The 128,725-nt window shown below is 48.4% G+C and overlaps 2 protein-coding genes across 11 annotated transcripts; both read right to left on the bottom strand.

Annotated features, from left to right (window-relative positions):
* Positions 1–9,473: 9,473 nt before the first annotated feature.
* LOC140207279 (uncharacterized) lies at positions 9,474–53,536 on the bottom strand. 9 transcript variants are annotated; one of them, XR_011888543.1, is made up of 14 exons: positions 47,475–47,550; positions 42,668–42,784; positions 41,090–41,524; positions 40,290–40,432; positions 39,775–39,839; positions 38,963–39,015; positions 30,992–31,148; positions 22,702–24,158; positions 14,686–14,789; positions 14,412–14,490; positions 12,869–13,011; positions 12,117–12,181; positions 10,121–11,082; positions 9,474–9,635 (listed from the first exon to the last, which is right to left on the bottom strand). XR_011888543.1 is itself a non-coding variant. In XM_072275754.1 (6 exons), the coding sequence occupies exons 1-6, from the start codon at positions 53,513–53,515 to the stop codon at positions 38,826–38,828; spliced, it is 996 nt and encodes a 331-aa protein (XP_072131855.1). In that variant the 5' UTR covers positions 53,516–53,536; the 3' UTR covers positions 38,009–38,825. The 9 variants fall into 9 exon arrangements, 2 of the variants coding, with proteins under 2 accessions (XP_072131855.1, XP_072131854.1); XR_011888541.1 differs by having other exon boundaries at positions 12,117–13,011; XR_011888540.1 differs by having other exon boundaries at positions 10,121–12,181.
* Positions 53,537–54,532: 996 nt separating this feature from the next.
* On the bottom strand, positions 54,533–82,210 carry LOC140207789 (uncharacterized). Of its 2 annotated transcripts, XM_072276350.1 has the most exons (9): positions 82,127–82,210; positions 81,442–81,507; positions 71,626–71,715; positions 70,374–70,448; positions 67,277–67,390; positions 62,470–62,547; positions 59,309–59,451; positions 57,298–57,362; positions 54,533–55,104 (listed from the first exon to the last, which is right to left on the bottom strand). In XM_072276350.1, the coding sequence occupies exons 1-9, from the start codon at positions 82,191–82,193 to the stop codon at positions 54,915–54,917; spliced, it is 888 nt and encodes a 295-aa protein (XP_072132451.1). In that variant the 5' UTR covers positions 82,194–82,210; the 3' UTR covers positions 54,533–54,914. The 2 variants fall into 2 exon arrangements, with proteins under 2 accessions (XP_072132451.1, XP_072132452.1); XM_072276351.1 differs by lacking the exon at positions 62,470–62,547.
* Positions 82,211–128,725: the final 46,515 nt, after the last annotated feature.

The following is a 128,725-nucleotide window of genomic DNA, read 5'->3' as shown; positions in this document are numbered from 1 at the left end:
TGCAGCAGGTCGGGCAGCATCCGTGGAAAAGATCGGTCGACGTTTCGGGCCCGAAAGTGAAGGGGCAGATGCCCTATAGAGAAGGTGGGGGAGGGTGGGAAGGAGAAGGCTGGTAGGTTCCAGGTGAAAAACCAGTAAGGGGAAAGATAAAGAGTTGAGGGAAGGGAGGCAGGGAGGTGACAGGCCGAAAAGGTGAAGAAAGAATAGGGGAAAACACAATGGGTAGTAGAAGGAGGCGGAACCATGGGGGAGGTGATAGGCAGCTGAGGGAGGGGGCAGAGTGACATAGGCCTAGGGGAAGGGAGGGGGAGGGAATTACCAGAAGTTGGAGAATTGTATGTTCATACCAAGGGGCTGGAAACTACCTAAACTGTATATGAGGTGTTGCACCTCCAACCTGAGTTTAGCCTCATCAGGGCAGTAGAGGAGGCCATGTATGGACATATCTGAATGGGAGTGTGAAGGAGAATTGAAGTGGGAGGCTACTGGGAGATCCTATCTGTTTTGGCGGACGGTCCGGAGGTGCTCGACGAAGCGGTCCCCCAATCTGCGCCGGGTTTCACCGATGTAGAGGATGCCACACTGGAGTACCGGATGCAATAGATGACCCCAACAGACTCACAAGTGAAGGGTTGCCTCACTTGGGAGGACTGTTTGGGGCTCTGAATGGTGGCAAGAGAGGAGGTGTAGGGACGGGTGTAGCACTTGCGCTTACAGAGATAAGTGCCGGGTGGGAGATCCGTGGGGAGGGACATGTGGACCAGGGAGTCGCGGAGGGACCGATCCCTGTGGAAAGCTGAGAGGGTGGAGAGGGTAACATGTGCTTAGTGGTGGGGTCCTGTTGAAGGTGGCGGAAGTTGTGGAGGATAATGTGCTGGATCCGGAGGCTGCTGGGGTCGTAGCTGAGTAGAAGGGCAACTCTGTCCCTTCCGTGGTGGCGGGAGAATGGGATGAGGGCTGAAGTGCGGGAAATGGAGGAGATGTGAGTGAGGGCATCATTGATGACAGCAGAAGGGAAACCACGATCCTTAAACAAAGAGGACATTTGAGATGTCCTAGAAGTGAAAATCTCATCCTCGGAGCAGATGCGGCGAGACGGAGGAACAGGGAACAGGGAATTGCATTTTTCACGTGGCGGGGTGGGAAGAGGTACGATTGAGGTAGTTATGAGAGTCAGTGAAGATATCAGTGGACAGTCTGTCTCCAGAGATGGAGGCCGAGAGATCGAGAAAGGGGAGAGAAGTTTCCGCGATAAACCAAGTGAATTTGCAGGCTGGATGGAAGTTAGAAGTAAAGTCGATGAAATTGACGAGCTCAGCATGGGCGCAGGAAGCAGCACCAATGTAGTCGTCAATGTCCGGAAGGAAAAGTTGGGGAGCAGTACCAGAATAGGTTTGGAGCACAGGATGTTCAACATAACCAACGAAGAGGCAGGCATAGCTGGGGCCCATGCGAGTTCCCATAGCTACACCGTTAGTCTGAAGAAAGTGGGAAGGGCCAAAAGAGAAGTTATTAAGTGTAAGAACCAGTTCTGCCAACCGGAGGAGGGTAGTGGTGTTGGGGAACTGGTGAGGTATATTATCTAGAATGTAGCGGAGGGCTTTGACGCCTTCTTGATGGGGAATGCAGGGGTACAGGGATTGGACATCCATTGGGAAAATGAAGCGGTTGGAACCGGGGAACTGGAAGTTATTGAAGAGGTGGAGGGCGTGGGATGTATCCTGGATGTAGGTGGGGAGGGACTGAACTATGGGTGATAAAATGGAATCCAGGTAGGCAGATACAAGTTCGGTGGGATAGGAGCAGGTAGAAACTATGGGTCTACCGAGACAGCCAGGCTTGTGGATCTTGGGGAGGATGTAAAACCAAGCGGTACGGGGTGTGGGAATTCAAGCAACACACATCAAAGTTGCTGGTGAACGCAGCAGGCCAGGTAGCATCTCCAGGAAGAGATGCAGTCGACGTTTCGGCCGAGACCCTTCGTCAGGACTAACTGAAGGAAGAGCTAGTAAGAGATTTGTAAGTGGAAGTGTTGGGGTAGATCCAAAATGATAGGGGAAGACAGGATGGGGAGGGATGGAGCCAAGAACTGGACAGTTAATTGGCAAAAGGGATATGAGAGGATCATTGTACAGGAGGACCAGTGAGACGTAAAAGGAGGAAGGGGCGTAAACCCAGAGGATGAACAAGGGGTATATTCAGAAGGACAGAGGAAGGAAAAGGAGAGAGTGAGAGAAAGAATGTGTGTATATAAATAAGTAACGGATGGGGTAGGAGGGGGCGGGGAGGGTCATTAGCGGAAGTTTGAGAAGTCAGTGTTCATGGCATAAGGTTGGAGGCAACCAAGACTGAATATAAAGTGTTGTTCCTCCAACCTGAGTGTACCTTCATCTTTACAGTAGAGGAGGCCGTGGACAGACATATCAGAATGGGAATGGGATGTTGAATTAAAATGTGTGGTTACTGGGAGATCCTGCTTTCTCTGGCGGACAGAGCGTAGGTGATCAGCAAAGCGGTCTCCCAGTCTGCGTCGGGTCTCGCCAATATATAAAAGGCCACATCGGGAACACCGGACGCAGCATGTCACCCCAGCCGACTCACAGGTGAAGTGTTGCCTCACCTGGAAGGACTGCCTGGGGCCCTGAATAGTGGTGAGGGAGGAAGTGTAAGGGCATGTGTAGTATTTGTTCCGCTTACACGGATAAGTGCCAGGAGGGAGATCAGTGGGGAGGGATGGGGGGGACGAATGGACAAGGGAGTCGCGTAGGGAGCGATCCCTGCGGAAAGCGGAGAGAGGTGGGGAGGGAAAGATGTGCTTAGTGATGGGATCCCGTTGGAGGTGGCGGAAGTTACGGATAATAATATGTTGGACCCGGAGGCTGGTGGGGTGTTAGGTGAGGACAAGGGGGAACCCTATTCCTAGTGGGGTGGCGGGAAGATGGAGTGAGAGCAGATGTGCATAAAATGGGAGAGATGCGTTTGAGAGCAGAGTTGACAGTGGAGGAAGGGAATCTCCTTTCTTTAAAAAAGGAGGACATCTCCCTCGTCCTGGAATGAAAATCCTCATCCTGAGAGCAGATGCGGTGGAGACGGAGGAATTGCGGAAGGGGATGGCAATTTTATTATGAGTTTTCTGTTTATTGTTTTATTTTGTGTTTACGGTTCGCAAACTCATGTCGGAGAGGAAGCCACTGCTTGTAAATTGTTGAGTTTTCCGGCTCCGGTATCCTGATGGTACCGATGAGCACAGGACATTTCCCAGCTGGTGAGGGTCCTTTCAAATGTATGCTGTCTTCCCGAGGCATTCCGTCTTGAACATGTCATCGATGGATGGAAGGGTTGTACCCGTGATGGAGTTGATTCAGTCTAGAACATTCTGTAGTCCGTGGCGACCCTCTGCGTTGCAGCCTCCACACCACACGGCCATGCATCAAGTCAAAATGCTGTCCACCGTACAACCCGGGAAAAATACGAAGCTTCAATGAGAGCCCTCATCTCCTCACACTCCTAACGCAGTAATCCCTTTTGTAACGAGAGAGATATGAATGATGGTGAAGGCAATTGCCGAGTAAGGTCCAGAATACACTCCGACTCAGACTTGAAATAAACAAGAGGACAGTGAAGAAATCCAGAGACAAAATCACAAACAGTAGTACTGGAACTGGGTCTCCTACGGTTGAGCATTGAGTGCTCGGCTCGAGACCTTCATGGACAGACATTCCATGCATCAATGTTGACAGGCAATAATTTGCAGTCTGACCCTTAAAGGGAAGGTGGCAGCTAACAACACTATGGGGAATGCTTTGTTGCCTCCCAGGTGCCAGAGTACGGGATGTCTCGGATCGGGTCCAGAAAATTCTGAAGGGAGAGGGCGAGCAGCCAGCTCTCTTGGTACATGTTGGTACCAGTGACATCGATAGGAAAATGGAGGTGGTCCTGAAGAGAGATTTTCGGGAGTTAGGAAGGAAGCTGAGAAGCAGGACCTCCAGGGTAGTAAACTCGGGATTGCTACATGTGCCACATGCTAGCGAGGGCAAGAATAGTAGGATCAGGCAGATGAATGCGTGGCTGAGAGGCTGGTGCAGGGGGCAGGGCTTCAGATTCGTGGATCATTGGGATCTCTACTGGGGGAAGTATGACCTGTTCAAAATGGACGGGTTACACCTGAACCCGAAGGCGATCAATATCCTGGTGGGAAACTTTAATAGAGCTGTTAGGGAAGGTTTAAACTAATTTGACAGGGGTATGGAACCGGAATGAAAGAGCAGAGCAGGGGGAAACAGAATTATATCTAACATAGTGAGCAGTGAAGATGTCAGGAAAGACAGACAGGCGTTTGGGCAAATTTGCAGCCATTGGGATAAATTGCGGTGCAATAAAGTTGCGGTGCAATCAAAGCAAAGGTACCGAGTACTGGTCTTAGGTGTTATACTTAAATGCACTCAGCATAAGGAATAAGGTGGATGATCTTTTGGTACAGTTACAGATTGGCAGGTATAATATTGTGGTCATCACTGAGACGCGGCTAAAGGATGCACGTCTCTGGTAGCTGACGTCCAATGATACACGGTGTATCAGAAGGATATGCATGTAGGCAGAGTGGGTGGCGTGGCTTTATTGGTAAGAAATGATATTAAATCATTAGAAAGAGGTCACCTAGGATCGGAGGGTGAAGAATCATATGGGTAGAGCTACGAAATCGCAGGGGTAAAAGGACACTGATGGCAGTTATATGCAGGCCTCCAAACAGCTGCAGTAATGTGGATTACAAAATGCAACAGGAAATAGGAAAGGCTTGTCAGAAGGGCAGTGTTATGATAATTGTGGGGAATTTAACATGCGAGTGGATGGGAAAATTAGGTCGGCACTGGATCTCAAGAGAGAGAATTTGTAGAATGACTGCGAGATGGATTTTTAGAACAGCTTGTTGTTCAGCCCACTAGGGGATCGGCTGTACTGGTTGGATATTGTGCAGAGAGATTGAGGTGAAGGAACCGGTAGGAGGCAGTGATCATAAAATGATTGAGTTCATGAGAAGCTGAAATTCGATGTGTCGGTATTTCATAGAAACATGGAAATATAGAAAATAGGTGCAGGAGTAGGCCCTTCGGCCCTTCGAGCCTGCACCGCCATTTATTATGATCATGGCTGATCATCCAACTCAGAACCCCGTCCCAGCCTTCCCTCCATACCCCCTGATCCCGGTAGCCACAAGGGCCATATCTAACTCCCTCTTAAATATAGCCAATGAACTGACCTCAACTGTTTCCTGTGGCAGAGAATTCCACAGATTCACCACTCTCTGTGTGAAGAAGTTTTTCCTAATCTGGGTCCTAAAATCTTCCCCTCTATCCTCAAACTGTGACCCCTTGTTCTGGACTTCCACAACATCGGGAACAATCTTCCTGCATCTAGCCTGTCCAATGCCTTTAGGATTTTATACGTTTCAAAAAGATCCCCCCTCAATCTTCTAAATTCCAACGAGTACAAGCCCAGTTCATCCAGTCTTTCTTCATATGAAAGTCCTGCCATCCCAGGAATCAATCTGGTGAACCTTCTTTGTACTCCCTCTATGGCAAGGATGTCTTTCCTCGGAGTAGGGGACCAAAACTGCACACAATACTCCAGGTGTGGTCCCACCAAGGCCTTGTATAACTGCAGTAGTACCTCCCTGCTCCTGTACTCGAATCCTCTCGCTATAAATGCCAGCATACCATTCGCCTTTTTCACTGCCTGCTGTACCTGCATGCCCACTTTCAATGACTGGTGTATAATGACACCCAGGTCTCGATGCACCTCCCCTTTTCCTAATCGGCCACCATTCAGATAATAATCTGTTTTCCTGTTTTTGCCACCAAGGTGGATAACTTCACACTTATCCACATTAAATTGCATCTGCCATGAATTTGCCCACTCACCCAACCTATCCAACTCACTCTGCATTCTCTTAGCATCCTCCTCACAGCTAACACTGCCACCGAGCTTCGTGTCATCCGCAAACTTGGAGATGCTGCATTTAATTCCCTCATCCAAGTCATTAATATATATTGGAAACAACTGGGGTCGCAGCACTGAGCCTTGCGGTACCCCACTAGTCACCGCCTGCCATTCTGAAAAGGTCCCGTTTATTCCCACTCTTTGCTTCCTGTCTGCTAACCAATTCTCCATCCACATCAATACCTTACCCCCAATACCGTGTGCTTTAAGTTTGCACACTAATCTCCTGTGTGGGACCTTGTCAAAAGCCTTTTGAAAATCCACATGTACCAGATCCACTGGTTCTCCCCTATCCACTCTACTAGTTGCATCCTCAAAAAATTCTATGAGATTCGTCAGACATGATTTTTCTTTCACAAATCCATGTTGACTTTGTCCGGTGATTTCACCGCTTTCCAAATGTGCTGTTATCACATCTTTGATAACTGACTCCAGAAATTTCCCCACCACCAACGTTAGGCTAACCGGTCTATAATTCCCCGGTTTCTCTCTCCTTCCTTTTTTAAAAAGTGGGGCTACATTAGCCACCCTCCAATCCTCAGGAACTAGTCCAGAATCTAACGAGTTTTGAAAAATTATCACTAATGCATCCACTATTTCTTGGGCTACTTCCTGAAGCACTCTAGGATGCAGACCATCTGGCCCTGGGGATTTATCTGCCTTCAATCCCTTCAATTTACCTAACACCACTTCCCTACTAACATGTATTTCGCTCTGTTCCTCCATCTCACTGGGCCCTCTTTCCCCTACTATTTCTGGAAGATTATTTATGTCTTCCTTAGTAAAGACAGAACCAAAGTAATTATTCAATTGGTCTGCCATGTCCTTGGTCCTCATAATCAATTCACCTGTTCCTGTCTGTAGGGGACCTACATTTATCTTTAACAGTCTTTTCCTTTTTACATATCTATAAAAGTTTTTACAGTCAGTTTTTATGTTCCCTGCCAGTTTTCTCTCATAATCCTTTTCCCCCTTCCTAAGTAATCCCTTTGTCCTCCTCTGCTGAACTTTGAATTTCTCCCAGTCCTCAGGTGAGACACTTTTTCTGGCTAATTTGTATGCTTCTTCTTTGGAATTGATACTATCCCTAATTCCTCTTGTCAGCCACGGGTGCACTACCTTCCTTGATTTATTCTTTTGCCAAACTGGGATGAACAATTGTTGTAGTTCATCCATGGAAACTTTAAATGCTTGCTATTGCATATCCACCGTCAATCCTTTAAGTGTCATTTGCCAGTCTATCTTAGCTAATTCACTTCTCATACCTTCAAAGTTACCCCTCTTTAAGTTCAATAGCTTTGTTTCTGAATTAACTATGTCACTCTCCATCATAATGAAGAATTCCACCATATTATGGTCACTCTTACCCAAGGGGCCTCTCACGACAACATTGCTAATTAACCCTTCCTCATTGCTGAAAACCCAGTCCAGAATAGCCTGCTCTCTAGTTGGTTCCTCGACATGTTGGTTCAAAAAACCATCCCGCATACATTCCAAGAAATCCTCTTCTTCAGCACCTTTACCAATTTGGTTCACCCAATCTACATGTAGATTGATGTCACCCATTATAACTGCTGTTCCTTTATTGCACACATTTCTAATTTCCTGTTTAATACCATCTCCGACCTCACTACTACTGTTAGGTGGCCTGTACACAACTCCCACCAGCGTCTTCTGCCCCTTAGTGTTACGCAGCTCTACCCATATCGATTCCACGTCTTCCCGGCTTATGTCCTTCCTTTCTATTGCGTTAATCTCTTCTTTAACCAGCAACGCCACCCCACCTCCCCTTCCTTCATGTCTATCCTTCCTGAATATTGAATATCCCTGAACGTTGAGCTCCCATCCCTGGTCACCCTGGAGCCATGTCTCTGTGATCCCAGCTATATCATAATTATTAATAGCAATCTACACTTTCAATTCATCCACCTTATTACGAATGCTCCTTGCCTTGACACACAAAGCCTTCAGGCGCTCTTTTACAACTCTCTTAGCCCTTATAAAATTATGTTGAAAAGTGTCCCTTTTTAATACTTGCCCTGGATTTGTCGGCCTGCCACTTTTACTTTTCCCCTTACCACTTTTTGTTTCTGCCCTCACTTTACACCCCTCTGTCTCTCTGCACTCGTTTCCATCCCCCTGTTGTGAACTAACCTTCTCTCGCCTAGCCTCTTTAATTTGATTCCCACCCCCCAACCATTCTAGTTTAAAGTCACCTCAGTAGCCCTCACTAATCTTCCTGCCAGGGTATTGGTCCCCCTGGGATTCAAGTGTAGCCCGTCCTTTTTGTACAGGTCACGCCTGCGCCAAAAGAGGTCCCAATGATCCAAAAACTTGAATTCCTGCCCCCTGCTCCAATCCCTCAGCCACGCATTTATCCTCCACCTCATCGCATTCCTACTCTCACTGTCGCGTGGCACAGGCAGTAATCCCGAGATGACTACCTTTGAGGTCCTTTTTCTCAATTCCCTTCCTAGCTCGCTATATTCTTCTTTCAGGACCTCATCCCTTTTGCTACCTATGTCATTGGTACCTATATGTACCACGACCTCTGGCTCCTTCAGGATATCTTAAACACGATCAGAAATACCCCGGACCCTGGCACCAGGGAGGCAAACTACGATCCGGATCTCTGGACTGCGTCCACAGAATCGCCTATCTGACCCCCTTACTATCGAGTCCCCTATCACAACTGCCCTCCTCTTCCTTGCCCTACCCTTCTGAGCTACAGGGACAGACTCTGTGCCGGAGGCACGGCCACTGTCGCTTCCCCCGGGTAAGCTGTTCCCCCCAACAGTACTCAAACAGGAGTACCTATTGTTAAGGGGCACAGCCACCGGGGTACTCTCTATTACTTGACTCTTCCCCTTCCCTCTCCCAACCGTGAACTACTTGTCTGCCTCCCGTGGCCCCAGTGTGACCACTTGCCTATAACTCCTCTCTATCAACTCCTCACTCTCCCTGACCAGACGAATGTCATCGAGCTGCAGCTCCAGTTCCGTAACGCGGTCTCTTAGGAGCTGCATCTCGATGCACCTGGCGCAGATGTGAGAGTCCGGGAGGCTTGGAGACTCCAGGGCCTCCCACATCCGACACCGAGAACAACAAACTGCCCTCACACTCATACTGCCCCTCTCCTCAATTAACAACAGAAAATGAATTCCAAACCTTCCTCGCCTCGCTCGTTTCCGCCTAAGCCCGTTGAGCCGAAGCCCTTAAGTCTTCACTCTGCTCCCGGCTCACTCCGCCGCCCGCAAACTACGCTGCCGCTCTATGAGGCTCTGCCCCTTTTAAATCTGCCGCGCTGCACTGCCCGACGTCACACGCCTGCGCAGTCCCGCTTCTCAGAACGCCGTTAGAGAAAAAAAAATAACGAAAATTTCAAAAGTATCTTTCTCGGCACTCGTCACGTACCTCGTGACGGGTAAAAGAAGAAGCATAAATTGAAAGCACTTTGGAGTCCAGTGTTGCTATTAACTGATGGTATTTATTAGTAACTACGCAATAGAGTAATATAAATGCAGATATCTCACACAGGTTATCAATGAATATATATTGATGGAGAGAGAGACGGGGAGAGGTTTGAGTCTTCAGGTGAGCTGACGCCGTCGATCTTCCAGTTATCTTTAGATCACCAACTGTGAACAAAACAAAGGGTACCGTTCTTCTGTGGTGGAATTATCAACCCAGGCGATGTTTGGAGACATAAACACCTCCCCACCAGTCACCCCCTTTTCACCCTGCGAGAGTCATTGATCTATTCGCCTGATTGATCCTCCAAAACTATAAACCTCACTCAGTTCCCAAAACCATGTCTGAGGTCTACTGCCTGAACTTTTATTTATTACCCGTGTTAAATGCCAACTGTTACCTAAACAGTTCCTCCCTTCTCTGTCTGTAAGAATGCAGAAGCTGAAAGCAGTGCCCTTGTACAGATGTCAGCATGCTGTGAGCAGTCCTCGACTCTCTCTCTCTCTCTCTTGAAAACAAATGTCGGTGTTAAATAATTCTGTCTTTTTAACAAGGTTTTTGTGCTGGACACCTCTCTCTCTTTGTCCTTTTTAAAAGCACAGTACATAGGGGTAAATCAGGACCTCGTCATACAGATAATAAATGAAATTACCATTCCGGTAGGAAACATCCGATACGAGTGGGCAGGGCTCTTGGCCCGCTGGTCTTCACCACTGAGGGCACCGGCGTACAGGAGTGAGGAGCTCACATTGCAGTCGGTGTGGCCGCACACAGTTTTAGGGGAAAATGCCATTGAACTGGATAGAATGTACAGGGAGTTCTACAAGGATATTACTAAACTCGGAGGACTGAGTTATCGAGAGAGGAAGGGTAGGTTGGGACGTTATTGCCTGGAGCGTAGTTGTAAATTTACACAGTTCCATAAACGCCAGAGGGGCACAGACAAAGGGAATAGGCATAGTGTCTTACCCAGGGTTGAGTTATCGAGCACCGGACGGCACAGGATTGAGCTCAGAGTGGGTGGAAAGGCGAAAGAGAGAGGGATAAGGGAGACAGATTGTTTAGAGAGAACAGGGAGGGGGGAGAGAAAGAGTGCCGTGGGGGAGCGTGAAAGAAGTGAAAGAGGTGTGCAGAGGGAGCAGGGAAAGAGCGGGCGGAGAAAGCTCGACAAAATGAGGGGAGATGAGGGGGTAGAGAGAAAGGTGGAGGGAGCGGGGAAGAACGGAACTGGGGGAATAGTGAGAAATGTGGGGATAGATGGCGAGAGAGGTTTGACGATGTTTCGCAGGGAGAATATGATGGCGACAAGAGGAGGTGTGAGAGTAGGAGGGAAGGGGCAGAGAATGTGAGGAGGGAATTTGAAAGGATCGGGGAGTGAGAGTGAAGGGCAAACAAGGAGGAGAAATTGGGGTAAATGACTTGATTCACGTCTCCTCCAGTGGCTGTCGACAGAGATCCTTAATCTTTTCAGGAACATCCGGGAACAAAGGTGCCGACTTCTCGCAGATGAAACGCCAATCACGATTGCAACGGTCGTTCCCTAGATGGGAGTTGCAATCTCTGCAGACGGACGATCTAGAGAACACGCTGTACAGGAGACTCGGGCCCGCATTCCTGTCCAACGGGGATAAACAATTTAAGCAGAGACAAAACAGCTCCAGCAGAGAACCCGAACCGAGATCGTCCACAAGCTAACCCATGAAATCGCTCTCTCCTAACAGGCTGAGTCAGTCCGCAAACTCATCCCACTCATCCACTGTCAGGCCAGTACCCAGACAGATACCACGGTCCCAATGTCTCCCCAGAATACTGTGGCTGTCCCTAAATTAATCGTACTGATCCAATGTCACCCCACAGCCCCGTGTCTCTCCAAACTAACTCACCGATCCACTTTTTCACCACAGTCCCCTGTCAGTCCCCATACTAATCGAACAGGCCCACCCTCTCCCCTCAGATCTGTTTAACTCCCCGAACAAACCCCACTGTCCCACCGTCTCCGCACAGACTTATGTCTTTCCCGAGATGAATCCCACTTGTCCACAAACTTCCCTCAGCCCTAGTCGGTCCCAGATTAATCCCGTTGCTCTTCCCTCTACCCAGAGCTTCGCGCCAGTCTGCTAACATATCCCACTGCACCGCACTCTCCTCATAGCTTCGGGTCCGTCTCCAGACTTACACCACTGGCACCCTCCCTCCCACATCCGTGCGTCAGTTCGCAAACTAATCCCATTAACCCACTGTGTGTCCACCGCCCTGTATCGGTCTCCAAACTAATCCAGTTGTCCTACTCTCGGCCTTCAGATCTCTGACATTCACCAAACTAATCCTGCTGTTGCTCCCCCTCCTCACAGCCCGGCGACTATCTCCAAAATGATCCCACTCCACCGCGCCCTCCTCACCGACAATCGTCAGTACCCAAATGACGTAATCCCTGTGTTCTGAGCTCTCCCCACTGCCCCCTGGAGGTTTCCGAAATATTCACACTGCTCCGTCCTTCCCCGACAGACACATGTCGGCCTCAAAATGTTCCCATTGTACCAAACTCTCCCGACAACCTCATACTGCCTCATCGTAAACGAATCCCTTTTCCCCCCGTCAGGACTATGTCAATGACCAACTCTCACCCCACAGATCAGTCCAAATCTTACCCGTCTTCGCATTTTGCAATCCAGTATGCACGGTATCGGTACACAAGTTTCTGGGATAGAAAACTCTGGGAAATTAAATTTATCTGATTAATGCCAAGAAACGAAAATTATTTAGAGAGCTTCTCTCGGTTGATTACAACAGGAATCTGTGATGGGATGGTGTGGAGGGAGCTTCGCTTTATGTCTGACCCCGGAGTGTGTGATGGGACGGTGTGGAGGGAGATTCACTCTGTGGCTGACCCGGAGGTGTGTGATGGTACGTTGTGGAGGGAGATTCACTCTATGTCTGATCCCGGGAGTGTGTGATGGGATGGTGTGGAGGAAGATTCACTTTGTGTGTGACCCCGGAGTGTGTGATGGGACGGTGTGGAGGGAGATTCACTCTGTGTCTGACCCCGGGAGTGTGTGATGGGACGGTGCGGAGGGAGATTCACTCTGTGTCTGATCCCGGGAGTGTGTGATGGGACGGTGTGGAGAAAGATTCACTTTGTGTCTGACCCCGGAGTGTGTGATGGGACGGTGAGGAGGGAGATTCACTCTGTGTCTGAACCCGGAGGCGTGTGATGGTACGTTGTGGAGGGAGCTGCACTCTGTGTCTGACTCCGAGTATGTGTCTTGGGAGTGTAGTATGGGTGTCACTCTGTGTCTCACCCGGGACTGTGTGCTGGGAGTATATTGTGGGTGTCATTCTGTGTCTGACCCCGGGAGTGGGTGATGATTCCTGTGGGATCTTCTTGTGCTGTGGCACATACCGCTTCATCCCTTGATTTGACTTCAAGCAGACTTGCATTGCGGTTTGAACATTCCTGCACCGCTGTGTTGAAAGATGTATCAAACATGGATACGTAATAACACCGATCTTTATTTTGGATCCACTCCTCGGAACACGTATGCTCTGGAAATTAGGAATAAGTAGCAGTGAATATCATTCCCTACAGTCCCATCACGCACATCGGGGTCAGAGACAGAGTGAATCTCCCTCCATTCCATCCCAACCAACACCACACAGGATCAGACCCTTCTACCGTCATCAATGATGCCCTCACACGCATCTCCTCCATTTCCCGCACTTCAGCCCTCACCCCATCCTCCAGTCACCACAACAGGGACAGAGATCCCCTTGTCCTCCCCTACCACTCCACCAGCCTCCGGATCCAGCACATTACCATTCGTAACTTCAGCCACCTTCAACAGGATTCCACCACGAAGCACAACTTTCCCTCTATAACCCTCTCAGCTTTCCGCAGGGATCGTTCCCTCCGCAACTCCCTCATCTACACGTCCCTCCCCTCCCCACGGATCTCCCACGTGGCACTTATCCAAGTAAGCGTAAGTGCTACACCAGTCCCTACACCTCCTCTCTTGCCCCCATTCAGGGCCCCAAACAGTCCTTCCGGGTGAGGAAACACTTTACAATTGAGTTTGTTGGGGCTATTTTTTTGCATCCGGTGCTCCCGATGCGGCTCCTTCTACATCGGTGAAACCCCATGCAGATTGGGTGACCGCTTCGTCAAGCACCTCCGCTTCGTTCGTTACAACAGACAGGATCTACCGGTTACCACCCACTTCAACTCTGCTTCATATTTCCCATTCCGATATGTCCAGACATGGTCTCCTCTACTGCCATGATGAGGCAAAACTCAGGTTGGAGGAGCAACACCTCGTATACCGTCTCGGTAGTCTCCAGCCCCTTGGCCTGAATTCTCTAACTTCCGGTAATTCCCTCCCCCTCCCTTCCCCCATCCCATTTTCCTTCTGCCCCCTCCTCCAGCTGTCTGTCACCTCCCTCATGATTCTGCCTCCTTCTACTACCCTTTGTGCTTTTACCTATTCTTTCTACACTTTTCCTGCCTATCCTGTCCCTTCTTCCCCTCCCCCACCCCTTGATCTTTCCCCTTACTGGTTTTTCACCTGGCTTCTACCTGCCTTCTCCTTTCCACCCTCTCCCCACATCTTCTCATAGGGCCCCTGCCCCCTCCCTCTTCAGTCCTGACGAAGGGTCTCGGCCCGAAACATTGACTGTTCGTTTCCACGGATGGTGCCCGACCTACTGAGTTCCTGCAGGGTGCTGCGTGTGTTGCTTTGCTCCCATCATCTGCAGAGTATTTTGTGTTTACCGAGTGAAGCACCCGGCGCACCATCCTATCACGCACTACCGAGCTCAGACACTAGGGGTCGGGCTCGCCGCCCCATCCCACCACACACCTCCGGGATCAGACTCAGAATATAGCTTCCTCTCACTCTGCTCAGCGATGAGTAGCGGGAGAACGTGTGCGGGTTGGTGTGTTAACTCACTTTTTCTGCTGAACAGCAGTTGGCAGATTTGAGCCTTGACTTCGCTCAGAGTACTGTACTTCATTTCGAGGTCTGAAATCTGTTGATCGAGATTGGTTAGTGTCAGTTTGGAGTTCAGGACGGAGTTTGTATTTTCGTGGACGAAAAATTCGCTTTCGAGGATGGAGAGGTTTTAGCTGAGGACGGAAATATTCCTGAAACAGGTGCTTCGGGAGACAACCAGACGGGAATTCTCAGTTATATTGTATTCAAGGGTTGAGTTCAATTCATTTACCTGCAGTCCACACTGGCGCTGGGTACTGTTCATCTCCTGGTATTGTTCACAAAGTTTCTGGTGCTCTCGGTCGGAGGTGATCAGAGAGTGACGAATCTGTGATACTGAGAATGATGGTTAGGCTGTGTCGGTGTCACGCTAAGGGACGTGTAGTTGTCACACTGTGGGGCTTAACGGAAACACGGTGAGCGGTATGTCAGTATCACGTTGAGTGTCCTGTTGGAGTCACGCTGAGGGACTTGTCCTTATCATGGAGAGCGATGTTTCGGGGTCACATTAAGGATCCTGTCGGTGCTGCGCTGAGGGGCTTGTTGGGGTCACATTAAGGGTCCTGTCGGGGCTGCGCTGAGGGGCTTCTCGGGTCACAGTGTGGTGCATGTCGCTGTCACGATGCGGAACGGTGAGGGGTAATCGGTGTCTGACGTATCTATTCCTTTAGAAAATTTATATGTATCATAAGATGTCCTCTTAATCCCTGCGAAAACAGTGCCAGACGATTCAATCTTTCCTCCTTGTCTATCCACCCTATTTTATGGAATTAACCTGATGAACCTCTTCTGCAGCGCCTCCAAGGCCGGTATACCGTTCCTCACGTGAGGAGACCAGAACTGCACATCGTACTCACGATTTGCAGTTGCACAGGTGCACAGTACCCTATGAAGTTGCAGCTTAAATCCCTGCTCCTGAATTCAATCCCTCCAGCAACGAAAGTCAATATTTCATTTGCAATTTTTTATTCATATAAATAGTTATATCCTCACAGAGGTAGTCGAAAAGGATCTGCCTTTGCTGAATCGATGCTGCGCCTGCTTGATGGATCCATTTCCTTCCACATGCCTCCCTATTTCTTATTTAATGATAACTCAAGCATTTTCCCAAGACCAGATGTAAAACTAACTGGCCAAGAGTTACGCAAACACGAGGATATCTGCAGATGCTGGAATTTCAAGCAACACATATATAAGTTGCTGGTGAAAGCAGCAGGCCAGGCAGCATCTCTAGGAAGAGGTACAGTCGACGTTTCGGGCCGAAACCCTTCGTCAGGCCTACCTGAAAGAAGAGCTAGTAAGAGATTTGAAAATGGGAGGGGGAGGGGCATAGCCGAAACGTTAGGAGAAGACAGGAGGGGGAGGGATGGAGCCAAGAGCTGGAGAGTTGATTGGCTAAAGGAATATGAGAAGATCTTGGAACAGGAGACTTAGGGAGAAAGGAAAGTGGGATGGGTGTGAAAACCCGGAGGATAGGTAAGGGGTATAGTGAGAGAGACAGAGGGAGAAAAAGGAGAGAGAGAGAAAGACTGCGTGTATATAATGCACACATTCCTCGGACTTCGCCGCATCTGCTCTCAGGATGAGGCTTTACATTCCAGGAAGAAGGAGATGTCCTTAACTTCCGGCACCTCCAACGGTATCCCACCACTAAGCACAACTTTCCCTCCTCCCGTCTCTCTGTTTTCCGCAGGGATCGCTCCCTACGAGACTCCCTTGTCCATTCGTCCACCCTATCCCTCCCCACCGATCTCCCTCCTGGCACTGATCCTTGTAAGCGGAACATGTTACACTTGAATCCTAGGGCGACCAATATCCTGGCAGGGAGATTAGCGAGGGCTACTGAGGTGACTTTAAACTAGAATGGTTACGGGGTGGGAAACAAATTAAAGAGGCTAGGTCTGAGGAGGTTAGTTCACAACAGGGGGATGGGAACCAGTGCAGAGAGACGGGGGGTGTAAAATGAGGGTAGAAGCAAAAAGTACTAAGGAAAAGAGTAAAAGTGGCAGGCCGACAAATCCAGGGCAAGCATTATAAAGGGCCACTTTTCAACATAATTGTATAAGGGTTAAGAGAGTTGTAATAGAGCGCCTGAAGGCTTTGTGTGTCAATGCAACGAGCATTCGTAATAAGGTGGATGAATTGAAAGTGCAGATTGTTATTAATGATTATTATATAGTTGGGATCACAGAGACATGGCTCCAGGGTGACCAAGGATGGGAGCTCAACGTTCAGGGATACTCAATATTCAGGAGGGATAGACATGAAGGAAGGGGTGGTGGGGTGGCGTTGCTGGTTAAAGAAGAGACTAACGCAATAGAAAGGAAGGACATAAGCCGGGAAGATGTGGAATCGATATGGGTAGAGCTGCGTAACACTAAGGGGCAGAAGACGCGGTGGGAGTTGTGTACAGGCCACCTAACAGTAGTAGTGAGGTCGGAGATGGTATTAAACAGGAAAATAGAAGTGTGTGCAATAAAGGAACAACAGTTATAATGGGTGACTTCAATCTACATGTAGATTGGGTGAACCAAATTGGTAAAGGTGCTGAGGAAGAGAATTTCTTGGAATGTATGCGGGATGGTTTTTTGAACCTACATGTCGAGGAACCAACTAGAGAGCAGGTTATTCTGGACTGGATTTTGAGCAATAAGAAAGGGTTAATTAGCAATCTTGTCGTGAGAGGCCCTTTGGATAAGAGTGACCATAATATGGTGGAATTCTTCATTAAGATGGAGAGTGACATAGTTAATTCAGAAACAAAGATTCTGAACTTAAAGAGGGGTAACTTTGAAGGTATGAAACGTGAATTAGCTGAGATAGACTGGCAAATGACACTTAAAGGGTTGACGGTGGATATGCAATGGCAAGCATTTAAAGGTTGCATGGATGAACTACAACAATTGTTCATCCCAGTTTGGCAAAAGAATAAATCAAGGAAGGTAGTGCACCCGTGGCTGACAAGAGAAATTAGGGATAGTATCAATTCCAAAGAAAAAGCATACAAATTAGCCAGAGAAAGTGGCTCACCTGAGGATTGGGAGAAATTCAGAGTTCAGCAGAGGAGGACAATGGGCTTAATTAGGAAGGGGAAAAAGGATTTTGAGAGAAAACTGGCAGGGAACATAAAAACAGACTGTAAAAGCTTTTATAGGTATGTAAAACGGAGAAGACTGGTAAAGACAAATGTAGGTCCGCTACAGACAGAAACAGGTGAATGATTATGGGGAGCAAGGACATGGCAGACCAGTTGAATAATTACTTTGGTTCTGTCTTCACTAAGGAGGACATAAATAATCTTCCAGAAATAGTAGGGGACAGAGGGTCCAGTGAGATGGAGGAACTGAGTGAAATACATGATAGTAGGGAAGTGGTGTTAGGTAAAATGAAGGGATTGAAGGCAGATAAATCCCCAGGGCCAGATGGTCTGCATCCTAGAGTGCTTAAGGAAGTAGCCCAAGAAATAGTGGATGCATTAGTGATAATTTTTCAAAACTCGTTAGATTCTGGACTAATTCCTGAGGATTGGAGGGTGGCTAATGTAACCCTACTTTTTTTTAAAAAAGAGTGAGAGAGAAACCGGGGAATTATAGACCGGTTAGCCTAACGTCGGTGGTGGGGAAACTGCTGGAGTCAGTTATCAAAGATGTGATAACAGCACACTTGGAAAGCGGTGAAATCATCGGACAAAGTCAACATGGATTTGTGAAAGGAAAATCATGTCTGACGAATCTCATTGAATTTTTTGAGGATGTAACTAGTAGAGTGGATAGGGGAGAACCAGTGGATGTGGTATATTTGGATTTTCAAAAGGCTTTTGACAAGGTCTCACACAGGAGATTAGTGTGCAAACTTAAAGCACATCGTATTGGGGGTAAGGTATTGATGTCGATGGAGAATTGGTTAGCAGACAGGAAGCAAAGAGTGGGAATAAACGGGACCTTTTCAGAATGGCAGGCGGTGACTAGTGGGGTACTGCAAGGCTCAGTGCTGCGACCCCAGTTGTTTACAATATATATTAATGACTTGGATGAGGGAATTAAATGCAGCATCTCGAAGTTTGCGGATGACACGAAGCTGGGTGGCAGTGTTAGCTGTGAGGAGGATGCTAAGAGGATGCAGAGTGGCTTGGATAGGTTGGGTGAGTGGGTAAATTCATGGCAGATGCAATTTAATGTGGATAAATGTGAAGTTATCCACTTTGGTAGCAACAATAGGAAAACAGATTATTATCTGAATGGTGGCCGATTAGGAAAAGGGGAGGTGCAACGAGTCCTGGGTGTCATTATACACCAGTCATTGAAAGTGGGCATGCAGGTACAGCAGGCGGTGAAAAAGGCGAATGGTATGCTGGCATTTATAGCGAGAGGATTTGAGTACAGGAGCAGGGAGGTACTACTGCAGTTGTACAAGGCCTTGGTGAGACCACTCCTGGAGTATTGTGTGCAGTTTTGATCCCCTAATCTGAGGAAAGACATCCTTGCCATAGAGGGAGTACAAAAAAGGTTCACGAGATTGATTCCTGGAATGGCAGCACTTTCATATGAAGAAAGACTGGATGAACTGGGCTTGTACTCGTTGGAATTTAGAAGATTGAGGGGGGATCTGATTGAAACGTATAAAATCCTAAAGGGATTGGACAGGCTAGGTGCAGGAAGATTGTTCCCGATGTTGGGGAAGTCCAGAACAAGGAGTCACAGTTTGAGGATAAAGGGGATGCCTTTAATGACTGAGATTAGGAAAAACTTCTTCACTCAGAGAGTGGTGAATCTGTGGAATTCTCTGCCAGAGGAAGTAGTTGAGGCCAGTACATTGGCTCTATTTAAGAGGGAGTTAAATATGGCCCTTGTGGCTACGGGGATCAGGGAGTATGGAGGGAAGGCTTGGGCGGGGTTCTGAATTGGATGATCAGCCATGATCATAATAAATGGCGGTGCAGGCTCGAAGGGCCGAATGGTCTACTCCTGCACCTATTTTCTATGTTTCTATGTTTCTATGTGCTACACATGCCCTTACACTTCCGCCCTCACTACTATTCAGGGCTCCAATCAGCTCTTCCAGGTGAGGGGACACTTCACCTGTGAGTCGGCTGGGGTGATATACTGCGTCCGGTGCTCCCGATGCGGTTTTCTATACATTGGCGAGACCCGACGCAGACTGGGAGATCGGTTCGCTGAAGACCTACACTCTGTCCGCCAGAGAACGCAGGATCTCCCTGCGGCCACATATTTTAGTTCAAGGTCCGATTCCCATTCTGATATATCTATCCACGGTCTCCTTTACTGTAAATATGAAGCTACACTCAGGTTGTAGGAATAACACCTTATATTCCGTTTGGGTAGCCTCCAACTCGATAGCAGGAATACTGACTTTTCAAACTTCCGCTAATGCCCCACCTCCACCTCGTACTCCATCCGTTATTTATTTATATACACCCATTATTTTTCTGTCTCTCCGTTTTCTCCCTCTGTCCCTCTCCCTACACTCCTTGTCCATACTCTGGACTTTTCCCGCACTCCCCCTTTTCTTTCTACGTAGTCCTCCTGTCCTATGAGCCTCTCATTCCCCTTTTGTCAATTAACTGTCCAGCTCTTGGCTCCATCCCTCCCTCTCCTGTCTTCTCCTATCGTATCTCATCTCCCCCTTCCCCTCCCACTTTCAAATCTCTTACTAGCTCTTCTTTCACTTCGGCCTGACGAAGGATCTCGGCCCGAAACGTCGACTCTATCTCTTCCTAGAGATGGAGCCTGGCCTGCGGCGTTCAGCAGCAACTTTTCCCTGTGTGGCCTATAGTTACATGCCTTTTGCCTACATATTTTATTTTTCAACACTGGCCTGACATTTGCCTTCTTCCAATCCGTTGAGATCTGCCCAGCTTCCAGAGAATTTTGGTAAAATTTTGCCAAAGATTCTGCCATAACCTCTGCCATACTTTTCAGTACCCTGGGGTGCATTCGATCAGGACGAGGGGAGTGGTCTATCTCTAGGCCCACAAGTTTCCTCAGCGCTACCTCCTTAGTGATAGCTATTGTATCGAAGTCCTCACCTCCCATCGCATCCATAACATCGCACTTTGGCATATTAGTCGTGGCCTCCATTGTGAAGACCGACACAAAATAGTCATTCAGAGCATCTGGCATTTACTCACTATCAAATATCAATGCCCCTTCTCGTCTTCCACGGGACCTACATCCACTTTTGCCAACCTTTCCTCTTTATAAAATTATCAAACCTTCGACTATTCGCTTTTTTATATTTTATGCTGGTTCATTTTCATAATCTAGATTCACTTTCTTTATTGCTCACTCAATAGCTTCTTTGTTGTTTTTTTATTTTAATATTTCCCCAAACACACTCCTCCTGGCGAATTTGTACGCATGAGTTTTTAATCAGATAGCTATATAACAATTACAGCACAGAAACAGGCCATCTCTGCCCTTCCAGCCCGTCCCCAACTCTTACTCCCACGGACTTGCACTTAGCCCATAACCCTCCATTATTTTCCTGCCCATATATCGATCTAATTTAACTTTAAATGACAACATCAAACATGCTTCAACCACTTCTGCAGGATGCTTGTTACACGCAGCTACCACTCTCTGAGTAAAGAAATTCCCGCTCATGTTACCCCTAAACTTTTGCCCTTTAACTCTCAACTCATGTGCTCTTGTTTGAATCTCCCCCACTCTCAATGGAAAAAGCCTACTCACGTCATCTCTATCTATCCCCCTCATAATTTTAAACACCTCTATCTAGTCCCCCCTCAACCTTCTACGCTCCAAAGAATAAAGACGCAACTTGTTCAACCTGTCTCTGTAACTTAGGAGATGAAACCCAGGCAACATCCGAGTAAATTTCCTCTCTACTCTCTCAATTTTATTGACATCTTTCCTATTTTTCGGTGAAAATAACTTTACACAATACTGAAAATTTGTCCTTACCAATGCCTTATACAATTTCAACATTACAACCCAACTTCTATCCTCAATGTTCTGATTTATAAAGGCCAGCATACCAAAAGCTTTCTTCACCAGCCTATCCACATGAGATCCTCGGTCAGGGAATATTGCACCATTATTCCTAGATCCCTCTGTTCTACTGCATTCTTCACTGCCCTACCATTTACCATGTATGTCCTATTTATTAGTCCTACCAAAATGTAGCACCTCACATTTATCTGCATTAAACTCCATCTGCCATCTTTCAGCCCACTCTGCTAAATGGTCCACATCTCTCTGCAAACTTTGAAAACCTACTTCATTATCCACATCTCCACCTATCTTAGTATCAGCTGCATACTTACTGATCCAATTTACCACCCCATGATGCATATCATGAATATATAACAGAAACAACTTTGGATCCAGTACAGATCCCTGAGGCACACCACTAGACACTGTCCTCAAATCTGACAAACAGTTATCCACCACCACTCTCTGGCGTCTCCCATCCAGCCACTGCTGAATCCATTTTATTACTTCGATATTAATGCCTAACAATTGAACCTTCCTAACTAACCTTCCGCGTGGAACCTTGTCAAAGGCCTTACTGAAGTCCATATAGACAACATCCACCGCTTTACCCTCGTCATCTTTCCTAGTAACATCTTTATACGTTCAATAAGATGAGGAGAATGTAAGGGTCACGGTGAGTGTGTGTCGGTCTCATGGTGACAGGCGTGTCTCTGTCACAGCGAAGAACGTGTCGTCACAGTGCTGGGCTCGTGTCAAAGTGAGTGGTGTGCTGTTATCACAATGGGGGGTGAGTAGGCGAGCTGTGAGGGGTTTGTCGTTGTCACGGTGGGGGATGTGTTGTTTTTACGGCGACCGTTATGTCAGCGATGCAGTGCGGTGACTGTTGGCGCCACAATAAGGGAGGAGTCCGATTCAAAATGAGGAACGTGACTATGTCACAGTGAAGGATGTGTCCACGTCACAGTGCGGGATGTGTCGGTGCCACGGTGAATGGCGTGTCGGTGTTACAATGAATCGTTATTACAGTATGGCGTGTGTCGGTATCAGTTTGAGGGATTTGTCGTATCATGTTGAGGGATGTGTTGATGGCTGTCGTGTCGGGGTCACGGTGATTGGTGTGTGGTAATCATGGTTCGGGTCCCGTCAGTACCGCAGTGAGGGGTGTGTTGTTATCACTGTTCCGGGTGTTTCGGGGTAATGTAGGGGAGTGTCGCTGTTAGAGTGGTCATTTTTATTCTCTGTGGTTTGGTCGGTACGAACGGTGTTGAACTCACCATGAATCCTCCAGCAGATACCCGTGATAATGAGAGTCGCTGTTAAAACGCCGATTAACCAATGCTTGAGACTGATCGGTCTCTCCTTGTGGGTCGATCACTGACCATGTCGTCTGTCGAAAAATCGTTCCTCGACATTGTTATTCGTCACCTTCCCTGATCTAATCCAAGCCTGCGCTTCCCACTCTCTGAGTTCAAATCCGTCTCTCCCCTCCCGAAGAGCAGCGCACGTAAATCACAGAAATGTACAGGCCCTTTGGCCACAATGTTGTGCTATACCAGTGACATCCTTTCTGCCGAAGCAATGTCCATCTCCCTCCAATCCTTGTCACCGCTCGAAAGAAATACACCGGCTGTCTGAACTCCCTGTACCTCTCATAATGTATAAACCTGCGTCTCCTCCCCGACCCCCCACATCCCCAGACTCCGCTGCTGCAGAGAAATACAGCGGATGTACGGTGTACCAGTGTATATCGTAATGATACAGAACTGTATCAGTTCACCCAACAGACTCCACCGAACCAGGTAAATACACAGTCTGTCTGGGCCATCTGCTTATAGATTATACTCTCTGTTCCAGGCACCCCCACACTCTTCCCGTAACCGGGCGACCAGAAATCAAATAGTGAATTCAGAAAGGTCAAATTCTTTCCCAATTCCTATCTGCCCTGTCGCTCGTTTCATTTGTTCTGCTCTGCATTCACAGTGTGTGAAACCCATCCGTGTACACCGAACTCACTCTCTCCTTCAAGATTTCCCACTACTGCCGGTCCAAGACTTCCCCAAGGGCACTGTGGTTAAATAGCGCTTGGGCTTCAAATTACCAGCTATATTATTAAGGCATCTGTTAGTCTTTCGAGACCATGGATCTGTGCCAGGAAAGCCTTCACTATCCAGGGCGCAGGCCTGGGCATGGTTGAATGGAAGACCGACAGTTGCCCTTGCTGCAAGTCTCCTCTCTCCACGACAACGATCTTGTCCAAGGGAAGAGCAAGGGCCGATACCGGTGCCGTCGCAGAGCACTGTGTGGTTAAGTGCCTTGCTCAAGAACGCAACATGCTGCCTTGGCTAGGGCTCGAACTCGGACCTTCAGGTCGCTAGTCGAATGCCTTAACCACTTGGCCACGTGCCCACTGCCAGCTGCACCACTGCCAGAAAATAGCCTCTCCCAATCCACCGATTGCTTAGGAGGTTGGCCACAAGGATACAATATTCTGCTCCGGCTGTTTTAACCCTTTCAGCCTCCTGACCATCACCCTGTTTCCTCTGACCTACACGGTGGGCGTAACTTCCTCCCAATATGTTCTCCCTATCACCCCCTCAGCTTTCCGAATGATCCTGAGTTCATCCAGTTCCAGTTCCAAATGCTTAACTCCGAGTGTTAGAAGTTGCATCCGGATACACTTCTCACAGGTGAAGTAGTCAGAGGCACTGGAGTCTCTCTGCCGTCCCGTGTCCTACAGGAGAAAGATTCAATGCTTCAGCCAGATATGCCTACTGTTCTCAATGTGTAACTGTAAAGAAGGAAATAATAAATAAACTGAAAACAAAGCTATGAACAGTTTTGTGCTTTCTCTCACATCTCCTACAGGAAAGAAATAGTGGAATCTTCCACCCTCCCCTCTGTGTGTGTGTGTGTGTGTGTGTGTGTGTGTGTGTGTGTGTGTGTGTGTGTGTATGTGTGTCTGTGCCTGTCTGAACAGATGGGGTATGGAGAAAAATAGTAACAGCGATGTGGAGGAGCAGATAGGGAAATAGATCCTGGAAAGATGTAATCATAACACCTTATTATTCAAGGTTACCGGTGTTTCAGATGTGATAGAGGCAGAGGAATGAAAGGTGGGGTGGGGGGGGCGTGGTGTGGTAACATTGCTTGTCAGGGAAAATGATACAGCAGTGGTCAGGCAGGGCAGGTTAGAGGGCTTGTCTACTGAGTCCTTGTGGGTGGAGCTGAGAAACAGGAAAGATACGGCTACATTAGTGAGTTTGTATTATAGACCACCCAATAGTCAACGAGAACTGGAGGAGTAAATCTGCAGAGAGATAGCAGGCAACTGTAGGAAACATAATTTGTAATGGTAGGGGATTTTAATTTTCCACATACTGATTGGTAGTCCAATATTGTTAGGGTTTTAGATGGTTTACAGTTTGTGAAATGTGTTCAGAAAAGTTTTCTAAATCAATATATACAGGTACCAACTGGACGCGACCTCTAGATCACAATTCGGAAACGAGTAAGGACAGGTGATGGAAGTGTGTCTAGGGGAGCACTTTGGTTCCAGTGATCATAAAACCATTAGTTTCAACTTGATCATGGACAAGGATAGTTCTGGTCCTAGGGTTGAGTTTCTAAACTGGAAGAAAGCCAACTTTGAAGAAATGAGAAAGGATCTTAAATGCGTGGATTGGGATAGGTTTTTCTCTGGTAAAGATGTGATCGGTAAGTGGGAAGCCTTCAAAGTAGCAACGTTGAGAGTGCAGAGCTTGTATGTTCCTGTCAGGATTAAAGGCAAAGTGAATAGGAATAAGGAACCTTGGTTCTCAAGGGATATTGCAATTCTGATAAAGAAGAGGAGAGAGTTGTATGACGTGTATAGGAAACAGGGAGTAAATAAGCTGCTTGAGGAGTATAAAAGGTGCAAGAAAATACTTAAGAATGGAATCAGGAGTGCTAACAGAAGACATGAGGTTGCCTTGGCAGTCAAAGTTGAGGATAATCCAAAGAGATTTTACAGGTATAGTAAGAGTAAAAGGATTGTAAGAGATAAAATTGGTCCTCTTGAGGATCAGAGTGGTCGGCTATGTGCGGAACCAAAATAAACGGGGGAGATCTGAAATGGATTTTTTGAGTCTGTATTTACTATGGAAACTGCCATGAAGTCTATAGGATTAAGGAAAACAATTCGTGAGATCACGGAAAATGCACAGATTGAAAAGAAGGAGGTGCTTGCTACCTTGAAGCTAATTAAAGTGGATAAGTCCCCGGGACCTGACAGGGTATTCCCTCGGACCTTGAAGGAGACTAGTGTTAAAATTGCAGGGGCCCAGGCAGATATTTTTAAAATGTCGGTATCTCCGGGTGAGGTACCGGAAGATTCGAGAATGGCTCCTGTTGTTCCGTTGTTTAAAAAAGGATCGAAAAGTACTCCGGGAAATTATAGGCCGGTGAGTTTAACTTCGGTAGTAGGTAAGTTAATGGAGGGAGTACCAAGAGACAAAATCTACAAGCATTTGGATAGACAGGGACTTATTAGGGAGACTCAGCATGGCTTTGTGTGTGGTAGGTCATGTTTGACCAATCTATTGGAATTTTTCAAAGAGGATACCAGGAAAGTGGATGAAGGGAAGACAGTAGATGTTGTCTACATGGACTTCAGTAAGGCCTTTGACAAGGTCCCATATGGGAGGTTAGTTAGGAAAAACAGTCGCTAGGTACACATGGAGAGGTAATAAATTGGATTAGACATTGGCTCAATGGAAGAAGCCAAACAGTGGTAGTAGAGGATTGCTTGTCAGAGTGGAGGCCTGTGACTAGTGGTGTGCCACAGGGATCAGTGCTGGGTGCATTCTTATTTGTCATTTATATCAATGGTTTGGCAGATAATGTGCTGAACTGGATGAGCAAATTTGCCGATGATACAAAGATTGGAGGAGTAGTGGACAGTGACGAAGGTTTTCAAAGTTGGCAGAGGGACTTGGGCCAGCTGGAAAAATATCTGAAAAACGGCAGATGGAGTTTAATGCATAGAAGTATGAGGTATTGCACTTTGGAAAGACAAACCAAGGTAGAACATACAGGGTTAATTGTAAGGCTGTGAGGAGTGCAGTAGAACAGAGGGATCTGGGAATGCAGATACAAAATTCCTTAAAGTGGAGTCACAGGTAGGTAGGGTCGTAAAGCGAGCTTTTGGTACATTGGTATTTATTAATCAAAGTATTGAGTATAAGAGCTGGAGTGTTATCATGAGGTTGTATAAGGTATTGGCGAGGCCAGATCTCGACTATTGTGTTCAATTATGATCACCAAATTACAGGAAGGGTATTAATAAGTTTGAAAGAGTACAGAGAAGGTTTACAATGATGTTGCCGGAACTTAACAAACTCAGTTACAGAGAAAGGTTGAATAGGTTAGGACTTTATTCCCTGGATCGTAGAAGAATGAGGGACAACAATTGTTCACCCCAGTTTGGCAAAAGAATAAATCAGGTAAGGTAGTCCACCCGTGGCTGACAAGGGAAATTAGGGATGGTATCAATTCCAAAGAAGAAACATACAAATTAACCAGAAAAAGCGGCTCACCTTAGGACTGAGAGAAATTCAGAGTTCAGCAGAGAAGGACAACGAGCTTAATTAGGAAGGGAAAACAAGATTGTGAGAGAAAACTGGCAGGGAACATAAAAACTGACTGTAAAAGCTTTTATAGATATGTGAAAAGAAAAAATAAAAAGACTGGTAAAGACAAATGTAGGTCCCCTACAGACAGAAACAGGTGAATTGATTACGGGGAGCAAGGACATGGCAGACCAATCAAATAACTACTTTGGGCCCGTCTTCACTAAGGAGGACATAAATAATCTTTCGGAAATAGTACGGGACAGAGGGTCCAGTGAGATGGAGGAACTGAGGGAAATAAATGTTAGTAGGGAGGTGGCGTTAGGTAAATTGAAGGGATTGAAGGCAGATAAATCCCACGGGCCAGATAGTCTGAATCCCAGAGTGCTTAAGGAAGTAGCTCAAGAAATAGTGGATGCATTAGTGATAATTTTTCAAAACTCTTTAGATTCTGGACTAGTTCCTGAGGATTGGAGGGTGGCTTATGTAACCCCGCCTCTTAAAAAAAGGGAGCGAGAAAAAACCGGTGAATTATAGACCGGTTAGCCTAACATCGGTGCTGGGATAAATGTTAGAGTCAGTTATCAACGATGTGATAACAGCACATTTGGAAAGCGGTGAAATCATCGGACAAAGTCAGCATGGATTTGTGAAAGTAAAATCATGTCTGACAAATCTGAAAGAAATTTTTAGGATGTAACTAGTAGAGTGGATAGGAGAGAACCAGTGGATGTGGTATATTTCGATTTTCAAAAGGCTTTTGACAAGGTCCCACACAGGGGATTATTCTGCAAGCTTAAAGCACACAGTATTGGGGGTAAGGTAGTGATGTGGATAGAGAATTGGTTGGCAGACAGGAAGCAAAGACTGGGAATAAACGGGACCTTTTCAGAATGGCAGGCAGTGACTAGTAAGGTACAGCAAGGCTCAGTGCTGGGACCCCAGTTGTTGATAATATATATTAATGACTTAGATGAGGGAATTAAATGCAGCATCTCCAAGTTTGCGGATGACACGAAGCTAGGCGGCAGTTTTAGCTGTGAGGAGGATGCTAAGAGCAGGCAGGGAGACTTGGATGGATTAGTTGAGTGGGCAATTTCATGGCAGATGCAATTTAATGTGGATAAATGTGAGGTTATCCACTTTGGTGGAAAGAACAGGAAAACAGATTATTATCTGAATGATGGCCGATTAGGAAAAGGGGAGGTGCAACGAGATCTGGGTGTCATTATACACCAGTCATTGAAAGTGGGCATGCAGGTACAGCAGGCGGTGAAAAAAGGCGAATGGTATGCTGGCATTTATAGCGAGAGGATTCGAGTACAGGAGCAGGGAGGTACTACCGCAGTTATACAAGGCCTTGGTGAGAGCACACTTGGAGTATTGCGTGCAGTTTTGGTCCCCTAGCCTGAGGAAAGACATTCTTGCCATAGAGGGAGTACAGAGAAGGTTCACCAGATTGATTCCTGGGATGGCAGGGCTTTCATATGATGAAAGATTGGATCAACTAGGCTTATACTCGTTGGAATTTAGAAGATTGAGCGTGGGGGATCATATTGAAAAGTACAAAATGCTAAAGGGCTGGACAGGCTGGATGCAAGGAGATTGTTCCCGATGTTGGGGAAGTTCAGAACGAGGGGTCACAGTTTGAGGATAGAGTGGAAGCCTTTTAGGACGGAGATTAGGAAGAACTTCACACAGAGACTGTTAAATCTGTGGAATTCTCTACCACAGGAAACAGTTGAGGCCAGTTCATTGGCTATATTTAAGAGGGAATTAGATATGGCCATTGTGGCTAAAGGGATCAGGGGGTATGGAGAGAAGGCTGGTGCAGGGTTCTGAGTTAGATGATCAGCCATGATCATACAGAATGGCGGTGCAGGCTCGAAGGGCCGAATGGCCTACTCCTGTACCTATTTTCTGTGTTTCTATGTTTCTATTTGATAGAGTTATATAAAATTACGGTGGGTATAGATAGAATGAATGCAAAAAGGATTTTTCCACTGAGGCAAGGGGAGATAAAAAAAAGGACATGTGTTAAGGGGAGGGCTTCTTCACACAGAGAGTGGTGGGAGTATGGAATGAGCTGCCAGACGAGGTGGTAAATGCGGGTTCTTTTTTAACAATTGAGATTAAATTGGACAGATACATGGATGGGAGGTGTATGGAGTGATATGGTCTGTGTGCAGGTCAGTGGGACTAGGCAGAAAATGGTTCGGCACACCCAAGAAGGGCCAGAAGGCCTGTTTCTGCGCTGTAATTTTTCTACGGTTTCTTTGGTTCACAACAGTCTACGATCTCTCGACAAATTTGTTTCCCTTAATCGAGCGGACTGTTGTCTGGTCCATAATGCAGCACCATGACATGGTCATATATTTCTTATTCCTCATTCTCACCCATAATGCCTCACTTAGACAAGTTCTCTTGCCTGTGCTGACTGGGCTCTCCGGAGACATTTTCTCAGTCTGGTAATGTCACCCCTCCTCCATTGATTCCTTCCGCTTTTTGACCACTAAAAATAGGGGAACCCGAAATCTCGTGCTGTCCGGCTTGCTCCGCCTGCAACCAAGTCTCAATAATGGCAACAGTATTATAATTCAATGTGTTGATTCATGCCCTGAGCACATCCGCCTTTACTTAAATCGTCCAGCATTGAAAGTTACGCAGATTAGGACACCAGTAACAAACATGCTGCAATCTGAGGCCCACGTCCCTGCAACTCGAGTTTAACAACTGTCCCCAAAACCCTCATGCACAGTTCTGGCAAAACTTCTCGCTGGGATATTCGTTCCTCTCCAGCTTAGGTGGAAACCTTCTCCATCTCTTCCGTAAAGATCCCACCTTCCTTGGAAAGGTCACAGTGATCCAAAATTTTGAAACCCTCCCACCTACACTTTTTTTTTGACCACGCGCTAAACTGTACGGTCTTCCTATGTCTGATCTCACTGTTGCAGTGGTCCTATCCTTTAATTTAAAAACTGAATCACTGACGTCACTTTGTCTGAACACTTCCCTATACACACTGATGTTATTGGTACCTATATGGGTCAGGACCACTGGCAACTCACTACTTGAGTTAAGAATCATAGAGAAGGAATTGTGTGCTGTGGGAAAAGGGAGGGAGTGGAGGAGAGTGGAGGCCACAAACTCCCGGGTGAGACACAGAGTGAAGCTCCCTTCAAACCGTCTCATCATCTCATCACACACTTCCGGGGTCAGACACAGAGTGAATTCAACCCACACTGTCGCATTAGATACTCCCGTAGTCAGACACAGAATGACGCTCCCTCCACACCGTCCCATCACACACTCCTGTGTTAGACACAGAGTGAAGGTCCCTCCACACCGCCGCATCACACAATCCCGGGGTCAGACACAGAGAGAAGCTCCCCCCACACCGTCCCATCACACACTCCCGGGTCAGACACAGAGTGAATCTCCCTCCACACACTCCCGGGGTTAGACAGAGAATGAAGCACCCTCTACACCGTCCGATCACACACTCCCGGGGTCAGACACAGAGTGAATCTCTCCCCACACCGTCCCATCACACACTCTCGGGTCAGACACAGAGTGAATCTCCCTTCACACCGTCCCATCACACACTCCGGGTTCAGACACACATTGAATCTCCCTCCACACACTCCCGGGGTTAGACAGAGATTGAAGCACCCACTACACCGTCCCATTACACACTCCCGGGGTCAGACATGTGTTGAGGCTCCTTCCACACTGTCACATCACACACCCTCGGGTTCAGAATTGATTGCAACTCCCTGCAGACTGTCTCTTCACAGAATGCCGGAGTAGAGCCAAAGTCAAGCTCCCTCCGCACTGAAAAATCACAAGCCCCAGGGTCAGACGAAAAGTGACGCTGCGTCCACACTGTCTCATTAACAAGCCCTTGGGGTCAGACAAAGTTTGAAACTCTCTCCCTCCATCCTTCTGTCCCACTCACCTCGGGAAGGAGACAGTGAGTCCGTTTTGTGAACTTCATATGCAGGTAATTTTGATGTCGTCCTTCCTGTCGGCGATTCTCTGTGTCTCTGAACTCAGAAAGGGGAAGCAACCTTGGTCTGAAGAAACCCGTGATGATAAGTGAGTCAGACCGAAACCTGCAAACAGCAGATGAACAGCCGATGGAAAGAGGAACCGAGAGCAGGTTGTTGCGGGAAGTGTGGGTGGAGTTCGTGCGAGAGGGTTGTCGAGAAAGATCAGAGTGGCGGGGGGAGCAGTAGTGAGAGTGGGGTGAAAGAGGGGAAGAGAGAGAGAGGGGGTGATTGGGGGTCGACAGGGCGATTTAAGTGGGTAACGGTGGACTGAGTAGATAGAGGGCATGAGAGAAGAGGGAGTGTTTTGAGATTGGACGGTGGGTGTGAAGGGAGTGATGGAGATGGAGAAACGGGAGGGGACGAGGGAGATGGATAGAGAAATAGAGTGGTAGTGGGTGCGTGGATAAGGACGGGAGAGAGGGAGAGATGGAATAAGAGAGAGTGGAGAGGAGGGTAGGGAGCAGAGAGAGGGAGAGAGATGGAGTGAGAGGGAACGAAGAGGAGGATATGGAGGAGAGAGAGGGTGGTACAGATGAGAGAAAAGAGCGAAGGAAGGGACGGATGAACGAGAAGGAATACGGACGATTGAGGGAGAGTAGTGGAAGGGGAGTGACAATAATGGAATGTAAGAGTATACGGAATGTCAGAGGGATTTGTGTCACTCACACAGAGCCTATATTTTCCCAGAGATTTGCATCCCCTGGTTGGATTCCCTTTTCCGCCTTCGACGGCCCACTGCTCCTGCCCATCGCCGGGAATTCAGACCACGTGTCTCCGAGAAACCACGGCCCCAGGGCAAACACCCAAACCCCACGGAGGTGAGTGACCCCTCTCACTCCGAGTAGAGTCAACAGCTCCCCACCAAACATTCCCTCCACAGCTATTCCTCGTCTTCCACTTCCAGTGACGCAGTCTATCTTCCCTCCTTATCCCATGTCTTTCTCTCTCTCTGTCCCTTCTCTCTCACCACTTTGCCTCCACCATTCATCTCTCCTCTTCTCTCCCACCTTCCCCCAATCTCACCTCTTCCCCATTACCTTACCCCTCTCCCACATCTGCCTGCCCCTCTCTCTTTCTCCCCTGCACCACCAACTCACTTGTCACCCCGATTCAGAGATATCGCCCTGCCCAACCATTCCCCGACTCTTCCGCCTTTCTAGTGGAGGCGGGCGTGTGGTGGTTGAGTTTGGGAACTTGATACTATTTTCACCGATTCAACCAGCCATGTCTCAGATTCCTTTTTTCCTCCCCATTACCCGCCCCTCCTTTGCTCCATATCCCCCCCACCCTTCCTCACTCCTCCACTCAACCTTCCTCTTTCTCTTGCAGCACTTCATTCCTGTTTCCCGCTTGCCCGCTCGCTCCTGCTTTCGTCTCCCACTCACCGTCCTTCTCTCCCCGCAGCTCCCAGCCTGCAACTGGTCCTTCTGCCTTGCTTCCCTTCTTTCCGTCCCCACCACCTCCCAACCCGTCCAATGCGCTCACCCCAACTCCCTCTCCCAGACCTATATTCCCCTCCCCATACCAGTATCCCCTTCATTCATCTCTTCCCTCCTCTTTCTTCATTCAACTCCCTCATCCTCCCTTCTCATTCTTCTTACCTCCCTCCAGACCACTCATTCCTCTGTCTCAGGAGCCGGGATTCCGAGGAGGAGTTTCCTCCCACCTTTGTGCTCCGTCTCCTTTTCACCTCCCAACTTCAGCGCCCCCCACCTCCCATCCCTCTACTTGACAATCCCTTTCCTCATCTCTCTGCCTCTCTCTGTCGCCTTGTTTTCTCCTCCATCACTCCCGTCCGTTCCTCCCATATCCTACTCCCCCTGCTTCTCCGCTTCGCTCCACTTTCCGCCTCTCCACCCTCCCAATATTGGTAACGTACCTCCTCTGCTCCTTCTCATTATGCGCCTCTCCACTCACCACCATCCTCCATCCCTCTTCTCTTTCTCCATCATCCTCTCTCGCTCCCTCACCCTCCCACCTTTCTCCTTCCCTACTTTTTTTCACCTCTTTCCCACATCTCCCTTCCTCTACTTCCCACTGTCCATATCGCAACCCTTCGCCTTCTCTTTTCATTCCTCTTGCCCGCTCCCTACCCTCATCTATCCCTCACTCTTTAGCCCGCCATCGACTTCTTCCCTCACCCTCCCTTCTCTCCCTACCGATATATCCCGCCCGCTGCATCCCTCCCTCCTTCTACGACAGAAAACTCTGTGTCCACTCTCCACCCTCCCCACAACTCCCCCGCACCCCTTCCATCCTTTGTAAATTGGTGGAAGGATGGGTTTCATATTATTCTCTGATGGGCTTTGTGGAGAGGCGAGGAGAGGAAGGGAAAGAGAGGAGGGTTTTGCATGGGAGGGAGGAGTGAGGGTGGTAGAGGGTCAGGTTATGGGAATGGAAAGTGGGAGGGAGGGACACGCAAGTTGTATGAGAGGGCGGTAGGTCAATGGGAGGGAAGCGGAGGGTGGAGATGGGTCGGAGGGAGTGAACGCTTCGAGAGGGAGACAAAGGGCATCAGGACAGAAGGAGATAAGATCACGGAGGTTGGATGAGAGATGATTGTGGAGTTATCCCGGGGGCGTTGTGGAGCTTTGGTTCAAGATTAGCTGTGGTGTAGAGGGTGGATTTGAGGCTTGATAACACAGGCGAGGTCATCTTTTCCCCAGCCCTGATGGTGCCTCGATCAGAAGGAGAATGGGGATCTGAAAAAGAGGGAGAGGTAGACGGGGTAGAGAGGTGAGGAAGAGGACAGAGGAGATTGGAAGGGTGTTAAGGGGGCTTTGAATTGGGGTAATTCTGCCAGGTCACCCTATCCTACACTCTTGCAGTCTCTGCCTCTCTGTGAAGGTTTGAAAAATCCGGTCAGGAATATCCCAGGAAGGGACGGCGCACGGCGAGGTGAGAGCCAGCGTGGATTCCCCTCCACGTCCCTCTCCTTTTCACTACACCACCCCGTTTCTTCTAGCTCTTTCTGCACCCTCCTTGTCGCCTTTTCCTCTCGCTTTAACTCATCAGGCTCTCTTCCCACTCAGCCTCCCTCTCCCTCCCCGATCCCTTCAGCCTCCCTCTTACTCCCCCTCCATTCTCATGCTCCTTCCTCCCTGTGTCTTACTCAGGTTCGCTGCCCACCAGCCACGCCATCTCTGTCAATTTCACTTCCTCTATTTCCATATCTTCTCTCTCCGTCAACCCACCCCCACTGTGACACCTGTACCTCTCCCTCTCCCTCTTTCTCTCTCTTCAACCATCTCCAAATTTCTCTTACCTCACTCCATCCATTCTTCTTCTGTCGCCATCATTCTGTACCAACTCCTTTCTCTCACTTCGACCACCCTCAATCTTTTCTCTCCCCACCTTCCCTTCTCTCCCCTACTCTCTACTCTCTTTATCTTCTTTATCCTACCTTTCTCACCCTCTTGAACTGCCCCTCACTCTCCCACTCCCCATCCTACTCCCCTTTCTCTGCCCTTCCTTTCCCCTCTCTCCTTCTCCAACTCTGTCCCTCTCTCTTTCTATCTCTCTGCCTTCCTTCTCAATCCAAGTCCTTTTCCCTCGGTTTACACTGTTTTTTTTTTCTCTCGGTATTGCTCAGTGCCTCCCCCTCACTATCCTTCATGAATGACCCTAACCTGCTCCTCTCTTCAGCTCCCACCCGATCTCTATCACCTCTGTCCCTATGCCTCTCTATCTCATTGTCCCTCTACATCAGCTCTCTGTTTCTCTCTTCCCTCTCCCTTGCTCCACCACCCGAACGCTCACCTTTTCTTTCTTCCCAGTCTCTCCACTCGCACTGAACTCGCAGCTGATGGTTGTCTGATAACTAACCGGCCGGCTGTTCTCTTCCCAGGAAAGGCGGCACCCGCTGGACAGGTCGTGAAATGGCCGGACATCCCCGTCACCATTTTTATCATCACAGTCGAGATCGGTCACATTCTCCGTTCTACGATTACTGGGTCCGTGTACCTCCCTCAGTAACTGGATGCGGGACATCCTCACCGGGAAACCTCAGTCAGTGCAGATCGGCAGTGACATCACCGATCTGCAGATAGCGCTGAGGAAGCAGAGAGGCTAAAGTCAGTTTTAGAGAGATTGGACGAATGGGCAAGGAAGAGGCAGATGGATGAAGTGTCGGGATGTGTATGGTCATGCACTTTGGTACAAGAAATGAAGCCGTAAGCAATTTTCTAAATGGAGAGAAAATCCAAAAATCTGCAGTGCAACGGGAATTGGGAGACCTCGTGCAGGATTCCCGAAAGGTTACTTTACAGTCGATTTGGTGGACAGGAAGCAAAATATCATGTTCGCACTGGGGTCATGTCAAGAGGTTTAAATATAAAAACAAGTGTAACGCGCAGCAAGGTTTCACTACTAAAGCTGATGTAATGGCTGGTCGAAAAAGTTGCACTGTTAGGGTAATGGTTTCTCTGCAGAGCAACGTTTGGGTGATGACTGGAGATAACAGGACTTTGGCATGCAGGGGATATTCAATGGGGGAAATGTTGTTCTTTCCTGTGTGTCTGGGAGCCGGATTGTTCGCGTTCGTTCGTCGGAGAGCGATGGAGAGAGAGGACACGAATGGAGAGGGTCAGAAGACCACGGGGCGGAGTGGACTGAGGAGCGACGGTCCAAGGTCCGGCTACACTTGGAAGCTGACGGGACCAAATTAAAGAAAGTGAGCCCCAACGATGGGCAATGGACTGCTTCATGAGAGTGGGCCCTCTTCTTTTTTATTGTTTTTTTTTTACTAACCATGTAGTTCAAACTAAGAATTATAAAGATCAATCGTTTAATCGCATATTGTGTAGTGTTTGATATTTTGCGGTGCGGATTTGTAACCGGGCAACAGATCACGCAGCATCCACACGAAGGAGATTTCTCTGTCAGGCGGCGCCGGAAGTTGTTTTCCCCTTGAAGATCCCGTGCGAGCCGAGGCTGAGGATTACAGAAGGATGTGACACTGAGGCTCTATAAAGCATTGGTGAGGCCTCACCGTGTATTGTGAGCAGTTCTGAGTCCGTTTCCAAATTCGGCCAGATGCGCTTGCATTGGAAAGGGTTGAAAGGAGGTTCACGGGAATAACTCCGGAATTGAAATGCTTATCAAATCAGAAGCGTTTAATGGCTGGAACTCAGAATAATGAGGTGATGCTGAAACCAATCTCATGTTTAAAGGCCTCAACAATGAATATGTGGAGAGAAAGTTCCCCGTGGTGTGAAAGTCTAAGATCAGTGGAGACACAACGGAATGGAGTTCTGACCTTTACGAACGGATTAGGGAGGAATTTATTTCGCCATAGCTTGGTAAATCTGTGGAATGTGTTATACGGGCGGCTGTGAAGTCTGACATTGGGTATATTGAAGTGAGAGTTTGCCAGTTTCTTGATTTGTCAGGGCATGAAGGAATACGGTTCAAATGCAGGAAATTGGGGCTGTGAGGGAAATGGATGAGACATGATGGAATGGCGAGCAGACTGGATGGGCCAAATGGCATAACACTGCTCCCATATCTTATCGACTTTCTTTTTTTTGAAGTTGCTGTGTTGCTGGATGTCACCATCTCAGTGGATCTATTCTGGGCCAAACACATTCATGCAAACACGAAGAAGGTGTCATGTTCCCGACTGAACAATGTCGGGACGCCCATTCTCCAAATGTGGTGAGCTGACCCTTTAAGACTCAGGCTGCCAATTATTGTCTGTCAGCATATCTTCATGGAAAGTCTGTCGTTAAAGGCTACTTGTTAACCGTGGGAGACGCGTTGCTGGTACGACTGCTTGTGATTTCGGTTTTGGATATCATTAGTATTTCGAGTCTGTGTCGGAGTGTTTTCCAGACCATACTGTGCACTTGTTTTCACCACCACCCGAAGCTCTCTCCTTGCAGAAGGGTTTGCCACGTCTTTCACTGAAGACTCGCAACGTTCTACAGATGACCGTCTGACATGTCGCATCGCCGGCTGGTGTGGAGGCTGCAATGCACAAGGTCGCAAGAGGCTGCGGAGAGACGTATACTGACACTCCCAACACGCTGGAGGAACTCAGCAGGTCGGGCAACATCTGGTCGGACTGTAGAGGGAAGGGGCCCTATAAAGAAGGTGGGGGGAAGGTGGGAAGGAGAAGGTTGGGAACACCTCAACTCTGCTGGATCTCACAGTAGACACCCACTTGAACTCTGCTTCCCACTCCCATTCATCCTGTCATGATGAGGCTAAACTCAGGTTGGAGGAGCAACACCTGATATACCGTCCAGGTAGTCTCCAGCCCCTTGGTATGAACATAGAATTCTCCAACTTCCGGTAATTCCCTCCCCCTCCCTTCCTCTATCCCCATGTCACTCTGCCCCTCCCCCACCTCCCTATCACCTCCCTCATGGTCCCGCCTCCTTCTACTACCCACTGTGTTTTCCCCTACTCTTTCTTCACCTTTCCTGATATCAGCTCCCTGCCTCCCCTCACCCACGCTTTATCTTTCCCCTTATTGGCTTTTCACCTTGAACCTACCAGACTTCTTCCTACCACCGTCGCCCCAGGTTCTTTATAGGGCCTCTGCCACTTCCCTCTACAGTCCTGACGAACGGCTCCAACCCGAAACGTCGACCGATCTTTTCCACGGATGCTGCCCGACCTGCTGAGTTCCTTCAGCGTGTTGTGAGTGTTGCTTTGATCCCAGCATCTGCAGATTATTTTGTGTCGGGATGTAGACTGAACCAGCTCCATCAGGGGCACAACGCTCTGCGGCATCGAGGACATCCTCACGATGCGATGCTTTGAAAAGGCGGCGTCCATTACTGAAGCTCCTCACCACCCGGGACAATCTCCCTGCTCTTTACTACCATCGGGGAAGAGGCACAGGGACCTGGGATCTCAGCCATTCAGGAACTGCTTCTTTCCCTCGTCCACTTTATTTTGAACACATGAGCACCAACTCCACATTTTTTTGCGGTATTTATTGTCGTTTTGTACTTAACATTAATTTCACATTTTTGCGCCTTACTATCCAGCAAAAGATTAAATCTCAGGCGGTATAGGTCACTGATAATAAATCACCTGGGAAACATGCGATACATTCTCTCTATGCTGGGAGAGTGGGCACGCTGGCCTTCATCAGTCAGGGCATGAGTACAGGAGTCGGAAGGACACGTTCTAGGTCGACAAGATATCTGTGAGGACGCACTTGGAGTACGATGTTGAGTTTTGGACGCCTTGTTGTGGGAAAGATGCCACTGATCTGGAAAGAATGCGGGGGGACATTTACGGGGATTTTGCCTGGGGTCGAGGGACAGAATTATGCAGAGAGGTCGGAAACGTTGAAGCTTTATTCTGAAAGGGGTACGGATAGGGCGAATGCGTGTTCTCTATATCCTCAGGGCTGGGGTAGAGAGAACATTAGGACACATTATTGAGGTGAGAGTAGCTGAAGAGATAGAGGGAGAGCGAGTTGGATTTTGTAAAAAAAGGAGAGAGGGAGTGGGAGAGAGACGGAGTAGAGAATCGAAGGATTGGGAGGGAAGAAGAGGGGGAGAGTGAGACAAGAAAGTGAGTGGAAAGAAATTCGGATGAAATGGGGAAATGGGAGGGGAGGAGATATGAAGGAGAGAAGGAGTTTAGAGGGACGAGGGTAAAGAGAGGGCGAGATGGCGAGTAAGATTGTGATGCATAGAGGGAGCAGAATAGGGTAGGAGCGAAGGGCAGAGGATGGGGTTTGTGACAGTCGGGGGGAGAAAGAAAGTGTAGTCATTTGATTCAAGTTGGGCCGACAGGCTTTTGACAAAGTCTCCGGATCTTTTCAGGAATATCCAGGCACACGGGTGCCGTCTTCTCACAGATGAAACGGTGCTGATCATTTTTGCAATTGTGAAGCCAACTGAATTTACACTCACTGCATTCGAACTTTCCAGAGTTCACCTTGTACACGACATTAAAGGCCACTTTCCTGTCAAGGAGGGGTAAACAATTTCAAAAGGAGCAACACAACTCCAGCAGACAGTCCTGTGTCAGTCCCCAAACTACTCCCACTGACTCAATCTGTCCTCACCGACCGGTGTCAGTTCCGAAACTACTCCCACTGACTCAATCTTTCCTCACCGAGCGGTGTCAGTCCACACAATACTCCCACTGACTCAATCTTTCCCCACATAACTCTGCCAATTCTCAAAACACTCTCACTAACCTCCTCTCTCCCCACATACCTGTACGAGTTCCCAAAACACTCACTGACTCATTCTCTGCAGCCCTGTGTCAGCCCCAGGTTGATCCCTTGCTCAACTCTTTCCCCACAGAGCTCCGGGAGTCCTCAAAATAACCCCACGATCCATTTTTCTCCCTACAGTCCTGTTACTTCCCCATTACTCTCAAAGCCCGCCTCTCCCCACGGTCCCGTGTTAGTCCCTAGGATACTCCCACACTCTGAACGTCTCCCCACGGAACCGTGTCAATCTGCAAACTAATCCCACAGCTCCACTCTCCCCACAGGCCGGTCTGATTCCCCAAAATACTTCCTCTGATCCACTTTCTATCTGAAGGCCGCGTCTTTTTCCCCGAAATACTCGCACTCCCCTTTCTCACCCCACAGCCCCATGACATTACCCAATATAATCCCAATGTTCACTCCCTTCTCGCAGCCCGTATCAGTCCCCAAATAAAACTCACGACCCATTCTCTCTTCAAAAACCTACATGAACCCAAATCTCACCCGGCTTTGCATTTTCCAATCCAGTATGAATTATTTTGGTCGCCGACAGCTTTGTTAATAAAATTCTGTGAAATTAAATGGCTGTCATTAATGATTCAAAACGAGCACAATTTAAGGAGCGTCACTCACTTTCTGACCGCCGGCGAGTGTGATGAGACGGAGTGGAGGGATCTTCACTCAGTGTCTGCCCCAGGAGTGTGCGATGGGACGGTATGGAGGGATCTTCAATGAGTGTCTGCCCCAGGAGTGTGCGATGGGACGGTGTGGAGGGAGATTTACTCTGTGTCGGCCCCGGGAATGTACGATGGGACGGTGTGGAGGGAGCTTCACTCTGCGTTTGCCCCCGGGAGTGTGCGAAAGGACAGTGTGGAGGGAGAGACGCTCTGTGTCTGACCCCGGGAGTATGTGATGGGACAATGTGGAGGGAGCTTCACTCTGTGTCTGACCCCGGAATATGTGATGGGACGGTGTGGAAGAAGCTCCACTCTGATGTGGATATGTCTTCTGACACATACCTCTTCCTCATTTGAATTTATTTCAAGAAGCTTTGCGTCAGAGTTTGAACAATTCTGTTTCGCTCCGTCGTAAGATATTTCAAATGTGGATATGAAATAACAAAGGTCTTCATTTCTGATCCAATTCCGGGAACACGCTTGATCTGGAAATCATGAACACGAAACAGTGAATCCTCCTTCATTACTTCCGCTGGGGGAAAAAAATCCCTTCACACCGTCCCATCACACTCACGCAGTGTCAAATACAGAATGAAACTCCCTCCACATCGGTCCCATGACCCATTCCGGCTTTCAAACACAGAATGAAACTCCCCCTGACCCTTTCAACACACACACCCGGTGTCAGACACGGAGTGAAGCTCACTCCGCACCGTCCCATCACAGACACTCGGCGTCAGCAACAGGCCGAATCTCCATCCACACTGTCATATCACACATACCCAGGGTCAGACAGTGAGAAGCTCCCCCGCACGGTCTATCAGAAACACACGGTTTCAACCGAGGAATGACGCACTGCCGGCGTCAGACCCTGAGCTAATCTGTCTCCGGAGCACCGCATCACGCACTCCCGGGTACAGACACTAGGTGTCTCTCCCTCCACACCTCCCCATCACACATTCTCCATGTAGGATACTAGGTGGCGCTCCACCCCACCGTCCCATAACACACACACGGTGTAACACTGCAGGTGTCGGTCCAATCGCATCCTCACAATGAACATTCCCGAGACCAGCCACAAGGTATAGATTCCTCTTTCTATCCCGTGATTAGGAACTGGTGAATGGCGGCTGTTATCTCACCTTTCCTCCTCGTCAGCAGATGGCAGATATGAACCTTGGTTTCGTTGAGAGCTCTACACTGCATTTCGAGGTGATTGAAATTTCGGCGGAGATCGGTTTGCGTTTGATGCTGAACAGAGAGATCGGTGCTCAGGACGGAGAGGTTGCTTTCCAGGACGAACGATTTGTTTACTAGGATGGAGTAGCTGTTTTGGAGTTTAAACAATTTGTGTTCGAGGATGGAGACGTTGTTGCTGGGGACGGAAACATTATTGAGACATTTATCCTGGGGGATGTCCTCGCGGGAATCCTCTGATGTCATTGGTTCAAGGGTTGAGTTCGGCTGGTGAATTTGCAGTAGACATTGGCACTGGGTCCTGTTCATCTCCTGATGTTGTTCCCAAAGTCTCTGGTACTTTTGATCGGAGGCGATCAGAGACTGACGGATCTGTAACACTGAGAGAGAGAGAGGGTGAATGGTGTGTTGGTGTCACGGTGAGTGGCGTGTCGGTGTTGTATTGAGGGATGTGTCGACATCACGACGATGAGTGTGTCCATGTTCCGGTCAAAAGCCTGTCACTGTCGCCGTGGGATTTGTGACGGCGTCAAGGCGAGAACCGTTTCCGTGTTGTGGAGAGGCGCGTAAAGGCTGTTTATGTGTTCCTGTGAAGAGCGTGTCGGTTGTCACGGTCAGAGGTGAGTCGGTGTCACTGTGAGGTGCATTTCTGAGTTATGGTGATGGGCGTGTCGGTGTCATGGTGAGATGCTACTTTTTACATAAAATATCAGCAATGTAGATGAAGGAATTAATAGGGTTTTGGCCATGTTTGCGGAAAGTTCAAAGATAAGTAGAGCGGCTGGTGTTGCAGAGGAAGAGGAGAGGACATAGAAAACCTACATAGGTGAGGAGAATTGGCCAAGAAGTGTCAGGTGGAATACAATGTCTGTTCAGGCACTTTTAAGCAAGAAGTAAAAGCGTAGATTATTTTCTAAACGTAGGGAGAATTGCAAAGGGACTGTAGAGGGCGATATTGGGTTTATTTAGTGCAGAGGTTAATAGATTCTTGATTAGTCAGTGTATGAAGCGATACGGGGAGGAGGCAGCAGATTGGGGTTGAGAGGGAAATTGATCTTCCATGATGAAAAGGCGGAGCAGGCTGGAAGAGCCAAGCGGCCTAGGCCTGCTCCTGTGTCTGAATGTCTTATGGTCGTATACTCATGGCGACACTGTGTGGGTGTTACTGTGAGAAATGTGCCGGTATGACTTTCAGAGCGGGTCCCTTATTCGGAACCGGGCATTTCCAGGTCACGGAGATGGGTGTGTCAGTGTCACGGTCACGGCAGTTTCCGAATGAGCGTGTCACGAGCAGGTGCGGGTTCCCGCCCGTGTCGCTGTACGGGTAGCGATGTTGTCACGCTGAGGGGCGGGCCGGTGACGGCGTGACAGCGTCACGGTAATGGGCCTGTTAGTGTTACGAAGAGGGTCATGTCGTTATGACATTGAGAACTGTGTCGGCGTCACTGTGATGCATAACGCGGGCACCTCAATTCTTTCGGTTTCCTTACGGCCGGACACCATCCGGAGCCCGTTCGACTCACCATAGATTGAGAGCCCGGCCACTATCGCGACGAGGACGGAGGTAACTAAGCAGAGTAGGCAAATCTTCAGGGAGGATCTATTTCCGGTGTTCTCTTTCGGCTCTTGTTTATGCGCACCTGTAGAGAGACCATTCAGTATGTGTGAATTCAGCCGTGACACCCACAGGGTTTCGCTCCCACCCAACATCGGCGCTCTCTACGTACCACGATCACCTTCTTCCCCCCCTCAATCTCATCAACTTTCCAGTTGGCATCGCTGAGAGTTCAAATTCCATGACTCTGGAAAACTCTGACAATTGTCTCACTGATTCGAGGGGCGTTTTACTTTCTCCAGTGTGATCGATGAAGTTCGAGTCCTGGATGTTGTCCACATGGACCTGAGTTGGGCGTTTGAGTCAGTCCCTCAGGAGAGCCTTATCCAACAGATTATGATAAATAGGATACACGGGGAATTGTCCGTTAGCATTCGGAGTTTGTTATTTTTCAAAGTTGTAAATTGTTCGGAAATTAGTTTAGGATTACATTGAAGAATTGCTTTGTCCTGAATGGCGGGGTGGTTCAGGATTAAATATAAAGAAATCAAGAAAGAAGATTTGATAATAAATGTATTTTGAATACTGAGATTTTAACTTTGAGTTGGCCTGTTTACACAAGCCACAGAGTGCTGACGAATGGAACTTATTCTCGCTTGTGGTCTGTGATTAGTGGCGTTCCGCAGTGACCTGCGCGGGGACCTCTGGTATTGTTGATGGATCGGACTGACATGGATGAAAAAGAAGATGGGTGGGTTGGTAAATATGCAAACGACCCAAAGTTTGGTGACATTGTGGGCAGTGTAGAAAATCGTCCATGGATTCAGTGGAATATCGATCAATTGTTAATGTGGGTGGAGAAAAGGCAGATTAAGTTTAACCCGGGTCAATGTGAGGTTTTGCGCTTTACCAAGTAAATGTGAAGGGACAGGAAACAGTTAACGGCAGAATTTAAATGGCGACATACGAAGGGATCTTGGGATTATCGTGCAGGGCAGTAGGGTGTTAAAGAGTTGACTTTAGACTGGACTTTGACAACGTCCCTCTCATGGGAGAGTCATTCACAAGTGTGCGATGCATGAGATCTACAGTGAGTAAGCCGTTCGGATTCCGAATTGGCTTGTCTACAGAACACAAGAGGCCGGAGGCCGTTGGTTGGTCGTCAGTGACAAGTGGTGTTACGTACGGATCCGCAATGGGAAATCTGCCGTCTGTGGCAAAAGCTCAGATGAGAACATGGATAATAATCTAGCCATTGCACGTTTAGGACATCCCGCCTGGTAGATTTCGTAAATTGGTTTATTATTGTCACACATAGAACACACACCAACCATTTCACCACATAACAGACTCACAGTGTTATTCTGAGTACATTCCCTTTGGTATTAGACATTTCAACGTTGGTGAAGAGGTACTGACAGTCTAATCTCTCTGTGCTTCTCATATTCTAAAAAAAGAATCCTCTGTCTCAACTTCCGCCGTTCCAGAGAAAATAAACCAAGTGTCCAACCTCTCGTTGTTACACATGTCATCTAATCTAGGCAGCGTCCTGTTCAAACTCTTTGGAGACACTCCAAAGCCTTGACATCCTTCCTGTAATGGGGTGACCGGAACGTTGTACAATACGCCTGATACAGCCTAATTTGAGCATTATAATGTTGCAACACAGCATCCTGACTTGTTAACATAATGCCCGACTAATAAAGGCAACCATACTTATCGCCTTCTTAACAAAGATCACAGAATTGTACTGCACATACAGGCCCTTCGGCCCACATTGTTGTGCCGACCCTCATAACCTGCCTCCCATAGAACCACCCACCTTAAATTCCTCCATATACCTGTCTAGTAGGCTCTTAAACTTCGCTAGCGTATCTCCCTCCACCACTGACTCAGGCAGTGCATTCCACGCACCAACCACTCTCTGAGTAAAAAAACCTTCCTCTAATATCCCCCTTGAACTTCCCACCCCTTACCTTAAAGCCATGTCCTCTTGTATTGAGCAGAGGTGCCCTGGGTAAGAGGCGCTGGCTATCCACTCTATCTATTCCTCTTATTATCTTGTACATCTCTATCATTTCTCCTCTCATCCTCTGTCTCTTCAAAGAGTAAAGCCCTAGCTCCCTTAATCTCTGATCAAAATGCATACTCTCTGATCAAGTCAGCATCCCAGTAATTCTTCTTTGTACCCTTCCTAATGCTTCCACATCCTACCTCTAGTGGGGTGGTAAACAGTGAATACAGTTATCTCTGTAGTGGGATCTCGATTAGGTGGGGAAGTGGCCGAGTGGGCAAGTGCAATTTAGATCAGAGAAATGCAAGCTATCCTATTTTAGTATGGCAAACCCAGGGTAAGGCTTTCACACGGGGGGGGGGAGTGCGGTGTAGGTAGTCCTGGTAAGCGTTGTCGAAACAGAGGGACCCAGGGGTACAGAAACATGGTTCCCCGAAAGTGGATTCGCAGGTAGACAGGGAGCCTGGGGACTGTTATAGAACGAAGGGACTCATGGGTACAGGGACACGGTTCCCTGAAAGTGGAGCCACGGGTAGACAGGGAGCCTGGGGAGTGTTGTAGAACAGAGGGACCCAGGTACAGGAAAACGGTTCCTTGAAAGTGTAGTCACAGGTAGACAGGGACCCTGGGGAGTAATGTAGAACGGGGATGCCCAAGGGGGGAGGGACACGGCTCCCTGACAGTGGAGTCACAGGTAGACAGAGACCCTGGGTAGTGTTGCAGAACTGAGGGACTCAGGGATGCAGGGACACGGTTCCCAGAAAGTGGAGCCCACGTAGACAACGACTCTGGGGTGTGATGTACAACAGAGGGACATAGGGGTTGCATGTACATGATTCCCTGAAACGGAGTCGCAGGCAGACAGGGACCCTGGGGACTTGCAGATCAGTGTGATCAAGGGGTGCACGGAAATAGTTCTATGAAAGCGGAGTCACAGGTAGACAGGGACACTGGGTAGTGTTGTGAAACAGAGGGACACAATGTACAGAATCACGGTTCTTTGAAAGTGGAGTCACACGTACTCAGGGACCCTGGGGAATGTTGTAGAACAGAGGTACCCAGGGGTGCAGGGACACGGTTTCCTGAAAGGGAAGTCACAGGTAGATGTGGCGGTGATTTCGGGAGGGAACAGAGGGGAACGAGTGGGAGAGGGTGAGAGAGAGAGGGGGTGAGTGAGGGGGAGACAGATGGGGTGAAGAGTGACAGAGGGTGAGAGACAGGAAGAGAGGAAGGAGAGGACGGAGAGGCAGAGAGAGTTTGAAAGAAGGGGAGGGGTGAAAAGGGGAAAGGGGAGAGGGGGAGTGGATGATAGCGGGGAGAAGGGGAGAGAGAGGGGGTGAGAGAAGAGAGAGGTGATGACAACGGGGGGAATGTGGGAGGGGTGAGAAGAGAGAAGAGAATGGAGAGAGTGAGTGAGAAAGAAAGGAAAGGAAAACCATATAACCACATAACCATATAACAATTACAGCACGGAGACAGGCCACCTAGTCCCACCGACCTGCACACAGCCGATAACCCTCCATTTCTTTCCTGTCCATTTAGCTGTCCAGTTTCACTTTAAACGACAACATCGAATCTGCCTCAACCACTTCTCGTTCCACACAGCTACCACTCTCTGAGTAAAGAAGTTCCCCACATGTTACCCTTAAACTTTCCCCCTTTAACTCTCAACTCATGTCCTCTTGTTTGAATCTCCCCCTCTTTCAATGGGAAAATAAGCCTATCCGTGCCAACTCTATATATCGCTCTCATCATTTTAAATACCTCTATCAAGTCCCCCCTCAACAGTCTACCTTCTGAATAATAAAGACCCAACCTGTTCAACCTCAGAAGAGGTTGAGGAGAGGGAAAGAGATACAGGGAGAGTGTGGAGGCTGGAAGCAGAAGGGGAGAGAGGGGTGAGATAGTGAGGTTAGAAACGAGAGAGAGTGGATCTAAAATGTTATCGAACTCTCGCCCTCATCACCGCCTCTACCATTCCCGTCGCTACACAACAGACCTCCAACGGCCCTCCAAAATCCCATGGCATCACCCAGTGCTCAGTCCTCAATGCCCCTTCCTTCGCACCGCCTCTCCCACAACATTCACACCACGGCGCCCTTCCCACAGAATGTTCTTCTCCCACGCCACTCTCTTCTCACCTCTTTCATAACGCTCCCTCCATAGAGACCCTGCCACGGCGCTCCCTACACCCGGCCCTTCCCAAAACTCACTACCCTCACATAAGCCCCCACCAGTTAACAATGACTCCTCTACGACGCCGCTCCAATGAATTCCCTCTCAATCAGGGAATCACCGGAGTCAACACGACACTTGCCCTGAACAGCATTAGAAACGTCTCCTAAACACAGTCAGAGCAATGAGAATTACAATGATACCCATCTGTCCGGACCAGCAACTTAGAGAGGGCCCATGTACGAAACATCTGTTTCAGCTGGCGATAGAGCTGTGCCGGTCAGAGACAGAGTGAAGCTCCCTCCGCACCGTCCCATCACACACTCCCGTGAGCAGGCACAGAGTGAAGCTCCCTCCACACTGTCCCATCACACACTCCCGCGGTAATAAAAAGAGTGAAGCTCCCTTCACCCCGTCCTATCACACACTCCCGTGGTCAGAAACAGAGTGAAGCTCTCTCTGCAGCGTAATATCACACACTCCCCTGGTCAGACACAGAGAATCTCCCTCCACAACGGCCCATCACACACTCCCGTGATCAGACACATAATGGGGCTCTCTCCCTCCGTCTTTCTGCCCCACTAACCTCTGGAAGGAGACCGTGAGTCCATTTTGACGATCTTCGCATTCATGTAAGTCTCGCACTGTCCTCCTGTCGAAGATTCACTGAGTCTCTGAGCTCAGCGAGGGGAAGGAGCAGTTGTTAGAGGAAGCCCATGTTGACAAGGGGGTGTGACCGTCACAAACAAACACCGGATAAACAGCTGATAAAGGGACCAGGGGGAGGAGAGAGACTGAGGGTGTTGGAGAGCGTGATCCAGTGAGACGAGAGTGGCGGGGCAAAGAGTGGTGGGAGTGGGGAGTTAGGCGGAGAGACAGAAAAGGCAAGATCGGGGTTGGCGGAGAGAGAGAAGCAGATAGCGGGGGCAGAGTGGGTAGCGAGGGGTGAAAGATGGGGTAGTGTGAGAAGAGAGCTGGGAAAGTAAGACAAGTAGACATGGCGAAACAGGGGGTGGGGGAGAGAGAGGTGGAGCCATAGAGTGTGAGGAGTCGGAGAGGGATTGGGAGAGACAGCGGAAGAAAGAGGGAAGAGAGGAACCGGGAGGGAGGGATGAGCGATTAGGAAGGTAGACGATGGGGGAGAGAAGAATCGAAGGAGGGCGATTGAGGAAAGGCATGGACAGAGGAGTAGAGAATGATGGCCGGCTAAGGAGGAAGGAAATGTCGGAGGGATTCGTGTCACTAATAGAGAGCCTCCATTTTCCTGCAGATTTGCACCGTCCCAGTTGCTTCCTGGTTTGCGCGTCGGGCGCTCCCTCAGCTCCGGCTCATCGCCGGGGCTTCAGACCCTCTGTCTATGAGAAACCACGGCCCCGGTTAAAACACCCAGACCCACCGAAGTGAGTGAGTGCACTCCCTCAGACTGAGGTGAACGGCTCTCCTTACCCATCATCTTCTCCAAGGTGGCGGTCGAGGGCGTTAGTGGAGGAAGTGCAGGCGGAGGAGGTTGAGGTACACACTCTCCCGCGCCCCGTTCGGTGTGTCGCGCCTGAGAGAGGCTCCGGCGCCTGCGACAGGGGACAGGGTGGGGGGAAGAAGGGAGGGGAGGGGACAGATGTGAAAAGGGGTATGTTGCGGGCGGTATAGTCATGCTAAATGAGAAAGGCGTGGAGGGTGGGGATGTGAGAAGAGGGAGTTCAGGAGAGGGAGGATTGGGAGGGAGTAGGAAATGGAGGTAAGAGTGTGGTGGGGGATGTGTTCGAGATGGGGAAGGCCAACTTGGACGGGAATGGAGGGGGCAGTTATGGAGTTATCCCAGGAGGCGGATGGAACCCCTCATAAAGATGAGGACCGCGTTAGAGGGCGGGGTGTGGGCCAGACAACACAAGATAGAAAATCTTACCCCAACCTCGGAGGGAATGTTTCCCCTGTCTGAGATGAAGTGGGATGTTCCGAAAAAAAAAAAAAAGAATAGGCAACGTAGAGGGGTGAGGAGGGGGCACGGGACCTTAGAGAGGCAACGAGGTAGCTAACGATTAGGGGAATCCTGCCTCACGCCCCCCCCCCGCTACCCTTCTCTTGCTCGTCTCTGTCTGTGTGTCTCTGCCCCTCCGTGAAGACTCTAAAAACCGGGATAAGAATATCCCCGCGCAGGGAAAGGTGAGGACCAGAATGGAGACCTCGCGTCCTCCTTCTTCAATTCTCTACCCGCCGTCCAGCTCCTCTGCATCTCCCTGTCCCCCTCCTCTCGCTTTTCCTCCCCTCTTCCTTTCCATCGTCACCTTCCCCTCCGTGTCTCTGTTTGCTCCCGCGTCCCTGCCCGTTTCACCGTCGTTATCTCTCTCCGTCCCTCTCTCTCCATCTCACGGTCTCTCTCCATTCTCCACCCTCACAAGAACATTTCTATCCACCCCCTCTCGTTCTTTACCTCTCTCTACATTCTGTGGCCCCACACTGTAACATCCCTATGCCCCTCACACTATCTCTACCCCTCGCTACCTTTATCAGGCCGTAGTAAACGAAGTCAACTGGAACATCACCCAATCATTGGTTCAGGAATGGGGATGACACCTGGGTCAAGGTCAAATTTCCTGACGTGCAAGCCTTCACAGAACACATCGACTCGGTGGATAAAAACATTAAATTTCCACCAGACGACGTCAGGAGCAACGTACTGCTTTTTTCAGACTGTGTGGTACTTATCAAAGGAAAAGGACATCTGGATATTGAAGTTTCCAGGAAACCAACGCATGCAGATCACGATCTACGGTTTGACTCTCATCACCCATTAGAACATAATTGTGGGTTATCAGAACACGAACATCAACGCGCCGAGAATAAACTCACTAACATTACAGCAAAAGACAGAGGGAGCTGGTATTTGAGCGATGTCTTGAAAGCGTGCAGCTACCCTGACTGGACCTTCGTCAAGATAGCAACAACAACAACAACAACAACAACAAAAACCGTAGGGACGTCAGCCCAGCAGATAGTGAAAAGGAGCAGAGGAGACGGAATCGCAGTCATCCCAGACGTAGCTGGAGTTTCAGAGTTACTCAGGAAGGCTTTCAACAAACACCATTTGGGTTCCGAATTGGCTTGTTCATAATACAGAACACAATACAGAATACAGGACGTCGCTGGTTGGATGTCAGTGACAAGTGGCGTTACGTACAGCAATGAAACCTCTGCTGTCTGCAGCAAAATCTCGGAAGAAAAACGGGATAATAATCTAGGCTTTGTATGTTTAGGACATTCCGCCTGGTAGATTTGGGAAATTGGTTTATTGTTGTCACACACAGAACACAGACCAACCAGTTCAGCACAGAACAGACCCATAGCGTTATCCCGAGTACATTCCCTCCGGTATTAGACATTTCAACTCTGGTAAAAAAGGTACTGACAGTCTACTCTATCAGTACCTCTCATAATCTTATAAACCTCTGTCATATCTTCACTCGACTTCCGCCGCTCCAGAGAGAACAACCCAAGTGTCCGACCTCTCGTTGCTACACATGTCATCTCATCCAGGCAGCGTCCTGTTAAACCTCTTTGGAGGCTATCCAAATCCTTGACATACTTCCTATAATGTTGTGACCGGAACTTTATACAATACGCGTGGCCAAGTGGTTAAGGGGTCGGTCTCGTAATCTGAAGGTCGCTACTTCGAGCCTCAGCTAAGTCACCGTGTTATGTCCTGGAGCAAGGGACTTACCACACATTGCTCTGCGACGACACCGGTGCGGAGCTGTATGGGTCCTAGTGCTCTTCCCTTGGACAACATTGGCAGCGTGGAGAGGTTAGACTTGCAGCATGGGCTGGGGCGGGTCCTCCATATAATCTTGCCGAGGCCTCAGTCAACATCGAAAATCGATGGACAACCGAAGAAGACTACAATACGCCTGATACAGCGTAATTTGAGCACTATAATGTTGCAATAAAACTTCCTGACCTGTTAACATAATGCCCGACTAAATACCAGCAACCATGCCATTCGCCTACCTAAGCACCCCATTAACCTGTGTAGCCACGAGCATAGACACTGGACCCCAAGATCCCACTGCTTTGGGTGTTGACTTTAATAGTGTGCTTTCTCTTCGCAGTTGACATACAAAGGTGCAACATTTTATGTTTGACTGGGTTAGACTCCGTCTGCTCGGTCTCCAAACCATATCTGAAACTGATTGAAATCTCACTCAATTATTTGCCAGTCTTCTCCACTCTCCACAACACCACCTATCCTTGTACCATCTGCAAACCTACTAACCGGCTGATCTACATTTTCATTCATATCATTTATATACATCACAGGCAGGAGAGGTCCCAGATACATTCAGAGATACAGATCACCTTATTGGAGGAGAACAAATTGAATCACTCATAGAATGCAGAATAAAGAATACAGGGAAAAAACACTACAGGCAGACAATCAGGTGCAAGGAGATTGTCAGGTCAAGAGTTTATGTTATTGTGGCGGGGGAATAGTTTGATATCAGCCGTGTAGCAAGGTTCTAGATGTTAAACTGCTCTCGAGGATGATGAGGAACTCAAGTTGATCTGTGTGATTCATTTGGTTTTCGAGGACTGAGCAGGTAGGGATGGCAGATGTAATGTGTATAGATTTAAACGACGTCACAGATGGTTTAACCTCCAGACGTTTATTGTCGATGGCCGTTTCCCAGACCAGCAGCCCGTCACTGATGGTGCTCGTCAGGGAATCTCGGATGGGTCCAGTGATCTTTGTCAACTATATTTACCATTTGGAGCAGATTTTAGAACATACGGTTGGGAAGCTTGCAGACGGTCCTAACGTTGGCGCCGTGGTAAACAATGAATGCAGTTATCCCTATAGTGGGATTACGATTGGCTGGGGTACTGGGCGATTGGGCAAATACAATTTAGATCAGAGAAGAGAAGGTTCTCGTATTTCAGTATGACAACCCAGGCCGTGTCCTTCACATCAGTGGGATGGTTGAAATTACTGGAAAGTGCTGTAGAACAGAGGGGCGCAAAATAGAGGAACATGGTTCACTGGAAGTGCTGTCACGGGTAGACAGGGACCCTGAGGAGTGTTGCAGAACAGTTGGATCCAGGGGTGTAGGACACGATTCCCTGAAAATGAAGCCAGGGTAGATGGGGCGGTGAGGAAGCTGGAGAAGAGAGGGAAACCAATGGGAGAGAGTGAGACAGAAGGGAGAGAGACGGGGAGACAGATGGGGTGAAGAGTGACAGAGGCTGAGAGACAGGAAGAGAGGATGAAGAGGACGAGGAGGGACGATAGATTTTGAAAGAGGTGGCGAAGGGAGAAAGGGGGGAGAGGGGGTGAGGGAGGGGTTAGTAGGGGGAACAAGGGGAGAGGGAGGGGAAGAGAAAGGAGAGAGGGGATGACAGAGGGGAAAAAGGGGAGGGGTGGGAAAGGAAGTGGGGGGAGAGAGAATGGAGAGCGTAAGTGAGAAAGAAAGGAAGAGAGAAAAGGGAGATAAATTGAGAGTGGGTAGTCAGGAAGCAGAAGGGGAGAGATAGTGCGGTTAGAAACGAGAGAGAGTGGATTTTAAAGTGTGAATGACCTCTCTCCCATATCATCGCCTTTCCCAGTCCCGTCGCTACTCACAAGTCCTTCAACGGCCCTCCAAAATCCCATGCCATCACCCAGCGCACACTCCTCAACGCCCCTTCCTCCGCATCGCCTCTGCCACGACATTCACACCACGGCGCCCTTCCCACAGAATGTTCTTCTCCCACGCCACTCTCTCCTCACCCCTTTCATAACGCTCCCTGCATAGAGTCCCTGCCACGGCGCTCCCTACACCCGGCTCTACCCAAAACTCACTATCCTCACATGCGTCCCCACCTGTTCACAATGTTCCCTCTTCGACGCCGCTCCAATGTATTCCCTCTCAATCAGGGAATCACTAGAGTCAACACGACACTTGCCCTGAACAGTATTAGAAACGTCTCCTAAACACAGTCAGAGCAATGAGGATAAAACTGACGCCCATCTGTCCGGACCCGCAGCTTAGAGAGCGCCCACATACGATACATCAGGTTCAGCTGGGGACAGAGCAGTGAGGGTCAGAAACAGAGTGAATCTTCCTCCACACCGTCCTATCACACACTCCCGGGGAGGGACACAGAGTGAATCTTCCTCCACACTGTCCTATCACACACTCCCGGGGTCAGACACAGAGTGAATCTCTCTCCACACTGTGGTATCACATACTTCTGGGGACAGACGCAGAGTGAATCTCCCTCCACACCGTCCTATCACACACTCCCGGGGTCAGACACAGAGTGCGCTCCCTCCTCACCGTCCCATCACACACTCCCGGGGTCAGACACAGAGTGAATCTCCCTCCACACCGTCACATCACACACTGCCGGGGTCAACATTAATTGAAGCTCCCGCCACTACGTCCCATCACACACTCCCGGGGTCAGACACAGAGAGAATCTCCCTGCACATCGTCCCACCACATACTCGGTCAGGAAGCGAGTGAATCCTCGTCCGCCAGTCCGATCACACACACCCGTGATGAGCCACATAATGGGGCTCTCCCGCTCCGTTCTTCCTTCTCACTCACCTATGGAAGGACACCGTGATTCCATTCTGGCTGACTTCGCTTTCATGTAAGTTCGCTCTGTCCTTGTGTCGAGGATTCTTTGCGTCTCTGAACTCAGCGAGGGGAAGGAACCGTTGTCAGAGGAAGCCCGTGTTGACAAGGCGGTGTGACCGACACAAACAAACACCGGATGAACAGCTGATAAGGATTCTTGATTAGTCAGGGCATGAGGGAATCAGGGAGACGGCAGGAGACTAGGACTGAGAGGGAAATAGTTCGGCCATGATGAAATGGCGGAGCAGAAACAATGGGACAAAGAGCTTAATTCTCCCTCTCTATCCTGTGATTGTATTTCAAGTTCCTGTGCTGGTGTATGTCAGCATTCAGAGGATCTACACTGGGCATGCAAACACGAAGATATTATCTTCATCGACAGGCATCCAAGATTCGGAAACTCCATTCCCCGGAGTGCGGTTAGCTGTCACTTTCCCTTTAAGGATCTGTCTGCCAATTTTTGTCACTCAATAGTTAAAGGGCTCGTGGTGCAGAGGAGCCATGCATAGTACGACAGATTGTGATTTAATCTTTGGATTCCGTTACTGTCGCCTTGTGTATTTCAATTCTGAGTCTGAGTGCATTCCAGACATACTCTACACCTGTTCACCACCACCCATACAGAAAGGTATTGCAAAGTCAGGGGTCTGAGGTGATTTGCCTTTTTCATTGAAAATCAGGAAACGTCTACAGATGAACGTGGGGAGCATTCTCACATGCAGCATGGCCGCCAGACGTGGAGGCTGCAACGCACAGGGTCACGGGAGGCTGCAGATCAAACGCAAAGGTCACAGGGTCAAAGGCACCATCTAACCCAACATCAGGAAAATCTTCAAGATGCGACACTTTCAGAAGACGTCATCTGTCACTGAGGCACTCACCCAGGGGCAAGCTCCCTGCTCATTACTATCATCGGGGAAGAGGTACAACAGCATGAAATCTCAACGACTGAGGAAAGCTTCCTTCACCTCCCCCATCCTATCTTTGAATGCATGAGCACCACCTCCACATTTTTGCGGTATTTATTATTTTTGTGTATTTTACATTAATGTTACATCTTTGCGCCCCACCGATCCTTGAAAAGAACAAATCTCAGGTGGTACAAGATACAGACAATAAAACAGTCTGTGAACTGGGGGAGAGGAGGCAAGAAATCGAAACCAAGGAAAATGGGGACGCCATAGGGGGAGGTAGGATGGGAGGAGGATGAGAGAGTGAGAGAGAGAGAGAGAGAGAGAGAGGGAGAGAGAGAGAGAGAGAGAGAGAGAGAGAGAGAGTTTAGTTGAAGGATGGTAAAGAGAAGGCGAGATGGCGAGTAAGAGAACGATAGATGGAGAGAGGAGAATAGCAGAGATGAGTGGGACAGAGAGTCGGAGAGAGAGATAGAGGAAAAAGGCGGGGTCGTATTCGATTCAAGTCGTTCCCACTGGCTGTTGACAGAGGTCCTTGATCTTTTCAGAAATATCTAGACACAAAGGTGCCGACTTCTCACAGATGAAACGGTGCTGATCATTACTGCAACTGTGAAACCAACGGGATTTACATTCACTGCATTCGAACTTTCCAGCGTTCATCTTGTACACGACATTAGAGGCCACTTTCCTGTCAAAGAGGGGTTAAAAAATTTCAGAAGGGACAACGTACCGCCAGCAGACAACCCTGTGTCTGTCCCCAAAATCACCGACACACTCCCTCACCATTGACCTGTGGCGGACCCCAAAATGTCTCACTACCCCACTTTCCCAGCACAGCCCTGTGTCCGTCTCCAGAACACAGACCCACTCTCTCCCTGCAGCTACCTGTCAGTCTCCAAATTAACACCTTGCCTCACGGACTGCGCACAGACCGGTGTCAGATCCAAGAATAATCCCAGCACCCCACCTGCTCCCGACAGGCCCCAAAATACACCCATAGCGGCACTCTCCCCCCAAGGCCACATGTCAGTTCACAAAATACTCCCATTGCTTCACAGTCTCCCCACAAGCCTGACTTACACCCCAAAATACTCTCACTTCCCACTGTCACCCTACGTCCTCAGGCCCGTCCCGGAAATAATCCCACTGCCCAGCCTTCCTGTGTCAGAACCAAAACATTCCCACTTCCCACTATCTTCCCAGAGTTCACGTCAGTCTCCAAATTAATTCCAGTATACACATTCTACCAGCAGCCCATGTCGCTTCCCAGACTCGTCCAATTGCCCTCTCTTCCCCCCTCAGATCTTTTAAGATGTTAGTTGTCCTGTGGAATCAGCAGTTGGTCTGCCACCTGTCTTCAGGGGAGAGAGAGATGAAAACAATGGAGCAGCATGTGGAGATTTTAATGAAGGAAGGAGAGCTGTCAAGAGCGGCTCTCCCTTTGAACTCCGAACTGTTTGAAGTGATGGGCAGACGATACCCCAGCAGGGGGATAAAAAGGGATAGGTTTGCTAAGGCAGACACACACGACACCCGAGGTAACAAGACCCTGGAAACGGTGCGTCTCTCACAAGTCGGTGGGAAGTACCGGGCCATAAACGCCGAGGGTGGAAAGGCACGATCGGCGGGAACCTGGTGTGTGTCCACCCTTGCCTGGGTGCCAAGTTCAGCGCAGGGAAACGATCGTATCTGGAAACGGAGGGGTCACGGTCGGTGACCTCAGATGACATTACAAAGGACTCGCCCGACAGCTGACTGCGAAGGTCTGTGTGTGGAAGCTGTTTGAATATTCATTCGTTTTTGCTCTCTCTCTCCTTCCCCCACACTGTCCATCTCCCACGGCAGCGATTACTGCGAACTGAACTGAACTTTGCGTCACTTTGAAACTGGTCATTTGCCCCTAGACAACAACAGAGCTTGATTGATCCTGTTATCTGAATTCTGTGTACGTGTATGTTTATCATTGCTGAACTGTTGCATTCATTATCCTTTTGATTAGAGTACTGTGTTGCTTGTTTCTTTAATAAAACTTTCTTAGTTCTAGTAATCCAGACTCCAACTGAGTGATCCATTTCTGCTGGTTTGGCAACCCAGTTACGGGGTATGTAACACAAAACACTCCCACTTCCCACTATCTTCCCAGAGTTCACGTCAGTCTCCAAATTAGTTCAAGTATACACACTCTACCAGCAGCCCATGTCGCTTCCCAGACTCATCCAATGGCCCCCTCTTCCCCCCTGAGATCTGTATGTCCCAAATTAATCCCAGTGCAGCACACCCTCACCGCAGTATCCTTCCTCAAAATACACCCACTGACACAGTTCCTTCCCAAAGACCTGTGTCAGTCCCTAGTAAATCTAAACGCCCCACTCTCTCCCCATAGACCTTTCTCTGTCCTGAAAATGCTACCAAATCCCACACCCTCACCACAGTGCCCTTCCTCAAAATACTCCCACTGACACACTTCCTTCCCAAAGACCTGTGTCAGTCCCTAGTAAATCTAAACGCCCCACTCTCTCCCCATAGACCTTTCTCTGTCCTGAAAATGCTACCAAATCCCACACCCTCACCACAGTGCCCTTCCTCAAAATACTCCCACTGACACACTTCCTTCCCAAAGACCTGTGTCAGTCCCTGAGTAAATCTAAACGCCCCACTCTCCCCATAGACCTTCCTTTGTCCTCAAAATGCTACCAAATCCCAGGCTCTCTCTACAGAACCTTTCAGTCCGCAAACTAATCCCGGTCCGCTCACTCTCGCCACCCGCGTCAGTCCCCAAACTAATCCCACTGCCCACTCTCACCTTGCAGCCTGTATCAATCCCTAAACTAATCCTACGACAAACATTCTCCCCAAAAAGTTGTATGACGCCAAATCTCACCCGGCTTTGCATTTTCCAATCCAGTATGAACTGCGTTGGTCGTGCACAGCTTTGTTAACAAAATTCTGTGAAATCAGATTCCTGTCATTAATGTTTGAAGTCCAGCACAATTTAAAGAGCGTCACGTTATGTCTGACCCTGCGAAAGTACGATGGTACGCTGCGGAGGGAGCTTCACTTTGTGTCTGACCCAGGGAATGTGTGATGACATGGCATGGAGGGAGATTCACTCTGTGTCTGACCCAGGGAATGTGTGATGGTATGGTCTGGAGGGAGATTCACTCTGTGTCTCAGCACGGCAGTGTATGCTGGGACGGTGTGGAGGGAGAGTCACACCGTGTCTCACCCCAGTAATGTGTGATGGGACGGTGTGCAGGGAGATTCACAGGGCGTCTGAAGCAGGGATTGTTTGATGAGACGGTGTGGAGGGAGATTCACACTCTGTCTGACCGCGAGAATGTGTCATGGGACGGTGTGGAGGGTGATTCACATTGTGTCTAACCTCGGGAGTGTGTGCTGGGACGGTGTTGTGGTAGCTTCACTCTGTGTCTAACACCAGGGCTGTGTGATGGGACGGCGAGGACGGCAGTCCACTCCGTGTCTGACACCGGGGCTGTGTGATGTGACGGTGTGGCGGGAGCTTCACAGGGTGTCTGAAGCTGAGAGTGTTTAATGGGACAGTGTGGAGGGAGATTCACATTGCGTCTGACCGTCGGAGGGTGAGATGGAACGGTGTGGAGGGAGATTCACTGTGAGTCTGACCCCCGGAAGTGTGAGATGTGACGGTATGGAGAGAGCTTCACTTTGTGTCTGACCCCGGGAGCGTGTGATGGGACGGTGTGGAGTGAGTTTCACTCTGTGCCTGAATCCTGGAATGCATGATGGGACTGCGCGGACAGGGATTCACTTTGTGTCTTGCCCCGGGTGTGTGTGATGGTTCGGCGTGGAGGGAGATTCACTCTGTGTCAGAACACCGGTGTGTGTGATAGGACATTGTCGGGAGTTTCACTCTGCGCCTGTACCCGGTAATGTGCGATTGGACGGTGTGCATGGAGATTATTTCTTTGTCTGACCCCGGGATAGTGCGATCAAAGGTTGTGGAGGGGGCATCACTCTGCAACTGACCCATCAAATGTGTGATGGGACGGTGTGGAGGGATAATTACTCTCCCTCTGACCCCTGGAGTGTGTGATTAGACGGTGTAAAAGGAGATTTACTCTGAGTCTGACCCGAGGTGTATGATGGGACGGTGTGGAGGGAGCTTCACATGGCGTCTGTCTCAGTGAGCGTGTATTCGTAAGGAATAGAGGGAGCTTCACACGGTGGCTGAACCTGGAAGTGTGTGATGGCACAGTGTGGAAGGAGCTGCACTGTGTGGCTTATATCGGGAGTGTGTGATGTTGAAGAGTAGCGGGAGCTTCACTCTGTGTCTCACTCTGGGAGTGTGCAATGGCGGTGTGGAGGGAGCTTCATGCGGCGTCTGACCCTGGGAGTGTGTGATGGGACGTGTTGACGGTGATTCACACGACATCTGACCATGGGAGTGCGTGATTTGACGATGTACAGTGGGCTTCCCTCTGTGTGTGACCCGGGGGTGTGTGATAGGACAATGTGCATGGAGATTCATTTTTGCCTGACCCTTGTAGTGTGTGATAGGACGATGTGCAGGGAGCTTCACTCTTCGTCTGACCACGGGTTTGTGTGTTGCGACGGTGTGGAGGGAGCTTCACACGGCGTCTGACACAAGGCGCACGTAACGGGACTCTGTAGAGGGAGCTTCTCGCAGTGTCTGACGTTGTGGAGGGAACTCCGCTGTGTGTGTGACCCCTGTAGAGTGTGGTGGGACGGTGTGGAGGGTGGTTCTCTCTGTGTCTGATTCCGGGAGTGTGTGATGGGACGGTGCAGTGGGAGCATCACTCTGTGTGTGATACGAAAAGTTTGGTGGGACATTCAGTTTTTGTCTTAGACCGCGATTGTGTGATGGCAGAGTTTCTTCCCAGGATGTGACTTACCTCTTCCTCGGTTGAATTTATTTCAAGAAGCCTTGAATTGAAGATTGAACATTGTTCTTTCGCATCCCGGTAGGATGTTTCAAACGTTGATTTGAAATAACAACGGTCTTTATTTCTGACCCAATCCTTCGAACACGTCGGCTCTGGAAAACAGGAACAAGGAACAATGGTTGTCTCTCCGCACCGTCCCATCACGCACTCCCGGGGTCAGACACAAAGTGAAGCTCCCTCCGCACCGTCGCCTCAGCATCTACCGGGGTCAGACACAAAGTGAAGCTCCCTCCGCACCGTCGCCTCAGCATCTATCGGGGTCAGACACAGAGTGAAGCACCCTTCACACCGTCCCATCACACACACACTGTATCAGACACAGAGTGAATCTCCCTCCGCACCGTCCCATCACACACTCCCGGGGTCAGACACAAAGTGAAGCTCCCTCCGCACCGACCCTCAGCATCTACCGGGGTCAGACACAGAGTGAAGCACCCTCTACACCGTCCCATCACACACACACTGTATCAGACACAGAGTGAATCTCCCTCCGCACCGACCCTCAGCATCTACCGGGGTCAGACACAGAGTGAAGCACCCTCCACACCGTCCCATCACACACTCCCGGGGTCAGACACAAAGTGAATCTCCCTCCGCACCGTCCCTCAGCATCTACCGGGGTCAGACACAGAGTGAAGCACCCTCTACACCGTCCCATCACACACACACTGTATCAGACACAGAGTGAATCTCCCTCCGCACCGTCCCCTCAGCATCTACCGGGGTCAGACACAGAGTGAAGCACCCTCTACACCGTCCCATCACACACACACTGTATCAGACACAGAGTGAAGCTCCCTCCGCACCGTCGCCTCAGCATCTACCGGGGTCAGACACAGAGTGAAGCACCCTCCACACCGTCCCATCACACACACACTGTATCAGACACAGAGTGAATTTCCCTCCGCACCGTCCCCTCAGCATCTACCGGGGTCAGACACAGAGTGAAGCTCTCTCCACACCAACCTAGCACACACTCTCAGAGTCAGACTCAGAGTGAAGATCCCTCCACACCGTCCCATCACACACACCAGTATCAGACACAGAGTGAAGCTCCCTCCACTCTGTCCCATCAAGCAGTCTCCAGTCACAGAGAGCGAATCTCCCTTCACATTGGCACCTTACACATATTCGTTGTCAGACAGAGAACAAAGCTCCCTCCATTCCGTCCCATCACACACTATACGGGATCAGACCCTTCTCCAGCATCTCCTCTATTTCCCGCACTCAGCCCTCACCTCGTCCGCCCGTCACCACAACAAGGACAGAGTTCCCCTGTTCCTCACCTTCCAGCCCACCAGCCTTCGGATCCAGCACATTATCCTCTGCATCTTCTGCCACCTTCAACAGGATCCCACCACCAAGCACATCTTTCCCTCTCTACCCTGCTCCGCTTTCCGCAGGAATCGTTACCTCCGCGACTCCCTCGTTTACACGTCCCTCCCCACGGATCAATGACCGGACAATTATTCCTGCAAGCGTAGGTGCTACACCTGTTCCTAAACCTCCTCTCTCATCACTGTTCCCAAAATGTCTTTCCAGGTGAGGCACACTTCACTTGTGAGTCTGTTGGGGTCATTTAATTCATCCGGTGCTCTCGCTGCGGCCTCCTCTATATCAGTGAGACCCGACGCAGATTGGGGGATGACTTTGACGAGCACTTCCACTCCGCTATAACAGACAGGATCTCCCGGTTGCCACCCACTTCAACTCAGCTTCACAATCCCATTCTGATATGTCCATACATGGCCTCTTCTACTGCCATGAGGATACCAAACTTGGGTTGGAGGGGCAACACCTCATATACCGTCGGGGTAGTCTCCAGCCCCATGGCATGAGCATTGATTTCTCCAACTTCAAGTAACTGCTTCCCCCTCCCTCCCCCATCCTAGTTTCCTTCTGCCCCTCCTCCAGCTGCCTATCACCTCCCTTATGATTCCGCCTCCTTCTGCAACCCTTTGTGTCCTCATCTATTCTCTCTTCACCTTTCCTGCCTATTCCCTCACTGCCTCCCCTCCCCGCCTCCCCTCCCCGACCCCTTTGTCTTTCCCCTTACGAGTTTTTCACCTGGCTTCTACCTGCCTTCTCCTTCCCACCCTCCCCCACCATCTTTTCAGGGCCCTGCCCCTTCCCTCTTCAATCCTAATGTAGGGTCTCGGGCCGAAACGTTGACTGTTCGTTTCCACGGATGCTGCCCAGCCTGCTATTTCCTCCACCCTGTTGTGTGTGTTGCTTTGACCCCAGCATCTGCAGAGTATTTTGTGTTTAAATAGTGAAGCTCCCGGCGCACCATCCTATCACGCACTACCGAGCTCTGACACTAGGTGTCGGGCTCGCCGCCCCATTCCACCACACACTCACGAGATCAGACTCAAAATATGGCGGAGTAGATTGCGGTGCGACGCAGCGAGCGTGGCCGTTCCGAATGAATATCGGTTATGTGTAACTAGGGGGCCGTGCACAATGTGGATTTGTTGGAGAGAGCCGGGAGAAGCGCAGGGGAACATCTGGAGTAACTCCTGAAATGCTGCTGCTACTGTACGCTCTAGAATCTCCGGAGACGAAGGCCCCAAATCCTCAGCTTTGCGTTACGCCTGTTGCCGGGGCCGGGGTCGAAGCGCTCGTCAGAGATGCTACTCGGTGCTCGGATTCGAAGAAATGGTCGGAGCCTCGGTGTTTTCGGACGGACTCGGAGACGGACTGTGGTCGGATGCTTCCAGGATGCCGCATCGGCAAGTTGGCGGCGCTGGAGGTTTACCGCCTGCGTGAGGTGATGGGACTTTCGAAAGACTTTGAGACTTCTACTGTGCCATGGCCTGCTCTTATCAAATTACGATATTGCTTTGCACTGTTGGAACTATATTTTAAAATGATGTGTTTTTTTGTTAGTTTTTAAGTCGGTTTGTTAGGTGTTTTCGTGATATCATTCTGGAAAAAAAGATTTCATCAATTCTTAATGCATGCATTACTAAATGCCATAAAGGCGGACAGCGTGTCCTCATATTAATAATAATAATAATAATAATAATAATAATAATATAGCTTCCTGTCTGTCTGTTCTGCGATGAGTAGCGGGAGAACGCGTGATGCGGGCTGATGTGTTAACTCACCTTTTCCGCTGAACAGCAGCTGACAGATTTGAGCCTTGGCTTCAGTCAGAGCACTGTACTTCATTTCGAGTCTGCGATCTGTTGATGGAGATCGGTCAGTGTCAGATTGGAGTTCAGGACGGAGTTTGTGTTTTCGTGGACGAAAAAATTCGCTTTCCAGGATGGAGAGGTTTTGGTTGAGGACGGAACTATTCCTGAGTCAGGTGCTCTGGGAGAGAACCAGGCGGTAATTCTCAGTTATATTGTATCCAAGGGTGGAGCTTTATTCATTTACCTGCATTCGACACTGTCGCTGGGTCCTGTTCATCTCCTGATATTGTTCATAAAGTTTCTGGCGCTCTCGGCCGGAGGTGATCAGAGAGTTACGAATCTGTGATACTGAGAATGATGGTGAGGCTGCGTCGGTGTCACGCTGAGTGACGTGTAGGGGTCACACATGTGAGCCTTGTCGGCATCACCTGAGCGGTGTGTTAGTATCACGTTGTGTGTCCCGTTGGAGTCACGCTGAGGGACTTGTCGGTATCATGGAGAGCGATGTTTCGGAGTCACATGGAGTGTCCTGTCGGTGCTGCGCTGAGGGGCTTGTCAGTGTCCATATGTAGTGCATGTCGCTGTCACGATGCGGAATGTGTTGGTACAACGGTGAGGGGTTGTCGGTGTCTAACGTGTCAAAATTTGTTTCAGTGAGATGTCCTCTTACTCTGCTGGATCCCAGCGAGTACAGTCCTATGCGACTCCATCTTTCCTCAGTCCAACCCCCCTCATTTCTGGGGTCAACCTGGTGAACCCCTTCTGCACTGCCCCCAAAGCTAGTATATCCTTGCTCACGTGAGGACACCAGAACTGCACACAGTACTGCAGATGTGGCCTCAACAGTACCCTGTACAGTTGCAGCATAACCTCTCTGCTCTCGGATTGAATCCCTCTGGCAAAGAAGACCAATATTCCATTTGCAACTTTTGTCCATATCAATAGTTATATCCTCGCAGAGGCAGTCGAACAGGATCTGCCTTTGCTGAACCGATATGCGTCTGCTTGATGGATCCATTTTTTTTCCACGTGCCTCGCTATTTCTTCTTTAATGATAGTTTCAGCATTTTCCCAATTACAAATGTTAAGCCAGCTGGCCTATAGTTACCTGCCTCTTGCCTACATGCTTTTAATCAACACTGTCCTGACATTCGCCCTCTTCTAATCCGCTGGGATTTGCCCAGCTTCCAGAGAATTTTGGTAAAATGTTACCAAAGCCTCTACATAACCTCTGCCATTGATTTCAATAACCTGGGGCGCATATCATCAGGTCCAGGGGAGTGGTCTATCTATAGGCCCACAAGTTTCATCAGCAGTACCTCCTTAGTGATAGCCATTGTACCGAGGCCCTCACCGCCCATCGCATCCATAACATCGCTCTTTGGTACGTTAGTCGTGTCCTCCACCGTGAAGACATTTGCTCACTATCCAATATCAATTGCCCCTTCTCGTCTTCCACGGGACCTACATTCACTTTTGCCAACCTTTCCGCTTTACAAAATTATAAAAAAAAACTTTGACTATTCGTTTTTATATTTCGTGCTGGTTTATTTTCATAATCCAGCTTTATTCCTTTACTGCTCGCTCAGTGTTTATTTTTTTTATTGTTTTCCAATATTTCCCCAATCACACTCCTCTTGGAAACTTTGTACGCATGAGCTTCTAGTTTGGTGCCTCCTTTTGTTTCTTTATTTCTCCAAGGTTGGCTCTCCCCATCCATACTGACCTTGCTTTCAGCTGGAATATACTTTGTTTGGGGACTGTAATGAATCTGTTTGAAAATCCTCAACTGTTACTTAACCGTCCCATCATATCGTCTGAGATCCCAGTTTACACTCGACAAATTCTCCCTCATCCCATTGTGGTGTTATGGTGCTGGGTTTATCTGTGTCACGGGGCGAGGACGATTGGTGTCAGGTTACAGAACATAGAACATAGAATAGTATAACACAGTACTGGCCCTTCGGCCAACAATGCTGTGCTAATCCTCAAACCCTGCCTCCCCTATAAGCCCCCACCTTAAATCCTCCATATACCTGTCTAGAAGTCTCTTTAAACTTCACTAGTGTATCTGCCTCGACAAGTGACTCAGGGCAGTGCACTCCACGCACCAACCACTCTCTGCGTAAAACACCTTCCTCAAATATTCCCCTTGAACTTCCCACCCCTTATCCTAAAGCCATATCCTCTTGTATTGAGCAGTGTTGCCCTGGGGAAGAGGCGCTGGCTATCCACTCTATCTATTCCTCTTATTATCTTGTACACCTCTATGATGTCTCCTCTCATCCTCCTTCTCTCCAAAGACGAAAGCCCTAGCTTCCTTAATCTCATCTCATAATGCATGCTCTCTAAACGTGGCAGCATCATGGTAATTCTCCACTGTACCCTTTCCAATGCTTCCACATCCTTCCTATAGTGAGGTGACCAGAACAGGACACAGTACTCCAAATGTGGCCTAACCAAAGTTTTATTGAGCTGCATCATTACCTCGCGACTCCTAAACTCTATCCCTCGACTTATGAAAGCAAAGAACCCATAAGCTTTCTTCACTACACTGTCCACATGTGAGGCAACTTTCAGGGATCTGTGGACATGAACCCCCAGATCCCTCTGCTCCTCCACACTACCAAGTATCCTACCATTTACTTTGTACTCTGCCTTGTAGTTTGTACTTTCAAAGTGTACCACCTCACACTTCCCCGGGTTGAGCTTCATCTGCCACTTCTCAGCCCACTTCTGCATCCCATCAATGTCTCTCTGCAATTTTTGACAATCCTCTACATTATCCACAACACCACCAACCTTTGAGTCGTCTGCAAACTTGCCAACCCACCCTTCTACCCCCACATCCAGGTTGTTAATAAAAATAACGAAACGTTTAGGTCCAGGAACAAATGCTTGTGGGACAGCATTAGTCACAATCCTCCAATCTGAATGTACTCCCTCCACCACCACTCTCTGCCTTCTGCAGGCCGGCTAATTCTGAATCCACCTGGTCAAACCTCCCTGGATCTCATGCCTTCTGATGTCCTGAATAAGCCTACTGTGTGGAAACTTGTCAAATGCCTTACTAAAATCCATATAAATCACATCCACTGCAGTACCTTCATTTATATGCCTGGTCACCTCCTCAAAGAACTCTATCAGGCTTGTTAGACACGATCTGCCCTTCACAAAGCCATGCTGACTGTCCCTGATCAGACCATGATTCTCTAAATGTCCACAGATCCTAACTCTAAGAATCTTTTCCAACAGCTTTCCCACCACAGACATAAGGCTTACTGGTCTATAATTACCCGGACTATCCCTACTACCTTTATTGAACAAGGGGACAACATTCGCCTCTCTCCCATCCTCCGGTAGCATTCCTGTGGACAACGAGGACACAAAGATCCTAGCCAGAGGCTCAGAAATCTCCTCCCTCGCCTCGTGGAACAGCCTGGGGAATATTCCATCAGGCCCTGGGGACTAATCTGTCCTAATGTATTTTAGCAACTCCAACAGCTCCTCTCTCTTAATATCAACATGATCCAGAGCATCAACCTCACTCATATTGTCCTCACCATCATCAAGTTCCCTCTCATTGGTTAATACCGAAGAGAAGTATTCATTGAGGACCTCGCTCACGTCCACAGCCTCCAGGCGCATCTTCCCACCTTTATCTCTAATAGGTCCTACCTTCACTCCTGTCATCTTTTTTTTTTTTGCTTCACATAATTGAAGAATGCCTTGGGTTTTTCCTTTACCCTACTCGCCAAGGCCTTCTCATGCCCCCTTCTTGCTCTTCTCAGCCCCTTCTTAAGCTTTCTTGCTTCCCTATATTCCTCAATAGACCCATGTGATCCTTGCTTCCTAAACCTCATGTATGCTACCTTCTTCCACCGGACAAGATTTTCCACCTCACTTGTCACCCACGGTTCCTTCACCCTACCATTCCTTTTCTTCCTCACCGGGACAAATTTATGCCTAACCTCCTGCACGATATTTCTAAACATCGACCAGATATCCATAGTACATTTTTTCTGCAAAACCATCATCCCAATTCACACCTGCAAGTTCCAGCCTTATAGCCTCATAATTTGCCCTTCCCCAATTAAGGTTGAGGACGATGTCGCTGTCTCTGTTTGGGGCTTATCGTTGCCACGGTTTTGGGAGTACCGGTGTCACAGTGCGCGTTCTGAGGAGGGGCGGCGTCACGTGGCGTGTCCCTGTCGGTGTGAGGAGCGTGTAAGATTCACGGTGAGTGTACGTCGGTCTCATGGTGGGGGCGTGTCTGCGTCACTGCGAAAAACGTGTCGTCACAGTGGGTGGTTCGTGTCAAAGTGAGTGGTGTGCTCTTATCAGGAGGAAGGGCGAGTAGGCGAGCTGTGAGGCGCGTGTAGGCGTCACGGTGGGGGGTGTATTGTTTTGACAGCGACACTTACGTCGGTGATGCAGTGCGGTGAGTGTTCGTTTCACGATAAGGGGCGAGTCGGTTTCAACGTAAGGAACGTGACTATGTCACAGTGAGGGACGTGTCCATGTCACAGTGCGGGACCTGTCGGTGCCACGGCGAGCGGCGTGTCGGTGTTACAGTGAATCTTTATTACAGTGGGTTGTGTGTCGTTATCAGGTTGAGGGATTTATGGTGTTATGTTGAGGGATGTGTTGATGGGGGTCCTGTCAGGGTAACGGTGAAGGATGTTTCGTAGTCATGGTAATGTTGGGAGTGCGTCGCTGTTACAGTGGCCATTTTTATTGTCTGCGGTTTGGTCGTAACGACCAGTGTTAAACTCACCATGAATTCCCCAGCATATACCCGTGATAATGAGGGTCGCTGTTAAAACGCCGATTAGCCATTTGCTTGAGCCTGATCTATCACTCCCTGGTGGTCGTTCACTGCCCATTCCGGCTGTGGAGAAATCGTTCGTCACTTTGTTAGTCGTCATTTACCCCGATCTAATCCACCCCTGCTCTTCCCTCCCTCTGAGTTCAAATCAGTCTCTCCTCTCCTGAAGAACAATGAACGTAAATCACAGAAAAGTGCACGGTCTCCGGTCACAATTCTGTGCTATACCAGTGAAATGCTTTCTGCCTACTGACTGTCTGTTCTCCCTGTGTATAGACCTGCATCTCATCGCCGCTCAGACTCCAGTGCTCTAGAGAACTGCACCGGTTGTCTTTCGCAATGATACAGAACTGTACCAGTTCCACCCACAGGCTCCCCCGCTCCAGAAGAATGGACGGTCTGTCTGGTCTATCTGCTTACAAGTTACACTCTCTATTCCAGGCAGCGTCCCGGTGAAGTTCTTCTGCATTCTCTCTGAAGACCCCCACACTCTTCACGTAACGGAGCGACCAGAAATCAAATAGTGAATGTGGAAACGTCAAACTCTGTCCAAATTCCTATCTTCCCTGTCGCTCGTTTCCTCTGTTCTACTCAGCATTCAGAGTGTGTGTAACCGATCCGTGCACACCGAAGTCCCCCTCTCCTTCAAGATTTCCCACTACTGCCGGTCTGGTCGTTTCCCTTGGGCACTGAGGTTAAATAGCGCTTGGGCTTCAAATTACCAGTGTGACGGGATCCTGAATTATGCCTATGAACTGTGCTTTTAAAAGAGAGAGAGAGATGTACAGCTGAAACACCTTGTTATTAAGAGAGAGAGAAGCGAAGACGGGTCACAGTTTGCTTGGAATTTCTGCAAGGACACTGCCAGATTCTCGGTTCCTGCAGAGAGAGGAGGGAGGACGTACTTGATGGATAGCTGGTGATCAGCATACGGAGATAAGGACAAGCTCAGTTGGTGCTGAGACAGTCATGGTTTTGGACATTGGATGAGCTTTGCTGTGCCCACAGAAAGGTGGGTTTTTTGGAGGATCGATCAGGATAATCGATCAGTGGCTGTCGCAGTGTGGAAAAGGTGTGGGCGATGGGAAGTTATTCGTGTGTCCAACCATGCCTGGGTTGACAACTCCCCCACGAAAGACGGTCACCTTGTTGTGGTCATATTCGGTGACTTTAAAGGTCTCCAGGAGGACAACGGGAAGAATCGACGGCAGCGGCTTACTCGAACAACCACAACACTTCTCTCCCTACATCAGTACTCAACTGAGTACCACGAACTGGACTGAACTTCACCCATCATCGTAACACTGTGTCCATTTATCCCCCAGGCTTGCAGAAGCTCGTTGCTTGTTGTTTATGTATGTCCATACTTATACATGTATGCTAACCTGCTTGGTTTATCTGAGTTTATATTACTGTATTGCGTAGTTACTAATAAATAGCATTAGTTAACAGCAATACCAGACTCCAACATGTTTTCCATTTCTGCTGGTTCTTTAACCCGTCACGGGGGTAGGTGACAAAATTGGGTCTACGTCCGGATTTGAACAAATTGTGTGGGGGGTTGTTTGAATTGATTGGGGAAAATCCTTTTTGATTTGTTTGTGTGGAAAAACAGCAGAAATGGAGGTTAGTGTTGCCAGGTTTCTGTTGGAACCAAACCCTGAAGCTTTGGAGAACACTACGAGGAATGTGCTGTTGGCAATCGTTCAAAGGTTAAGATTCAAGGTGACAACTAAAATGAGGAAAGCTCAGATGCAGACGGTAATAACCCAGTATTATATAGTTAAGTTTGGAGAGGAGGCGTTAGAGTTATCCGATCGAGGTAAACTTACTGAGCCTAAGATTCAGCTTCAGGTAGAACAATTCAGGCTGGAGTCTGAGGACAGGATAAGCCAGCATGAGTTGCAACTGAAACAATTCGAGACTGCTGAGGCAGAAAAGCAGAGAGATGAGGCCGAAAGGCAGAAAGAGTTCGAGAGGGAGATGTGGCAGCGGAGAAGTTTAGTGTCAGGTCAGGCTGATTTTTACAGCTCGAAAGAGCTTGTGTTGATTGATGAATTTAAGTGTTGTGCACCCGATGATGTAAGGGCATACCGAGACGAAGAGAATTGGGGTCTGCTAAGACAACAGGCGAGGCTGTTTTAACCCACGAGGTTGAGTTTACTCCGGATGAGAGTTTCCCAGAGAGTAGCTAGGAAGATCGGGGTGACCTTGAATTTCAAACTGGGACAAGTGATGACAGCCCAGAAGAGGCAGCTGTCACGATTGCCTGTGTTCAGGTTATTGAATTGCCTGTGCAATCACAGGGTACTGAACCTTGGGTTGAGGCGCAGTTAAGGTCTCAGGTGTCTGATTCGGTTGAAAAGGAATGCAGTCCTTCTGTGGCAGATGGTCTTGGTTCCGTGAATAAGGGGTTAACCTTTGTCCCAATGGAAATTGAGGATTCACAGTCACTTCTATTAGACAGTGTTCTAAAATTTGGTGATGAGATGAAAATTGCTGAGGTAAATGTTACTGCAGATATTGTGAATAGTGTTGTTTCTGGACTTCCGAACAAAGTACCTGCGAAGTTGGGAACGGTTTCGCGACCTTTGACCCTGTTTTCAGGACAATGGCCTGCCTAGGAAGTATGGACCACTCTGTTCAATTTTGTTTTAACATTTGGATGTAAACACCTTCAAGGTTATGGAGCTGCTTTTCACGATTGTGATGTGGAGAAAAAGGATTGGTTTGCTTTTCAATAGTCATTTGAATAGGTTACTACGGAGACACATCGAGCTGAAGGTTGTAGTAATCAAATAAATGGATTGTTTGGGATTTTTCACAATATACGCATGGTTTTCGTAAGTCTGGTGATTATGCTGAGTTTAGTAAACATTGGGGGAGGTTGACACCTATTCAAGGTGATGTATATCCAGTATAACGAGCAAAGCTGCTGCTAATGACACACGCATGGAGACTGATGTTTACCTTGCTGCGTAGTCACTCGAAGCACGTCTAAGAATTCGGCTGATGCTCATATATGAATTACCAGAGACTTTCTTACCGTCCCTATCCCAGCAGGACTTAAAGGTTCGTGGGGCTGATGACAGTATGGTTGATGAGAAAGCTTTGTCCTTATCTAGAAAACAATTTACAGAGGAACAAAAATGAGATTCTGAAATCGTGGCTTTAAATGGGACAGCTCTCACACAAGAGGAGGTTAAGAGAGAGTCAGTAGGTTACTACGTTAAAGATAGGGTACGATGCAGCAGGTTCAGCTGTGAGAACAACGATGAGCGTCAGAAACTGACTGGGGCTCCCTCCACACACTCCCATCACACACTCCCGAGGTCAGACACTGAGTGAATCTCCCTCCACACACTCCCATCACACACTCCCGAGGTCAGACACAGAGTGAAGCCGCCTTCACACCGTCCAATCACACACTCCCGGGGTCAGACACAGAGTGAAGCTCCTTCCACACCGTCCCGTCACACACTCCCGAGGTCAGACACAGAGTGAAGCTCCCTCCACACCGTCCCATCACACACTCCTGGGGTCAGACACAGAGTGAATCTCCCCCCACACCGTCCCATCACACACTCCCGGGGTCAGACACAGAGTGAAGCTCCCTCCACACACTCCCATCACACACTCCCGGGGTCAGACCCAGAGTGAATCTCCCTCCACACCGTCGCATCACACATTCGCGGGGTCAGACACAGAGTGAATCTCCCTCCACACCGTCCCATCACACACTCCCGAGGTCAGACACAGAGTGAATCTCCCTCCACAACGTCCCATCACACACTCCCGGGGTCAGACACACAGTGAATCTCCCTCCACAACGCCCCGTCACACACTCCCGGGGTTAGACACAGAGTGAAGCTACCTCCACACAATTCCATCATACACTCCCGGTATTAGACAGAGAATGAAGCTCCTTTCACTCCGTCCCATCACGCACTCCCGGGGTCAGACACACAGTGAAACTCTCTCCACATCGTCCATCATACACTCCCGGGGACAGACACAAAGTTAAGCTCCCTCCTCGTTGTCTCATCATATATCTCTGGGGTTCATATGTATAGTGAAGCATCACTCATCTTCTGGTTTTTAAATGTTTGATGCTCCACGCACACCGTCTCTTCACAAAATGCCGGAGTCAGATACGGAGTTACGCTTCCTCCGCACTGAAAATCACAAGCCCCCAGGGTCAGACCCAGATGGACACTACTTCCACACTGTCCCCTCAGAAGCCCTCGGGGTCAGACACTGCTTGAAACTCCCTCCCTCTGTTCCTCAGCCTCACTCACCTCGGGAAAGTGACCGTGAGTCCGTTTTTGTGGATTTCATATTCATGTAAGTGTCGCTGCCCTCCATCCTGTCGCCGAATCTCTGTGTCTCTAAACACAGAAAGGGGACGCAACAGTGGTCAGAAGAACCCCGTGTTGATAAGTGAGTCAGACCGACCCCAGCAAACAGCACATGGACAGCTGATGCAAAGAGGAACCGAGAGCAGGGTGGTGCGGGAAATGTGGGTGGAGTTTGTGCGAGACGGTTGTCGAGAAAGTTGAGAGTGGCGGGGGGAACAGTAGTGAGAGTGGGGTGAAAGAGGGGGAGGGACAGAGAGCAGGAGGTTGGGGGTCGGTGGAGAGATTTAACTGGGTGACGGTGGACTGAGTAGGTAGAGGGCATGACAGAAGAGAGAGTGTTGTGAGAGTGGTGGGGGAGAAGGGAGTGATGGGGATGGGGAAACGGGAGGGGACGAGGGAGATGGACAGAGAAATAGAGGGGGAGGAGATTGGGAGAGAGAGCTAGAAAGGTGGGGCGTTGATAGGGAGGAGAGAGCGTGAGAGGGATATACAATAGGAGGGAGAGGAGAGGAGGTGAGGGAGGATAGAGAGTGTGGCACGGAGAAGAAAGTGGAGTGCAGGAAGGAGGGATGAGGGATAAGGAATGTAGACGTTGGAGGGAAAGTAGTCGGAATAGGTTGAGATAGGAATGGAATGGAAGGAAGGAAGTAGAAACAGATGGCGGGGGTAAGGAATATTGAAGGGATTTGTGTGACTCACACAGAGCCTCTGTTGTCCTGGAGATTTGCATCCGCCAGGCCGGATTATGTTTCGCGCGTCGGACGCTGAACACTGCTCTTGCTCATCGCCGGGCTGCAAACGCCTTGTGTCCGAGAAACCACGGTCCCAGAACAAACACCTAACCCACCGAGGAGCGGGAGGGACCTCCCTACACGTAGATTCAACATCTCCCCTACAAACTCGTTCCCTCCACTGGGTTTCCTCGTCCTCTTCTTCCAGTGACGCACACTGTCTTCCTTTCTTTCTCCCATGGTTCTCTCTCTCTCCCTTTCTTTCTCCCATGGTTCTCTCTCTCTCCCTCTCTCTCCTCCCTTGTATCTCTCTCTCTCGTCCCTCATCCCTCTCTCTCTCCTCCCTCATCTCTCTCTCTCTCTCTCTCTCTCCTCCCTCATATCTCTCTCTTTCTCCTTTTCTCTGCTCCCTCATCTCTCTCTCTCTCTCCCTCTCTCTCTCTCTCTGTCTCTCACACACACTCTCTCACTCTCTCTGTCTCTCTCCCTCTCTCGCCTCCCTCATATTTATCTCTCTCTCTTTCTCACTGTACTTTCTCTGATGCAGAACAGCAAAAGCGTGCGTTCTGGGACAGAAAATGTGGACGGCGCAGGGCACATACAGTGACATGCAAAAGATTGGGCACCCCTGGTCAATAGTTCTGTTACTGTGAATAGTTAAGTGAGTAAAAGATGAAATTATCTCCAAAAGTCATACAGCTAAAGATGCAACATTCTCTTCAACATTTTAAGCAAGATTAGTGTTGTATAACTTTCGTGTTTTACAATTTTAGAGTGACAAAAGGAAAGGATCTCCACGCAAATTGGTAGGCACTCGAAGAGAATTGAGCTCCCAGATAACTTTTTCCAAGGCCTCAGACATTAAAAAAAACTGGTTAGGGCTATGGCTTGTTCACAGTCATCGTTAGGAAAGGCAAGATGATGCAAATTTTAAAGCTTTATAAATACCTTTACTTTGCATACTTTATCCCAACAATCAGCAGCCATGGGCTCTTGTAAGCAGCTGGATAGCACACTGAAAATTAAAATAAATGATGCCCACACAGCAGGAGAAGGCTCTGAGAAGATAGCAAAGCGTTTTCAGGTAGTCATTTCCTCAGTTCGTAATGGAATTAAGAAATGGCTGTTCACAGGAACGGTGGAGGTCAAGTTGAGGCCTGGAAGGCCAAGAAAACTTTCGAGAGAACTGCTCGTAGGATTGCTAGAAAAGCAAATAAAAACCCCCGTCTGACTGCAAAAGACCTCCGGGAAGATTTAGGAGACTCTGGAGTGGTGGTGCACTGTTCTATTGTGCGGCGACACCTGCCCAAATATGACCTTCATGGGAGAGTCATCAGAAGAAAACCTTTCCTGTGTCCTCACCACAAAATTCAGCGTCAGGAGTTTGCAAAAGAATATCCAAACAAGCCTGAAACATTTTAGACACAAGTCCTGTAGACTGATGAAGTTAAAATAGAACTTTTTGGACGCAATGATCAAAGGTATATTTGGAGAAAAAAAGGGTGCAGAATTTCAGGAAAATGACTCCTATCCAGCTGCTAAGCACGGGGGTGCATCGATCATGACGTGGGATTGTGGTGCACCCAGTGGCAAAGGAAACATTTCACTGGTAGAGGGAAGAATGACTTCAACTAAATACCAGCAAATTCTAGAAGCAAAGATTTCGCCGTCTGTAAGAAAGCTGAATTCTACAATAGGACAATAATCTGAAACGCAACTCAAAATCCACAATGGCTCCCTCAAGAGGAGAAAACTGAAGGTTTTGCAATGGCCCTCACAGTCCCCTGACCTAATCTTCATTGAAAATCTGTGGATAGATCTCAAAAGAACAGTGCATGCAAGACGGCCGAAGAATCTAACAGACCTCGAAGCCTTTTGCAAGGAAGAATGGGCGAAAATTCCCCAAACAAGAATTGACAGACTCTTAGCTGGGTGCAGAAAACTTTTAAAAGCTGCGATAAAGCCAACGTGGGTTTTACTGCGTACCGACCATGCAGGGTGCCCAAACGTTTGCTTCGGGCCCTTTTCGTATTTTTGTTATTTTGAAGCTGTAAAAGATGGAAATAAAAACGAAATCTTGCTTAAAATATTGAAGAAATGTGTCATCTTTAACTCTATGCCTTTTGGAAATCAGGTCATCTTTTACTCGCTTAGCAATTCACAGTAACAGAGGTTTTGTCCAGGGGTGGCCAGACTTTTGCCGGCCACAGTATATTCCAAAAATGAAGAAATTCTCAAATGTGAAATCGGTCACCGTGGAAGGCACCAGGACTATGCCTGAAGCTGTAATGTGTAGAAGAAGATAAGCTACTGTAACTAGAGAGAAGCTGCACAAAAGGCGGACAGACCTAAAGGGATATAATTCACCCGGACCAGAGGAACCGCACCCTCCGGTTCTGAAAGAGGGAGTGTTAGAGTTTGTGATGGTACTGGATATAAACTTGGACTTTGGCATGATGCCAGAGGACTGTAAATTTGCAAATGCTACTCCACGATTTGAGAAAGGAGGAAGGCAGCATAAAGGAAATGATTTGACCAGGTATCCCGACCTCAGTGGTTGCGAAGATCTTGGACTCAATTGTGAAAGGACGAGGTGATGGATTACTTGGTGACACAGGACTAGATAGTGCAAAGTCAGCATTGCTTCCTTCTGGGAAAATCCTGCCTGACGAACCTGTTGAAATTCTTTGAGGAGATTACACTAGTATAGATAAAGTGGATGCTGCATTTTTGGACTTTCAGAAGTCATTTGATAAGGTGCCACACATGAAGCTGCTTACCAAGTTAAGAGCCAATGGTATTGCAGGAAAGGCATTAATATGGTTCGAGCTTCGGCTTATTGTTAGGGGAGAGCGAGTGGGAATAAAAAAGACTCTTTTCTGGCTGGCTGCCAGTGGCTAGTGGTGTTCTGCAGGCGTCAGTCGTGGCTTTCTAAGCAATTGTGGGCCTCACCTTCAGAACTGTGAGCGTTTTGGGCCCCTCAGCTGAGAGAAGATATGCTCCTATTGAAGAGGGTCGAGAGGAGGTTTACAAGGATGATTCCAGGAATGAAAGGGTTATCATACGAGAAACGTTTGATGGCTCTGGGTCTGTACTCGCTGGAGTTCAGAAGCATTGGGGCGGGGACGGATCTAATTGAAACCTTTCCAATATTGAAAGGTCTGGACATAGTAGACGTGGAAAAGATATTCCCCATGGTGGGAGAGTCTATGACAACAGGGCACAGCCTTAGGACAGAGGAGCGCCATTTCAAAACAAAGAGCCTGGTGAATTTGTGGAATGTGTTGCCACATGCTGCTGTGGAGGACATATCGTTGGGGGTATTTAAGGCAGAATTTAAAATGTTCTTGATTGGACATGGCATCAAACGTCATGGGGAGAAGGCCGGGAACTGTGGTTGAGGTGCAGACAGAAAAAGGATCAGACATGCCTGAATGGCGGAGCAGACTCGATGAACCAGATGGCTTAATTCTGCTCCTATGTCTGATGGTCTTATGGTCTGACTGGGTGGACCGCTCTGAATGATGGTCTGCGACGCTGGGAGGGATGGCTGACAGGACATAGGCCCGGCGTGAGAAGCAAAGGTTTAGGGTGGAAGTTCGTTTCTCAGACTGGAAGCCAATCACAAGCGATGTTCACCGGGGGATCGGTGGTGGGACCCGTGATCTTTGTCACCTGCATCGACCATTTGTAGCAGATTATATGAGACTCGGTTGTTAAGCTTGCATTCGACACTAAAGTCGGTAGCATGTTAAACAGGAAGGCAGTTTTCTCTGACAGTGGGATCTCTATCAGCTGGGGAGATCGGCCAAGAAGCAGCAAATCAGTTCGACAACTCTCCCTGGGTGTCACGCCATCTAGCATCTCCCTCTCCATTCTGTCCTCTGCTCTGCCTCCCAGTCTCACCGTTCCATTCATTCTCTGTCTCTCCGTACCTCCCACTCTTACACTTCCAGAGCGATCCACTATGTGGGATCTCGATGATGGAATTGTTAAATTCACCGTAAATTACATCTGCCAATCGGAACAAATTAGTCAGTCAAATCACCCTGGTTCCCACGCCATTATACAGAGTAGCCGACAAAATGGAAAACATGGTAATGAATTTCCCAATACAACCCTTCTACTGTCCTGCTTGCATGACCGTTTTGGTTCCTCACTGAAAATATAGAAACTGCTCCGCCCTTGACCGCATGAAACTGCAGAATTTTGTGGAAAGAGCTCAGCTCATCTCTGAAACCAGCCTCCCCTCCGTGAACTTTGTCTGCACTTCCTGATTCCTCGTTAATGCAGCCTTCATCAGCAAACCAACCCGGACATTCTCTCTTCTGCACCCTCCAATCGAAGTGAAGAAGCGTGCAGAGACCTATACAAGGCTATTGACAAGGGCTCAGATGATGGACCGCTCCAGAGGGTGATGTGGAACCAAAGGAAATCTCCTTGACTAATTTGACTGAGGGATGATTGATCCACGACCGTGTTTAACAGTTGGAGAAGGATTCCTTTTATGAAATTCTGCATCCTTTTTTCTCCAAGCTTACCTTTGCTCATTGCCACCAAAAAGTTCAATTCAAGAGGTTCAAAGCAAAATCTAAGCAAGCCTGATGCATTTTGGAAACAAATCCTGTGGGCTGATGAAGTTAAAGTAGAACTTTTGGGCCGCAATGAGCAAAGGCATGTTTTGAGAAAAAAAAGGTGCGGAATTTCATGAAAGGAATCCCTCCCCATCTGTTAAGCACGGGGACGTATTGATCATGCTTTGGGCCTGTGTTGCAGCCAGTGGCATGAAGAACATTTATTGGTCGAGGGAAGAATGAATTCAATTAAATACCAGCAATTTCTGGAAGCATACATCACTCCGTCTGTAAAACAGCCGAAGATGAAAAAGAGCAAACACGAGGAATTCCTCAGATGCTGGAAATTCAAGCAGCACACATCACAGTTGCTGGTGAACGCAGCAGGCCAGGCAGCATCTCTAGGAAGAGGTACAGTCGACGTTTCAGGCCGAGACCCTTAGTCAGGACTAACTGAAGGAAGAGTTAGTAAGAGTTTGAAAGTGAGAGGGGGAGGGGAAGATCCAAAATGACAGGAGAAGACAGGAGTGGGAGGGATGGAGCGAAGAGCTGGACAGGTTATTGGCAAAAGGGATATGAGAGGATCATGCGACAGGAGGCCCAGGGAGAAGTAAAAGGGGGAGGGGGGGAAAGCCGGAGGATGGGCAAGGGGTATAGTCAGAGGGACAGAGGGAGAAAAAGGAGAGTGAGAGAAAGAATGTGTGTATAAAAATATAATAACGGATGGGGTAGGAGGGGGAGGTGGGGCATTAGCGGAAGTTAAAGAAGTGAATGTTCATGCCATCAGGTTGGAGACTACTCAGACGGAATATAAGTTGTTGTTCCTCCAACCTGAGTGGGGCTTCATCTTTACAGTAGAGGAAGCCGTGTATAGACACGTCAGAATGGGAATGGATGTGGAAATAAAATGTTTGGCCACGGGGAGATCCTGCTTTCTCTTGCGGACAGAGAGCAGGTGATCAGAAAAGCGGTCTCCCAGTCTGCGTCGGGTCTCGCCAATATATATAAGGCCACATCGGGAGCACCAGACGCAGTATATCAACCCAGCCGACTCACAGGTGAAGTGTCGCCTCACCTGGAAGAACACTCCAGGGCCCTGAGTGGTTTTAAGGGAGGAGGTTTAAGGGCATGTGTAGCACTTGTTCCACTTACAAGGATAAGTGACAGGATGGAGATCAGTGGGGAGGAGTGGGGGGACGAATGGACAAGGGAGACGCGTAGGGAGCGATCCCTTCGGAAAGCAGAGGGGTGGGAGGGAAAAATGTGCTTAGTGGTGGGATCCCGTTGGAGGAGGCGGAAGTTACGGAGAATAATATGTTGTACCTGGAGGCTGGTGGGGTGGTAGGTGAGGACTAGGGGAACCGTATTCCTAGTGGGCTGGCGGGAGGATGGAGTGAGAGAAGATGTACAGTTATGGGGGAGATGCGTTTGAGAGGAGAGTTGATGTTGGAGGAAGGGAAGCTTCTTTCTTTTAAAAAAAGAGGATATCTCCCTCGTCTTGAAATAAATGTTATGTCTTTAAAGATGTCATAACATTTTTTAATAGAACAGAATATAGAATAGTACAGCACAGTAAGGCCCTTCGGTCCACAATTTTGTGCCTACCCTCAAGCCCTGCCTGCCATATAAGCCCCCACCTTAAATTGCACCATGTACCTGCCCAGTGGTTTCTTGAACTTCACTTCACTTGTGTATCTGACTCCACCACTGACTCAGGCAGTGCATTCCACCCACCAACCACTCTCAGAGTGAAAAAAAAACTTCCTCTAATATCCCCGTTGATCTTGCCACTCCTTACCTTAAAGCCATGCCCTCTTGCATTGAGCAGTGGTGCCCTGAGGAAGAGGCGCTGGCTATCCACTCCATCTATTCCTCTTATAATCTTGTGCACCTGTATCATGTCTCCTTTCATCCTCCTTCTCTCCAAAGAGTAAAACCCTAGCTCCCTTAATCATAATGCATGCTTTCTAAACCAGGCAGCATCCTGGTAAATCTCCTCTGTACCTTTTCCAATGTTTTCCAGTGTTTCCACATCCTTCCAGAATTGAGGTGACCAGAATTGGACACAGTACTCCAAGTGTGGTCTAAACAGAGTTTTATAGAGCTGCATCATTACATCGCGACTCTTAAACTCTATCCCTCGACTTATGAAAGCTAACACCCCATAAGCTTTCTTAACTACCCTATCCACCGGTGAGGCAACTTTCAGGGATCTGTGGACATGAACCCCGAGAACCATCTGCTCCTCCACACTACCAAGTATCCTGCCATTTACTTTGTACTCTGCTTTGGAGTTTGTCCTTCCAAAGTGTACCACCTCACACTTCTCCGGGTTGAACTCCACCTGCCAATTCTCAGACCACTCCTGCATCTTATCAATGTCACTCCGCAATCTTTGACAGTCTTCTACACTATCTACAACACCACCAACCTTTGTGTCGTCTGCAAACTTGCCAACTCACCCTTTTAGCCCCATTTCCATGTCGTTAATGAAAATCTCGTGAAGTAGTGGTCCCAGAACAGATCCTTGTCGTACACCACTAGTCACAAACCTCCAATCTGAGTGTACTCCCTCCACCACCACCCTCTGCCTTCTCCAGGAATACCAATTCTGAATCCACCTGGCCAAACTTCCGTGGATGCCATGCCTTTTAATGTTATGTCTTTAGTAAATGAGTTTATCTTTTACTCGCTTAGCTATTCACAGTAACAGAAATTTTGACCTGGGGTGCCCAAACATTTGCATGTCACTGTGTACAAGGCTGTTAACAAGGTCTCAGATGGCAGACTACACTGGAGGGTGATGCGGAACCCAAGGAGATCTCTCTGACCAATTTGATTGCGGCTCACTGATCATTTCGAGATGGTAGATGTAATCATTTGAAATGTACACAGATTTTAAAAGGCCCCAGAGGAATGGCTGACTGGATGTACAATTGGTTCGGCGTGAGGAGCAAAGTTTTAGGGTTGAAGTTTGTTTCTCAGACTGGAAGCACGTCACCAGCGCTTTTCGCCAGAAGGGTGGGGGCTGGGACCAGTGATCCTTGTCAACTATATCCACCATTTCTAGGAGATTATACAAAACGCAGTTGGTCAGTTGCAGACGACAGTAACGTTGGTGGCGTGGTAAACGGTGAAGACAGTTACCTCGCAATTTAGATCGGATACGTGCAAGGTATCGTATTGCAATTAGGCAACCCCGGGGAGGTCTTCCCAGGGGAGAGTTGTAGAACAGACATGAACACGGTTCCCAGAAAGTAGATCACAGCTAGACAGGGCGGTGAAGAAGGCGTCTGACGCGCAGGCCATCATCAGTCAATTCAGTGAGCGCAGGAGTCGGGAGGTGACGTAGCAGTTCTACAGGACGTAGGTGAGGCCGAAGGGAAAAGGGGCAGAGAGCGCTGCGGGTAGGATTGAGGGGTGAGAATATGGTGTGAGTGTGTGCACGGGAGAGCGGGAACGGAAGACCAGCGAAGTGTGACAGAGGAGACAGGATTGAGAAAGTGGTCAATGAGAGAGGGAAGAGAGAATGGAGTGGGGCAGAGAGATGAGCAGAGGGTTAGGAGAACGAGCAGGCGAATGTGGAGAGGGAGGGGAAAGAGACTGGGCAAAGAGGTGAGGGAGAGGATTGAGAGAAACAAGACAGAGGAGGAGGGAGAGGAATATGAGGGCCGGATAGCGTGACAGGCAGGGCAGGGGAGAGGGAGAGAAGGGAAGAGTGAGAGGTTAAAAGAGGGTGAGGGTGGGGACGGTAGAGGGAATTGGGAGGGAGAGGGCACCGTGGAGAGTGAAAGAGAGGGAATGAAGAGAATGGGAAAGAGAAGGAGAGACATGGGCATCATGGGAAGATGAAAAATGGGAGAGGAGATGAGAAGGGGCCAGAGTAGTACAGGGGTTAACAGAGTGGGAAGTAAAAGAATAGAGTGGGTGATAGAAATCGCTAGAAAAGAGGAAGAGATAATGCATGAGTGTGGAGAGAGAGGAGGGAGAGTTGAGCGAAGGCGGAACGATTGTGGGGTTTGAAACGGGAGAGAGTGGGAATTAAACTGTAATAAAATGCTCAATAGTCAAGGACTCTCCAAACCACTCCACCCCCAACCACGGCGTCACTTATTCACCTGTCGTCCCACAGCGCCCCCACCTTTTGCCGCCTCAGTGACGCATCCGCACCACAGCCCCGAATCCAACCTCCCATGTCATTCCGTTCTCCCACACCACTCTCCACCCCATTGCACAGGGCTCCCTCTATAGCGCAGCCTCCTCTCTGAGGACACCACCCCCACAACGTGAAGTCTCCACCCCCCCCCACCCAGTCGCCTATCCCACGAATTCCTTCTGCGGTATCACCAGCAGGAAATCGTTGGGGTCAACTGTGCGCTTGACCTGGGATCTCTCGGCAAGATTAGGACATATCGCCTAAACACAGTCATACCAATAAAGATGAAACTGACCTCCATCTGTCCGGGGCACAGAGAGAGACGTCACTTTAGGTTCCACGTACAATGCAGCAGGTTCAGCTGGGAAAACAACGGTGAGCGTCAGAAGCTGTCTGGGGCTCCCTCCACACCCTCCCATCATACACTCCCGGGTTCAGACACAGAGTGAAGCCGGCTTCACACCGTCCCATCACACACTCCCGGGGTCAGACACAGAGTGAAACCGACTTCACACCGTCCCATCACACACTCCCGGGGTCAGTCACAGAGTGAATCTCCCTCCACACCATCCCACACACAATCCCGGTATCAGACAGAGAGTGAAACTCTTTTCACATTGTCCCGTCACACACTCCCGGGGTCAGACACACAGTGAAACTCTCTCCACAACGTCAATCACACACTCCCGGGGACAGACGCAAAGTTAAGCTCCCTTCGCGTTGTTCTTCACATATCCCCGGAGGTCAGATGTATACTAAAGCATCACTCGCCCTCTGGTTCAGAAAAGTTTGAAGCTCCCGGTACACCGTCTCTTCACAGAATGCCGGAGTTAGATACGGAGTGACGCTTCCACCGCACTGAAAATCACAACCCCCAGGGTCTGACCCAGAGGGACACTACTTCCACACGGTCCCCTCACAAGCTCTCGGGGTCAGACACTGATTGAAACTCCCTCCCTCTGTTCTTCAGCATCACTCACCTCGGGAAAGAGACCGTGACTCCGTTTTTGTGGATTTCATATTCATGTAAGTCTCGCTGTCGTCCATCCTGTCGCCGATTCTCTGTGTCTCTAAACAGAGAAAGAGGAAGCAACAGTTGTCAGAAGAAACCCGTGTTGACAAGTGAGTCAGACCGACAACAGCAAACAGCAGATGAACAGCTGACACAAATAGGAACCGAGAGCAGGGCGGTGCGGGAAATGTGGATGGAGTTTGTGTGAGAGGGTTGTCGAGAAAGATAAGAGTGGTGGGGGGAACAGTAGTGCGAGTGGATGTGAAAGAGGGAGAGGGAGAGAGAGTAGGAGCTTGGGGGTCGGCGGAGAAATTTAACTGGGTGACGGTGGACTGAGTAGGTAGAGGTCATGAGAAAATAGAGAGTGTTGTGAGAGTGATGGGGGAGAATGTAGTGATGGAGATGGGGAAACGGGAGGGGACGAGGGAGCTGGACAGATAAATAGAGGGGGAGGAGATTGGGAGAGAGAGCAACAAAGGTGGGGCGTTGATCTGGGGGGGAGAGCATGAGGGAGATATAGAATAGGAGGCAGCGGAGAGGAGGAGAGGGACGATAGAGAGCGTGGCACGGAGAAGAAAGAGGAGTACAGGAAGGAGGGATGAGGGACAAGGAATGTAGACGTTGGAGGGAAAGTAGTCGGAAAGGTTGAGATAGGAATGTTATGGAAGGAGGGAAGTAGAGACGGAGGGCGGGGTAAGGAATATCGAAGGGATTTGTGTGACTCACACAGAGCCTCTGTTGTGCTGGAGATTTTTTGCAACCCCCTGGCCGGATTATTTTTCGCGCGTCGGACGCTGAACACTGTCTTGCTCATCGCCGGGCTACGGACGCCTTGTCTGCGAGAAACCACGGTCCCAGAACAAACACCTAACCCACCGAGGAGCGGGAAGGACTTCTCTACACGTAGATTCAACACCTCCCCTACAAACCCGTTCCCTCCATTAGGTTTCCTCGTCCTCTTCTCCCAGTGGCCCACTGTATCTACCTTTCTTTCTCCCTTGGCGCTCTCTCTCTCTCTCTCTCTCTGAGCCTTCTCTGCAACAGCAACAGCGTGCGTTTCTGGGACAGAAAACGTGGACGGCGCAGGGCAGATACAGTGGCATGCAAAAGTTTGGGCACCCCTGGTCAAAATTTCTGTTACTGTGAATTGTTAAGTGAGTAGAAGATGAACTGATCTCCAAAAGTCATAAAGTTAAAGATGAAATATTCTTTTCCAGATTTTAAGCAAGATTAGTATTATTTTTAAGCAAGTATCATTTTTGTTCTGTAAAATTTTAGAGTGAAAAAAAGGAAAGGAGCACCATGTAAAAGTTCGGGAACCTAAAAGATTTGAGCTCTCCGATAAATTAAACCAAGGTCTCAGACCTTGATTAGCTTGTTAGGCCTGTGGCTTTTTTTTCACAGTTATCGTTAGGAAAGGCCAGGTGATGCAAATTTCAAACCTTTATAAATGCCCTGACTTCACAAAACTTGTCCCAACAATCATCTGCTATTAACTCCTCTAAGCAGCTACCTGCACATAAAAACTAAAGTAAATGATGCCCACAAAGCAGGGGAAGGCTATAAGAAGATAACAAAGCTTTTTCATGTAGCCGTTTCCTCAGTTCGTAATGTAATTAAGAAATGCAGTTGTTACGAAGCAACAGGTTTCGTTTTTGTGGACTGTCACTTTAAGAGCGCCTAAGTGAGGCGGGACTATAACGTCAGTCACAGGCTGACACTTCAGACTGTGAGCTGAACCACAGAGAGAGAGAGAGACTTTATCGTTAGTCGCAGTCGCAGCAGCAGCAGCAGAGAGAGAGAGAGAGAGAGAGAGAGAGAGAGAGAGAGAGAGAGTGAGAAAGAGAGAGCAGACCCGCTGATGAAACTTCAGCTGGTCACTGTGATGGTTTGAAACTCTTTCAAGCGCTAATGATTGGGTTAAATATCGACACACGGTGCACAACGTATGTTGGACTGTCACTTCGTATCATCAAAAGGGATGGATTTTATTTGGAATATCTTGTGGAGACCACTATTGTGTTAACCCTTGCCTAGATATGTTGTGTGGCAACCACTTAAAGACGGTACCTTTGTGACAGATCACTTTCTGTGATAACTCTTCCGTGGATTTTGAACGATACAACAGACAAGATCTTCCACGACGATAATTTCGTTCACCTGTGAAATTCTACGTAATCACCTTTTCGCTGCGTTTCACCCAGCATTACAAATATCTCTCTCCTATCTCTCTCTCCGTGGATGAATTGAAGTTTCCTACTTTACTATCTCAAGACTCTACGCCTTTGTTTCCCCAAGCTCCACTTCCTTTGGGAGCTATATTTGCACATATATACACATAACACTGATAACATTTGTTTATGTTGGTTGAGTTGTCGTACTGGACAGACCGATGCAAAGAGAAAGCACCACAAAAAACACTAACACACGTAATTCTTTTTCAAACCTTTATTCTTTACTCACTGCATGCTATGGGGGTAGTTACAGACTGATCTCCCAGAAGAGCCAGTCCAGACACTGCCCCCGAATTACACAGTTCTGCACAATTTATAACATTGATCAGGTAGCAGGAAATCTTAGGATTACAAGTTTAGATAATATTAGAATCGTTTCAATCACATGCTCAGATACAATTAGATGTAAAATAATCATTGGTCAGTTAGTTATAATTATTTTAAGCCAAAGCTAGCCCATCAGTTCCTCATTCGTACTCTTCCCCTTTTCTCCACAATACTTCCCATGTTTAGTTATACCTTGAGCTGCTTCTGCAAGATCGGATGGTTCCTTATTTGAGCCTAAGCCTATCTGTAGAGAACAATGACTATGACGTCACCGGTTGCTGGGTAAAGTTCATTTTTGACTGTCCAAAACAGTAAGTTAAGGCGCCCACAAGGTGATTGATCATTAATTAATCATTGTTCTTAGTCTATAACCCTATTTACCTACCACTTTACACCATCAGAGTTACGGCATTATAAGGTAGATACTGATGAAGATTTTAACATTGAAACCTGACTCAGTGTGACATCTCTTGCTGCTGGTTTATTTATAAAACATGACAGTTCGTAACAAATTGAGTGCTCGTCCGCGAAATGAACAAAACTTGGATTACCGATGTTATTGGCTAATTCTCTTTTGATTTACTTGCGTATGAAAATCAGCAGTAATGGATATTAATGCAATTCTAGAAGCACCAACCCTGTGGCATGAGAAAAAGCCAGAAAGGATGAAGGATGACTATTGATGATAGGCTGACCCTTAAGGAGGTAAAGGGGTGTATGAGAAAGCCAGAAATTCAGAGGAAAATAGTTGAGCACTGTACATCTACGAAGCTGTTTGATGAGAAGGTGTTAAAAAAGGTTTCCTGTAAGGAAAGAGGAGATCCAGTTACGACTCGAACAACTGAAGTTTTATATGTTTAAATGAGAGGCTGGAGAAAAAGAGAGACAGAGGATATTTGATGCTAGACAGGCAGACAGACAGAGGGAGGAGCAGGGAACCAAAGGTGTTTTGAAGCTGAGGAAGCAGAAAAACAAAGGCACTTTGCGATGGATGTGTTAAGGCCCGAAAAAGAAGTTGCTGGCTCTAAGCAGCTGGTGGTACCGTTTAATGCCAGGCAGCAAGTTAAACTGGTCCCTCCATCTGATGAGACTGAGGTTGATAAATACTTCCAGCATTTTGAGAAAGTTGCTCAGAGTCAAAAGTGCCGAAAGAAAGCTGGTCTGTTTTGTCGCAGAGTGCAATTAAGGGTAAGGCTCATAAAGTTCACTCTGCCTTATCAGTTGGTGATCCAGGTAATTATGAGACAGTGAAACGGACTGTACGTGAAGCCTGTGAACTGGTTCCAGAAGCCTATAGGCAAAGGTTTAGAAATTTGAGGAAATCTGTGAACTAGACTTACGTACAATTTGCTTATAAGAAGATTGTGTGTTTTCACCGGAGGTGCACATGTAAAAGAATGTGAATGATGATTTTAACTGCTTGAAAGAGTTGGTCTTAATTGAAAAATTTAAGAGGTGCGTCCCTGATGACATAAAGGTATATTTAGATGAAAAGGATGCTGCCACTTTGCAGCGGTCTGCTAGATTAGCATATGCATTAGCTTTAACCCACAAGGTTACGTTTACCCCGTGTAAGAGTTTACCACAGAACCATAGAACCATAGAAACTACAGCACAGAAACAGGCTTTTTGGCTCTTCTTGGCTGTGCCGAACCATTTTATGCCTAGTCCCACTGACCTGCACACGGACCATATCCCTCCATACACCTCCCATCCATGTATCTGTCCAATTTTTTCTTAAATGTTAAAAAAAGAACCCGCGTTTACCACCTCGTCTGGCAGCTCATTCCATACTCCCACCACTCTCTGTGTGAAGAAGCCCCCCCCATGCTCCCTTTAAAATTTCCCCCCTCACCCTTAACCCATGTCCTTTTTTTTTCTCCCCTTGCCTCAGTGGAAAAAGCCTGCTTGCATTCACTCTATCTATACCCATCATAACTTTATATGCCTTTATCAAATCTCCCCTCATTCTTCTACGCTCCAGGGAAGAAAGTCCTAACCTATTCAACTTTTCTCTGTAACTGAGTTTCTCAAGTGATTTGATATTGTTGCTTACAATCAGTGCCACGCCAGCCGCTTTACCTACATTCCTATCTGTCCTATACACTGTGTATGGTTCGACATTCAGCTCCCAATTCCATCCATTATTTAACCATGATTCGATGATGGCCATAATGTCATGTCTTTTAACCTGTAGCAGTACAATAAGGTCATCCACATTATTTCTAATGCAGCGTGCATTTGAGTACAGTACATTTAGATCAGTATCTGTTACCGATTTCGTTGTATTTCCATGGCTCAGCGAATTCTCCTGGCTATTCACCTGCCTGTCCATCTTGCTATCTTTGCCGCACCAGTAGCTTTGACTTATTTCTATTTCCCTCTTCCTTGGCCCTAACACCCTAGCTTCCCTCCCCCTGCCAGCTTAGTTTAAACCCTGCCTGACAGCTATATTAAACAATCCCACTCTGATATTAGTACCATTTGAGTTCAGGTGTAACCCATCGTTTTTGTATAAGTCACACCACCACCAAAATAGATCCCAATGATCCAATAATTTGAAGCCCTGCCCCCTGCACTAATTACATTGTCACACATTCATCTGCTTAATTCTGCTATTCATGCCTTCATTCGCGCGTGGCTCAGTCAATAATCCTGAGATTATTACTCTGGAGGATCGGCTTTTCAATTCTCTTTCTAGCGTCCTGTAACCTACTGAAGCGGTGAAGTGTGTAGAGAGAGGGGGCTATGGTAGAGAAAGGGTGGAAGTTAGGAGGGAAAGTGAGAGAGAGGGATATTGGGCGAAAGGGGAGAGTGGAGGAAAGGTAGAGAAGGAGAAGGAGAAAAAGAGAGGAAGAGGAGAGCGAGAGAGGGATTGCGGTGAACGGATAAAGAGAGTGAGACACACAAACACTCACACTGAAGGCAGAGAAGAAACGGGAGAGATTGAGGTGAGCGGATAAAGAGAGAGAGAGAGAAAGGAACACACACACACACACACACTGAGAGACAGAGAAAAAAGGGAGAGATTGGGGTGAGCGGATAAAGAGAGTGAGAGAGAGAAAGGAGCACACACACACACTGAGAGAAAGAGAGAGAGAGAGATTGCCATGGAGCAAGGAAGGAGAGAGAGAGCACGCCACGGACGAGGAAGGCGAGGGAGCCCTGTGGATGGAACGAGTTTTGAGGGGAGGTGTTTACTTCACTCGGGGGAGGGGGGGTGGCTCACTCACTTCGTTGTGTGTTCGGGCTTTGATTTCGGGTCGTGGCTTCTCGTCGACAGAAGGCCTGGAGCCCCAGCGATGAACAGGAACAGTCCAACGCGCAAACCAGGTACCAAAGATGGATTTATATCTCCCGGAGAGTACAGGCTATGTTTGAGTGACAGAAATCCATCCGACATTTAGTCTTTCGTTCCCTCCTGCCTTCAATATCTTCTCTATTACTTCCATTCCATTTCTCTTTCTCCTCCTATTTATCTTCTTCTCTTCATCCTTCGTCTAAATTCCTTTCATTCCTCGGTCCCCACGCATTTCTGTGCACTCACTGCAGCGCTCCCCTCCCCCTCCATCTTCTCCATTCTGCCCCTTGTAATTCCGGCGCACGCTCTCTCTCTCTCTCTCTCTCTCTCTCTCTCTCTCTCTCGCTCTCTCTCTCTCTCTCTCTCTCTCTACGCTCCAGGGAATAGAGTCCTAACCTATTCAACCTTTCTCTTTAACTGAGTTTCTCAAGTCCCGGCAACATCCTTGTAAACCTTCTCTGCACTCTTTCAACCTTATTTATATCCTTCCTGTAATTTGGTGACCAAAACTGAACACAATACTCCAGATTCGGCCTCACAAATGCCTTATACAACCTCATCATAACATTCCAGCTCTTATACTCAATACTTTGATTAATAAAAGCCAATGTACCAAAAGCTCTCTTTACGGCCCTATCTACCTGTGACGCCACTTTTAGGGAATTTTGTATCTGTATTCCCAGACACCTCTGTTCCACTGCACTCCTCAGTGCCTTACTATTAACCTGTATGTTCTACATTGGTTTGTCCTTCCAACATGCAATACCTCACACTTGTCTGTATTAAACTCCATGTGCCATTTTGCAGCCCATTTTTCCAGCTGGTCCAGGTCCCGCTGCAGGCTCTGAAAACTTCCCTCACTGTCCACTATACCTCCAATCTTTGTATCATCAGCAAATTTGCTGATCCAATTTATTACATTATCATCCAGATCATTGGTATAGATGACAAATAACAATGGACCCAGCACTGATCCCTGTGGCACACCACTAGTCACAGGCCTCCACTCGGGGAACCAATTCCCTACCACCACTCTTTGGCTTCTTTCACTGAGCCAATGTCTAATCCAATTTACCACCTCTCCATGTATACCAAGCGACTGAATTTTCCTAACTAACCTCCCATGCGGGACCAAAATAGTATCATGGATAGTCAGGGCAAACCAGAATTTAAATCCGGGGCCAGTAACAAAAGTAAGGATGAAGGGAAGCAAGTGAAGGAGAAATATTCTGGTCTTACTTGTCAGTCTTGTCAGAAAACTGCTGACATTATGGCTAATTGTTCAATTCTAAAGAAAACGAAGCAAAAGTAGGTGGTCCCAAATGTTTGTATTCAATGTTGTGAAACATCTATAAACCCACAGGGTTCCACATATTCGTCCTTGAAGATAGACTCCAATAACTTTTCAACTACCGGTGTCAGACTAATATGGCTGTAATTTTCTTTTTGCTGCCTCCCTCCTTTCTTGAACAGCGGAGCTACACTTGCGACCTTCCAGTCCTCCGGAACAATGCCAGAGTCTATTGATCCCTGGAAGATCATTTCCAATGCCTCCACAATCTCCAAAGCTAGCTACTTCTGAATCCGTGGGTGTACCACATCCGAATTGGGAGACATATCTATTCTTAGTCCATTTAGCTTCCCGAACACTTTCTCTCTACTAATCTTCACTGCACCTAATTCCATTTCCAGAGACCTCTGGCTACCAGGTATGTTGCTGATGTCTTCCACTATGACGAGTGATGCAAAATACTCGTTTAGTTCCTCTGCCATCTCTTTGTTACCCATTTTTTTTACAGCATCATTTTCATTCGGTCCTATATCTACCCGTGTCACTCTTTTACTCTTCATATATTAGAGAAAAAAAACTCTTAGCATCATTTTTTTATGTTAAGTGCTAACTTCCTTTCATAATTGATCTTTTCTTCCCTGAGAACCTTCTTAGTTTCCTTCTGTAAGTTTTTAAAAGTTGTCCAGTCCTCAGTTTTCCCGCTAATTTTTGCTTCCTTGAACGCCACCTCTTTTGCTATTATTTTAGCCTTAACCTTTCTCGTTAGCCATATTTGTACCATTTTTCCACTCATGATTCTCGTTTTTCTTGCAATATATATATATTTTTTCCTGCACTTTCCTTGTTCCTTGTTGGAATTTCATCAAATTCTGCTCTACTCTCCCTCCATCTAGCTTACCTTTCCAATCGACTTGGGCCCGTTCCTCTCTCATACCACTGTAATTTCCTGTGTTCCACTGAAATATCGATATAGCTGATAGCAGCTTCTCCTTTTCAGATTTGAAACTGAACTCAGTCATATCATGATCATTACTTCCAAGTGTTTCCATTACCTTTAGCTCCCGAATCGACTCTGGTTCATTGCACTGCACCCAATCCAAAGCAGCCGAACCCCTGGTGGGCTTATGAACAAGCTGCTCCAAAAAGCCGTCCGGTAGGCATTCTATAAACCCCCTCTCCTGCGATCCAGTACCTTTCCAACTTCCCCAATCCACTTTCATATTAAAATCCCCCATAAATATCTTGACATTTTCCTTCTGACACGGCTTTTCAATTTCCAGCTGTAACTTGTCGTCTACCTCCCGGCTGCTGTTTGGAGGCGTGTATATAAGTGCTATTAGTCTGTTTTTACCCTTGTCATTTCTTAACTCGACCCATAAGGATTCTACCTCTTCTGATCATATGTCGCTTCTTTCTAGTGATTTGATATTGTTGCTTACAATCAGTGCCACGCCAGCCCCTTTACCTACATTCCTATTGTTCCTATACACTGTGTATGTTTCGACATTCAGCTCCCAATTTCATCCATCATTTAGCCATGATTTGATGATGGCCACAATGTCATTTTTTTTATTTTTTACCCGTAGCTGTACAATAAGGACATACACATTATTTCTAATGCTGTGTGCATTTACGTACAGTACATTTAGATCAGTATCTGTTACCGATTTTGATGTATTTCCATGGCTCAGCGAATTATCCTGGCTATTCACCTGCCTGTCCATCTTGCTATCTTTGATGCACAGTAGCTTTGACTTATTTCTATTTCCCTCTTCCTCGACCCTAACACCCTGGTTTCCTGCCCTCTGCCAGCTTAGTTTAAACCCTGCCTGACAGATATATTAAACAATCCCACCCGGATATTAATACCATTTGAGTTCAGGTGTAACCCATCGTTTTTGTATAAGTCATACCACCACCAAAATAGATCCCAATGATCCAAGAATTTGTAGCCCTGCTCCCTGCACCAATTACATTGTCACACATTCATCTGCTTAATTCTGCTATTCATACCTTCATTCGCGCGTGGCTCAGTCAATAATCCTGAGATTATTCACTCTGGAGGATCGGCTTTTCAATTCTCTTTCTAGCGTCCTGTAACCTAATGAAGCAGCAAGGTGAAAGAGAGAGGGGGTAGGGTTGAGGAAGGGTGCAAGGTAGGAGGGAAAGGGAGAGAGAGGGATATTAGGCGAAAGGGGAGAGTGGAGGAAAGGTGGAGAAGGAGAACGAGAAAAAGAAAGGGAGAGGAGAGAGAGAGAGGGAGAGATTGGGGTCAGAGGATAAAGAGAGTGAGAGAAACACACACTCACACTGAGAGACGGAGAAGAAAATGGAGAAATTGGGGTGAGCGGATAAAGAGAGTGAGAGAGAGAAAGGAACAAACACACACTCACACTGAGAGACAGAGAAAAAAGGGAGAGATTGGGGTGAGCGGATAAAGGGAGTGAGAGAGAGAAAGGAGCACACACACACACACACACACTCACACTGAGAGAGAGAGGGAGATTGCCATGGAGCAAGGAAGAAGAGAGAGAGCACGCCACTGGACGAGGAAGGTGAGGGAACCCTGTGGATGGAACGGGTTTTGAGGGGAGGTGTTTACTTCACTTGGGGGGTGTGGGGAGGCTCACTCACTTCGGTGTGCGTTCGGGCTTTGACCTGGGGTCGTGGTTTTCTCGCGGAAAGAAGGCCTGGAGCGCCGGCCATGAGCAGGAACAGTCCAACGCGCAAACCAGGAACCAAATATTGATTCATATCTCCCGGAGAGTACAGGCTCTGTCTGGGTGACAGAAATCCCTCCGACTTTTAGTCCTTCGTTCCCTCTTGCCTTCAATTTCTTCTCTATTCCTTCCATTCCTTTTCTCTTTCCCGTCCTATTTATCTTCTTCTCTACATCCTTCGTTTAAATTCCTCTCATTCCTCGGTCCCCACGCATCTGTGTGCACTCACTGCAGCGCGCCCCTCCCCCCCCCCTCTCTCTCTCTCTCTCTCTCTCTCTCCCCCCCCCACCTCTTTACCCCCTCTCTCTCCCAATCTCTCACCGAAACTCCTCATCCTCTGTTCTCTGCATTCCTCCTCCATACTCCCGTGTCCACATTTCCGTCACGCTTACCGTCCATCTGTCTCCACACGCACCCCCTTCTCTCACCCCCTCTACCCTCTCTACACTGCTGCTCCGCTGTCTCCGTTGACCCCTAATCGCCCCCTCTCTCCCCTCCCTCTCTTTCTCCCCACTCTCAATATTCTCCCAACACCCGTCACTCTAATCTCTCTCGACCAGGCTCTCCCACGTCCTCATTCTCTCTGCTCCCCGCATTTCCTCTCCCAGCTCTCGGTTCCTCTCTTTATCAGCTGTCCATCTGGTGTTTGCTGGAGTCGCTCTGACCGTCTTCTCAACACGGGCTTCCAGTGAAAAAGGTTCCTTCCCCTTCGTCAGCTCAGAGACGCAGAGAGTCCAGAACAAGATGGACGAGGGCAAGACTTACGTGAATGTGAAGTTCGCAAAAACGGGCCCGCAGTCTCCTTGAAACGGTGAGTGGGGCGAAAAAACTGAGGACGAGAGCTCCATTCTGTGTTTGATCCCGGGTGTGTTTTATCGGACAGGTGGAGGGAACCTCACGGACTCTCACTGTTCTGTTCCCAGCTGAACGGACGGGAGACGCGATGCGGAGTGAGCTCTGTTGGAGGGTTGGTGAGTTGCCTGCCATCTGGGAAGTGGCCTGGAGGTAGCGCCGGGAGAGGCGGTGTAGGGGGAAAGCTACGGTGTAGGGCGAAGAGAGAGTGCTGCCGGATGTGTCAGTGAAGAGAGATTGTCATAGGCAGGGCGGCGTGGAGGTTGTACCGTGGGAGGGGTGTTGAGCAGGGGGCATTGAGAAAGGAGCGCTGTGGGGATGGGCGGAGAGTAGGATACAACGGGGGGGGGGGGCTGATGAGTATAGAGAACAGCGGGAGAGACGCTGTATAGAATTTTAACCTCATACTCTTTCTTACCCCATTTTCTATTCTCTCTCTCCCTCTCTGCCTCTCTCTTCCCCTCTTCTCGCTCCCCTCTTTCTCCTACTATCTCTCCCTCACCCTCTTTCCCCCCTTTCGCGTCCCTCCCTTTATAATCCTGTCTTTCCATTTTCTCTCACACCTTCTCCCCGTCTTTTCCTCTTCTCTCTCGACTTTCACCTTCCTTCCTCTTGCATCCCTCCACCTCTCAACCCCTTTTCTCTCTTCCTTCCCTCCTCTTCCTCCTTCTAACCACACTCCCCTTCATTCTCTTTAACTGCCCAAGCGCTGTACCGTCTCACCTCTATCACACCACCCCTCTCCCGCTCTTCCTCTTCCCGAGCCCTCTTTTCCTTTCTGTCCGCACACTCTTTGCTTCCACTCACCCTCTCGCTCCCTGCTTTCACTCTCAATCTATTTCCCTGTTTATCCCCTCTTGCTGTCGCCCTATTTTCCACTAATCCCCCACTCCACACACTCTCAAACGGGAGGTAGGGTGGGGAGGATGAGGCGAGCTTGACCAAAATGGGCTTCAGCTATTTGTATCAATGGGTTCTTTTTCAAAGAAGCAGCGACCGGTACAGAAAAAGACGGCTTTAATTCAATATAAGTTGCATTGCAATTCAACCATACATGAATACCCATCAATACAGTCAAACGAGTCTGTGTTACTCCAGGACACAGATACCAAACACAAAACCAACGGCCACACAACGGCATAAAACACACATGACATGTAGAAGGTAGAAAGATCGCAAGCGGATATACGATATCAGTAAAAAACATTCATGCTATATGTTTGTATTTCATGTATTATTCCGACTCGCTGTAACAGGTAATCAACTATCACCGCGATACTGACGCAGCCCTCTTCGTGACACCAAAAAAAAAATAATAATCTGGCTGGTAACCTGATCCACCCCGCAGCGTGTCGCAGACACGTACCTCACGATGGCGCAAACGCTTCTCACTGTGCCAACAGCACATCCCTCACTGTGACACCCTCACCGTGTCACTGACACACCACTCTCCGTGACCCGCTCAGTAACGTGACTCTGACACAGCGTAAACGCCAACTCAGATCACCTCCGCCCGAAACTACAAACTCCTTGGGGAAGATAATCAGGAGATGAACAGGGCCAACCCCAATGGGGTCTCCCAGTCCATTAGTTAAATTCAAACTTTCTATCCAGGATATCTGAGATTTCCCACCTGGATCTCTCCCAGAGAACCTGGTTTAGGGCGACTCCGAAACAGGCCTCACAGTAACACCGACACGCATTTCACCGTGACTCTGAGACATCACTCACTGTGGCACCTACAGACTCCTAAACTTTGACCAGTCCAGCTCCTCACCATGACAAGGACTCACAGATCACTGTAACACCCTTCACCGAGACATTATCACCCCATCAACGTAACACCTACAACCGCTCACTGAATCAATTACCTGCACCTCACCCTGGAACAGGAACACCCCTTACCCTGATGCTGACACCTAAATTCACAATGACATAGACATTGTCCTCTCGGTGACACCGGCACACACCTCAGCGTCACACTGTCACACACAGCGTGGCCATGACATGCCTCTCACGGTGACACAGACACACTCCTCTCAATGAGAGAAGCACCCACACATTACACATATTCTCCACTCACCGTGACACCACCAGACCCCTCACTCTAAAATTTCTCTCACTCTGACTTTTCCCTCACCGTGAGGTCGAGAAACACTTCATTGTGACACGGCACAACTCTCGCCGGGACACAGAAACACCTATCACGGTGACACCATCACGACCCTCACAGGAACTCGAACACCTCAGCGTGACACGACACGCCGACGCCTCTCACTCTGACAACCGTCACCGTGACACTGACACAACACTCTCTGTGACCCGCGCGGTAGCGTGTTGCTGAATCACGTGTCACTGTCAACGCTAAACATCCTTCACCATCTCTCTCAGTATCACAGATTCGCCAGTCTCAGACCACCCTCGACCGAAACTACCATGCTTTAAACTCAACCCTTCAATCCAAGTTATCTGAGATATCTGATCTCCGTCACCAGTTCACTGAGATGCAAACGAAGTACAAATCTGTCAACGACAGCATGGCTCAAATCTGTGAATTGTTGACCAGCAGAAGAGATGAGCCATCATCCCCCTCTTTAACCCGCTCCTCATCACAGGGCGGGATAGAGAGAGGAAGAGTAACTCTGTGGTTGACATCGGGAGTATGTAAAGAGATCGTATGGAAGGGGATTCCCTCTGTGTTTGACGGGTGAGTGTGTGATGGTGCTGCGTGGAGGAAGTTTCACTCTGTCACCGAACGCAGGAGAGTGTGACGGGGCGGTGTGGAGGTGGATTCACTCTGTGTCTGACCACGGGATTTTTAGACGTAACATTACAGCTTCACTCTATGTCTGATTCCGGAATCTCTGATGTGACGGTGGATCCAGATTTACTCTGTGTCTGACATGCGGGCTGTGTGATCGGATAGGGCCCAGAGAGTTCCACACCATGTCTGACCTCTGATTGGTGTTATGGCATGGCGGAGAGAGAGTTTCACTCTGAATCCGGGAGAGTGTGATGGGACAGTGCAGAGGGGCGTTCACTATATTGACACCGAATTGTGTGATTGGATGTTGTGCAGGTAGTCTGACCCCGTGAGGGTGCCATGGGAGGGTGAGGGCGGAACTTCGCTTTGTGTGTGAACACGGGGGGCGGGGGTGGTGGGATGGTTCAGAGAGAGCTTCACTCTGTGAGTCGCCAGAGAGTGTGTGATGAACCGTAACGAGTGGGATTCACACTTTGTTAGACTCGGTGGTGTGTGATGTGGCCGTGTGGAGGGAGATTCATTCTGTGTCTGACCACGGGAGTGTGTGATGGGACGGTGAGGAGGCAGCTTCCCTCTGTGTCAAACAGTTTTCTCTGTGGTGTGTAGAGGGAGAATCGGTCTCCTTCTGATATTTGTCGTGTGCGCTAAAGCAGTTTCTTTCCGTGTCTAACCGCTGGAGCGTTTAATGGGGTTGTGGAGAGAGAGAGAGATTCACAGTGTGTCTGACCAAGACTGTGTGAGATTGGACTTTGGGAGAAGGATCTAAATTCTGATCTCTTACTCAGAGAGCGTATGAGGGTCGGTGTGGAGGTAGCTTCACTCTATGTCCAGGCGTAGGAGTGCGTGATGGGATAGTGTGAAAGCAGCGACACCTGCTGTCTGAATCCGGGAAGCGAAGTTGTGGAGGGAGGTTGACTTCTTCTGATCCCATTCGGTGTGATGGGAGTTATGGACGGAGATTCACTTTTTTTTTCCCTGATTTGCAGAGCAAACATGTCCTCAGAACTGGATCGAAAACGAAGATGGGTGTTATTTCATATCCACATTGGAGAGATCTTATGCTAGAGCGCGCAAACATTGTTCAAAATTTGATGCAAGGCTCCTCGAAATAAATTCATATGAGGAAAAGGTATGTGTCAGAGAGTGGGAATTAATATGAACAATAATTCAACACTCCCGGGGTTAAAGAAAGATCCAATCATTCCACACCGTCCTGTCACACATTACGCGGATAGACACAGAGTGAATCTCCCTCCACACCGTCCCATCACACACTCCCGGAGACAGACACAGAGTGAATCTCCCTGCACACCGTCCCATCACACACTCCCTGGGTCAGACACAGAGTGAATCTTCCTCCACGCACACCGTCCCATCACACACTCCCGGGGTCAGACACAGATTGAATCTCCCTCCACACCGTCCCATCACACACTCCCGGGGTCAGATCCAGATTGAATCTCCCTTCACACCGTCCCATCACACAGTCCTAGGATCAGATACTGGGTGATTCCATCTCTGACCCATTTCTTCACTTTTTCCCATGGTCACCCATGGAGAGAGGCGAAATGTAACCCTCAGGTTTGACCAGCATGAGTTTGTCTGGGGGTCGCGGGGGTGGGGTGGGGGGACACTACCTCCGGCCCGGTCAAACTGATAAATCTCGTTGGTGTGGATTTTGCGTGATGTGTTATCCGGTTACAAATCAATTCCACCAAGTACAGCAAATCCAATTACTCGGCTGAGCTTTGTGATTCTTAATTTAACTGTAAGGTTAGCATCGAAAACAAAGAGAAAAGGGCCCATTATAACGAAAAAGTCCAATGTGCTCCTTGTCGCTCATTGTTTTCCTGTCCGTTCGTTCTCCATCGATTTCCCTGGGCGTTATCGACTCCCGACCCCATTGCAAGTCCGCTGAGGCCTGCAGTCTGCAAGTTCCCCGTTCTGGCATCTTGCCTTTGCATCTCTTCTCGAACAAAAGCCCGCGAATCCGAAGCTTCTCGGATACACAAAAAAGAAAACACTCTGCCATGGAGTAAAGCCAGATCTAACATACAGAGAGGCTTTGAGGAAAGAGAAGCAGAATAAAGACAGTACAGGCAGTAAGGTAGAAGGGCTGAAATGTGTGTACCTCAATGCAAGAAGCATCAGGAACAAAGGTGATGAACTGAGAGCTTGGATACATACATGGAATTATGATGCAGTGGCCATTACAGAGACTTGGCTGGCACCAGGGCAGGAATGGATTTTCAATGTTCCTGGATTTAAGTGCTTTAAAAGGGATAGAGAGGGCGGAATAAAGGGCAGGAGGGGTGGCATTACTGGTCAGGAATACTATTACAGCTACAGAAAGCGTGGGTAATGTAGCAGGATCCTCTTTTAAGTCAATATGGGTGGAAATCAGGAACAGGAAGGGAGCAGTTACTCTACTGGGGGTATTCTATAGGCCCCCTGGTAGCAGCAGAAATACAGATGAGCAGATTGAGAGGTTGATTTTGGAAAGGTGCAAAAATAACAGGATTGTTATCATGGGTGACTTTAACTTCCCTAATATTGATTGGCACCTGATTAGTTCCAGGATGGATGCCTGTCACAGTATGTGGACAGGGGAAATACCATACTAGATCTTGTACTACGTAATGAACTGGGTCAGGTCACAGATCTCTCAGTGGGTGAGCATCTGGGGGACAGTGACCACCGCTCCCTGGCCTTTATCATTATTATGGAAAAGGATAGAATCAAAGAGGACAGGATTTTTTTTTTAATTGGGGAAAGGCAAATTATGAGGCTATGAGTCTAGAACTTATGAGTCTAAAAGGCGGGTGTGAATTGGGATGATGATTTTGGAGGGAAATGTACTATGGATGTGGTCGATGTTTAGAGATCTCTTGTGGGATGTAAGGGATAAATTTGTCCCGGTGAGGAAGATAAAGAATGGTAGGGTGAAGGAACCATGGGTGACAAGTGAGGTGGAAAATCTAGTCAGGAGGAAGAAGGCAGCATACATGAGGTTTAGGAAGCAAGGATCAGATGGATCTATTGAGGAATATAGGGAAGCAAGAAAGGAGCTTAAGAAGGGGCTGAGAAGAGCGAAAAGGGGGCATGAGAAGGCCTTGGCGAGTAGGGTAAAGGAAAACCCCAAGGCATTCTTCAATTATGTGAAGAAAAAAAGGATGACAGGAGTGAAGGTAGGACCGATTAGAGATAAAGGTGGGAAGATGTGCCTGGAGGCTGTAAAAGTGAGCGAGGTCCTCAATGAATACTTCTCTTCGGTATTCACCAATGAGAGGGAACTTGATGATGGTGAGGACAATATGAGTTAGGTTGATGTTCTGGAGCATGCTGATAATTAAGGGAGAGGAGGTGTTGGAGTTGTTAAAATGCATTAGGACAGATAAGTCCCCGGGGCCTGAGGGAATATTCCCAAGGCTGCTCCACGAGGCGAGAGAAGAGATTGCTGAACCTTTGGGTAGGATCTTTATGTCCTCGTTGTCCACGGGAACGGTACCGGAGGATTGTAGGGAGGCGACTGTTGTTCCCTTGTTCAAAAAAGGTAGTAGGGATAGTCCGGGTAATTATAGACCAGTGAGCTTTACGTCTGTGGTGGGAAAGCTGTTGGAAAAGTTTCTTAGAGATAGGATCTATAGGCATTTAGAGAATCATGGTCTGATCAGGGACAGTCAGCATGGCTATGTGAAGGGCAGATCGTGTCTAACAAGCCTGATAGAGTTCTTTGAGGAGGTGACCAGGCATATAGATGAGAGTAGTGCTGTGGATGTGATCTATATGGATTTTAGTAAGGCATTTGACAAGGTTCCACATGGTAGGCTTATTCAGAAAGTTAGAAAGCATGGGATCCAGGCAGGTTTGGCCAGGTGGATTCAGAATTGGCTTGCCTGCAGAAGGCAGAGGGTGGTGGTGGAGGGAGTACATTCAGATTGGAGGATTGTGACTAGTGGTGTCCCACAAGGATCTGTTCTGGGACCTCTACTTTTCGTGATTTTTACTAACTACCTGGATGTGGGGGTAGAAGGGTGGGTTGGCAAGTTTGCAGACGACACAAAGGTTGGTGGTGTTGTAAATAGTGTAGGGGATTGTCAAAGATTGCAGAGAGATATTGATAGGATGCAGAAGTGGGCTGAGAAGTGGCAGATGGAGTTCAACACGGAGAAGTGTGAGGTGGTACACTTTGGAAGGACAAACTCCAAGGCAGAGTACAAAGTAAATGGCAGAGTACTTGGTAGTGTGGAGGAGCAGAAGGATCTCGGGGTACATGTCCACAGATCCCTGAAAGTTGCCTCCCAGGTGGATAGGGTAGTTAAGAAAGCTTATGGGGTGTTAGCTTTCATAAGTCGAGGGATAGAGTTTAAGAGTCGTGATGTAATGATGCAGCTCTGTAAAACTCTGGTTAGGCCACACTTGGAGTATTGTGTCCAGGTCTGGTCACCTCACTATAGGAAGGATGTAGAAGCATTGGAAAGGGTACAGAGGAGATTTACCGGGATGCTGCCTGGTTTAGAAAGTGTGCATTATGATCAGAGATTAAGGGAGCTAAGGCTTTACTCTTTGCAGAGAAGGAGGATGAGAGGAGCCATGATAGAGGTGTACAAGGTAATAAGAGGAATAGATAGAGTGGATAGCCAGCGCCTCTTCCCCAGGGCACCACTGTTCAATACAAGAGGACATGGCTTTAAGGTAAGGGGTGGGACGTTCAAGGGGGATATTAGAGGAAGGTTTTTTACTCAGAGAGTGGTTGGTGCGTGGAATGCACTGCCTGAGTCAGTGGTAGAGGCAGATACACTGGTGAAGTTTAAGAGACTACTGGACAGGTGTAAGGAGCAATCTAATGTGGGGGCTTATATGGGAGGCAGGGTTTGAGGGTAGGCACAACATTGTGGGCCGAAGGGCCTGTACTGTGATGTACTATTCTATGTTCTATCATGGAAAGCCACATGTTCCCAAGGCCCCGTTATCTCTGGTCATAACCCAAACACACTGCTGTTGCAGAGAAACCATTACATTAGCAGTGAAACTTTTCCCAGGGCGTTACATGCACATTAATCGAAGGGATTTTGTTTCACAGGATTTTGTTTCCAGCCCTATCAGCTATGAATACGGAAGTTACTGGATTGGAAAATGCGGAGATGGGTGAGGTTTGGACTATTACAGGTCGGTGGTGTGACAGTGAGACAAGGCCGTGGGGAGAGAGTCGGACAGTGGGATTAGTATTCATACTGACACTAGGCCATGGGGAGAATGGGACTGTGGAATTAGTTTGGGTACTGACACAGATCTGTGGGGAGAGAGTGAGTCAGTGGGATTAGTCTGTTGACTGATGCCGGGTTGTCAGGAGAGTTTGGTCCAGTGAGACTAATGTGGGAACTGACTCGGTACTGTAGGAAAGAGTGGTGTAGCAGGAATCGTCCGGCCAAGAACCCTCGGCTGTGGGATTCGTACGGCGATGTTCTCCGGCCTGTGGGGAAAGGGCGATGTCATTAGATTAGTTTACAGACTGACAAGGAGATGTGGAGAGATCTCAGATTAGTGGTATAAGTTTGGCAACCGTCTCCGGTTGTCTGCTAGATCTGTTTTGTCTCTGTTGAAATTGTCTACCCTCTTTGATTGGGATGTGGCCTCTTATCTTCTGCACAACAAATACTCTGGATCCGCCACCTGCAGTAAGTGCGACTCATATGAATGGGGTTACGCTTGCAGAAGTAAATATAGATTCATCTGCGGGAAGACTGGATATTTCCACCCGGATATTCCTGAAGAGATCCGAGGTCTCTTACAACAGCCTGTCGGGTCGACTTCAATCAAGTGACTACACCCAACTTCTCTCCATTCAATCTACCCCTCTCTCAATCCCCCATCCTTTTATCCCTTCACATCCTCTCTGCCCTAACACCAACCCCATTCTCCTCCTCTACTCGCGTCCCCATTCTCCCGCACTACTCTCCCTCTCCCCATCTAGTCCACACTTCTCCCCTCCCGGCTCCACTCCCCACATTAATTCCCCCTTTCCACCCCTCTTCTCTCTCTGCCCTTCCTTTCTCCAACTCTTTCTGCCTCTCCCTCTTTCTCTCTCCTTCGGACCCCATTCTCTGTCTCTCCTCTCTCAGTTCACTCCACCCACTCTCGCCTCAATTCTCTGCACACTGGCCCTCTGTTCACTAACGTAAGGGAAAGAAGACTGTGCACACTCACCCTGTCTGTGCCTCTCTTAGCTTCATACCTACGCCTCAAGGAACAACGTTCCATCCTTCTTGCCTTCTCTCCATAACTCAGACCCTCGAGTCCCGGCAACATCCTCGTAAATCTCCCTCTGTACTCTTTCCGGCTCAGTGACATCTTTCCTACAGCAGCGCGACCAGAACTGAACACCTTACTCCCAACGCGGCCTCACCGACCTTTTTTTCACAATTACAACCTGGCTTCAGTGTGGTGCAAAGATGTAAAACTAACGTAAATTAGGGAAATTTAAAAAAAATACTGCAAAAAATGTGATACTGAGGGCGTGTTTAAGTGTTCAGGGAGCGTTCGCAATCTGATGGCGGAGGGGAAGCAACTGTTTGTAAATTATTGAGTTTTCAGGCTCCTGTACCTTCTCCCCGATGATACCGATGAGAACAGGGTATTTCCCGGCGGGAAAGGGTCCTCGCTGATGGATGCGATTTTCCCCAGGCATTCCTTCTTGAACACGTCCTCGTTGGAGGGGAGGGCGCTGCCCGTTATGGGGCTGGCTGAATCTAGAGCATTCTGTAGCCCGTGGCGACCCTCTGCGTTGCAGCCACCAAACCAGCGGCCATGTGCAAAGCCTAAATGCTCTACACAGTACATCCCTAGAAATGTGCTGGTCTTCAATGAGAGACCACGTCTCCTCATACACCTAACGCTGTAATCTCTCCTGTAACGAGAGAGATATTGATGGTGGTGAAGACAAGAGCCGAGTAAGGTCTCGAGTACAGTCCGACTCAGACTCCAAATAAACAAGTGGACAGTGAAGAAGTCCAAAGACTAAATCACCAACTGTAGTACTAGAAAAGGATCTCCTACGGTTGAGCACTGAGTGCTCGTCACGAGCCCTTTATTGGCAGACATTCCAGGAAGCAATGTTGACAGGCAATCATTGGCAGTCTGAGTGTGAAAGGGCAGGTGACAGCTGAGCACACTCCGGGGAAAGGGAGCGTCGTAACCTGGATGCCTGTCGCTGTTCAGTCAGGAGCATGGCACCGTCTTCTGTTTGAATGAATGCGTTATCTCCACCCAGATGGATTCAACATTCTGCTCCGTAGATCTTACATCGCCCCTTACGATCGCTCTCATCCTATCCTTAATTAAGAGCGCTAACCCACCTCCTTGACGTTCCTGCTTGCATTTCCCTATTACCTGGTATCACTGGATATTTAATTTCCAAACCTCTCCACCCTGTGAGCACGTCTCCATAATGGACATTAAAACATTCCCCTCTGTACTGATTTGTGCCACAAGTCCACTGACCTTATTTGGAATAATATGGACATTCTGATAAAGAAACTTCATACTCATTGTGCGTTTAAAACCATGCCATCTTTCTCTGTTTATTCTTGAAATGTCTTCGCTTCACTTCACTCCACTCTTACTTTTCTCTTTTCTTAATCTTTTGATTTTAGTTTATCTTTATCCACACTTTTCTCTTTTATTTTATCCATTCCCCGCCTCTATGATCACACCCCAGACTATTCAATTTAAATCCACAGCTCCAGTTATGCGACTCGCTAGGATCCAGGTACCATCACGGTTCAGTTGGAGCCCGTCCCATTGGAATTGCTCCCTACTTCCCCAATACTGGTGCCAATTTCCCATGAATTCAAGTCCACTCCTCCTACAACATCTATTGAGCCACGCATTTAACTTTCTAATCTTCGAAACAAGGAGATCGCCTCCCTTTTGATTCTGCTCTTTAAGTCCGTAGCTGCTGAAGTTCCCTCAGAAGAGTCCTTGTCCTCGATCTACCGATGTGTTGCATGTATCCAGTGACTTGGCTTCCACCGCCGCCTGCTGCATGGAAATCCTCAAATTCACGCCCCTCCCCCCCCCATATCATCTGACTTCCTATTTATGTCACAGTATTGCTAACCAACTGTCATTTAAATAACTCCTCCTTTCTTTGATTGTATAAGAAATGCAAGCAGGCAAATGTCCTTCACGCTGCCGAAAAATCGTAACATCGATTGTCCATCAAATAACGCTGCCCTCGGTCACCATGCCAACTTACGAGCTGCTCGGTGCCATCTCCAACTCAGCAGAAATCCAAATGTTAGCCAGTTCTTTCTCGTGCCTTAAAGTGACAGTCAACAGTTGGTCATGTAGCTCCCTCTCTCTTTCTCTCTCTCTCTCTCTCTCTTTGCAAAACGTCATGTCGGTGTTAAATTTCCTACTAACTCTTCATTCAGTTAGTCCTGACTAAGGATCTCGGCCCGAAACGTCGACTGTAACTTTTCCTCTAGATGCTGTCTGGCCTGCTGCGTTCACCAGCAACGTTGATGCGTGTCAGTGTTAAATACTCTTTCTCTCTCTTTTCAAAAGCAAAAGTTCATAGGGGTAATCGAGCACAGTTCATTGGGGTAATTCAGGACCCCGTCACGGATGTAATGGCGCAGGGGAAGAAGCTGTTTCTGAATTGTTGTGGGTGGGTGTTCTGTCTCTCAGAGCTATCAAATTTTCCTCCTATAACAAGACGTCTTGTCACTCTCGGGAAGCTTCTTTGAACCCACTCCAATGTCTCACATCCCTTGTGAGATAAGCGATAGAAACCCGCTCACAAAACTCCAAATGTGGCCTCACTGGCGCCTTATTCAGCCTTAGAATGATGTCGTTGCGTTTACGTCCCTGTCCTGTACTTGCTGGGAGTCAGAGTAATGAGGGGACCTGAAGACACAGCCTGAGAATAGATACACACAGTGACATGCAAACGTTTGGGAAGCCTGGTCAAAGTTTCTTTTACTGTAAATACTTACGTAAGTAAACGATGAACTGAACTCGAAAAGGCATAACATTAAAGATGAAACATTCCTTTCAACATTTTAAGCAAGATTAGTATTCTTTTTAAGCTAGTATTATTTTTGTTTTGTAAAATTTTAGAGTGAAAAAGGAAAAAAAAGCACCATGTAAAAGTTTGGGCACCCAAGATATTTGAGTTCTCAAATAACGTTCACCACGGTCTCAGACCTTAATTAGCTTCTTAGGACTATGGTTTGTTCACAGTCATCGTTACGAAAGGCCAGGTGATGCAAATTTCAAAGCTTTATATCTGCCCTGACTTCGCAAAACTTATCCCAACATTCAGCAGCAATTAACTCCTCTAAGCAGCTGCCTGCACATAAAAAAAAAAAACTAAAATAAATGATGCCCACAAAGCAGGAAGAGGCTATAAGAAGATAGCAAAGCGTTTTCAGTGAGACGTTTCCTCAGCTCGTAATGTAATTTAGAAATGCAGTTGTTACGAACCCACCGGTTTCGTTTACTGTGGACTGTCACTTTAAGAGCGCCTAAGTGAGGCGAGACTATGACGTCAGTCACAGGCTGACACTACGAACTGTGAGCTGAACCACAGGGAGAGAGAGAGACTTTATCGTTAGTAGCAGTCGCAGCATCAGCAGCAGAGAGAGACAGAGAGAGAGAGCACGAGACAGAAAGAGAGAGAGAGAGAGAGAGAGAGAGCACGAGACAGAGAGAGAGAGAGAGAGAGAGAGAGCACGAGACAGAGAGAGAGAGAGAGAGAGAGAGAGAGAGAGAGAGAGAGAGAGAGAGAGAGCAGACCCGCTGATGAAACTTCAACTGGTCACTGCGATGGTTTGAAACTCTTTTAAGCCCAAATGATTGGGTTAAATATCGACACACGGTGCACATCGAATGTGGGACTGTCACTTCGTATCATCAAAAGGGGTGGATTTTGATTGGAATATCTTGTGGAGATGACTATTGTGTTAACCCTTACCTACGTATGTTGTGTGTCATCCACTTGAATACGGTATCTCTGTGACAGGTCACTTTCTGTGATAACTCCTCCGTGGATTTTGAACGATACGACAGACAACAACTTCGACGACGATAATTTCGTTCACCTGTGAAATGCGACGTAATCTCCTTTTCTCTGCTTTTTTCCCGAGCGTCACAAATATCTCTCTCATAAATCTCTCTCTGTAGAGGAACTTAAGCTTCCTACTTTACCATCTCAAGACTCTAAGACTTTGTTTCCCGAAGCTCTACTTCCTTTGGGAGCTATATTTGCACATATATACACATAACACTGATAACATTTTTTTTATCTTGCTTGAGTTGTCGTACTGGACAGACCGATGCAAAGAGAAAGCACCACAAATACACTAACACACGTAATTCTTTTTCAAACCTTTATTCTGTACTCACTGCATGCTATGGGGGTAGTTACAGACTGATCTCCCAAAACATTCAGTGCAGACACTGCCCACGAATTACAGAATTATCCACAATTTATAACACTGATCAGGTAGCAGGAAATCTTACGATTACAAGTTTAGATAATATTGGGAATTAGTTCAATCACATGCTAAGATACAGTTAGATGTGAAATAATCATTGGTCAGTTAGTTATAATTATTTTAAGCCAAAGCTAGCCCATCAGTTCCTCCTTCGGACCTTCCCCTTTTCTCCAGAACATTCTAGCCCCTGCACTATACTTCCCATATTTAGCTATACCTTGAGCTGCTTCTGCAAGATCGGATGGTTCCTTATTTGAGCCTTTGCCTATCTGTAGAGAACAATGAATATGACGTCACCGGTTGCTGGGTAAAGCCTCTTTTTGACTGTCCAAAACAGTAAGGTAAGGCGCCGACAAGGTGATTGATCATTAATTAATCATTGTTCCTAGTCTATATCCCTATGTACCTACCCCTTCACACCATCAGAGTTACGACATTATAAGTAGATAGTGATAAAGATAATGGTTTTAACATTGAAACCTGACTCCGTGTGAAATCTCTTGCTGCTGGTCTATTTCTGAAATGTTACAGTTCTTAAAAAATTCGGTGCTGGTCCGGGAAAAGAATAAAAATTGGAGCTTATTGTTCGATTGATTAACGATCGTATTGGCTATTTCTCTTTTGATTTACCTGTGTGTGAAAATCAGCAAAAACGGATATTAATACAATTCTGAAAGAACCAACCCTGCGGCATGAGAAAAAGCCAGAAAGGATGAAGGATGACTATTGGTAATAGGCTGAACCTTAAGGAGGTAAACGGGTGTGTGAGGAAGCAGAAATTCAGAGGAAAATAGCTGAGCACTATACACCTACGAAGCTGTTTGATGAGAAGGTGTTAAAAAGGATTCCAGTAAGGAAAAAGGAGATCCAGTTACGACTCGAACACATGAAGTTTGATATGTTTAAATGAGAGGCTGAAGAAAAAGAGAGACAAAGGATATTTGATGCTAGAGAGGCAGACAGACACAGGGAGGAGCAGACTATCAAAGGCGTTTTGAAGCGGAGGAAGCAGAAAAAACAAAGGCATTTTGCGATGGATGTGTTAAGGCCCGAGAAAGAAGTTGCTGACTCTAAGCAGCTAGTGGTACCGTTTAGTGTCAGGCAGGAAGTTAAACTGGCCCCTCCATCTGATGAGACTGAGGTTGATAAATACTTCCAGCATTTTGAGAAAGTGTTTCGGGGTCAAGGTGGCCGAAAGAAAGCTGGACTCTTTTGTTACAGAGTGTAATTAAGGGAAAGGCTCAAAAAGTTTACTCTGCCTTATCAATTGGAGATGCAGCTAATTATGAGAGAGTGAAGCGGACTGTACTTACAGCCTATGATTTGCTTCCAGAAGCCGATAGGCAAAGGTTCAAAAATTTGAGGAAATCTCTGAATTCGATTTACGTGTAATTTACTTATGAAAATCTGGGTGCTTTGACCGGTGGAACACCTCTGGATATGTGAATGATGATTTTAACAGGTGGAAAGAGTTGGTCTTAATTGAAGAATTTAAGAGGTGCGTCCCTAATGACATAAAGGTATATACAGATGAAAAGTATGCTGCCTCTTTGCAGGAGTCTGCTGTATTAGCATATGAATTTATTTAACCCACAAGCTTAAACCTTCCCCGAGAAACAGCTTCCAAAAGAGTAGCATGGATAGTCTTGGTAAACCAGAACTTAAATCCGGGATTAGTGACAAAAGTAAGGATGAAGGGAAGCATGTGAAGGATAAATATTCTGGTCTTACTTGTCAGTCTTGTAAGAAAACTGGTGACATTATGGCTAATCGTTCAATTCTAAAGAAGAGGAAGGAAATAAAGTTTGTCCCAAATGAATGTATAGAGTGTTGTGAAACATCTATAAACCCACAGTGTTCAGCACTTTCGTCCTTGAGGATCGACTCCAATAACCGTCAAACTACCGATGTCAGACTAATATGATCCCTAGTCTTTTTGCTGCCTCCCTCCTTTCTTTCATTGGAACTACATTTGCGACCTTCCAGTGCTCCGGAACAATGCCAGAGTCTATTGATTCCTGGAAGATCATTTCCAATGCCTCCACAATCTCCAAAGCCACCTCCTTCAGAAGCCGTGGGTGCTCCACACCCGATCGCGGAGACATATCTATTCTTCATCCATTTAGCTACCCAAGCACTTTCTCTCTAGTAAACTTGACTGTACCTAATTCCATTCCCAGGGACATCTAGATATCAGGTAAGTTGCTGATGTCTTCTACCGTGAAGACTGATGCAACATACGCATTTATCACCTCTGCCAACTCTTCGTTACCCATTATAATTTCTCCAGCATTATTTTCAATAGTTCGTACGTCTACACGTGTCATCTTTTACTCTTCATATATTAAACAAAAAAAACATAGTATCCTTTTTATGTTAATTGCCAACTTCATAATTCATCTTTTCTTTCCTTAAGACTTTCTTAGCTTCCTTCTGTAGGTTTTTAAAAGTCGTCCATTCCTAGCTTTCCTACTATTTTTTTGCTTCCTTGTACGCCGTCTTTTGTTTTAGCCTTAACCTCTCTCGTTAGCAACATTTTTGCCATTTTTCCACTCATGATTTTCTTTTTTCTTGGAATATATTTTGCCTGAACTTTCCTTATTTCTTGCAGGAATTTCATCCCGTTATGCTCTACCGTCCCTCCATCTAGCTTACTTTTCCAATCGACTTGTTGCCAGTTCCTCTCTCATACCACTGTAATTTCCCTTGTTCCACTGAAATACTGACACAACTGATACTAGCTTCTACTTTTCAAATCTGAAACTGAACTCAATCATATTATGATCACTATTTCCAAGGGGTTCCATTACCTCCAGCTCCCTAATCGCCTCAGGTTCATTACACAGCTCCCAATCCAAAACAGCCGATCCCCTGCTGGGCGTATGGACAAGCTGCTCCAAAAAGCCACCCCGACTTTCCAAATCCAATGTCATATTAAATTTCCTCATAATTATCTTGACATTTTCCTTCTGACATGCTTTTTCTGTTTCCAGCTGTAGCTTGTACTTGCCATCCCGGCTGCTGTTTGGAGGCCATATGAGTGCTGTTAGTGTATTTTTACATTTTCCATTTCTTACTCGACCCATAAGGATTCTATCTCTTCTCATCCTGTGTCCCTTCTTTCTAGTGAGTTGACAACGTTGCTTACCATCAGGGTCACGCCACCCCCTTTACCACCTTCCTATCTATCCGACACAATGTATATTCTTGGACATTCAGCTCCCAATCACATCCATCATTTAGCCTTGACTCGGTGATGGCCGCAATGTCATATCATTTAGTCTGTAGCTGTACAACAAGGTCATCCACTTTATTTCTAATGCTGCGTGCATTTAAATACGGTATATTTAGATCAGCATATGTTACCGGTTTTGCTATATTTCTATCGCACAGCAAATTATCCTGCCTATTTACCTGCCTGTCCTTCTTGCCATTTTTGCTGCACAGTATCTTTGACTTATTTCTATTTTCTTCTTCCTCGGCCCTAACACAGTGGTTTCCTTCCCCCTGTCAGCTCAGTTTAAATCCTCCCTGACAGCTGTACTAAACACTCCCGCCAGGATATTAGAACCTTTGAAGTTCAGGTGTAACCCCTCGTTTTATGTATAAGCCTTACCCCCGTAAAATACATCCGAATGATCCAAGAATTTGAAGCCCTGCCCCTGAACCAGTTACTTAGCCAGACATTCATCTGCTTAGTTCTATTATTCTTACCTTCATTAGCGGTTGGCTCAGTCAGTAATCCTGAGATTGTGACTCTGGACGTCCGGCTTTTCATTATTTTCCCAGCTTCCAATAATCTAAATGAAGCAGTGAGGTGTTCAGAGAGAGGGTGTAGGCCTGGGGAACGGTGGAAGGTGGGAGAGAGAGGGAGAGAGAGGAATATTGGGGGAAAGAGGAGGGTAGGGGTAGGATGGAGAAGCAGAGAGAGAGGAAGGGAGAGAGAGAGCACGCACCACCGGACGAGGAAGGCGAGGACGCCCTGTGGATGGAAGGAGATTTGGGGGGAAGTGTTTATATTATTCGGAGGACGGGGTGCTCACTCACTTCTGTGTGTGTTCGGGCTTTGATTTCGGGTCGAGGCTTCTCGCGGACAGAAGGCCTGGAGCCCCGGCGATGAACAGGCACAGTCCAACGCGCAAACCAGGAACCAGAGATGGATTCATCTCAGCCGGAGAGTACAGGCTCTGTATGAGTGACAGAGATCCGTCGGACATTCCCTCTTTCATTCCCTACTGCCCTCAATATCTTCTCCCTTCCTTCCATTCTTTTTTCTTTCTCCTCCTATTTATCTTACTCTCTGCAACCTTCGTCTATATTCCTCTCCTTCAGCGCTCCCCACGTATCTCTGTGCACTCTCTGTAGCGCTCCTCTCCCCCTCCCTCTCCTACATTCTGTCCCCTGTCATTCCGGCTCTCTCTCTCCCTCTCTTTCTCCCGTTCACCGACTCTTTACACCCTCTCTCTCTCAATCTTTCGCCGAAACTCCTCACCCTCTATTCTCCATTTCTCTCCTCCCTACTCCCGTGTCCCCATTTCCGACACGCTTACCTTCCATCTCTGTCCACACATTCCCCTTTCTCTCACCCCGTCTACCCTCAGTACACTGCTGCTCCCTTCTCTCCGCTGACCCCTAATCGTCGACTCTCTCCCCTGCCTCTCTTTCTCCCCACTCTCAATATTATCCCAACACCCACCACCCTAATCTCTCTCGACCAGTCTCTCCCACGTCCTCAATCTCTCTGCTCCCCGCACTTCCTCTCCCTGCTCTCGCTTCCTCTGTTTATCAGCTGTCCATCTGGTGTTTGCTGGAGTCGGTCTGACCGCCTTCTCAACACGGGCTTCCTCTGTCAACTGCTCCTTCCCCTTCGTCAGCTCAGAGACGCAGAGAGTCCTGAACAAGATGGACGAGGGCAAGACTTACGTGAATGTGAAATTCGCAAACACGGACCCACAGTCTCCTTCCGACGGTGAGTGGGGAAGAAAAAACGGAGGACGAGAGCTCCATTCTGTTTTTGATCCCGGGTGTATGTGATCGGACGGGTGGAGGGAACATCGCTGACTCTCACTGTTCTGTCCCCAAATGAACGGATAGGACAGTCGATGAGGAGGGAGCTCTGTTGGAGGGTTGGTGAGAAGACTGCACTCGGGGAAGTGGCGTGGAAGCAGCGCCGGGCAGGGGCGGCATAGCGGGAGAGCTATGGAAAAGGGTGAAGAGAGAGTGCTGTCGGAGGTGTCAGTGAAGAGAGATTGTCATAGGCAGGGCGGCGTGGAGGTAGTACCGTGGGAGGGGTGCTGAGCAGGGGGCATTGAGAAAGGAGCGCTATGGGGATGGGCGGAGAGTAGGAAACACCGAAGGAGGACTGATGAGGAGAGAGGACAGTGGGAGGGACGCTGTATAAAATATTAAACTCACTCTACTCTTTCTTACACCATTCTCTATTCCCTCTCTTCGTCTCCGCCTCTCTCTTCAACCTCTGCTCCGTCCCCGCTTTCTCCTACCATTTCTCCCTCTCCCTCTTTCCCCACGTTCTCGCCCACCCTTTCTTTCATTCTCTGTATCCACTTCGCTCACACCTTCTCTCCCTATTTTCCTTTTTTCTCTCGACTTTCGCCTGACTCCGTCTTGCCTCCCTCCTCGCTCAACCCCTTCTCTCCCCGCTCGTTCCCCCCGCTCCCTCCTTCTCCCCATTCTCCCCTTCATTGTCTTTCACTCTGTCACTGCCCAAATGCTGTACCCTCTCCCCTCCAATACACCACCCCTCTCCCGCTCTTCCTCTTCCCGCGTCCTCTTTCCCTTTCTGTCCGCCTACTCTTTGCTTCCAGTCACCTTCTCACTCCCTGCTGTACCTCTCAATCCATCTCCCTGTTCATCCCCCTCCCTGTCCCCAGATTTTCCACTTATTCAGCACTCCACACTCTCTATTCCGTCACCCCCTCTTTCTCCCTCACGCTCTCTCCTCTCTCTCTCTCTCTCTCTCACACACACACACACACACACACACAGACACACACACACACACACACACACAGACGCAAAGACATACGCACAAATTCTCTATCTCTCTCCTCCAGGCGGTCTGACCTCCCCCTACACAGAGCTCTACTTTCCGAAAGACGAACGTCTCATTGATGAGTTTGAGGATCCTCCCACCTCCTGGAGGCCCGGCGCGCTGCCAGTCACTGCACAGACAGGTCGGTGCTCGCCGTAATGACGTTATTTTGGTGGGGTTCCGGTGTCATGCACCCGAGTCTCCAAGTTTCTAATGCATCTGAATAGAACACCTCCTCTGGCAGCTCGTTCTCGGACCAACATCTGGGTAACAAAAAGGTTGCCAGTCGCCTGCCCAAGTAAATCTCTTCCCCCTCTCATTTTTGGTCTGTGTGCTCTGGTCCTAGATTCTCCAGGTCTGGAGAATGTGATTGTGCTCATTAACCCAATCTGTTCCCCTCGAGGTTTTGTACACTTCAGTACGGTTATCCTTGCGCTCCAAGGAATAAAGTCCCAACCTGCCTGACTTCTCTCAGTATTTCAGTCCCTCGAGTCCAGTCAATAACTTCATAAATCCCCCTCTGCACTTTTTCCTGTTCAAAGTGTTCCGAGACCCATTTAATAACGATCAGGGAGACACAGGACGATCTGTTTTACCGACAGTTACCCGTGTTGTCTAATATGCCAAGTAGGTCAATTCATTCACGAACTACCGTGTCTCCGCATCAGCTAGAGTATTCCCGACCGTTCATGAACAGTCACGGTACAGAAAAGTTGTGAGCAGTTAAAAATGAGTTTCTGCCACTAGCCACGTGTTCCTCGTGGTCCCGCCTTTTGAGTTTCCACATGTCGGAGATTTAGTTGTTCTGTTTCAGAGTGACCTCCGGCAACACAGTTGAAACGTCTATTTTGATGTTTTTTCTTCACCATATCATCCATTTCATTCCTGTGTCATTGGCTAGAGGTCACGTGCCTGAACTTTAACACATTTCATTGGCTCTGCTCCATTTATTGTCCTCTTAGCAGCAAATCACAAACTGTAATTCATGGCACGCAGAACAACATTCATAATTCCGCATGTTATACCCAACCAAAGAACACCCCACAAATAACATCTTATTTGGAAATGATCCCCAGTTCAGCAGATTGCCTGTGGCATCACTGTGTCAACTTTAAATCACGGATCAACTAAGCGACTAACACACAACATGGAGAACACAATCTCTTCATAAAATGGTAGCCTGCCTCTCCTCCCTCACGGCAGGAGCAAGGGCAGCTGCATCCTCAGTCCCTGATTCATTCGATTTCACCAATTTTCAGACTGCAGATCCTTCTGGCCAACAAATAATATCCTTCCTACAGCAGGGCGACCAAAACTGGACAGGGTACTCCAAGAGCAGCCTCGCCGACACCATGTTCATCTGCAACGGGTCCTCCCCATTCCTCTACTCGGTGTCCTTACTGATGAAGATCGGCGTGTCAGACGCCCCATTCACCGCCCTGTGTAACTGTGACTCCATTTTCAGGGGTCCATGTACCTGCAGACCCGTGTCTCTTTGCTCCTCAACTCTCTCCAGGGACCCTCCAGTTTACTGTGAACGTTTACCCTTATTTGTCCTCCTGGAATATGAAAATAATTTTGTCAGTCAAATCTCCCTGGGCTCCACACCATTATACAGAGTAGCCTCCCAGATGGAGGAATTAAATAGATTTACTGGAGTCCCTATAATTCATGTCTACTGCTCTGCCCTCGTCAGCTTCTTCGCTCCTCAGTCAGTTTTATATGTTCTTGTGGACCCTCGCCCATCTTTCCCGATGCACCATCGAGAGCATCTAATCACGATGCAGCTCGGCTTTGAGGGAAACGACTCCGCCCCTGACCGGAGGAAACGGCAGATAGACGTGAACACAGCTCAGCAGATCAGGGCCACCAGTCTCACCTCCACGGACCTTCTCTGCACTTCCCGCTGCGTCGCTAAAGCAGCCTAATAAAGATCCCCGTCCACCCTGGATAATTGCATTGCCCTCGATCACCTCCTATCGGTGGAAGATAGTAAAGCACGTTTCACCAGCCTCAAAGACAGTTTCTAACCTGCTTCATCAGACAAATTAATAGACCACTATTCTGATAAGTTGTATTCTTGACTTCAAAGTTTACCTCGCCGTCGCCCTTGCACCTTATTGACTGCATGAACTGAACTTCCTCTGTAACTGTGACACTTTAGTCTGCATTCTGTTACTCTTTTACCCTGTTCTACTCCAATGAAGGGATCTATATCTGTAGCATTCCGCTGGGACCTCTTCTGTCTGTGATGTATATGCCGGGGTGGTGAGGAGTGAGGACAGTGGGAGAAACGGTGAGGAGGGAGCACAGTATAAACTTAAAACACTCTCTCCCTTTTCTAACCTCATTCTCTTTCTCTCCTTCACTTGCCACGGTCCCTTTCTCTCACTCTTCACCTCTCTCTCCCTACCCTCTCTCCCTCCCTCCCTCTCCTCCTCCTTTATCACCCCGTCCCTCTCTCAAACTCTTTCCCCTACTGTCTCACACTGTTCCCTTATCTTCACCCTCTCCGCTCACTGTCATCCCTTCCTGAACCACACTCGTTCTTCCCACTTCTCTGTGTGCCTGTATTCCGCTCATCTCCCCTCCACGCTTTCCGCTCCGCTCTATCCAGCTCTATCTCCCTCTCCCCGATGGTTTCTCCTCTCGCTCTTTCCCCTCTCTAATACTATCTTCTCTCTCTTCTCCATCCTTCTCCCACAGTTCTCCGCACACTCTCCCTTCTCAATCACCCATTCTTTCAGCCGCCATCCGCCTCGCTTACCCCTGTCTCTCTACTGCTGTCTCTTCTTTCTCTCCGTGACAATCTCCCCCATTCTCTACCCCTTTCTCAATCTCTCCCTAATCTGCCTGTCTGACTTTCTCTCCCAGACGGCCTGACCTCCACCAGCTCAGAGTTGAACATTGGGAAAGACATCGATGAGCGCGAGGATCCTCCCATTGCCTCGGGGTCTGGAGGGATGCCAACCACTGCACAAACAGGTCAGAGTTCACAGTAGTGATGTAAGTGATGTCATTCGCTCAAGATATTCAAATTTATAATTAGAAACATAGATACATAGAACACCTACAGCGCAATACAGAGCCTTCGGCCTACAGAGTTGTGCCGAACATGTCTCTACCTTAGAAATTACTACGCTTACCTATACCCCTCTAATTGACTAAGCTCCATGTACCTATCCAAAAGTCTCTAAAAATACCCTGTCGTATCCTCCTTCACCACCGTTGCCGGCAGCCCAATCCACGCACTCACCACTCTCTGAGTCAAGAAGTTACCCCTGGCATCTCCTCTGTACCTACTCCCCAACACCTTGAACATGTGTCCTCTTGTGGCAACGATTTCAGCCCTGGGAAAAAAAGCCTCTGACTATCCACACGTTCAATGCCTCTCATCATCCTGTACACCTCTCTCAGATCACCGCTCATCCTCCGTCACTCCAAGGAGAAAAGGTCGTGTTCACTCAACCTATTCTCATACGGCATGCTTCCCAATCCCGGCCACATCCTTGTAAATTTCGTCCGCACCCTCTTAGGGCTTCCACATCCTTCCTGTAGTGAGGCGACCAGAACTGAGCACAGTACTCCAAGTGGGGTCTGACCAGGGTCCAATACATGCTTCAACAACTCCTCGCAGCTACTAAATTAAATTTCACTATTGATGAAGGCCGATACACCATACGACTTCTTAACGACAGGGTCAACCCGCGCAGCTCATTGGAGTTTGTTATGGACCCGGACCCCAAAATCCCTCCGATCCTCCACACTGCCAAGCGTCATAACATTAATATCATATTCTGCCATCATATTTGACCTACCACAATGAACCACATCACACTTACCTGGGTTGAACTCCATCTGCCACCTCTAAGACCAGTTTTGCAGCATATCAATGCTTCGCAGTAACTTCTGACAGCCGTCCACACTATCCACAACACCTCCAACCTTTGTGTCATCAGCAAACTTTCTAACCCTTCCCTCCACTTCCTCATCCAGGTCATTTATAAAATTCACGAAGAGCAGGGGACCCAAAACAGATCCCTGAGGCACACCACTGGTGACCGACCTCCATGCAAAATATGACCCGTCTACAACCACACTTCTCCTTCTGGGGGCAAGCCAGTTCTGGATCCACAAAACAATGTCCCCTTGGATACAATGCCTCCTTACTATCTCAATAACCCTTGCATGTCGTATCTTATCCAATGCACCTACTGCTGTTCCTTCATCAATGTGTCTAGTCTGATCCTCAAAAAGTTCAATCAGGCTCGTAAGGTATGAACTGCCCATGACAAATCCATGCTGACTACTCCTAATCATGTTATACTTTTCCAAATGTTCATAAATCCTGACTCTCAAGATCTTCTCCATCAACTTACCAACTACTGAGGTCAAATTCGGTGGTCTATATATTTTTTGAGCTATATCTACTCACTTGCTTGAATAAATGAACAATACGCAACCCGCCAGTGCTGCGGAACCTCTCCCTCACGGTTGATGATGTAAAGATCATCGGCAGAGGCTCAGCTATCTTCTCCCCCGCCTCACAGTAGCCTGGGGTACATCTCATCCGCTCCCGGCGATTTATCCAATTTAGTTGTACGGGGTCTTTCGTTTGTTACATTTAAAATGGCGATTTTGTTATGTTAATCTGTGGAATGCGGCTTTGTTGTGTTTTAACGCTGCAGAGAGTTTGCGCTAAGTTTGTTTTACTTTAAATGAGATAACCTGGTTCTATTAGCCAATGGGTGGTTATGTATCGTTTTGTTTTCGGATGCCCTGCTGTATGATATGACTGTGGACTGAGTTTTGGCGGGGAGTCGGGAGGAGAGACGAGGAGGACGGCGGACGTGTGGAGAGGCTCCGGTCGATCACTTCGGGTGGTCCCGAGCCATGGGTCGACGGAATTCGGGTGGTCGTCTGACGTCGAACTTGAGCTCCAACGGTAGCGCGCGAAGAACTTGGACTTTGATAAGTGTTGGCGCCTTTTTTTTCCCATTACTTTCCTCTCTGTATCAAATGTATATTAATGCCCTAGAATTAGTAATATCTATAAAGTGTATGTGTTAAAATTTACTGAGTGTGCTGGCTGATGATTGATGTTTGTGATTGATTCGGGCGGCGACTGACCCTGAGGGGAGTGTTGAAGCAGGTGCTGGGCGGGATTTCCCCTAGACATACACGAGCCAAAATAACGGAACGTTACAAGTGGGGGCTACCGTCCGGGATTTGGATTTTTTTTTCGGGAAAGTTGTACTTGCTGTTGCGGTAAGTGGTGTGAAGATGGAGCGAGATAAGATTGTAAGTTGGTGTGAAATGGAGGAGGTACCGGTGAATCATGCGTGTGTGGTAAGCGGGGTCGATTATCGCATTCCAGCAGAGGTACTGGTGCGAGGGTTGAGTCTGATTAAAGGTATCGGGCAGGTAGAACTTGTAGCTAGAAGGTGAGGAAAAGAACTGGAGTCCAGCTGGATGTTGGTACGGACGAGTGCCGACGTCATGACGTTGGAACTACCAGCGACAGTCCATGTCCAGGGGGAGGCGGGGCCGTGGGGTCTCCACACTCTCCCCGAGGACGCAAGTGAGGAGGTGCTAGATGAGGCCCCCGGCCGGGTGCCCGTAGCAAGAGGTAGAGGTGTGGAGTGTGAAGGTTTGGCCAGGCCTCGCCCCCATAGGTTTGAGGAGACTGCCGAGTTAACGGGGCTGCCATTACCTCCCTGGCGAGAAGGGTTGAGGTGCACCGTCCGAAGCTGAGAATTTTCTCGGGAGCCAAGCCCACCCCGGAAGGGGAGGATGACTATGAGATCTGGGATGAAGATACATCCCAGTTGTTAGAGGTGTGGCCAGTTTCGGATGAGGAAAAGATACAGCGATTGGTGGAAAGCTTAAGGGGCGGGGCGGCCCGGGTGGTCCGCGATCTGAGAGCGGCACGCCCCTTGGCTTCCCTAGCGGAGTGTTTAGACGCTTTGGAGGAAGTGTTTGGACTGTCAGGGGATCCCTGGCGGCATTTAGCAGAGTTTCAACGGATGGGGCAGAGAAGAGCGGAAAAGCTCTCCGACTATGCTTTCAGGCTGGAAGGAAAGCTTACGGGGTTGCTGCGACGAGGTATAGTGAGGGAGGACGATGTGGCGGAGTTAAGGATGAGCCAGATATGTAGCGGTTCCCGGGAGGATGACAGGGTGGCTTGGAGTGTACGGCAGTCATTTAAGCAGAGCTCCCCTCCATCATTCGGACGGCTGATCCGAGAGGTACGGGCCGAGGAGTGTACGAAGGAGTGAGTGACCCACAGGGGCTGGACCCGGAGTGCAAACGAGGGACGGTGTGGTGCACCAGGCGAGGCCTAAGGTGATACAGCCAGGGGAGGCGGCATTAGTGATGGGAACCCCCAGATTCCCCGGATTTCCGCCGGGAGAGGCCCTGCTAGTAGACGCCCCCGACGACCTGGAAAGGGAGTCCTGGTTCCCGGCTGGGGCGCTGGTGAGACCTGAATTGCGGAGGCCCTCAGCTGTACAGGCACGGCGGATGGGGGTGATGATACGGAACATAACGGAGAGGGAGATCACCTTTAAGCGCGGGATGCCCCTCGCGCACTTGTTCCCGGTGACAGTGATGTCCAGCGCCCCCGTGAAGCCCACTGGAAGAGAACTATTGGGAGACGGGGGCGGCTGACCGAGGAGGCCTTTAATTTTGAAAACTCCCCTGTACCGCCGGCGTATAAGAGCAGGCTGGTGGAGAAGATGCTGAAGTTAGGGGATGTCTTTTCTCAGGGCGAGTTTGATGTAGGGTTTTCCAAGAGCACTCGGCACACCATTCGGGTAACAAATGACACCCCGTTTAGGGAGAGGTCGCGGCGGTTGGCCCCAGCAGATGTGGAGGATGTGCGGCAGTTGAAAGATGCAGGGATTATTGCGGAGTCCCGAAGCCCATATGCGTCCCCCATAGTGGTGGCAAGGAAGAAAAATGGGAAGGTACGCATGTGCGTGGACTATAGGACCCTGAACCGCCGCACTGTTCCCGACCAATATACGGTCCCGAGGGTGGAAGATGCATTGGCCTGTCTGAGTGGTGCACAGTGGTTCAGTGTATTGGATTTGCCGAGTGGGTATTACCAGATTCCAATGAGCGAGACTGATAAGGAGAAGACAGCCTTTACCTGTCCCCTGGGGTTTTTCCAGTTCGAACGAATGCCCCAAGGTATCTCGGGGGCCCCAGCCACCTTTCAGCGGCTCATGGAGCGGACAGTGGGGGACATGAACCTGCTGGAGGTATTGGTGTACCTGGACGACCTGATAGTGTTTGGATCTACGTTGGAGGAACATGAGGAGCGGCTGCTGAAGGTGCTGAGTCGGCTGAAAGAGGAAGGGTTAAAACTTTCCCTGGATAAATGCCAGTTCTGTAAGACGTCGGTCAACTATGTCGGGCACATAATCTCGCGAAATGGAGTGGTCACCGATCCGGATAAGATAGCCGCAGTCACCACCTGGCCGAGACCTCAGAAGGTGAGCGCCTTACGCTCGTTTTTGGGGTTTTGCGGATATTACCGGCGGTTCGTGAAAGGATATGCGAAAATGAGTCATCCATTGAACCAGCTGCTGTGTGGCTATCCACCTGTGGGGAGGAGGAGGAAGGGAGACCGAGGGTCGGAGGTAGGAGGATACTTGAACCCGGGGGAGCCTTTTGGAGTGAGGTGGGATGCTCAATGTGAGGAGGCGTTCCAATCTCTAAAAAGGGCGCTGACACAGGCCCCAGTGTTGGCTTTTGCTGATCCCCGGAAGCCGTATGTTCTACACACTGATGCCAGTCACGACGGTCTAGGGGCTGTTCTGTACCAGGAACAGGGAAACGGATTGAGGCCAGTGGCGTTTGTCAGTCGGAGCTTGTCGCCATCTGAGAGAAACTATCCCACTCACAAGCTGGAGTTCTTGGCATTGAAATGGGTGGTGGTGGACAAGTTGAGTGACTACCCATACGGGGCCCAGTTTGAAGTGAGAACTGATAACAACCCCCTCACTTATATCCTGACCTCGGCGAAGCTGGACGCTACTGGGCACCGGTGGTTAGCAGCCTTGTCTGCCTATGAGTTCAGCCTGAAGTACCGCCCGGGGAGTCGGAACATCGATGCAGATGCCCTGTCTCGTCGGGCGCACGACGAGTCGGGCACGGCCGAGGAGTGGAAGAGTGTCCCTGCCCAGGGAGTAAAGGCCATGTGTCAAGTTGGGAGCGACGGGGAAGTAGGAGCACAGATGGGAACGGATCGGGCAGTAGATCATCTGGGGGCTGACGGTGACGCGCTGCCCACTGGTTACTGTAATGTGACTGCTCTGAGGAACCGGCAGCTGCCGGAGTTGAGTCACCAGGAAGTACAGGCGGCTCAGCGTGATGACCCAAGCCTTGGCACTATCTGGTACGCGGTTAGCCAGGGTGATATGGGGCAGGTGGAGAAGGCGAAACATGCCTCCGTTCCTCTACTACTGAAGGAGTGGCCCCGGTTGAAGCTGAAGAACCACGTCCTGTACCGAGTCACGTCGCCTCCGGACCACCCCCGGCGCTGGCAGCTGGTCATGCCCGAGAAGTATCGAAAGGCTGTGCTTCAGGCTCTACATGATGATTCCGGGCACTGAGGGGTAGAGAAGACCTATGGATTAGTCAAGGACCGGTTTTACTGGCCCCGGATGAGGGGGGAGGTGGAAGAATACTGTAAGACCTGTAGCCGTTGCGTCAGGAGGAAGACCTTGCCTGCGCAGGCGGCTCCGTTATCCCACTTGCAGAGTGCAGGACCCATGGACCTGGTGTGTATGGATTTCCTGTCTATTGAGCCGGACACCAGCAATACCGCGAATGTTTTGGTCCTCACGGATCACTACACTAGATATGTGCAGGCTTTTCCTACTAAGGATCAGAAAGCGACTACAGTGGCGAAGGTGTTATGGGAGAAGTACTTTGTTCATTATGGCATTCCCCGGCGGATCCACAGTGATCAGGGACGGGACTTCGAGAGCAGGCTTATCCATGAATTGCTGGATATGCTTGGGGTTGAAAAGTCCAGAACCACCCCCTATATCACCCGCAGGGTGATCCTCAACCCGAGAGGTTTAACCGGACCCTGCTGGACATGCTCGGCACCTTGGAGATTGGACGGAAGAGTAAGTGGATTCAGCACATCGCCCATTTGGTTCATTGTTACAATTGTACTCGCAATGATGCTACGGGGTACTCGCCCTACTATCTGATGTTCGGACGGGAAGCGAGGTTTCCCATTGATCTGTGTTTTGGGACTGAAGCGGGGGAAATACCTTCGAAGCCATGTCTGAAGTACGTGTCCGATATGAGGAGAGAGTTGAAAAGAGCGTACGAGTTGGCTGAGGCGGCAGCCACCAAGCAGAACCAGCGGAATAAAAGGAGGTATGATCAGAAGGTAAAGTTCGTCCAGCTATTGCCGGGAGACCGAGTCCTTATCCGGAATTTAGGACTACAGGGTAAGCACAAGTTGGCGGACCGTTGGGCAGCCACCCCATATGTGGTGGAGAGTCAGATGCCGAATCTCCCGGTTTACCGGGTGAGACCTGAGGGCGGGCAGGGGCCTGTCAAGGTACTCCATCGGAACCACCTGATGCCTCTGGGTCGAGAGGTGAAGATGGACCCAGAGTCCGAATGGGAGTTTACTCCTAGTACGAGGACTCTGTGAGGGCGCGGGGCGCGGGAAGAGGCCGCTGCGAAGAAAACGGGGCCGGTCCCCACCTCGAGAAGGGATACGTCATCGGAAGATGATGAGTCGGACGTGTGGTACCTGCTTCCCCGGTGCCGGGAGAAGAGACTCTTGGCCCTTCCATCACTGAGTCAGGGGAACCGAGGGAGGGTGTTGCAGAGCCGCCTGTATTACAGCCGGCATTGGGGGAGGAGAGGGTGGAGGCAGAACCCGAGCCAGAGGGCTCACCGGGGCAGAGGGATCCCGGTGAAGGGGAAGGTCCGTCAGATAGGCTCGAGGGGTCAACTGGGGTGTCTGAACAGGGAGAGACGGCAGAGGAAGTCCAGAGTCCTCAGAGGAGTAGGCATCCCCCGGAAAGACTCACTTATATAGCGCCGGGAGAGCAGGGTGTGATCTCCACTGCCCTGCAAAGTTATGTCACTGCGTTATGCACCTGGGTTGGGTTTTGTGTTTTACAAGGAGTACTAGTGAATTCTGTTAACGTCATGAGGGCATGACTTTTTTAGGTGGGGGGAGAGTGTACGGGGTCTTTCTTTTGTTACATTTAAAATGGCGATTTTGTTATGTTAATCTGTGGAATGCGGCTTTGTTGTGTTTTAACGCTGCAGAGAGTTTGCGTTAAGTTTGTTTTACTTTAAATGAGATAACCAGGTTCTATTAGCCAATGGGTGGTTATGTATCGTTTTGTTTTCGGATGCCCTGCTGTATGACATGACTGTGGACTGAGTTTTGGCGGGGAGTCGGGAGGAGAGACGAGGAGGACGGCGGACGTGCGGAGAGGCTCCGGTCGATCACTTCGGGTGGTCCCGAGCCGTGGGTCGACGGAATTCGGGTGGTCGTCTGACGTCGAACTTGAGCTCCAACGGTAGCGCGCGAAGAACTTGGACTTTGATAAGTGTTGGCGCTTTTTTTTTTTCCCATTACTTTCCTCTCTGTATCAAATGTATATTAATGTCATAGAATTAGTAATATCTATAAAGTGTATGTGTTAAAATTTACTGGGTGTGCTGGCTGATGATTGATGTTTGTGATTGATTCGGGCGACGATTGACCCTGAGGGTACTGTTGAGGCAGGTGCTGGGCGGGATTTCCCCTAGATATTCACGAGCCAATATAACGGAACGTTACACCTATATTCCTCAATAGACCCATCTGATTCTTGCTTCCTAAACTTCATTTATGCTGCCTTCTTCCACCTGACTAGATTTTCCACCTCAATAGTCTCCCATGGCTCCTTCACCCTTCTATTCTTCAGTTTCCTCACCGGAACAACTGCATCCCTAAAGCACTGGAAGAGTTCCCTAAACATCGGTGCATATGTCCACATAGACTTATTATTTGCCTTATAGACTCATTATTTGCCATTCCCCAGTTAAATATGTTCCTCTCCTCTCTGATTCTATCCTTTTCCATGATAATGCTAAAGGCCAGGGAGCAGTGTTCACTGTCCCAAAGATGCTCACCCACTGGAAGATCTGTGACCTGACCGGGTTCATTACCTAGTACTAGATCTAGTGTGGCATTCCCCCAAATCGGCCTGTCAACATACTGTGACAGGATTCCGTCCTGGACACACTTAACAAGCTCTGTCCCGTCTAAACCCTTTCAACTAATCGGGTATCAATCAGTATTCGAGAAGTTAAAGTCGCCCATGTTGACAACGCTGTTATTTTTGCAACTTCCAAAATCGGCCTCCCAATCTGCTCCTCGGTATCTCTGTTGCTATCTGGGGGCATAGAGATACTCCCAATAGAGTAACTGCAAAATTCCCGTTCCTGACTTCGACCCACACGGACTCGAAAGAGGGTCCTGCTACATTATTCAGCCGCTCTGTAGCTGAAATATTATCCCTGACCAGTAATGCCACACCTCCTCCCCCACCCCCACCAACCCTTTTAAAACACTGAAATCTAGGAATATTGAGAATCTATTCCTGCCCTGGTGCCAGCCAAGTCTCTGCAATGGCCACGACTTCATAATTCCATGTCTCTCAGTTCATCACCTTTGTTCCTCATGCTTCTTGCATTAAAATGCACACTCTGTAGCCGTTCTACCTTACTGCCGTTGCGCCCTTTATTATTTTTTCTCTGATCTCAAAACCTCTCTATATGTTAGAACTGTCTTTACTCCATGCACTTCTTCCACTGCTCTATCGCTCCGGGTCCCATCCCCTTACAAATTAGTTGAAACCCTCCCGAACCATGCTAGCAAACCTACCTGCAAGGATATTGCTGCCCCTCGAGTTCAACTGCAACCCATCCAATCTGTTTAGAACCCACCTTCCCCGGAAGAGATCCCAATCATCCAAAAATCTAAAACCCTGCTCCCTGCACCAACTCCTCAGCCACTCATTCAACTGCCATCTCCTCCAATCCTAACCATCACAATCAAGGAGCATTGGCAGCCATTATGAGAACGCCAAATTTGATGTCCTGTTCTTCAGTACTGCACTGGTGAAGAGGTGCTGGCTATCCACACGATCTATTTCTCTTAATATCTTGTATACCCCTATCATGTCTCCTCTCATCCTCATTCCCTCCAAAGAGTAAAGCCCTAGCTCGTATAAACTCACATCAAAATTCATACTCCCTAAACCAGGCAGCATCCTGGTAAATATGCTCTGTGCCCTTCCCAATGTTTCCACATCCTTGTTATAGTGAGGCGACCAGAACTGGACACAGTATTCCGAGTGTGGCCTAACCATAGTTTTATAGAGCTGCATCATTACCTCACGACTCTTACACAGTATCCCTCATCATATGATAGCTAACACACCATAACGTTTCTTAACTACCGTATGTACCTGTGAGGCAACATTTAGGGATCTAGCGACATGCAATCCCAGATCCCTCTGCTCAGCCACACTACCAAGTATCCTGCCATTTACTTTGTACTCTGCTTTGGGCATTGTTCTTCCAAAGTGTACCACCTCACACTTCTCCGGGTTGAACTCCATCTGCAACAACTCAGCCCACTTCAGCATCCTATCAATTTCTCTCTGCAATCTTTGACAATCCTCTACATTATCCACAACACCACCAACCATTGTGTCATCTGAAAACTTGCCAACCTGTCGTACTGGATCGACCGATACAAAGACAAAGTACCACAAAAAACACTAACACGCGTAATTATTTTTCAAACCTTTATTATTTACTCATAACATACTATTTTTGAAGGTACAGACCGATCTCCCAGAAGAGCCATTCCAGACACTGCCCCCGAATTACACAATTCTCCACAAATTATAAAGTTCATCAGGTAGCAGGAAATCTAATGAATACAAGTTTAGGTAACATTAGAATCACTTCAATCACATGCTCAGTTGCCATTAGATGTAATATAATCATTGGTCAGTTAGTTATAATTATTTAAGCCAAAGTTAGCCGATAGATTCCTCATTCGGACCCTCCCCTATTCTGTTGAACATTTAGCCCCTACACTATACTTCCCATATTTAGCTATACCTTGAGCGACTTCTGCAAGATCAGAGGGTTCCTTATTTGAGCCTTTGCCTATCTTTAGAGAACAATGACTAGTATGTCACCGGTTGCTTGGTAAAGCTGCTTTTTGACTGTCCAAAACAGTAAGCTAAGGCCCAACTAAGGGGATTGATCATCACTTAATGATTGTTCATAGTCTATACCCCTACTTACCTACCCCAACACACCATCAAACTCACCTTTCTATTCCCAATCCCAGGTCGTTATTAGAATCACGAAAGGTAGAGGAACCAGAACAGATTCTTCTTGGGCAGCACTATCCAGAATTCTCCAATCTGAATGTACTCTCTCCACCACGACTCTTTGCTATCTGCAAGCAAGATAATTCTGAATCCACCTGGTCAAACCTCCCTAGATTAAATGCCGTCTTACTATCTGAATAAGCGTACAGTGTGGAACCTTGTCAAATACCTTACTAAAATCCATGTAGATCTCATCCACTGCACAACCGTCATGAATATGCCTGGTCACCTCCTGAAATAACTGTATCAGGCTCATAAGACACGATCTGCTCTTCACAAAACCATGCTGACTGTCCCTGATCAGACCATGTTTCTCTAAATGCCCATAAATCCTATTCCTAAGAATCATTGCCGACAGCTTTCCCACCACAGACGTAAGGCTCACTGGTCTTTCATTACCCGGCCCTCAAGTTCCCTGTCATTTGTGAACAACGAAAGGAAGTATTCATTGAGGGATTCACTCACTTCCACAGTCTCCAGGCATATCTTCCCATCGTTATTTCTAATCGGTCCCCACTTCAATCCTGTCATCCTTCTGTTCTTCACAACTGAAGAATGTCTTGGAGTTTTCCTTTCACCTATTCGCCAAGGACTTCCCATACCCGCTTCTTGCTCTCCTCAGACCCTTCTTAAGCTCCTTCTTGGTACCCTATATTCCTCAATAGACCCATCCGATTCTTGCTTCCTAAACCTGATGTATGCTGCCTTCTTCCACCTGACTAGATTTTCCACCTAAATAGTCTCCCATGGTTCCTTCACCGTACCATTCTTCAGCTTCCTCACCGGGACAAATTTATCCATAACGTCCTGAAAGAGATTCCTAAATATCGACCATATGTCCATAGTGCATTTCCCTGCAAAATCATCTTCCAAATTCACACCCGCAAGTTCTAGCCTTGTAGACTCAATATTTGCCATTCCCCAATTAAATATTTTCCTATCCTCGCTGATTCTATCCTTTTCTATGATAATGCTAAAGGCCGAGGAGCGGTGGTCACTGTCCCAAAGATGACCACGCCCCCTGCCCCACCCAGAGATCTGTGACCTGAGCAGTTTCGTGACCTAATAAAAGATCTAGTGTGGCATTTCCCCGAGTCGGCCTGTCAACATACTGCGACAGGAATCCGTGCTGAACACATATAACAAACTCCGTCCCGTCTAATCCCTTGCAACTAATCAGATGCCGTCAATGTTAAGGAAGTTAAAGTCGCCCATGATGACAACCCTGTTATTTTTGCACCTTTCTAAAATCTGCCTCCCAATCTGCTCCTCGGTATCTCCGTTGCAACCGGGGGGCATAGAGATACTCCCAATAGAGTAACGGCAAAATGTCTGTTCCTGACCTCCACCCACACAGACTCGAAAGAGGATCCTGCTATATTATCCATCCGTTCTGTAACTGTAATAGTATCCCTGACCAGTAATGCCATCCTTTCGCCCCCCATCCCTTTTAAAGCACTGAAATCCAGGAATATTGAGAATCCATTCCTGCCCTGGTGCCAGCCAAGTCTCTGTAATGGCCACTATATCATAATTCCATGTATGTGTCCAAGCTCTCAGTTCATCACCTTTGTTCCTGATGCTTTTTGCATTGAAGTACACGCACGGTAGCCCTTCTACCTTACTGCAGTTGCACCCTTTATTCTGTTTCTCTTTTCTCAAAGCCTCTCTGTATGTTAGATCTGGCTTTACTCCATGCACTTTTTCCACTGCTCTATTGCTCCGAGTCCTATCCCTCTTGCAAATTAGTTTACACCCTCCCGAACCATGCTAGCAAACCTACCTGCAAGGATATTGCTGCCCCTCGAATTTTCGTGCAACCCATCCAATCTGTAAAGATCACACCTTCCCCGGAAGAGATCCCAATGATCTAAAAATCTAAAACCCTGCTCCCTGCACCAACTCCTCAGCCACTCATTCAACTGCCATCTCCTCCAATTCTTACCATCACTGTCACGTAGCACCGACAGCAATCCTGAGAACGCCGCATTTGAGATCCTGTCCTTCAGCCTTCTGCCTAGTTCCCGAAACACACACTTCAGGACCTCATCCCTCTTCCTGCCTATGTCGTTGGTGCCAACGTATCACGACTTCTGGTTGATTTCTCTCTCGTACCGGGATTTAGTGCACCCGGTCAGAGACATCCCGGACCCTGGCACCCGGGAGGCAACAAATCATGCGGTTGTCCTTCTCACGTTCACAAAATCTCCTGTCTGCTCCCCTGACTATAGAGTCTCCAAAGACAACAGCTCTCCTCTTCTCCGTCCCACCCTTCTGCACCACCGGGTCAGACTCAGTGCCGGAGGCCCTGCCACCGTGGCTCACACCTGGTCGGTCGTCCCCGCCAACAGTATCCAGGACGGTAAACTTATTATTCAGGGGAATGGCTACAGGAGTGCGCTGCACTACCTGTCTGCTCACCTTCGCTTTCCCCCCTCTGACTGCCAGCCAACGACCTGCTTCCGACAGACTAGGTGTGACTACCTCCCTGTAGCTCTCACCTATGTCTGCCTCATTTTCCCTTATCCGCTGAAGGTCATCCAGCTGCTGCTTCAGACTCCTTACACGGTCTTCTAAGTCGCGGAGCCGTATGCACTTCCGGCAGATGTGACTCTGCGGGAGAGGGGATTTCCCCCAAGACTGCCACATCTCACATGAGAGGCACATCACCGTCTCAGGAGGCATTGTGAAGCCTAACTGCGAGCAAACTTGTCCTTTGCCCCTTCTCGTCGAAGCCTCTCGAGCCAAAGCCTTACTCTTTCCCTGGCCCACTCACTCACTGGCGCTTTCCCAAAAGAGGCGGGAGGACAGTGGGATAGACGGTAAGAAGTGAGGACAGTGGGACAGACGGTGAGCAGTGAGGACAGTGGGAGTGACGGTGAGCAGTGAGGACAGTGGGAGTGACGGTGAGCAGTGAGGACAGTGGGACAGACGGTGAGCAGTGAGGACAGTGGGAGTGACGGTGAGTAGTGAGGACAGTGGGACAGACGGTGAGCAGTGAGGACAGTGGGACAGACGGTGAGCAGTGAGGACAGTGGGAGTGACGGTGAGCAGTGAGGACAGTGGGACAGAC

This window comes from Mobula birostris, chromosome 13, assembly GCF_030028105.1.
Source record: "Mobula birostris isolate sMobBir1 chromosome 13, sMobBir1.hap1, whole genome shotgun sequence".
Lineage (NCBI taxonomy): Eukaryota > Metazoa > Chordata > Chondrichthyes > Myliobatiformes > Myliobatidae > Mobula > Mobula birostris.
Note: the sequence above shows the minus strand (reverse complement) of the source record. Positions and strands in the feature narration are given on the sequence as shown.

Excerpts from the sequence above, each read along its gene's own strand:
- LOC140207279 (XM_072275754.1), bottom strand. The coding sequence starts at position 53,515 with ATGAAAGCGAAGTCAGCCAGAATGGAATCACGGTGTCCTTCCATAG. Across the intron at positions 42,785-53,469 it reads ATCACGGTGTCCTTCCATAG|GTGCGCATAAACAAGAGCCG; the intron begins GTGAGTGAGAAG and ends GTCTCTCTACAG. Across the intron at positions 40,433-41,089 it reads TCTGCTGACGAGGAGGAAAG|ATCAAGCGTGTTCCCGGAAT; the intron begins GTGAGATAACAG and ends CATGATTTCCAG.
- LOC140207789 (XM_072276350.1), bottom strand. The coding sequence starts at position 82,193 with ATGGACGACAGCGAGACTTACATGAATATGAAATCCACAAAAACGGAG. Across the intron at positions 62,548-67,276 it reads TATATGCTGGGGAATTCATG|ATCGCAGACTCGAAATGAAG; the intron begins GTGAGTTTAACA and ends CTCCATCAACAG. Across the intron at positions 55,105-57,297 it reads ATTGGAAAATGCAAAGCCGG|GAAAGTGGCCTCTAATGTCG; the intron begins GTGAGATTTGGC and ends CCTCTTTGACAG.